Source organism: Oryzias latipes, chromosome 22, assembly GCF_053564925.1.
Source record: "Oryzias latipes strain Hd-rR chromosome 22, Olatipes_Hd-rR_3.1".
NCBI classification, from domain to species: Eukaryota; Metazoa; Chordata; class Actinopteri; order Beloniformes; family Adrianichthyidae; genus Oryzias; species Oryzias latipes.
In genome coordinates this window covers 13,025,179-13,147,326 of record NC_136258.1, presented here as the reverse complement: position 1 = coordinate 13,147,326, position 122,148 = coordinate 13,025,179, and the positions used below count along the sequence as shown (strand labels likewise).

The window sequence follows — 122,148 nt, the reverse complement described above, 5'->3', positions numbered from 1 at the left end:
CTTAGCATAACTAACTTACTTTATCATGGCTTACTTATTAGCAAATTTAAAAGAATGATTTTTCATAATTTTTAGTTTTTTTGTTCTTTTGTAATACACAAATCAAACATCGAACCAAAACGGTGACCAAAAAATTGAGGTTTGAAGCAAATTGTGATGAAAAAAGAATCATTGATTCTTCTGTTATGATGATGGGGAGCGTCTCCAGCTAACAACTACATTTGTTTCGTCAGAGATGCAATGTCCACCACTTTACTTCCTACTGATTTGTTGCTGGTTAGTGTTTAATATCGTTTTTTTAAATGATTTTCATGACTGCTGTTACCAAATGAACTACCTCCTGTCACCAGTAGATGGCAGTCTTCGTCGAAACCTGTCAAACAACTCCTGTAATAACTTAGAAATGTTGAAACTCCCACGTATTTGTGATTCAAGACAGAACATTTATTTTTGAAAATCACACGAGTTCATCCAAAACTTTTGTAAAAACTTTGTGCCATTTAAAAATATACAAAAATGAGAAAATGCTGCATAGTCATGTTTTGTATTAAGGCAATGACTAGATTTTTAAAATCATTTTTAAGAAGATATAAAAAAGTTTTTACCAAGGGGTAATAAGCCACTGAACCTGTAAGAGACCTTTATTCATCAATCTGGCTAAAACAGGGATCTGAAAAAACACTGACTGTTCCTTAATTTAAAAAAAAGAAATGAAGGTAAAATCTCTTTTTGTTTTTTCTATTTTTTCCCCTGGCCTTGATGTTTTGGCATAAATTTGTGTTCCATTAAAGTATTTATGCAAATGTTGAACCTCAAAGTCAGGGAGTTTTTCCTTCACCAGCTTAGTGTGGGGCGCTGTCACATTCTCTAGAAAGTAAAGAGAGAAAGAAAAAAATGTACCATTTCACAAGAAAATCATAAAAGAACAGCATGTTTATTCTAACAAGAAAATAACTATTTCTTATGAAGTCAAATCAGTGTGTTTGTAAGTGTATCACCTTTTTCCCCTCTCATATTTGAGAAGAATGTGCTTTCTAGGTGAGGAGAAGCATCTATACTGATCTACGCTGCTGCTTTGTCAGTCAGTCAGTCGCGCCTCAGCAGCTCCTCAGGCCTTCACAGAAACCATGACTGCACCTGTCTGCGCTCAGAGGGAGTCCTCATGCGTCTACTGCAACGCTCACAAACCCCTTTGAAGTGAACTTTTTGCACGCCTGGCCCGGTGCTGTCACAGCTAAACGTGTCTTCCAATGGAGGATTGCAGAGCTGTTGCCTAATATGTCCTCAGGGACACGCTGGCCTCCTGAACTCGTTCCTGCACGTCATTTATGAAATCTAGCACTGCAGGATTTTTGGCACGCCAATCTCCTGAGTGATTTCTCTGAAGGGCGGTGATGCAAACAAGCGAAACCCAGATTGGTGTATCAATTTAATTATTTTGCTAATGGAGTCTAAGAATTTAATGAGCATTTCCCTCCCCAGCAGTGAGCAGTGGAAAACACACATTTGACGCTGTTGCTTAAAAACAGCAGCACAAACATGCTCCCATAATGAATTATTTAAAAAGAAAAAACATTTTTTTCCTTTCATCAATTATATGTGTACATATGAATATCTTCTTTCACAGTTTAATTTTTCATTTTCCAAAGGTTTGGTATTTCTATGTTTAGATTTCTTTTTTGTCTTCTTTAGTATGTTTTTGTTTTGATTGCCTAAAATAATGCAATTCCTAAGGTTAACTGTTGTTGAAATCAGTGATGCTGCATTAGATGCCATTTTACATGTCAAAACTGCTGTTTTCTAAGCAAATCTTAAATGTATTGACTACAAATATTTGTAGTAATCCTCAGCTAAATTTTAACTACATAGACAAGCCTCCTTATGTTGGTCAAAAGGGTGATTTTTAAACCTACCATGTTTGACCTCATGCATGTGTGGCCTCCCCTAACCCTTCTTTGGTACAGTGCAGAATGGATGTACCTTCCTCAATATCTGATTTTTCTATTCTGTCCCATTCATTCGTTTATGCATCCTTTTACAGCTGCAAACGCATCTTTTGTCAAGTTATAGACATTCCAGTGTTCTTGTGCTTGTCTTCTTCCTGCTCTCTCATTGTTTTAGTTACTAACTTACTTTTTTTTCTTTTATTATTGTTTTTCAGTGTTTATCTGTGTCTTTCTTTTCCTCTCAGATAAATAGTTCCAACAAAAGCCCCCCATCCCCTCCAGACTGAATCTGCTTCTGCTGACCAGACAGATGTGCTAAAAAGACACTATTTTTTTTTTTAAATAAACCAATAAAAACGTTTTTTTTAAAAGGAAATCTGACTTTGCTGTTCATGTAATAAACTGTGAGGACCGAATATGCAAAGACAAATTTGCCTTTAGAAACGTTAGAGGGACTTTTGATGAAATGCACTTTTTTTGGGGGAAAAAAACCTTTATTTAAAAGTATGCTGAACAAATAACACTTTTCTGCTGGAATCCAGTCATTTCTGTAATCTGACCCCGCCCCCCACACGCCGCATCGTCGCACGAGGCGCTGAGACGAACCCTGACAGGAACAACATCCGCCGCTCCGCCCGTTCGGAGCCGAATCCGTTCGTGTGTCACAAAAAGCCGGGCGTCACGCACCTTATCCGGTTCATTTACATACATGACGCCGCCCAGAGTACGAGCATGGTAATCTGCCATCGGCTGAAACCGACCTACCCGACGAAAGCAGATGAAGAAAAGTTTGGACGCGGGGCTGCTGCTGTTCTGACCGGGAGGGACTGATTCGAGTCGACGGAGACCCTCGTCGAGCTCTTTTGCTCCACTTTTCGGTTTACGATAATGGACGCTTTAAAATCCGCTGGGAGGGCGATCATACGGAGTCCCAGTATCGCCAAACAGAGCTGGGGTTCGGGCAGACATAAAAGTAAGTGTTCGGTGGGTCCGCGCGCGTGCTGACATTTAGCTCTTAAGTTGTTTCAACCATAGCTAACTTAAGACTTAGCTAAAGTAAGCTAGCTTTCCCGAAGCAGCTAACCTTAACCAGCGTAATTCATCTTTAAAGGCCAGTCACTGAACGGTGTGTGCGCGCGCGGGGTGTTTTCTTCCGCACAAGTACAGTCGGAAATGTTTCGGCTGTTGAACCAGAGACTCTCGAAGTGTTAGCCCTCGTCATGATGCCTTTAGTGCAAAAAGTGACACTCCTCAAGTGGTTGAAAAACCAAAGTTTAAATGCTCCTGTCAACATTTTGTTTGCCCGTTCAAACAGGGCTGAAAATATTCAACAGAGGCTCCCGAACCGAAGGAAGGCAGAGTGGTCGCGAGCTTGTGCCATCCTAGCAACGCACTGTTGCTAGGCGATACAGGATGTTGGGGTGGTTTCTGATTCCCTTCATTTTTAAAGCTCTCTCGTCTATTATTTGGTGAAATATTTATGGCGTTGTGTGATCACATCGGGGTGCTGCTGCCAGATTTAAGTTTATTTATTTATTTCCAATTGTATTTGAACAACAAGCTGAGCAGCTCTTTCATGTTTGTTAAAGAGAGAGATGTCCCCAGTGTCCATGCCTCTGCTGTGATTGTGTTTCCCTCTCCTAGAGACAATGGGCGACAGTGGTACTGTTGCACGTGCCACCCAGGGCAATCGATGCTTTATGTGCCCCCCTTGCCCCTTGGAGGCTGTTGCGGGGTTATCAGTCCATCAACATCTGATCAGGCACAGTAATCAATCACACTGTGCTGGGAGCTCAGGCTCAGGTTTACTTTGTGTTGTTTTTGTGGCAAAAGTCACAACCTCCCTTAAGCTCAGCTATGACATTCAGACAACAAATGCAGTGAGTCATCTCATGTGTCCACACACACACTCAGCATGCATTCCTGTGTCTTTCTGTCGTCCCGGTTTCTTTGTCATCTGTGGACTGATCTGTTAAGTTATGGGTTTGTACTCGGGTTATAGTGGCGTCATCAAAGGATTTCTCATTTCAATCTTCAACCGATATAGCAGCTAATTTATTTCTTTTTCATCTGTCATTGTCATTATTTTATTGTTTTTGTTCTTTTTGCTTTTCAGGGTGTCATTTCTGCATGTCAGCACAGGTTATATTCATAAACATCTTTATTTTTTCTGCTGACTGTACACCGCCTTACATTTCCTTCTTCTAACGTCCAGTTAGTTCCTATTTCCATTGGAGAAAATGATGTGAAACAGACTTTTTAGGTATATGAGCATTTTTTTTAAAGCCCCACTGCAATGAAAATAGTTTTGTTGTTTTTTTTAAACAAGACCTTGAAGCATTTTTTTCTAATGATGGAGGACACATAAAGAAATTTTAGCTCAAAATTGCATTTCTGAGTATTTCTCCGGTGGCTCAGGTAATGTTAGGGGTTGTGAGGGACTCAAAGCTGGTGGGAAGACATGGAAACAGATGGATGTTGGGTAGTGCGGACAGGCTTTTTCCACGCCAACAGCCCACCCACAAATTAGAGGTGAATTTTGGATGAACTACTGTTGCTCTGCAGAAACTATGTTCTAGAAAATGACAGTTCTTTTTAAATTTTGGCCAAAAACGACATAAGCATTATTAAAAGACCAGTTGGAATGCTTTTACAATAGAACAACAGATGATCGGAGTGATGAGGGATTTTCAAAGACAAACCCTACCTGCACTAAAAACACATAAGTGGATCAGTCTATTTAACTTTTATACCTCAGTGACCAGCAGTGTATGATTTGATTTGGTAGTAAGTCCAGAAATTTGATATTTGTTTTTATTTTTCACATTCATACATGAATACTTATGGAAGTTTAGAAGCTTCAAGCATCTGAACTCCAGTGCAACCTGCACAGAGTCATCTAAGACGACCTGCAAGGAGGTGATGGAGATTGCTTCCTGCAGAAATCCTTTATGGTGCTGTGAAATCCTCACTGATTTATGACCCTGTTGGATGTGACGCAGTCTGGTTCTGCGTGGAGATTGAGCCTCCTTCATGCTGTGTCACGGACGCTTCCTCTTGAAGGACAGCAGATGCGTGTGTGTCTTTGGCTTCAGCTGACAGAGGATCAACATGCCTGTGAACATGGGACTTGCAACAAACAATGTATTTTGATAGGCCACAATTACAGATCAGATGCTCCACTGCACTTATCTATTTTGCCAATTGATTTGATTTTTTTTTTTAAGATCAAAAACAATAATTATGTTTTATTTTTTTTGTGTATTTTTAAGCTGCAAGTCTTAGACTTAAGTTCTGCTTTTAGAAGTGGAACCTCTAGGTCTTGACTTTATTTTTCTTAGAATAATCATCCAGAAACCACCGTTTATTTTAAAAAGGAAGTATCGCTCAAAAATGAGTTTACTTTCTTGATAAGAAGCAATTTCTGTAATGCTCAATAGCCCTATGTCTCCACATATGGACATCTATGCATTCTTTTTTGTAGATGTCCCCTAAAATGCCCAGAGTAGCTTTAAGTGTAGTAGTCACCGCTTACATTTGGATCCTGGACCTCACCCTGGAATTTGTTGTATTGTTGGACATTCAGTGTCCCATTGAATTCCACTTCCTCTATTTTAATCCTCTCTGAGCTACTGAACAGCTTTAACCAAGGTTGAGAGAACCAAATAAAGTACTACAGGAGAACCCCCCCCCCCCTTAGAGAACATGTCAGTGTTTGCTCATGGGTGGGTGTCTTTTGGCTTTTTGGATCACCACTGTTGAAGCAGCTGCATCAGTGCTCCTCTGTCCATCTTCATCCCAGAAAGTATAGGTTTGAGTCAGATGGCATCTTATCAGTCAGTAAAGTCACTCAATTCCTCTAAAAAGCGACTTGAATTTTGTAGCACTTACACACTACAAATGCTTATTAAATAGGCGTTTGCAAATTTAAGCCTATTTCAAAAATGTTTCTAATCCTCTTCCTAGGGGAGTACAAAAAAAATCCCAGATATATATCTATGACAAGCCGATTTAGCAGTCAAAGGTAAGACTTTGCTTACGCACTCTGACTGATCACCTCTCCATCCATCCTAACGACACAAACGGCTCCGTCCATGTTAACTTCAGCTCACTTCAATGTGGGCATGTCCAAAGTCCGGCGCGTGGGCAAAATCCAGCCTGTGTTCACATTTTCACAGGTCTGCGGGCTGCTGTCGTAAAATGAATAATATGTTGCCCTCAGCAGCTTCTAAGAACTGTGTACGATTTCTTGATTCTGGCTAAATTCCACCAGGAGCCGTTGAAAACCTGTGGCTACTTGACCATTAGAGCCTAAAGAGCCGAATGACAGGAACAGAATTTGTTTTCTGATCAAACCACGGTGGTTTTTCCACAGTAATTTGGGAAAAATGTACATAGATGTATTTTTGTTTAATACAAAGAAAATGAAAGGTATTCCCTTGCAATAAAAATGACGTTAAATAGTTCATTTGCATTTAATGTTATCACGAAGGGTAAAAAAAGCAAGGTGATTGGTTGGCCCTCACACTTTTTTACCTCATCAAATCTGGCTTTCTTTGCAAAAAGTTTGGTCTTGTTTAACGCATCAGTTTGTCAATACAGTCTACTTGTTTGCACCTCCACAAAAAAAGGTAAACATGGCGCAAAAGCGAAACGTCTTTTGTTCTTCTTTGGCTCGTCCAGACTCCTTCACCCATGTATTTAATCTTTCATGTGTTCTACCTTCACAAATAAACAGGACTTTTGAGCTTTAGTCACATCTGTCATTTAGTGCTTCGAATACATTCATAAAACCTAAAGAAGGCGACTTAAGACTGTAGGAAACTTGTTTCTACACTTTTAAGAAGTTTTCGGCCTTTGAAAAAGTTTCTTTTCAGAACTCTCATTACTCTGATGGTGGATTGGTTTTACTGTCAATGAACCGACCGTCACATCTCTCTGACCGCAGTCCATTGATTTCTGATGAATGGTGCTTGACGCCGCTGCTCTGTTGTGCTCTACATGACTGATCCCCATCCTTTTGTTTTGAGCCGCCTCACAGTGCAGCTCATAAATCAGGCTACAGATCGCGTCCTCAAAGTGTTTAAAGGGATGTTTGCTTAACAAGTGATGCACACTAAGGAAGCAGTTCACGTCTTCACAGTTGCCATACAATCCAGCCCCTCCCGTTTGGCACGCCTGTGAGCGAAGCATGGAAGGGATCCGTTTCATAACCCGGATTCCTGCTGTTAGTACATTCTGGCCTCTGCTGGACATGAGCTTTAATTCCTCGCTGGCATGACCCTCATTTTTCTCCTCTCCTCACTGTCCTCCTTTGAGTGGATTCAGCCAATACTGCTAGACACGTGTTTCAGTGTTGGGACGTGGAAGTATAAGACTCTTATCCTCTGCAAATCCTTCCCAAATTGATTTGGACGGTTTTCAAACCAAATGCTGATGAGTGCGATCTGTATTTGGAAATGTTCCAGCGTTGATGTTTAAGAAAACTGCTGCTGCTGGTCCGTAAGAAGAGAAACATCCTGTTTTCTCCAGATGAAGAAAAAAAGAGGTCACATGATAATCAGTGGAAGACCCCACTGACTGTTGACTTAACGTGACTTCATCACTGCCTGACCCTCTGTGGTTATTTGTGGACATGCCTTTGTGTACTTTAGGGGACTTTGACCATGGCTGTTCGATAATATGTGAAGCTTTGTTTCAACAGAAGCTGACGTTGGGAGAACTTTGCAGGCTTATGCGGACTATAATTCCCTTTAAAACAGCTGCTCTCTTTATCTTCTTCTCAGCCTTTTCCCATAATGACATGCCATTAGGGATTAATGATGGTTGTGCATTCTCTTGCTTCCACCACTGGACTGAACAGAACAGACTGGCATCGTTTTTGGTAGCACGGTTAGACTGGTTTGAAGCATTAAATATGTGCTGTGCCCATCAACTTTCTGTCATCCGAATCTAATCAAGCCCGATTTGTCTTGATTGTAATCGGTTTGATACAATATTTATTTGGAAATATCTTATCTAGTTACACTAAGATGAGATGTAAATCGTTGCTTTTATCCCATAAGATGTTTTAAAATTCCTTATTTGAGAAAACATCTTTTTTTTAGGAAATGTTGAATCCCATTTGGGAAGTCTGAAAAACCTATAGAAATAGTTTCAACAAACTAGTTTGACCTGTGCTGTCCTGGGAGTATTGTCATTCTGAGCTGACATGAGTCACGCCTTTGCTCTGGGTGATCTGGATTAAGGTTTCTTTTCTTTTTTCATGTTTCTGTTTCTTTTGTTGTTTCTTAGATGTACAAGATTGTGTTTCTTAAAGGTCGTCAGAAACAAGACATCTCACAATATTGACGTTGAAAGCTATGATTTTGATATTTACATTTGAAATTTAGCCAAACAAGTCATTTGAAATTATTTATATGATGTCATTTTAAATGCGTGTTTCCCTTTCAAACACTTTTTAAAAAAACAGTGAGGTTATTTGTTTTTAAATAGTGTTTCAGAGTAAGTGCAGATCATCTGTTTGTGTGAATCTAACTGTAACTGAGCTGCTTCCTTTTGTGGGTGTCGCCTGCTCCTTTCGCTTTAGACTCTGACTGACCTTGTCTTCAACCACTTGACTTGATTTGTTGTTTGGAGGTCAGATGTATTCTCACTGCACCCAGCCCAGAGGCTTTTCCTACATTTGGAAGCACATGCCAATATTCAGATCTCATCCTAAACAGGGTCATATGCTGCATATGACATGGTCATGTTCACATCCCATCTAGACTAAAGTTCTTATCCAGATAAGCCATGTTCTTAATCAGTATTTCACATTCACAGCAGTTTGATCACATTGATTATAAATATATGTGTGTGTGTGTGTGTATATATGTGTACGTACAGAGGGACAAAAACGCATTTATCAAACATTCTGCAACTTGACTCACTTCAAAAAATAAGAGAGGTATGTAATTTCCGTCATAGATACACTTCAACTGTGAGCAATAGAATGTAAAAAAAAAAAAAAACAATCCAAGAAATCCCATTGAATGTATTTGTGTGATGTTTTTGCAATGAAGTATTTAGCTCCACAAACAAACAACAATTCTGTTCCTCACAGACGTGTCGCTACTTCTTTAAGAAGGTCATCTATCCTCCACTCAGTGCCCGTATCAATGTCACCTGTTTGAACTACACCAAAATGGAAATTTTGGGTATAAGTGCCACTTACCGTGTTGGGAGGGGGAAGAATGCTTAGTTACATCCCCAAAACACCATACCCACTGTGAAGCATGGGGGTGGAAACATCATGATTTGGGGCTGCTTTTTTTATTTTTTAGAAAAGGGGACAGGACGACTGAGCCGTATAAGGCAGAGGATGAATGGGCCATGGAAGGAGAGATATTGGGCGGAGACCTCCTTCCATCAGTGAGAAGATTGCGGATGAAATGTGGCTACATCTTCCAGCATCACAATAATTCCATACAGACATGACATTTCAGTTCACATGAAATGTTACATATTATTCAGTGTTAAATGCTCACTGTAAACCTACCAGTTTAAATCACATGAACAAGAAATGCATGGTTTCTTATGTAGAAGTACAAAACACGGACAGGTATTTTGTATTTCACAAAAATACTCCAGTTTCAACTTGTCTTGGTGGCTTGTTCTTTAAATGTTCCTTTTCATTATTTACAGTTGTAGAAATAGGTTCGGAAGAGTCACAGAAGGGTCCAGCAACAGTGATGTCGCAGGTTTACGACGGCTCGAAACAGAATTTAGATAATCATAGTCAAGAAATCCTAAACACAGTTCTTAGAAAGTGCTGGGTGCCACATATTGATTTTATGACAGGAACTTTTAGGCCAGCGGAAATTTGAATGAGGGTCACTTTTGCCCCACAGGCCAGACTTTGAACACGCCTGTCCGATCAGACCCAGCGTAGAAATGTTGCCAACAGACAGAAAGTAGTAAGCTAATTTCTGTTAGCCGTCAAAATTTACTGGCTATCTTTCTGTTTGCTTGGTGCAAAGCTGACTTTGATGCGGCTTGAACAAAGCGTCACCGTCTGTAGAACAAGTAGTGCTACTTTTGTTCAAAGCTAAAGTCAAATCGTCCAAAGGGATTCTGTTAAAAAGACACAGAAGAAGAGAGCTGCTCAGCTTTAACCAACCTGAGAATTGAGATTCTGTTACTTGTCAGGCATCACAGTTCCCTTTTTCCTTTCAACTAAAAAAAAAGAATATAGAAATATTTAAATATTTTGTATTCATTTTTTTTATGGCTGTAGAGAAATATTTGCGGTGATTTGGATAAATGTTTATAGCTAAACTGTCAAGTTGTCTAGAAAAACTCATTAATCTTTTGGAATAAAGCAAAAAAACTTTTTTATCCTAATTAATTTAGTCGAGACGATACATTTTTTGTGAGGTACATAAAATGAACTTGTGAACATTATGCATAAACGAATTTTAAACAATCCACACGTGTCCTTCAAAGCATAACTTTATGTCTTAAAAGGAAAAAAGGATTGAATTTTAGTTGATCCATTATCTGTTTCTGGTTTTTGCCTCACAAAGACGACGTTTAACAAAATCTATCTAAGAATGGATGGGCTGAAACAGAACAAACGGCATCAGCAGCAACTTTCATCCTCTGCAACACGAGGAACGCCCCGGACCCATTAAAGGAGCAAATCAAACAAGTCTGAGCTCTTGGTTAGCAAAATAAAATCCACAGGACACAAACAAACAGAGAAATCACATAAATATTGCACCTAACGATGATATTAACGCGGTTGTTTTCTGTTCCCTTTTTGATCAAAGAAAGATTATGCCTTGATCATGATACGACGTTGAAGTTAAAAAAGCAGTCCTCTGGGGTTGATTGATCTTTTATTTTTAAAGATTGTTCTCTGCAAAGGTTTCTTGATTCTATAATACCGTGGTAACAGAGCTGGTTTATATGCCTCTAGGAGGGTATGACCCCTTCTATGGAATGTGAAGTTATATTAATCCAGAAGTGCAGATTTTTGGAAGTCTGGTCTTGAACGAGCTGTAAGAACAAGATGAACAAAGGATGCAACTGGTGAGCATATGAATCCTTAAATTGTTGGTCACTGGGCGGGTCGAAGAGTGTGCAGGTGAGGAGAAATATCCAAATGGATTATCAAAAGTCAAAATGGTTTCAGGTCTTTGTAAGTTCTTTTGTCCTTAGCTGGGGTCCTCTGGGTGAAATCAGCTTATTGGGTCTTGTTGGACCAATGGAAGATAGAACCCAAGTTTTCCATTTTTATTAAGTTCATTTGTTTTTTAACAAAAATGGTTTCTTTTATTTATGTCTCACTCAAACCATCCTTTCAATCTGGTTAAGATGCAAAGTTGGATCAGAGAGACCGGGTCAACCTGTAACCAACTTTTTGTTTGTGTCTGAATTTCCTGATCAACTGAATGAGGCGTCATGTCTTCCTAGTCCATAGAAACTTTCCAAACCCTGTATTTCAGAATTGGGGAAACCTATTGGCAAGGAGGGGGAAACATCAAATCAAGTTGCCTGCTTTAGATGGATGAACCTGAATAAAAAGCTCATATAAATTGTAATGCTTAGGAATTATTTCTTTTTTAGAAATGTTGTTTATTTCTTTGTAACGTTTAGGGTCTGCGCTTATAAATAATGCGTCACCCCTAAGATTCTTACAGAGAATGCCCTTTCTTTGTGGTTGGTTCCGGTTTATCAAACTACTAGGTTACCACAAGCGGACCTGCTGTGTCATAGCCTTTGTTGATTTTTCTTTTTTTAATTTTCAAACTTTGGAGTGACTCAAAATACAAGGTGTGTTTAAAAAGAACTTGATTGGCAGTTTTCCTTCTCAAGTCTGGCCGTCTCCACAGCTTAGCCATGATATGGTGTGTAATCTGTAACTGACAGCGTTGCAGCAGCTTACTCATCTTCTCACATGAAGACTAATCTGGTGTCTCTTGTAGGAGGGTGTCCGTCAAAAGAAAAAAACAAAGCCCACTTTTTCTTCGGATCTTGTTGGAACATTAATGGGTTCTGTTAAATATTGTTAATCATCTCTGTGAGTCTGACTCAAAGAACAGGTCATCCGCTGTGCTCGGGTGCATCTGAGCTGGCGCGATAAGAGCGCTGTCCGTAAATGTTGGCAAGAAGTCCTCTTTCCTTTCATCCTGCTGTCAGCTGTTGCTGTGTTAACAGTGCAGTCAATCAGGCTTAAGGCATCCAAACACTCGATGGCATGAAAAGCTCAATCTAAAAGAAAACGACCACAGAGCTGCCAGAGACGTTTATGAAGCGCGTGTAGACTTTAGTAGCGTTGTCTTTCGTTCTTTTTTTTACTCAACTTTTAGAAAACTAATTAAGGCAAACAGACTATAAGCAATCCCTTCTGTTGAACTTGACTTAAAGTCCTCCGTTACTTCTGAAAGGTTTCCACAACCTCATCAGATGTTGGACCTCTTATGAACACTGACATTTGACATATTGGATAATTCTAAACAAACTACATCAAATACATTGACTAGCTTTGCATACATATTTAAAGTGTTATAAAGGAAAGACCCATTCCGACAATTTTTTGAACTATTTTCAAAGTTTTCCTAGTGGTCTTTTACTTATCATGCAAAAATCCAAAAACCTGTGTTGTTTTCTAGGACATAGTTTCTGCAGAGCTGCAGTAGTTTATTAGAAATTGGCTTCTGAGTTGTGGGCGGGACCCTTGATGCGGGGCAACCCCGCACCCTCTTCCCCTTCTTGTTGCAGTGCGGAGTGGGGAGCTTGTGGCCCGTCCAGTGTATTTTCTACGTCACAAAGAATCTTTTCCATATTGCATTTTTTCGTCTGCTCCTTATTCACAATGATTTGCATATAGAAACACTCAGATATGCAGTTTAAAGCATAATTTTCTTTCTGTATGTCGTCTATCATCAGAAAAAACACCAAAACGAATTTTTCATTCACTTCTCTTCGGGCTGAAGGTAGAGATAGCTTTTAATGGACCAACTGGGTTGTTTTGAGGAACATCCTCACTTTAGACTCTTTATTTCTTACCCATAAACCCTTGTTGTTGCTTCCTTTCTTGTGCCAATAAGAGCCTTTGTATTTGGGTTGTGCAGTTTTTATTTTTGAACTATTATTTGAAGAATTCACCAGACTTACCTGTTCTGATTCCAGAAAATGCTTTGGCTCACGAATCTGAAGCCAGAGCAATACGACCTCTGGCTGCTACATCCTCACACCTCTGACGAGCACAGCTTTCTGCCCTCTTGAATCCCCTGCCACTTGCCAAACCACCTCTCACCTGCTGGCTGCAGCTTATTTGCAGGGAGTGTCACCCGAGTAAACGCTTTGTCCAGCCAGAACTGCAGAGCCTCAGCTGTTACTGTAATTATCTCTGTGGCTGCATGGAGCTGTGGTGGAGGGGGGGGGTCTGTGTTTGTGGTGGGATGATTACCTGAGTTCAGCCAGAGATTACCAATGTGGAAAATAATTGGAATCCTTCTGAGGCTCCACATTAATCTGAGAACAAGCTACTCATTTTTTAATGAAAGATTTTTGTTTACCGTCTCATCATTTTCAGTCCAAGTCGGTGCTTAAAATGGTTTTGGCAATATATTAATCTGTTGCCTCTTTTAGTGGAAAACAAGGATTTTAAGGCTTAAAAGGCCATAAACATTTTCTGGCAGCACTTTTTTGTCACTTTTTAAAGTTGAGCACATAAATGGCGCTAATTGACTGGTTGGGGGTCTATCATGGTAGCTATCAATCGACTCAGTCTGATTTTAAAGACCCACTCTAAAGAAAACTAGAGTATTTCATCATTCAGACTGTAGTGAATCAGAAGCAGACGAAAAAAGCTCTTTGAAAAAGCTTGTAGATGTCAAGTACAAACTACAACCAGAGGGTAACAAGCTGTGCTCCATTCTGATGCATCCACTTGTAGACAAATAGATCCATGAACATCTGCATTTTCCTCGTCTGAACTGGCAGTTGGTTCAGCTACGATATTGCTCACCGATTTTGTTGCATCACTAATGTTAGTTTGGGGTTGTTTGGGGCTGTAAGCAATGGGGAGAGAGTGTAAACAGATGGAGGATGGAAAGTGCGAGTGGGCTTCCTCTGCGCCAACAATCCTGCCCACAACTCAGATGTGATTTTCCTTCCGCTCTGCAGAAACTATGTCCTAGAAAACGAAAGGTTTTTTGATTCTCTCTGAAAACGGCATCATCATAATTAAAAGACCTCTGGGACACTTTTACAGAACAGTAGATCAAAAGATGATTGGAGTGAGTCTTTAATGTTTGCTTTTTTTTTTACATTAATCCTGGCTCATGCATTCCCTTTGGGAGAAAGCCAGAGATTCTCATGCCTCATTTTTAGTCGGTTGTAGTTGACCCCCCCCCCCCCCCCCCCCCCCCCCGTGTTTTGTAATCTGGGTTTTCTGCATTCTTTCAGGCAAAACTTAAATACTTGGTATCTTATAAAAAGGCTGTGGAAGTTCTTGACTTTGCCCTGAGATGTTTCAGCTTTTTTTCCTTTTTAAAGAGAGCAAATCAAGTCAAAAATGGCAAGTTTGATTGTTGAAAAAAAAACCCAGTCTAAACAGAAATACCTACAGTACCGATGAACTTCAGTTTGAGGTTTCCCTCCTTCAGGCACTGGTGTTGAATGCTGCCGGAATGTTTTTAGGATCACCACACACCAATGGTGCGTGACTGACACGTCTGCTGCAAACCATAAATCACACACTGCGTTTGATTTTAAAGAACAGCTGAAAGTCGGTAGAGACTGGCCTCATCAGAACCCGAGGAGCGTGCAGCAGTGGTACCAGATGGCCACTGAGGCTTTTTGAACAAGCTTTAAGTTCTTAATGTTTGTTGTTTTAGTGTCTTCAGAGCGACTTCTCTTCATGCGAACCTTTTTTAGCAGCATGGAGACTCTCGTCCACAGATTGTCGCTTTAAGTGGTATTTATCCAAGGAGGACGAACTGTTTCCATGACTGAGGAGCTCAAAGCCTATCTATGGGTGTTCACTGGCAGACACACCCTTTACTTAAGAATGGGCTTGGTCACAGCTGCATTTGGGCCATTAAAAGTCATTCTCTGTAACTACTCCCAGGCTGCTTGGTTTGGCGATGGAAGAAAAGATTATTATAGGTTTGGATTCTGCTGCCATTTGCAAATGTTCTGCATCTCTTTAATGATATGTTATCCCAAGCTGGGAACCCAAAAAAATACATCAAGAAAGATTTATAATTTAGTTTTCTGTCTTTAGGGTCATTTAAAACCATTTTAACAAAGCATATTTTTTTGAAAGGTGTGGAAAGTCATGTACCTTTATGTGTGCTCAGAATTCTAAAGTAGCTGTAATTTTTCATGATCATAAACAAGGTATTGAGGAAATGAAGAATCTAAAGCTTCTTTTTAATCATTCAAATTTTATCTACAGTAAAGAATGAAAATAAAAAACAGAACAGAGGGAAATATTGGAGCACAAGGCTTCCATCACTTCCATAGGGCTAGACTCTGAAAAAGGGGGAACGCATGACTGTATTGTCTTTATTTTTCGCTGTCCTCCCTGCAGGGATTGGAGCTTTGAGAGTGGGGGTTTTTGCACATCAGTCTCAGAAGACGGTGAAGTGCTATGAGGACCACGGAGCGCCTTGATGGTTGCTAATGCTGATCTTTGCTGATGGGCCTTTTGAGGAAATGAGTGGATTCCAGTTCCCTCTGTTAGTCACAATGGACAAACATTTGAAATGCCTCCAAACTCTGATCCTGATCGTCTTGTTATACAACTAGAGGTTCTCAGTGAAACGTTTGATGTTTGAACTGGCAAAAGCTAGCTTAAATGTGGATCAAATATACAAACATTTTTGTTTTTTAGATTTTTGTGTATTTTATATTATGTTATTTTCTCTTATGTTTACTGCTATGGTAACTCACACATTTCCTACGTGTGGGTCATTAAAGTACTTCTGATTTTTGACTCTGATTCTGAAATAGGTTTTTTTATATACAACCCGGACTGATCACTGTTTCACACACAACTGTGGGTGTTTCCTTTTTTTTTCTTCCTAAGCGGATTTTTGTTGCCTGTTGAGAAACTTTTTGGAGCCAAAGTGGAATTAAAGCAGGAGGAAATGATTTCAAGATGAACCAAGGCTTTAAAAAATGTATGAAATGTTCAGAAGTAAATCTGTTCTACAGACTCTTGTGTAAGTTGATAAAACTAAGATAAAAAAAAAAAAATTGTAATTTTTATTTTTGCATATCTGTAAAATTATTTTATCCCAAATGATCCATATCTTTCCAGAATAATCGGCACTTTTGCATCTATATTGGAATTTTTGCTAAATACCTCGACTTGTTGTGGTTAAAGATTTGTCAGGGAAAAAAGAGGATTTTTATCTTTTTTTCAATATAAATATTGGGATATTATAAGGAGTTAAAATAACTAAATGCACTTTTTAATTTGGATTATTCTCTCTTTACGATATCTGATATTGGTTTGTCTTTTTTGGACTTAAAAAACCCACCAAACCTTTGTTAAAACCCAAAGGAATTTATCTGTAGAAATTTAGTTTAGAAAGATCCATCTGTTTGAAACGGGGTTAATCAAATTTCTTCATACAACTGAATTGAATGTTTTAAACTTGTGATTAAAGTTCAGTAATTATCAAATCCAAATGAAAATATTCCAAAAAGGCTGTACCTGTGTGTTTCAGTGACAAGAATATCATTCTTCAAAAACGATCTTTTCTAAGTAAAGGCCTCCAGCTGCAGTCATGTCCAGCACTGCATGTGAGAAGAAAAGCTGTGAAGAAATGCATGATGGGAGGATTTCTCAGCTCTCTTTGCTGCAGGATGGATTGGAAGCACAAGTGCCATTGACGTGTGTGTTCTCTCGTCTTGCAGAGCTTCCAGAGAACTGGACCGACACCAGGGAGACCCTGCTGGAGGGCATGGTGTTCCAGCTCAAGTATCTCGGGGTCACCATGGTGGAGCAGCCCAAAGGCGAGGAGGTGTCTGCCACCGCTGTCAAGAGGATAGTAACAACAGTGAGTGAAGACACACACACACACACACACACACACCGTACACACTAATCACACAAATGTTTTCTACAAACATACAGGTCCACATTTCTGCAGATTCCCTCCTCTGTTACTTTGACCTTCTCCTCTTATGAATGGGTGGAGACGGAGTGTTTCACTCCACTCCCTCGCCTCCCACTTGAGACTCCTGCTCAGTTTTTAGAGAAGGCTTTTTGCCCGTGTGGACGCTGTTCATGCAGCTTTAACATGGCGGAGGAAGCTTAATGTTATTGGAGCTGGCAGCTTAATGAAGTTAGCCTCAGCATTACTGGGGACTTTAGGACACAGAGATGCTTGAATAAGGAGGTGTAGGCTTTGATTTGGGTTAATCCAGTGCCTGGTTTCAGTGGCCCTCCTAAAAGGATGTTGTAATGGGAGAGGGGGGGTACCCAGCATCCTCTTCTCTATACAAGCTGTTCTTTCACACATACCGTATTTTTCAGACTATAAATGGCTCCAGAGTAGTTGTAGTAGCCAAAAAATGCATAATAAAGACAAGAAAATCAAATATAAGTTGCACTTTTGAGAGAAAAGTGCAATTCTTCTGAACAATTGCGCAAAGCGCGGCGTAATGCTGTGCTCACACCTAGAGCTGTGACGATGAAATTGATGACGTCGTTAAAAAAATAGTGAGCATGGTTTCCAAATTGCTTCTAAAATTCAGGGCACTGCAAAGCCGGGCTATATCGTTTTTTAGTAGTTGGAGGTTAGGGTGGGAGGTCGGACACAACCTGAGCCTAAGCGGCGCTTCTTCTTCTGTGTTGCTGTCAGTATCAAATGTTGATTGCACCTACAGCGCCCTCAGCGGTTGTTAGTGGGGAACTACTGCCAAAAGCCAACCAGTTTCCAGTGGGAAAATTGTAAATCTATGAGCTAATATTTATTTTTTAAAAATCCTATGTAAGTCACTCCTGAGTTTTGCGTAGTTTGACTGCCGGCCAAACTATGCAAAATAAAACATGACTAGGCTACTTTGGTTTGTGTTTGATCTCGTCTTTGATCTTTTTTTATTTTGCAGGCCAAAGCCAGCGGGAAAAAACTTCAGAAAGTCACGCTAACCGTGTCGCCGCGTGGGATCATCCTTTACGACAGTGCCTCCAACCAACTGATTGAAAATATTTCCATATACAGGTCAGTTTCTTCAGCCGCTGAGAGAATGAATGACTGTTTGGTTGCACTTTGTGTCCAAAGTCAGTCATTCATTGAACTAAAGGGACTGAGCTATAATTAAACTCTCATTTGCTGCTGTGGCACTGATGATCTCCAAACAGCTTCTGTGCCTAAAGGTTTGTACCTGGGTGATCAAAAAAGCAGAAGATCAGACATGTGGTTCTTCATTTCCACATGTGTGATCTTCCACTTCAGGTGATGCGTTTACACATTCAGTATTTTCTTGTAAATTCCCATCTTTCCTGTCACAGTCTGCACGCTGGTCTAACTTCTATTAGCTGAAGGATTATGAGCCCAGCATGAATGCCTGCTCATAAATTCCACTTTTATGAGTTTGCGCACCTAGAAACAGGAATTTCCATCATTTTGCCAAAGATTCATTGACCTGTGTTAAATAGTTTCTTCAAAAAGTTGCAGGTAAAGTTTTCTGCAGTCAGTCATGGCTGTTTTTCTGCGGCTTAATTCAGTTTGACTGAGGAGAGTAAAGCTAAGCTCCTTTTTGTTTTTGTTTTTTTTTGTCATTTTAGCTAAATTGAAGCCACATTTAGTGTTGAATGTTAAAAAGGCTGTAAAATCTACATCAAATTAAATGGTGCAGTTCTTTATCTGAAGTCATCGTAAAAGATTCTCGTTTCGGCCTTAGGAGGTGTGCAGGCACGAAGCAAGGAGCCAATAAAAATGGATTTTGTTTAAACAAACTCAACAGGCTGCAGCTCAAACACTTGCTTGTAAACCTTGGCGGAGTTTTTCTGCAATATACTTTTTATGTGGTTTATTTTCGTGGATTTGTCGCGTGTTTGGATGTGTGCAGAGGACAGGGGAAGGACAGATGGCAGACGGTAATTATTTCCATCCTCCACTGAATCGCCAGCTCCTCTCCACCTGGCGAGCGTGCCTGTGGGGTCGGTATTAAAGTAATTACATCACGCTCAAACGGTGGAGAAAAGCTATTTGCCGGGCATTATGGCTTGATTTAAAAGCCTCTGCTGCACCTGAGACGGGCCAACGCGCCCGATGGCTGACACAGAAGTTAGGAGGCCTCTGTCAGCTGGGTTCAGGAAGGCTAGGAATTTTCTTTCTTCTTTTCAGCAATTTAAAGGCTGCTGGGTGAGATTAGGGGTTTAACACAGATTAGATTTAACACAGTAATACATTAATCCTGAGATTTAAAAAACACAGATTTTGTGTTCTCACTGCTGTGTTGTCTGTTTGCTTCAGAATATCATACTGCACAGCGGACAAGATGCATGACAAAGTGTTTGCTTACATTGCCCAAAGCCAGCATAACGAGACCCTGGAGTGTCATGCTTTCCTCTGCACCAAAAGAAAAATGGTGAGTCACTAAAACTGTGTTATTTTAGGCAAAACCTTTTGAACTTTTTGTTGACGTCCAGCAGCATCTCAGGAAGTGACCTCAGCAAGACTGTAAAGGTATCCGTTGCAGAGCTAACACTAGTGGCACTGTCAAGAGGTTAGTCTCTCACATCAACACACCCACTTCCCCTTTTTTGGTCTGAATGTACTGATAAGAAACGGTGAAGGCTGTAACAGAGCAGCACTTCCATCGCTTGTCTAAAGGAGAAGGGAGGAGTGAAGTACGAGGAGGCTGCGGTCCCCCTTCTGGCACTCTCACATCCCTGGAGGATTTCTGATGGAACCGGGCACTCCCTCTCCTTCCGCCTTTTCTCTAATTTAGTTGCGGCCAAAAGGCCACGTACCCCGCCGTTACACAAACAAGCCCCTGCGAAGCTTCCCTTGTGCTTTCTTGAAGTGTATCTGCAGGGGAAGCCGTGTTCGCGGTCGGTTCCTGTTTGTATCACTGCAGGAGCTTCTCTGGCTGCTGGATTTTCCTTCCTGTTTTATTCATCCCTCACTCTGGTCTCTTCCTTCTCCCCCCCCTCCCCATCAGGCTCAGGCGGTGACCCTGACGGTGGCTCAGGCTTTCAAAGTGGCGTTTGAGTTCTGGCAGGCCGCTAAGGAAGGTGAGCTCTGTGGTCCCTATACATTTCCTTGTTTCTCTGACTCCTTTGCCTCTAAATATATGATTTTAACATGTCAACACAAAAACGCTACACTTCCTGTGATCTCAGCTCTAAAGGCCTGTTCACACCGGGACGAATTTCGCCGGCGATTTTCGCCGACGTTTAACGCCTCGTGACTAAACAAAGGGCACCAACGAGAGTGTGCACACCGACGCGAAAAAACGCCAGGCGTTAAAGCGTCAAAAAAAAAAAACGCCTCGGGTTCGTTTTTTTTTTTCGACGCGTCGCGTCGAAATCTACTCGACCAATGAGAATGGCGCTTTTGCTCACGTGTCTGGAGCTTCTGAAGTTACAGTAAAACACAACTTGGGGGCGCTCAAACACAAAACTGCCTTGCTGAGCACACATACCAGCGAAGAAGATAGACGCCAAGTAGCGTCTACACAACCGCGAAGCAATAATGACGGACATTCTAAAATATCCCTTAACCAAGCACCAGTTGGAGCTACTGGTGCTTGAAATATTCATGTTTTCTTTGTTTGATTCTGACGAGCGCGTAAATACTTGCTCTCTTCTTCTGAGTGAAAAGCGACTTTAAGAAGCGTAAAGTTGCGCAGCGCCACCTTGTGTACAGGAGTATTTCTGTTTTACATTAAGCGCCATCTAATGTCAGGGAATGAAATTGCATGTTCACTCCACTCATCGTCAGCGAAAATCGCCTGGGTGTGAACACAAAAGACGTGGCGAAAAACGCTGGCGAATAACGCCTGGCGAATATTCGTCCCGGTGTGTACGGGCCTTAAAGGCCTGTTCACACCGGGACGAATTTCGCCGGCGATTTTCGCCGACGTTTAACGCCTCGTGACTAAACAAAGGGCACCAACGAGAGTGTGCACACCGACGCGAAAAAACGCCAGGCGTTAAAGCGTCGAAAAAAAAAAAACGCCTCGGGTTCGTTTTTTTTTTTCGACGCGTCGCGTCGAAATCTACTCGACCAATGAGAACGGCGCTTTTGCTCACGTGTCTGGAGCTTCTGAAGTTACAGTAAAACACAACTTGGGGGCGCTCAAACACAAAACTGCCTTGCTGAGCACACATACCAGCGAAGAAGATAGACGCCAAGTAGCGTCTACACTGCCGCGAAGCAATAATGACGGACATTCTAAAATATCCCCGAACCAAGCACCAGGAAATATTCATGTTTTCTTTGTATTATTCTGACTAGCGCGTAAATACTTGCTCTCTTCTTCTGAGTGAAAAGCGACTTTAAGAAGCGTAAAGTTGCGCAGCGCCACCTTGTGTACAGGAGTATTTCTGTTTTACATTAAGCGCCATCTAATGTCAGGGAATGAAATTGCATGTTCACTCCACTCATCGTCAGCGAAAATCGCCTGGGTGTGAACACAAAAGACGTGGCGAAAAACGCTGGCGAATAACGCCTGGCGAATATTCGTCCCGGTGTGTACGGGCCTTAAAGGCCTGTTCACACCGGGACGAATTTCGCCGGCGATTTTCGCCGACGTTTAACGCCTCGTGACTAAACAAAGGGCACCAACGAGAGTGTGCACACCGACGCGAAAAAACGCCAGGCGTTAAAGCGTCGAAAAAAAAAAACGCCTCGGGTTCGTTTTTTTTTTTCGACGCGTCGCGTCGAAATCTACTCGACCAATGAGAACGGCGCTTTTGCTCACGTGTCTGGAGCTTCTGAAGTTACAGTAAAACACAACTTGGGGGCGCTCAAACACAAAACTGCCTTGCTGAGCACACATACCAGCGAAGAAGATAGACGCCAAGTAGCGTCTACACTGCCGCGAAGCAATAATGACGGACATTCTAAAATATCCCCGAACCAAGCACCAGTTGGAGCAACTGGTGCTTGAAATATTCATGTTTTCTTTGTTTGATTCTGACAAGCGCGTAAATACTTGCTCTCTTCTTCTGAGTGAAAAGCGACTTTAAGAAGCGTAAAGTTGCGCAGCGCCACCTTGTGTACAGGAGTATTTCTGTTTTACATTAAGCGCCATCTAATGTCAGGGAATGAAATTGCATGTTCACTCCACTCATCGTCAGCGAAAATCGCCTGGGTGTGAACACAAAAAACGTGACGAAAAACGCTGGCGAATAACGCCTGGCGAATATTCGTCCCGGTGTGTACGGGCCTTAAGAGGTCAGGAAGATCCCCACTGTCAGAGATGCGCTCTAGTTCAGAGTCTCCTCTGTGAAGCTCACAGTCCGTCTGCTCTTTCCATTGCAGACTTAGCTCAGATTTTCTCCTGTTGTATTTTACCAACCCCCTCATGTTATGTAATGCATATGAACCTGTTTGATGCTGTGTGACGATGGTGTCACGCTCTCTCCTGAAGCTCAGCAGAACACACATGCCATATACGGCACGTTAGCCTCCGTTCTTGCCCAGATCCTCATCTTTGACCTTGATGCCTGATTATCCTTCCTGGCTTTCTTTCTATGACCCGCCGCAGTCCTGGAGTGCAGGGGGCCATATTTTTATTTTTGCAATTCTTCTTCCTTCCAGTAAACCCGCAAATAATGATGACATCACAGCAAAGGAAGCTGTCAAAAAAAAAATGAATGGGGCTAAAATCTCTTATGGGTCTCAAAATAAATCTGTCATATTCCACTAACAAAACCAAAACACACACGTTTTTAAGTTATAATGTGATGTGATGTCCACCGGGACCTACGGTGTTGTGGTCATATTATGACAAAATGTGAAATGTAATGATTGTTTGTTGTTTTTAAAAAGATATTCATATCAATGCGTCGGATTATCTCGGAAGATTTGTTCTTCCATGAAATTTTCAGAAAATTTTAAACGGGAATTAAGTGTTTCTGTTGTAACATCATGTTGGTTTGGTAATTTAACGCTTACAAAAAGAGATTTCTTTATTGTCTGTTACAAAGAAAGTCTGTTTTGGTATTTTAGATAGTTTATTAATGTTATACACACTTGTAACAACGAAACAGAAGAAGAGGAGGAAGAGCAAAAAAGCAACACTAACTACTATCAAAATAATACTGTTGCTAAAAGTCAACAAAACAAAAATAGAACAAAAATGAAGAATTCGCTGTATGTGCCCTGGACTCGAACTCACATGAGAAAAATATCAACTGAAACAGTTTAACCATCAGGCCGACCCAATAAAACGGTGCTTGGGACGCGCAGTTTTGAACACGATAAGCCCGTCTTGTGCGGAAAGTACATGCTACTTTTGTGTCAAAAGTGGCGTTTTTGATGGCCAAATGGCGTTCTTTTTACACCACTTTTCCTGGCGAATCATGACCCCTTTAGCTTGCCATAACAGCCTCACATCGCAACACTTGATGGTGCTTTTGCTCGGGTGGAGGAGAGAGGAGCAACTGTTGGGGGATGGGGGGAAGAAAGCAGAAAGGCGAGAGCGACTGAAGACGGTGGTTGCATGTGTGTGTGAGTGGAAGCTTCAATGTCAAAGGCATTGATCCTGTCTTCCATGAAGAGGAGCTTATTTATGCAGTTCTTTAGAGACACATTTGCACAAAAATAGTGTAACCGCTTCTGTTTTTATGCAAGATTTCTACCTCTTCTATTATTTTGGAACATATTTTATTAAAAAATCAGTTTTCTGAAGATCAAGGCCACATTATCTCCTTTCATTTATTTAAAAAATAAAGTGTTTTTGGCTCCCTTCATCTTTTTTCTAATTGCAGCTGGGCAAAGAGTCCCTTTGAATATTCATTACTTGTTGTTGTTTTTTGATCATGTTGGGATGAGTGGAATACTTTCGTCCAAAAAGACGTGGAGGAAGAGAAGAATAGATTGTGATGAAGAGAGTCCGTTTCATTCAAGTCAAAAGAGTTGGCAGGAGCGTGGTACCCACGGTTCGCCTGTCTGGTTTGCTCACCGTCCAGCTCTTTTTCACCACCCACTGTGATTCCTCTGCACACGTAAGACCCACATTCCTTCAAGAACAGTCATGACTGTGCAGTCAGATTAGTCACTGTCAGAGATTTGAAACTGAAGAAACAGTGGCTTAACTTAAGTTAAACTTGTTTTTAAACATGCGATTTTTCATGTAATACCTTGTATTTTAATTTCCCTTTAGTTGACAGGGAAAAATAGATAAAAAATCTCAGTTTTCGCTGCTACTGATGTTCATTGAGGGAATCTGTGTGGAGATGAGGAAATTTGAAAATATGCATGAAGTAAAACCACTTTAAAGGCTTTTTAACCATGATGTAATGATTGAATTAATAAGTCATTGATTATCCTGCCCCAAACACTGTGTGACTACAATCAGCCTCAGAGAGGGTGAAGTACGCAACATTTTAGCCCATTTATTTGAGCACACTAACAGCCAAACAGCATGGAGGTCACTTCTGCTCACAGCCTCCTCAGTCATTACACCCACGATTCCCCACTTCCCATGAGTCTTAGGGGCTTAAGGTGGGGCTGACCCCCAGATTGCCACACTGTGTTGTAGATTGAGGATGTATATGTGCTGAAACTGCGTGCGCGCGTGTGTAAGAAGGGGCAGGGAGCTGCAGCGGATGGCGGGGAGAGCACGAGTGCAGTGCAAGAGGGAGTGACAGCAAGAGTTTATGTTTGTTATGCAGAGTGAAGGAGAACTGTAATAAATGAAGGTTTCCTCCAGAAGAAGATGAATGATTCTTTATTAACCCACTCTGGAGGCTCTGGGGGTCCAAATGGGGAAGTGAACAACTGAAGGAAGATCCGCCTTCAGCGGAGAGGAAAGAAAGAAAGAAAGTAATGGCAGGAAAGGTTCAACACATGATATATTTACAAAGAAAGACAGTATACAGAAAGAGTTTTCAAAGTTGTAATAATATACCTGAGCTTTTCTTTCCAAACAGTACCTGTGACACGGCAGTAACACGGCAGCAATACGGTAGTAACGGTATGTTAAGAAAACATACCTCTGCGCAGAGGCAAGCGCTGCGCAGCGTGGCGCTGGAAGTTTTCTTCCACAACAGTGACACACTGTAACACACTGTAACGCTAACAGGGTTGTTTTAAAACGCATGAACGTAAAAGTCACTAAGAGCTTTCTTCATCTTCATCCTGTGCACTGAAACATGGAAGTCTTCCTTCTCAGTATCAGATTGGAATAGCGTCAGATAGTCTTCGCCACACACTCTCTCAGTCAGTCGCTGTCAGTGTCACTCTGAGGCAAATTCACTCCTGTCCTCTCCGTCACACAGCAGACCAGCTTTTCCAAACCCGGCAGTGATGGTGGATTTTTCACACTGCTTTTATTGATTGCTTTGAACTTGAAAGCTGCGTCATATTGTAGTGGCAGTCATGTGCATGTTGGGTCTAATGGCCCCAAAGGATTGTGGGATGCGGCCAAAGTAGGGCTGAGCATGGGTGTTTCTTTTTGTTGCACCATGACTGACAGGTCTAAGAGCAGAAGTGAGATCCATGCTGTTTGGCTGCTTTTTCAAAATAAATTGACTTGTTGCCAGAAATGGGATTATGCATTTAGCTTCCTCTCTGAGACTGTTTGAGGCAGCAACACATACATCATCTTCCACATGTCCCACACTGACCTTATCTGCTTGAGAGCACCTAGCGGCTGTCAAAAAAATGCATAAATTGGCCGCATCTTTGAATAAGCTGCAGGGTCAAAGCGTGTGACAAAAGTAGCGGCTTATAGTCCAGAAAATACGGTACTCAGAAATGCAATTTTAAGTTGCATTTCTTTTATTTGTCCTCCATCTACAGAAAAAATGACCCAGCCTGGTAGAAACACCAAAAGCATGATTTTCATGGGAGTGGGTCTTTAAGCATTCTTTTAAGTTGAGTTTTGTCCATAAATTCGGACCAGGTGTTTATTTCCTTGTAGTATTCAATAATTAATCCTTTCTTTGAAATTGAGACACTCCAATGCCGGCTTGCAATCAAAAATAGCATCAGAAAAGGATCTGAGTTTATTAGAGCGGTGCAGGAAATCTGCTGATGGCTGCCGTTTCCTGCTGCGGGTCACCTCCACTCTGCAGAACAGTCTCAACAGGAAGACAGGAGCAAACCTTGTGATCTCTCTGACCCAGATGTCATTCCTCCGCTGTTCAAACGCTCTTCCTTTTCATGCTGGGACATGTGCTGGAGCCCAGGCAGGTGGGCCTCCTGCTGAGCTGCAGCTTCATCTGCAAATGCGTTTCCAGCCATTTGTTTACTCAAACAGTTCAGAAAAAGTCTGCACACATCATCGCTGACTTGCTGTTCGTCTCTGCTTTTCTGCTTTCAGAGAAAGAGAAGCGAGTTAAGGCAGGCTCCGACGGGGAGGGAGCCAACAACTCTCAGTCGGACAGCTCAGCCAGTCTGGGCAGCCTGAAGGGAGCAGGTGAGTCACGTCTCGCTCTGCGGCATCCGTGTCTCCAGATTTGTGCGACCACTTTGCGGCTCTGACATCTCGGCGCAGCCGAAACCAGCCTGCATCCTCTGGGTCGAAACGTCAGGGAACAGGAAATGCCATGTTTGCTGAGATAAAGTTAATGATGATGGCCTCTTTTATCTGAAACTGCTGGAGGCCTGAGGTTACGTTGTGCTCCAAAGAAACCAATTTTCCCTGGAGTAATTCCTCTGACATTTAATGATAACACAACTGTTATTGTAAAGATTAACCACACTGGGGGAAGTGCATTTACAGCCCGTTTGATTAAAAATGCTTTTTGTTCCTTCTTCCAGGATGATGAGGGTTAAGAATGTTGATTCCTAATTTATAAAAAAAACATAATTAGTGATACTCTCTTTATGCGGCGTAATGAGTTTGAAAAAACTGATCAATCTAATCGATCTCATTTAATCCACAAATGAATGTTCTTTAAAAGTAATTTCTTGCATTTTTCAGTTAAAAAATATATTTTTGTTCATTTTAATACATAAACTTGTAGACCAAAGTTTAGCCAATGTTCAATTTAAATTATTAGTTATGTGAAAAGTTTTATTTAAGAATAAAAAAATTGAATAATAATCGAAGTAAAAAGTGAATTGCATTAATTAAAAAAGTAATGCAATGAAACCAAACCCCGATAAAGAGAAGAAAAGGGGAAGCAGCACAGACGTCCCACACTTTTAGTTGGATCTGTGCATTTGGTGTTCAGTCCAAACCTGCTGCTTGTCTGCCCTGCCAGACCTCTGGTGGAAGGTTTCCTGCAGGAAGAGGAAGGACGTTTTGGTTTTCTATTTTTGGCTGGTGAGTCTGAGCGGAGCATCCTGGACCAAGCTGCCATGTGTGGCTTCTGTCCAGACGGGAATCTCCACCCGGGTTAAATCCATGCGGACTCGAACGTTGAGATCTTCACATGGATTTTGAAGGATGATGACTTCAGAAACCAGACTTGAACACAGATTTCTTCAAGCGTAGAAGGTCTGTGGGAGCGAGGAGGAGATTCTCTTGGCAAAAGTGGGATCTTTTAGCAGGTGGGGGGTGGGGGGGGGGCGGTGCTTTTGAGAAATGACCATAGACTGTAATGGAAATGACTGCAATCAGGCTGAGGATGACATAACTTCAGGGCTTTCAAAGTTCACACGACTTTCAGATGACACGGACAGCAGCCTCAAAACTACATCCACTTCTCCGTTTTCCTCGTCTGAGCTGGTATCTGGTTCTAGATCAAAAGATCATCGGAGTAGGACTTTAAAAAAGTCAGATGTTCTGTCTTAATTTGCAGGAAATATTTATAAACAGTAAATGAGCAAATCAACATTTCCCCCAGCAGGATTTGTTTACACTTAGACACGATTTTTACAGGGAAATGGCTGAATGAGCGGCCAGACTCATTAGAGACGATTGCAGCTGCATGTAGAAGTCGACGGGTTCCTTCATGCTCACATATCAAAATGTGACAGTGCACAGATGGCTGAAGTAATGAGAAAACAATTGGAGGCTTAATGAGTTACACGCTTCTGCTCTCTGCCACATGAGATGATGACCGTCTCATCTTTTAATTGGAGGTAAATGGATTTGAGGAGGCGAGCTCATCGTTTGTTTAGAGCTGATACTGTGATGTGTTTGCAGGCCAGGATCTCCTGTGAGGCGACAGTTGTTTTTTTTTTATGAACGTTTGTATTTTTATTTTTGTCAGACGTTGCAACAGGGACACTCCTGGATTTGGCGGACGGCGCCAACGCGGCGCAGACCCACTCAGGAACAATGCGGACTGAATCGGATCCTGTTACGGTGCATAATCACACAGCAGAGAACAACAATACTGTATGGGTAAGGCACACGGCAGGCCGCCTGCTGAATCTCAGAGGAGCTAGCTCAATGGGTTCGGGGAAAACCATTGCAGCAAAATCCTGATGAAGAACGCATGTTTTTGGATTTGTTCATTGAAGGATGTTTGTGATTTTCTCCTGCAGGAACTGGAGGACGGCCTGGATGAAGCTTTCTCAAGGTGAGCAGAGCTGCTTGAGGAGTTCCACACTGCAGTTGGCGCTCATAGGAGGCCTCCTGCTCTCAGTGCAGACACCAGACAGGCTCAGTTTACAGACGTGCTGCAGCTGACGCCCACCTAAAGTACAGGCTCCTTTTACCGTCATATTAGAGCAGCATTTCACAAGGAACCTGTGATTAGACATAGTTACTGCATTCCCAACCATTCCTTACTTCAGCTGGAAAACATTATTTTATGTGGCTGTGTACAGTTTATAGGAGAAAATCTTCCAAAAAGACTCTTTTTTTGGTTGTGCATTAGCCTCCCCTGTCTGTGCTTTAATTCATTTAGCCAACTCCGCAGGGACTCGTTATTCCTTCACTTTCATTTATTACAGGGGAAAAAAAAGAGTTTGCAGGCGCAATCAAGCTTTGAAAATCATTTGAAAGCTCTTATCAAGTGATTATTTGTGTGCACACGCTGTAAACACGGCATCTTACCATCAGCTCTGTGATGAACGAGGATGCCTGTAGTGTAAACAGATGCAGCCTTGTGTGGAGCCACGCTGTCAGACGGATGTGTGCCTCCAGAACAAATCTGGAGACATCCTTTTAGTTTTAAACCCCTTTAGTGTAATTTAATTTGATCTAGATTTAATGCATAAAAATAAAGTGTGCAGCTTCCTAGAGGCTGTTTTAGTCATTTCATTTATGTTGTAGGGACAAATTAATACCAGAAGGACAGCAAATCCTAAAGATGATTAAGTTGGTGTCACCCCTAAAACCCCTTAAATTTCCCTCCATAAACATTTTTTGAAGTTCGTATTATGATCAGCATTTGGTGAGGACACACTGTGTAATATATGCACAGTGAGATCATTTTATATTATTCTTATGAATGGCCAGGCAAACTGTACTGATAACAAAATTCACTACAGATCCCATAATGCAGTGCTTCAAGTTGATTTATTCTGGAATAATATTTTCTGTCTATTTTTATTCATATTTATGCCAAAAAAAAAGAAGTTTAGTTTTAGTGTGTTCAATAAACCTTTATCCTGTTCAGCCCGCGACCTTCATGGTGTTTTTGGTTTTGGCCCCCTGAGCATTAAGTTTGAAATCCCTGAGTTTGGATGAACATTGTTCCTGCTTGAGTCTCTGCTGCCACCTGCTGGCCTGTTGGTTATTGACAGGATAACTGGACTTTGGGGTTTCTCTTAACAAAATGTCACTATTAGTCTGGAATTTAAGGCACCTGTGTTTCTTTTTTGCTCCCCCCTCAGTCGCAGTCTGGATAGTTTTGAGTCGTACTCAGGTAACAACATAAATATGTGGTATTTCACATCATTTTCCCTCATGAAAGCACTCATGGAGCGTTCCCATCTGTGTGGACATCAGTGTTCAGTCCTCACCACAACATGGACGTTTGCATTTCTCATCGGGTCACAGTAGAAGACTTAGTCCTGCCCATACCTGAACAAATGTCTTCTTTTGTTTCATGTACACGTCTTCATCATGTTTTTTGTCTGTCATCAGCTAATCTACAGCTCTGGGTAAAAATAAGAGACCTAAATACTAAACCCTGATGGGCTGATACCCTACAGCTACTTCAAGTTCCACCTTTGCTCTGTGTTTCTCATGTAGATAAAGGCTCTCATTGAACTTTTCTGCAGAAAACAAATCTTTTCCAGAATGATCGATGGCCGCTGTTTAGTTTCCTATTTATATCTGAATTTCTCTGCATCAGAACATACACTACCAAAAGTATTGGCTCACCTGCTTCGACTCGCATATGAACTAGAGTGCCATCCCATTCTAACCCGTAGAGTTTAATACGAAGTTGGTCCACCTCAACTCAACTCAACTTTATTCATATAGGACTTTCAATCAACAGCAGTTGATACAAAGTGCTGAACACGAGAAATAAAGAAAATAAACACTAAAAACACGTTAAAACACAAGATTAAATATAGAAGGATTAAAAACAATAAAACCAGTACAGTAACACTGCAATAACAGAAGTCTCCTCTTGTATTAAAAGCCAGAGCATAAAATGGGTTTTAAGAATGGGGCAGTGATGAGGCTTCTCTTATGGACAGTGGCAAAGAGTTCCAAAGCTTTGGAGCAGCAACAGGAAAAGCTCTGTCCCCTCCAGAAGCAGCTGATCAGCTGATCCGAGGCACCGGGCTGGCGAGTAAGCGGGGCAAGACCATGTAAAGATTTAAAAACAAGTACACGAATCTTAACGTGAACTCAAAAATGCACAGGCAGCCAGTGGAGTGATGCTAAAATCGGCGTGATGTGGTCTCTCTTACGTCCTCCAACCAGAAGATGGGCAGCTGCATTTTGAACACGTTAGAGACGTGAAAGAGACGACATACAGAGAGTCAATATACAGAGAATTACAGTAATCCAGCCGGGACGTGATGAATACGTGGATTACGGTTTCAAAATGTGCAGCTCTTAAAAAAGGTTTTACTTTAGCAAGTTGGCCAAGATGAGAAAAGCTTGACTTCACCACTGAGCTCATCTGCTGATCCAGTTTAAAATGACTGTCCAGTTAAGACTGTCCAAGTTAGGTTTTAAAAAGTTAGTCAAGGGACCCAAATCAACTTGGGATGCTTCACTAAAATCATTCGGTCCAAAAACTGAAACTTCAGTTTTATGTTCATTAAAACTCTAAAGCTTAGGGCCAATCGGTCCTTAATGTCCTGAAGACCTGATGGGAGCTGCTTCATGGAGAAATCATCTTTTGTTAGAGGCAGATAGATCTGGCTGTCATCCGCATACAAATGAAAAGTAATGCCGTGCTTTCTCAAGATTGACCCTAAGGGTAACCGATACAAAGAAAATAAAAGTGGCCCTAGAACCGATCCTTGTGGAACCCCATAAGAAACCAGAGTTGTGGTAGATTCAAAACCACACATGGTTCTTTCTGCCAGTCCAGTGCTGTACCTCGGCACCTTTTGCAGCTCTTACAGCTTCAGCTCGTCGGGATGGCTGTCCACAAGGTTGAGGAGTATTTATAGTAATTTTTGACCTTTCTTCCAAAAGCACATTGGTGAGGTCACACGCTGATGTCGGTGGAAAAGGCCTGGCTCTTAGTCTAAGTCATCCCAAAGGTGTTCTATCGGGTTCAAGTCAGGACTCTGTGCAGGCCAGTCACGTTCATCCCATAGACTGTAAAAACTGTGGACGAATCGAGGTGTGACGTCGCCCGGACAAAATGCCTTCACTCCGGCTCCCGCGAAATGAGGCAAAATCCCTCACCATTGCTTCCTGATACGGGCGTCGCCATGTCATAGTATCTATGGCAATGGTGACTGTAGTCACCATAGATACGATGACTCAATCACTGTCGACATGGCAGCATTGTATCAGGAAGCAATGGTACTTCCTATTTGGGAACACAAGTAGGGGGACGGGTTAAGCTGAATTTAGGAGCTCTGTAGCAATTGACTGTGCAGAAGGTCGGCGACCTCTTTGCACTATGCGCTTCAGCATCCGCTGACCCTCTCTCCGTCAGTTAACGTGGTCTACCACTTGGCGGCTGAGTTGCTGTTGTTCCCAAACTCTTCCATTTTTTTCTGATAGAGCTGACAGTTGACTGGAATATTTAGGAATGAGGAAATTTCACCACTGGATTTGTTGCACAAATATGCCAGTTCCATGCTGGAATTCACTGAGCTCCTGAAAGCGGCCCTTTCTTTCACAAATGTTTGGGAAAACAGTCTGAGTGCTGGATTTAATACACCTGTGATCAGGACACCTGAATCTGACTGTTTGGATGGGTGAGCCAATACTTTTGGTAATGCAGGGTATCTGTCCTTTACTTCCCAAGTCAAATTACGGTGATTAAAAATAATAATTTTTAACTGTAATCAGGACTAAGTGATCCTCAAAAATTAAAAATTTAGCTTTAAAAAAAATAAAAACACACAATTTATATTTTTGAGAGTAATTTATCCTGTTTTCCTTTAGTTTTCCATTTAAGATTCGGGAGATGAGCAGAAACTTTTCACTGTGACAAACTTTCCAATCTAGAAAACCCATTTAACTGTTAATGTTTCAATGAATCCCTCTTGCTGGTCTGCAGCTTTGTTTTCCTCCAGTCTCTGCTGCTCGTTCCTGTTCGGATCAACCGTTCTTTCATTTCATTTTCCATTTGGACCTTTTTTACCTTTAATTCTGATTACTTGTTTCATATTTTATTATGGAATTGTTTAAATATAAACCTGAAACTTCAAACTTTATAAGACTACATTTATCATCTCTTATTTTTGATCCTGAGCTGTATTATTACAGGAGACTTTAAAAGTTTTATTTAGTATATAATTGGATTAAATGAAATCATTTCATGTTCACATCTATTCAATCACGCCCTTCCAAGTAGAGTCTGTTTTTATGTCTATACATTCACAGTAAAGTGTTATAAGGTGTTGGTGTTACTGATCATCCGTCTGCTTTCTTTTGCTCTTCCAGACTCGCTGAGTCTCGCACTAACCCCCAGGTCCTGGACATTGGGGTAAACCCTCAGGACTTTAACCCTGAAGAGTGCTTCTCCCCGGGCAAATGGGACAAAGAAGAGACAGACTTGACCCCACAGAAGGACGCCTTTGGGTTCTGATGTTCAGCGTCCGTCGGGAAGGAGGGGGAGGTGGGAAAAAATGAAGAGGGAGTGACGGTCGAACGGCGCCGCAGACACCTGTTAGCTGCTGCCGGCAGTCGGGGACCCCCCTTCTGTGGCTACTCGCCGCTGGACGACCAGAAAAGGCCGAAATGAGCCGACGGCTCACAGGCCAAAGCAATACCAACCCTTCTCACCAAACACGTCATGTTTGTTACAGCCTGCAGGCTAAATGTTATGTTTGTCCTTTCACTGTCGGTAACCTTTGTGTATAACGCTTTACAGGAAGTGTGTGTGTGTAAATATGAGCGCTCTGATGCAAGCCAAGTTAGAAAAGTGATGAGGCCCAAAGGCGTTCAGCTGCTTTTTACTGAAAAAGTGAGAAATGTTTGGATTGAATGAAAGCCGGGATGAGAACAGCCCGTGTTCTGTACTGAGTTTAATGGCAAGTTTCTACACACGTGCTTCAGCCCATGGTCGGGCAACTAAAGCTTTAAACCTGCAAGTGTGAGAGAGACAGAGGTCAAAGGAAAGCAAAACGACAATCTTTCTTTCCTATTGAAAATCTATTTTTGCACTCATCCATCTCTGAAAGCACACCGTTTCACTGAAGCGTTTCCGCAGTGCCTTTATTCAGCCTGGAAGAAACCCTTTTCTGACCATCAGTCACTGGATTCAAACTCCTGTTTGTTGATTTTATTGTTTTAGGAGTAAAGCCCCACATGCTTAACCAGAGTGGAGGTAGATTATAAACCAAGCTGAGGACGATGACTGATGGGAAACTGTCGGTGGGTTAAGCGGTTTGGCTTTGCTCTGACCTGCTTGAGTGTCTGAAACGCCCGTATGACACGTGAAACACAAGAGTTCACATGGATGAGGCTGTTTTTATCTGAGCTGTACCACCATTTATGGTACTTTTACGTTACCATTGGTTTTTAAACCCAGTGACTGTTCTCTGTGTAATTTGGCATTATTTTTAATATATATTTGATTTTACGTTTATTACAGTTTAATTTTATTTACATACGTTTCAATAAAATCATTGAACTTGTTTCATGCGTGAGTACATTTCCCCCTAACTTGTACATCAACCTGTTCTTTTTTTTTTTGTAGATTTACATTTTCATTTGAGCATAAAGACAAATGCATTGAATATTTCCCAGATGTAAAAATATTTAAGCGATTATCAGACAGGCTTTTCTGTTGGCTACAAATGCTTTTTATTCTGTCTTTATAAACATATCTAATATATTTTTTGTGTATTTTGCTAAAAGAAACATCATTCTAGTTTTTCTATTAACCTTTTTCTTCCATTTTACCAAGAAAACATTTAAAATACTCAGATTTTGGGGATTTACTTGTGAAAATGTTTTTGTAACAAAGTCAGGTCATGACGGTTAAAAGTAGAAGAAATAAGAGTGAAATATTTCCCCAAAAGTGAGATTTAAAAGAAACTTGTTTAATTGGAGTGGGTTTAAATTTATATTTATTAAAGATTTTGGCTAAAAGAATGAAATGCATTAGAGCTACAAATGAGCCATCAGGATTTTATGTACGCTTTTTTTAAGGTATTGTGTTCAACAGATGTTTTCATTTTTCTGCCTCCTCCATTGGTATTTAATGTAATCGGTTTGTAACTCTACAATAGAGTTAAGAACAGATGTATGGCAGTCCTGCAACAGACTGGTGACCTGTTCGTGGTGTACACTGCCTTCATCCAACAGGGATAGGCTCCAGCAACCCTGTGGCCCCAAAAGCGATGAAGCAAGTTTGGAAAATGGCTTGATGAAACAATTTGTGGCTCAATTAATCTAATGTTTCCTATTCAATTTGAACCCTAATAGCAATTTAAGTGAAAGGAGTTTCCCCAGCTAGATTAACTAGATTAGCAAATCCTACACATTGAAATTTGGAAGAAATCTTTACAGACACCATCCAAAAACAGATCATTAAAGTTGTCTATAGCTGTTGTTTACAGAACCGGGCTGTAGGCTTGTTAAAACCTAGTCAAGCATCTGGTAATTTTATACCAGATTTAATGAAGAAAAACTCATCAGTTTTTCAAACAGGTTTCTGTTTTCGTCTTTATGTTTGTCAAAGGTTTGAGGGTTCTTTGATGCAGGTTTAACCTGAAAGTTTAAAATCAAATAAACAAGGAAAACTGTTCCCTTTTGTGTTTATCTAGAGGGCCTCACAGACTTTTGTTTTCTGATTTAAATGTTGAAAATTTTTATTTTATGCACCTCAGTTTTTTTTGCCTTTTATTGCTAAATATGATGCAGAGTTTTCCTTCACCACTAGGTGGCGCAGTTTGGCGGTCATTACATTTCTATGAGCTCAACTGTTTGTTCCTAAAAAATTGCAGTGTCCTAAAAAACAAATGTACTCGGTGTATAAAAATATGCCTTTATTAAAAAAACAACAACAAATGTTTACCTATTTACAAATGGCCTTAACTAACTTTTAACAATTTTACATGTTTTTTTCTCCTAAAAAGTGAAATGGGATGCAGAAGCTCATGGACTCACAAAGCAAAGACCTTAGACAGAGATACCCTATTCAAATACGAATAATTGGTGGTGATTTTAACATGGTGGAAGATGATTGGCTGGACAGATCTCCATCTGCATTTCTGAATCACCATTATAATCCAATACTCCTTAATTTCTGCACAGAGCTGCATCTAATAGATGTATGGCGTAGAAATAACCCTAATGCTCAAGCCTTTACCTGGTTTAAACCGGATGGTACAACTAAATCTAGACTAGACTTTTGGCTAATCTCAGATGATCATCAGGGGCCAGTTGTTCAAAGGTAAACTGATCAGATTTTGGTGATCGGATTGGATCAAATCTTGAAAATGGGTTGTTCAAAAGGGAAAGAAGGAATCTGAAATCAGATTAGATCACAGAATCCAATCCTAGTTCTAATCTGGATCAAACCTTCAGTTTGTGTTGTTCAAAACTTGTCAGTAGGATTTGGATAACTATGATCCAAAAAAACTGGATTATCCTGATCCCAACAGGGGGTAGGATTTAAAGGTGGATTCCAGAAGGGAAATGTAGAAAAACGTTAAAAGTGGTCAAATAATACATTTGTTTCATTTAGTGTTTATACTTTTATTTATATTTTGCTCTTGACTTGTGTAACCGTTGTAACAGTGATGAAGTAGATACAGTAGACATAGGCTACCAGTTAAGCTATTCAGTAAAGTAAAAACAACCAAAGCAGAACTGCAGATCCGCCTCCTAAAAGCAGAGCTTGGAAATGCTGGTCTCTCCTCCTCAGATTGAAAAACTCCCTGAACATTCTTTATTTTGTTAACTATTGGACATTTAGCCATTTTATCTAAGACGTTTTCAAAATATCCACAATGTATTTGTTAATATATATTTGTTTTTTTATTTTTTGTGACTCAGATAAGGGGTCATAAAAGAAATTATGAATGGAAGTGGATGTTTGTTATTTTTGTGTTTTGTCTCAGAATAACAAACTCTTACAGTGACCCCATGTTGGCTCTTCTACCTGTTCTTTACATAGCTGGTAGCCCGTGTTGTGATATTTAGAGCACAGGTAATCTGGATTTGGTAATCTTGAAAACTGTGTATCTGGATCAGGGTGATCCAGTCCAATGTTGCTTTGAAAAACCGGCATAAAAGTAAGACGGATTACCTGATCCTGCATAGGAAAAAAGGTGATTTCCAAATCCGGATCATTTTGATCCAGATTAAACTTTTTGAACAACTGGGCCATAGAGATAGATGGGAGTTTTTTAAATATAAGTAAGACAAATTTCCATATCTAGAGGTAAACAGATGAGTGAGCAATATAATATGAAGGAAGAAGAAATTATCAAAGAAATAAACTAAATATGCCACAATTTGGACTCAGATGAAAATCATAATCAGAAAATGATCATCTTGCAATCCTCCTTGGATAAAATGTACATAAATAAGGCTAAAGGTGCATATATCAGATCGAGAGCAAGATGGATTGAGGAAGGTGAAAAAAGCTCAGCATATTTCTGTAGACTGGAAAAAAAAGGCAAGAGCAAAACACTGTGAAAACTTTGTTTATTAAAGATGTGGAGTGCACTGATCCTACAACAATTACAGTATAAAGATTTTTTTCAGTTCTACAGTGAGTTATACTCCTCATACTCCCTCCATGATGCTGAAGCGTTTTTAAAACAGATCAAACATTTGGTCCCTAAAATAGATGATGGCTGCAGAGATCTTTGTGAGGCAGAGATCACCATGTCAGAAGTAGAATATGCTATAAGATGCTTAACTTTGGACAAATATCCAGGTTCAGATGGGCAGACTGTTAATTTGTATGGACATTTCTGTGAACATGTGAAAGACCTGCTCTACCTGACACTGAAAGAAATAACTACCAAGCACTCTCTACCACATATTTGCCAACAGAATGAAAACTAGGATGTCCCAGATTATTTCTGACACTCAATCTGGCTTTCTGAAAGGCAGATCCATTCATAATAACATCCACCTCATATTGGACCTGTTGGATTACAATTATCTGATTGAAGGCAAAGGCTTCATTTTGTTCTTAGATTTTTTTAAAGCCTTTGACAGTCTAGAATATCAATTTATGTTTCAAACTTTAGATTTATTTGGTTCATCAATCTCACCAAAACACTTTATAGAGCTACGAATAGTGCAATTTCATTGCCACATGGGACCTTGCTGAGATTCTCCATTAACAAAGGAGTTATACAAGGCTGTCCCATCTCTCCTTTACTCTTTATCATAGCAGCTGAAATGTTATCCATTTGGTTAAAAAACCCAAAATTTGAGAAACTTAATGCTTTAAGCCAGCAAATAGCAATCACTCAGTTTGCTGACGACACAGCTATTTTTATGAAGGACAGCAGTCAGATTTCTGTGATTCTACAGTTAATACATGTTTTCTCCAGAGCTTCTGGTCTGAAACTCAATCTGAAAAAATGTGAATTATTGCCAATTAAAGATTCCACTTTAACAACAATTCAAAACATTCCTGTTAAATCCCAAGTTAAATATCTGGGTATTCACCTAACCAAAGACTCCAAATCATTGGAGTCATCTAAACTTTTGGAAAACTTTAGATAATTGTAAATTAAACCTAAATTTGTGGTCCAATCGAGATATTTCTATTTTGGGTAGAGTTTTTCTAGTAAAGATGGAATCTCTATCAAGATTAATCTACCCAGCACATTCTTTATCCTTCCCTAAATCTGCAATTAAAGACATAAATCAAATTAATTTTAAGTTTATTTGGAAATACAAAACTCATTATATTAGAAAAAGTGAGATGTTAACGGATTATGAGGAGGGGGGACTTAAAGCTATTGATGTTGAGTGTTTAGATGGGACAATTAAAATCAACTGGCTGAGATCCTTCTTAAAAAACAAAAAAGGTTTCTGTTTTCAATTCCCCCCTAAAATATTAAGGGATGTAGATTGGAATTAACTTTCTGCTTAAAAGTGACTATGATTTAAAAAAAAAACTGCCAATCAAACTTTCTGCCTTTCATCGACAAGTTTTATTGCACTGGAAACTAATTTATAAGCATAACTTTAGTCCGCACACCACGCCTCTCTGGAACTGCTGTTATGTCTTACGAAGACACAAATCCTTCTTTTACAATAACTGGCTGAATAAAGGGATATGGTCTGTTCTGCATCTACTGGATCATTCTGGAAATATTTTGTTGTTCGAAAAGTTTAGTTTTAAATTTCAATTATTTGATCGGAAACAATATGATGCTGTGATCAAAGCTCTTCCTCGGTCATTGATCCAATTATCACAAAATCTATTGTCAAACAAACTTCAATTAAAACTTCCTTCACTCTTATTGGATGGGCAGCCGGTTACAAAGACAGAATTACCAAACAGCTTCATACGAAGATTGTTTGTAAAAGAATTCTTCCAAAACATCTCATCGGAAAAAAAGGATTTGTAAACGCTTCTCTAAAGAAGAGGTGATTGTATTAAGGTCGCATTTCTTAAAATTTTGTATTTTACCAAAAGTAAAAGACATTCATTTTAAAATAATTAGTGTTTACCCATCCAAGGAATATTTGAGACTTCGTTTTGAAGAGAATGCTTGCAGTTTTTGTTTAAATGACATTGAGACTGTGGGTCATTTATTCTTTAACTGTGGAGTTATAAAAACATTCTGGGAAGAGTTCTGCTTTTGGTATTCTTCCAAAATTGCAATGCCAGTTCATTGAGACGCAAAAAATGTTTTACTCGGGGTGGTATCATTGAATAGACCAGGAAATATTGTTCTTAATGTCCTGATATTGCAAGGAAAGTTTTATATCCACAAAAATAAATATTTGAAGACCAAACCACTTTTTATTACATTTCATAAAGAGCTCTGTTTTTATTTTAAATCACTTCATTATAGGAAATAGAAGAATGGCTTGAAATTGCTTTGTTTTGTTCAAAAATACAAACTTAATGAGTACTCCTAACCAATTTTAAACGATTTGGATGGATCTATGTTCTTTTATTTTATTTATTTATTTATTTTCATGTGTGTTATGTTCATTCGTTTTTTGTCTGTTTTTTTAATATATATATATTTTAAATATTTATATGTTATGTTTGGCAATGGTGATTGCTATTCGAGGTAATGTTGATTATATATTTACTTTTCGTTAACTTATGGATGATACCTCAATTGTCAATAAAGTTATAAAAAAACGTGGGGCTGGTACGGAGCTACGTAGAGGCTGGGGCGGAGCTCATAAAGCAAGCACTGGGGCTAGTGGCTTCAACAACGTTGAGACGGCAAACACTGAGCTGTCCCTCGTGTTTCTTCTGTCTTCAAGTTCAATCTCGAACGATCAACATGATGTGGATCCTCTCGACAGTGTGGACATTCTGTGAGTACTTTCCGGAAAGTTCTTTCTTTGAGTGACATTCTTTATTCTGAACGAGATCATCAAGTAAAGAGATTGTACAGAAATCGACGCTTGTTTTATTTATTTACCAACCTATACTATAGACTGAAAACGTAAACTTGTGTGTAAAATAAATCAAAGTCAAATCAGATCAAGATCAAAGTTTGAACTCCTTCATCCGTTTTTGTCTTCGTCTTAGTAAGGGGAATTCCTCTTCTCTCGTTTAGCAAAAGTTCTACCTCTGCTACGGACATTTAGGGGATATCCCATTGATCACGTCACGTGGACACGTGTTCTAATAGTACAGAAAAGTCAATAAGTAGAAATGTTTTTCATTTTTGACATGAAAGCAGTGTGAACACTTTAACACTGCTTTTAACATTTTTTTACATTAGGTATTTATTATTATTTTAATTCCTATCATATATATATACATATACACACACACACACACACACACACACACGGATCGTCCAATGACCGAAGGGTTGGCGGTTCGATCCCCTCTCCCACCAGCCAAAAAAAAAAATGTCGTTGTGTCCTTGGGCAAGACACTTCACCCTCCTTGCCTCCAGTGTGGCTCCACTGGTGTGTGGATGTGCATGTATGATCCCGGTGATGGTCAGAGTCGTAGGCGCGAACTGGCCGTCACGCCTCTGTCAGTCTGCCCCAGGGCAGTTGTGGCTACAAAAGTAGCTTACCATCACCAAGTATGAATGAGGAATGAATGAATGAATAATGGACACACTGTAAGCGCTTTGAGTGTCTGGAAAAGCGCAGATAAATCCAATCCATTATTATAAATATATTAGGCACCACTGTCACCTTCACTTTCCAGGCTTTCTCATGTTCAATCAAACACACACACACATCTGATTGTGATCTCTTGTATTTCCTCACTGGTCCATGTAGTGATTATCATTTACCATGTAAACAAACTTGACCTTCTTGCTGCTATATTGATGGGGCAGGTAAACAAACATTGGATTTAATTCTTATTCAAAACATTTTTGTAGAGCATTTCTCACCTGTGCCAAGCACAATGCTCAGATCAAAATGAGGGAGGTTTCTAACTCCCCAATATCCATTTCAGATACACATTACTCCTGTAGCTATTAAATCTTTAATTACTGGTTTAATACCTTCTTGTGCATCTGGTTTTAAAGGGTACTGTCGAATACACGGTCTGTATTCTGTTTTTGGTCTAATCTGAACTGGTAAAGCGCCTTTAATTAACCCTACATCTGTGGGTCCTTTAGACCACAGGGTTTCAGGGAGATCTTTTAACAGATCTTCCTCCTCCTCAGTTAACGCTAATAATCATTTGGCCCAATCCTTTGGTTTTTCTGGCAAATGCACACCCATTTTAACAGAGTTTGTCCAAAACAAAGCCACTCGAGTCAGTCCAGTAGAGGGACTTCCCTGGATGTGGTGTGATAGTGTTGGAATCCAGTCATCAGCACTTTCCCCCATCCTAACCATATCTCCCAGATTGTGCCACTGCTGATTGTGCCCGTTCAGCATGGAGACATGTAGGGGGCGCCACATGTGATAAGATTCAACATATATATGTTTTTGTAGTGATTCCATAACAGTTTAGTGTAAAAATAACTTTACTTAAACAATTATAATTGTAGCTGTCAAAGTCCAAACCCCACCCATAGTACTGTACCGATCTACTGCTTTAAATAAACAATTGACAAAGAGCCAGATTAACATCAGTCAGGGGCTAATGACATCATTTTTATTTGTTTATCCCCAGGGCTGGTGGTGGTGGTGGTGGTGGCCAGTGATTGCAAAGTTAAGCATTCCAGGGGTCAATACAGTTACATCGCTGACGTGACCCTTAACAAGACTTATATTGATTACTCATGGAGCAATGAGACTGTAAGTTCTGTCTTCCTTCATTCTTTCTTGTCTTCTTTTATTTCAAAGTCTCAGATTTTATGTTATTTAATCAAACCTCAACGTTTCCATGTTTTGTTTTATTAATAATTATGGCCATATTTTAATTTATTTTTACAGAATCACCCAGTTGCCACTAAAAAGTCTTCATCTGTTTCACCTGTAGAGACCAGCAATCCTGAGATGCTGGTCTCTTCCCGTAACCTCGGCAACCTTACTCTGAAGAGATCCTACATTATGGTATCAAACTTTGGGATTTAACACAAAATTTACGAGCATTTGAGTTAAGAAATGTTTTAGAATAGAATTTCCCCTCATTTTTCTGACAACCATATCTTTATTTATTTTTCTTTAAGAATAAAAGGCTTAAAGAAGAAATTGTTCCGTGTTATGGTGAGTATGAATTTCCAGTAGAGTGTTTTTGTTCTAAAATAATAATTGTCTTTTGAAAGACTGTGAAACTAAAATGTGCCACTGTTGTGTTTACACAGCAAACGCTCACATGGAGTCTCACGCCGCTCTTGATGACCGTAAAGGTGGGATGAATCACACTCTGCACAAGTTTCTCACACCAGATTCAACTCACTGTAACAAGAAAAACAACAGATCTGAATCTAAATCTTTAACACTACTTCATGACACACTTCCTGTTTTACATGGAGCCAGAACAATGACTCCGATTTAGTTTGTTTACCTCTTACCTTCCTTCCTTCCTCAGCTGCAATAAGTGGCTTTATGTTTCAATTCTAGTGTGTTTATTTATTGAACCTTTGGCAGAAAAGAAACATTGTTAGTTCCTGTCAGGAGATGCTGAATCATAACTGAGTGAAGTTTTAAAAAAGAAGTTCTTATGGATTTTATTTGAATAGGTTTAACCAAATGGAAAATACCATTTTTCAGGACAACCAAAAACCTGGGCTACTGTTGCCGGTGTTGCTGTTGCTGCTGTTCTTCTGGCCATAGGGATTTTCTGGTTTTGGACGATTCAAAGAAAGAAAAAGAAGGTTATTTTCCTTTTTATGTCTGCTGCCTAATACATGGCGCGTTTTTATTTATTTGAAATGATCGAATAAATAAATACTCTCTTATCCTCGACAGGTTCCAAAGGCGGCACACAAATTCCAGCCTGTTGACAATCCTGACAATCCTTGTGTGTAGCAGGAAATGTGGGATGTACGACACCTCTCTCTTTCGCTCATAGCTCTTGCTCATCTTTTGTAATAACAGCACACTTTGTATTTAAGCTTTTAAACTGTAACCTTTCACTATATACTAACCATTGTGCATTTTGAAACTAAAGAATAATCTTAGGTGAGCTCAAGTTGCACCTCTGTAGTTTATATTGTTCTTACTTGTAGACCGATGAGTTATTTCATGAACGTATTCTATGTCCAAACAAATCATTAGAGGTTAATTTGATTTCAATCTCAGCGTTTGTGGCCATGCTATGATCTATTAACTGTAAAAAACAATATTGGCGCGCAGACTTTATTATTTATTGATCTTTTCTCGAGGCTGTGGAAGCTGACGGAACCTAGCTGTACCAGAGCGTGCACTTTACCGCCGTGGCCTCCCCAAAACCACACGTGGTTATCAGCAGTAACACTAATGACTTAATACAAAGCTGTGGAAGCTTTTAATGCATATCTAATTTATATATAACTGTATATCTTTTCCAGAATGATATACGTAGATACTTTATTCATATTATAAAACTGTCAAAACAAAATGTTGGTTTTGTTCATGCATTATGATATCTATCTATATATATGTATATGTAAATATGTATTTATACATTACTGTAAAACATGGGGCATGTATATTCATTAATTCATCTTTCTAAACCCGATTTGTCCCTTTCGGGGTCCCGGGGCTGCTGGAGCCTATCCCTGTCCAGGCTGTGGACACCTTGGACAGGTTGCTAGTCTGTCGCAGGACCACAGTCACGCACCCATCCACACCTAGAGACATGTTTTTGGACATAGGTCATGTTTGGTGGACATTTTTAACAAACTACAGATATTTCATGTTACACTCTTAAGAATTTTAACTTTTTAATCTCTTAGTAACTGTATCTTTTCACTTTCTTTGCCTTAAATAATCAGCATATCATAATAAATTCACTATGTGTACTGGCTTTCTCTTTGTGTGTCTTTGTTTTTTTATTTTGCCGAAATGTTTTTCGTCATAGCAACAAGGGGAGGGGGGGGGGGTTTCCTCAATCTCCTGATATGCTTCAGCCAGTAAGGCAACTAGACGGAGGGGGGGGGAGGGGATTTAAACGTTGCATCATGCTGAGATACTTTTCTTAGGGGACTTTCCTTTGTATTTTTCCACTTGCGCTGTCTAAAACGCACGTGATAAAGTTGCAAAATAACTTTTTAACTTCTGACTTTCTGAACCTGCAGGATGTAAATGTACAGTCGTGAATGAATGAAAAGGGAGTTTTTGGAATGCAGGCTCTCACTTTTAACAATATTTTTAGAGTCTCAAGTTAAAGAGTATAAACATTAATGACGGTGACATCATCACTTCAGAATATTCATACACTTGTTTACACTGGATGGGTGGTGGTGTGATGACATTCAGCCAATAAGATGTCTTGTGAATGGGGTGATCATCTGAGGTGCCATGAGGTGAGGCACAGGGTATTTCAGGTTGCCTAAGTCCCATCATCTTTATTTTTTCTTGTCAGCATTCTTTTCAAACACAGAGCAGGTGCATATTGTGTCAAGCAGAGATGTAAAGTGTGACTAAATAGCTATTACTCAGTCATGATATTTGTCACTATTCTTGCTCTGCTACTTTTTTCTGCCATGTTCTTGATAATCCTTTTTTTCCTCATTTTCCTGTAGTGTTACCGTATTTTCCGGACTATAAGTCGCTCCGGAGTATAAATCACACCAGCCCAAAAATGCATTATAATGTAGAAAAAAAACACATAAGTCGCACTGGACTATAAGTCGCATTTTGACGGGAAATTTATTTGACAAAATCTGGGACCAAGAACTAATAATTTTCACAACCTCATATAACACAATCATAGCAGACTGTTTATCTCATAATTTCACAGTAATTCTTTCTCAAACCTATTTATTTATTCTTTTCATGAAGCCTCATAGGCCAACTAATACTCTGTTTTCATCCTGTATTTGTAGAAACAGTTGTCATTTTTATTGCATTTCTGAATCTCTGAAATCACTGGAAAATAGAATATTATGTTTTTAGCCTTCAAGATCTTACTGAAAAAAAAAGTTTGCTGATTCTCTGAGTCACTTAACATACTCTTAACACTTAACATACCTCATACATCAAATTGACCCAGGAACATCATCGCTGTTCCTCACAAATGAACATAACAGGAGGGTTAAAAAAGTATTTATTTCAATTTAGTTCTAATATAAGTCGCTGCGGAGTATAAGTCGCACCCCTTGCCAAACTATGAAAAAAAGGGCGACTTATAGTCTGGAAAATACGGTAATTGAAGTTATGAAATGACTAATGAGATGCCTCAATAAAGCTTTGTGAGAGTGGTTGCCATAGAAATTATGTCTCAGACCAATCTGGCAGCGTCCATATCATGAAAAAAGGCAACTGGGCTGACTATATTTTTGGAGCCGGTGTTCTGTAAATCCTTCCTACCCCCGAAATGTTCCTACCCACTGTGCATTAGTAGACCGAACTTGCATCATAGTTTTCATCCTTGTCGGATCACCCATAAATCTGTGCTACCTCTTTGATTTTGCAATTATTTACTATGTTCCGTTTTTGTGGTATTTTTGTGACTATAGCTTACATTCAATGATATGCTTAATACAACCAATGCAATGCTACACTTGTCCACTTAGCTCTGGACCTTTAGGCCAGATCACTACTTAACTTCTAGATCACTACTTAACTTCTAGATCACTACTTAACTTCTAGATCACTACTTAACTTCTAGGTCACTACTTAACTTCTAGATCACTACTTAACTTCTAGGTCACTACTTAACTTCTAGGTCACTACTTAACTTCTAGGTCACTACTTAACTTCTGGGTCCTCCGCCATAACTCCGCAGAGGACCCGTGTCTATACACTGTCCACACGAGAAATGTTTCAAAATTCACAAGGTCTTTTGAACTGAATGCTGTTTGGTTCCAGGGTCATTATAATACCAGAACATGCAGGATTACACAAAAAGAAACAAGAAATGAATTTTTTTTCTTACTAAAAGTCATGAAAGAAGACGAAGATTGTTGTGCTTCAGGATTGACTGAGAGTAAATAATTCTCAGGACGTGCTGTATTAGTTTGTCTTTTAATAACAGAACTCTTAGCAGTCTCATTACATGAAGGCTATATGCTTCAACATATCCCAGAAATCATTGCATTTCACCCATGATGCATCTCTAACAATCAGCGTATCTCTACTACTGAGGTGCATTCAAATGCAATTGGAGAAATGTACGCCAGAATATTACAAAGATCTTCTGGATGATTACGTTTTTATTTTCCACACTGCATTTCTCCATTCAGGTCATTAATGACAGCCGCACCGATTCTTAAACTCTCTACCTGCACACGACACCACCGGGTGGGCAACATACTAATACTGTGCGTACGACTACGGTACATATATTTGATTGCCCTACCACGCCCCACAATTCCCCCACCCCTTCCCTCCTTGTAAAACTGTCCTGCTCCCCCATGAATTCTATGTTTACGACCTAACACCAAACGTACCACCTCTCACCACTTTCTTCTAGATAGGATTGTCTGATAAGGTAGGACAATTGGATTATAACTGTAATTTTGTGCTACTGTAAGAACCCCCCCCCCCCCCCCCCCCCCCCCGAGATAGGATAGATTGTTAGAATTAAGTCATTTTCTATTGGCGACATCACACTCACTCAGTCCAGTTCCTATTTACAGTCCATGAGCCTCCCCTCCCCCACACATGTGCACAAACCCGCAAAGACACGTGACTTCGAGTTGGTCTGTTTCTATGGCAACAACTGTTGCCAATCAGGAGTAAGCTCATTGGGCTAGGGAGAATCTGTCAGTCAAATATTTGGACCGTTTGAGGTGCACCACATGCTTTTACTGAGGCTTCTCATTGGTTTATTTATACCTTGAATAACTTACAATAAAGATGAAAAATACAAAAAAAAATTATGAACAAGAACATTTTAAAAATGTATCAGAGCAAAAATGGTTATTCTGTAGAATAGAATGACTGAATAATAGCTGTTTTGGGATTTTGGCTTCTTGGTACCGGGGGTTACTTCCTATTTCAAACGAGAGGGGGGAGGGATTGCTCTGTCCAGTTCTCTTATACAGTCAATGGTACACAGACACATGCCCCTACCTGAACCAAATGCCCCTACGTTGCTCCTGGAGGTTTCAGGCCAGCACCCTTGCATGGCAGCACCAGTAGGTTAATGTATATGCATGAGTGAATGGGACTTTGTTTTATGGTGAATGTTTAGAGTATAGGCAAGTTCATGTGGGCAACCCCGTAATTCCTGCCACACAGACTGAGTTGTTGCAATTCTTTGTATTTCCTTATTTTTGTTGTGGAAACATTGCATTCCTTGAAAGTGTCTCCGGTGCACAAATATGAGATCAGATTGCAGAAAAACAAAGGCCTGGGAGTTATTGAAAGTGGATTTTTGTAGTTAAATTCTAACACGCCCTGCTGCTCTGGCTTGCTCTTACTGACCGAACACTGCGTGTTAGAAAACAAGCACAGGTATGTGATGTCAGAAGCCAGGGGAACCCCCGGATGTCTCGTGATGTTTTAATCCCAAGAGAGGCAAAGAGCCAGTTTGGCAGAAAAGGTGCGTCAGAGTGAACAAGGCCAACACAGGAAATAAAAAAACCTTTAAGGTGCTTTTACCTGACCCGCCAAAAGAAGAAAATAAAAGCCCTAAACCCAAACTCCTGATGTGAAACAGGAGAAAAAAGCCTCAGCAAAAAGTAGTACACTTGAAGTTTATTTTAATAAGTATACTTGAGTATTAGTATAACAAGTATATAGAGCATTATGTGGAGTGTAGGAACTATACTAACTGAATGTTTCTTTAGACTAAATTGGAACATTTCAAGTTTATGAAATTCTAAAAGTAAACTTCAATTATACTACCTGAAGTACCTGTAGTATAGACAAAGTATACTTATTGAAGTACACTTAAATGGACTACTTTTTGCTAAGGTTGACCAATATTTCTTTTACTAAACCCACAGGAAAACTCACTCTGGGTGATGTTGGGCGTGACATAGTTAGCAGGTGTTTAAACTGGCTCCTGGTTCAAATCCCACCACTTACTGACAACCATCAGGACATGAGCTACAGCTGTTCACGCTCCACCGCTTGGACGTTTCACATGCAAAACTTAAAAAAAAAACTGCTCAGTTCTAAGTTAGAGTAACAGAATGATCAGTGACCCTCGGTCCCAAGCTGCTTAACAGCGCTTTCACGTGACCAGCAGTGGAGTGCAGCAGGGTTTTTGCATTTCTAGTTCATGGTTGTTGTCAGGGTTCTGACTTTTTCCTTAATAAAAGAGAAGAACCACACAGGAGGTGAGAATTTTTGCTAGACTTCTGCAGAAGGAGAATCGGTCCATCACAGAGGAGTTCTGCCTTCCTATAGTGCATGGAGCCTCTTTTTATTGAAAACTGAAGGTTGCAGACATGAACGTGGGTCATTTAATCAGGAACAGCAGGAACATCACATTCTTGTATAATCAGAACTTCTAAGGTCATTGTTTTCTTACCGAACGATAGAATTGAGACAATCATATTATGATGATTATAGCATGTAAGAAAATTATACTGTAATTACGTAACTCTAACAGTTGTCTGACTCACTCACTACCACACAGTTAGTGCATGAAAGGGCGTTTGCCATTTTGTGGGGGTGACCAAATCTACAATTCCAAAACCCAGTTCCCAGAAGTCTAAGCAAAAAAATAGTGTGCATCGATACTCACTAGATTGGGGGATATTCATTTCAAAAAATGTAGGTAAAATGCGTGGATATGGTCTTTTGAGGGTTGAGAGTGAATTTAGATGTAACCCAGGTTTGAGATGAGGAATCCTTTGACACCTAATGCTGAAAAAAGCAAAGCCATGAACTTTTAAAAGCCCAAAAGTAGGAGGAAAATATCTTCTAACGTAAGATTCAAAAGTCATTTGTCAAACTGGAGGAAACAGACAGATTCCATGAGGATGAAGAAGGGGTTGGCTTGCGATTAGTCATCATGATCTGGTTGGTTTCACTGAGTATTCGAGGAACTTGTTTGGGATTAATATTATAATGACTGAGTCAGACCAAAGGTTTTGTTCCCACAATAATATGAGTTTCTAGACTGAGGATTAACCATCACTGCTCTGCCCCTCAGGATGTCTTTGTCCAGTTGGACCCAAATGAAGTTCTGTTAAGACAGTGATGTAATCAATATGTATAAAATAATGGGGATTACTCCTCAACTTGGTTATTTCTATCATCAAACGACAGATCACTTTTGTAGTTGAGAAGGCTTCCTGTGGGACGTGAAGGAACAAAAATAAAACATCGTTATCTAAAACAATAAGTCTAAATGATCTAAACCCAACAAATCAAAAAAAACAACCTCAAATTAGGCAGGAGCCGATACTGTTAACAGCACCTAGAACTCCTCAGAGACTTTGAAACTAAAAATGTCTAAACAAGCATTACAATATGTACACTGCTTTTTAAAAAAATGAATAAATTCATAAATGTTTCATATAAATACATATCACAATTTTAGGGTACTTTCAAAATATACAGTACAGACCAAAAGTTTGGAGCTCTTCAAGAGAATGCTAAGAGTGTGCACAGCAAAAGGTGGCTATGAAGAACCTAGAATATGACATATTTTCAGTTGTTTCACACTTTTTGTTATGTATATAATTCCACATGTGTTAATTCATAGTTTTGATGTCTTCAGTGTGACTCTACAATTTTCATAGTCATGAAAATAAAGAAAACTCTTTGAATGAGAAGGTGTGTCCAAACATTTGGTCTGTACTGTAAGTAGATACTTTACTTTTGCAATACCCTAGCTTAAGTCATATTTTACCTTTTGTAAATTTAACAGTGAGTCTCTGTACTTTGACTTAAATTCTTGAGCAATCATTCCTTAGTTTACAGTACCTCCAGATTCTGACGTCATGGCGTTGTATTGTACACCAGGCCATTATAATTTCCATGACTTTACTGCCACCTGCTGGTCGTATGCTGGTGTTGATTTCCCAAAGGGAAATGTTTTGATACAATTTTTGATAATTGTTTTACTTTATTTTCATAGTTACACATATGTGTACAGTACACCAGTGCATTTATCACGGTGTATTAAGATGTCGTGCAAATTTAAATAAGCATTAATCAACTATGCACTAAACTAATGGTGTTAATCAATGTTTGATCAAAATAAACATACTCCAATTGTTTTACATGATTTATGATTACTCATTAGTGTTTCTCAATAGAGGCCAAATATTTTTTAAACAAAATTTTTGAAATAATAATGCTACTTGTTATATGCAATATTTTTTTTTTTTTGTGCAAGGTTTATGAACAGGTTAGAGTATGTATGCTTTGAGTTTAAAACAAAATCATCCATCCGTCTTCAGAACCCGCCATATCTCCTTTGGGGTCACAGGGTCACTGGAGCCAACCCAGCTACAGTTGGGCAAAGGCAGGGTTCACCCTGAACAGGTCACCACTCTATTGCAGGGTCGCACAACCACACACTCATAACTCTATAAGGATTCATTGTGTTTTATCAGAATTAATTCAGAAACTATACATGAAAATCTATGAAAAATAAGCATTCAACATCATTAACTAGTGGGGTGGTTGAGTTTTAAACTCTTAATACCCCATTTTATCTCTACAATTGATCATATTGAATCCCATTTCTCTTTCGAAGTCTCACTTGCTTTTACTAATTTCACTCAGTGAGTTCACTTCATCAGTGCAATTTGTCATAATTTTTCTAAAAAAAAACAATCCTTATACATCTTGACACTTATTTTGAAATTCTGCTACTATCTTCAATAGTGGAATTATTTAACTCAAATTAAACAGGGAATAACTTGGTTTTTGTAATAAAACAGTTGCCGTTCTTCTTGCCCTCTTCAAACCTTTTCCACCTTGACTGCATAAAGACTCTTCAACGCTGTCTTTATAAAACTGATCTAAAATCTAGATATTTTTGCAATTATGTTACCAGATCCTGATTTTCAGTGTCGTCGGACATCTTCATTGTTTATTGTAATGCTTTAGGTATCTTAGATTAATAACTCTTTATCTAATTTTTTTTAACATTTACTAAACAGGATTACAAAATGTTCTAATTTCATGTTTTAGCAATTCCCAGTATTCTCCCAATTTATTATCATTCAGTGCACATATCCCAAACTGAAACCTTTTTGAATAAATGTGTTGTGTTATTAGGTAAAGAATTATTCAGCATTGGTCAGATTTAGTTGAACACAAAGGGATGTATGATCATTTAGTTTTTCCAAATGTTTACCCCTACTTGTTTTTCCATTTTCTTTGAAATAGCTACAAGTCTGGATGAGGGCAAAATGTCCAGCAGGTGTTGGGATGTGAAGGTCTCCATAAGCTAATTAGACCAAGCCATGTTGAAATTTATTCAAAAAAAATCCTTTTTGTTGCATGATATGCAATGCAAAGACATCTTAGGGTCTTCTATGGCTTTTTAGCAAAGTTTCATTTAGACAGCCTGAATTAGAGCAATAAATATTTCCAAGCAGAAAACAAAAACATTGATTTTTAACCACTAAAAAGATCCGCTGGTCTTTTTATATCAGCGGTTATTATATTTCAAATGCTGAAATTATCATTACAGGTGGCTATTGCTGATTAGTTTGAGGCATATGTAAATCATACTTCCTTTTCCCATAGATTTTACCAAAATGACTTATCTTAAAGGAAAATAAATCAGTTAACGGAACGAAAGCTTTTATTTTGACATACGCAGACCGCTAGTATTTGCTCTTAGTATGAACTCCAAAGAACACTTATTTTGAAAGAACACTCCAGAGAAACACTTTTGTAAAATGCCGACCAATTAAATGGAAGCCCGCTGGTAAACAAATATTAGAATTAAAAATAATAATTTAATCGATTTTTAAAGTTCATATGGCTTTTTTCTTTTAGCATATTTTACTGTCCAGCCACACGCATAAACTTCGCGGACCACGAAGGGGCCAGTTTTCCATCCCGTCGCGCCTTTTTGACGGCAGGCCTGCGGCCGCAGAGCAGATCTTCTGACGTCTGTGCCTGTGTCTGCCTGGGTTCAGTCTTCTTCACCAAAGCGCAGCTTGTTTGCCGGTAAGTAGGTGTTCACTTTAGCTGTATTTCATTCGTCAGTGTGCGGCATGAGAGCAGAAGGATAACCCCACTGGGTTTATAGCCATCCCGTTTCAATATAAACAATAGACAGGGTTAGCTAGCTAGCTTCTTCTCCTCTGCAATGTTTTCATTTGGCCGAAAACTAGTTTAAGTGCAACCTTGGGGAAAAAAAAACATTTACAAGGCTACATTAACATATTGTGTTATATAAATGCATTACGTGCACTGCAACGTATTTAGGCGGATCTTATTTGCTAACTTTTTCAGTCCGGTTTAACAGCTAGCGGTGTGTCGACCCGCCGCCATCTTCTTCTTGATTCGGCCCCCATAAATTTGACGGATTTTGCTTCTGTTTGTTTCTTTTTTCAATATAACTGGTTGGCATCCACGAAGAAAAGAAGGAATGCGCAACAGACACTTTAATGTGATCCAGGGTGCCTCTAATGGGGACATCCGATTTTTCAGCACTGGACGTGTTGAAGAATTAAGTTTAAACTTGAATGGCGCGCTCCTTCCTTGGGTGTGCTCGTGCATGTGCTATAGACCAGTCCTAAATTCCGCCAAACTTAGATTAGAACCTCTTAAAAAAATCTTCAATCAAGGTGAGTAGTTTTTGGACCTAAAATTTGGTTTTCAGCATTTTTCACATTTAACATGTATTTAGTAGTTTCTCCTTAAAATGTTGAATCCAGGCTAAAGCTACAGCAACTGTTAGCATGAAGATGGACGCAAAAAAGTTTAACTTGGAGCCAAGAGCCTAAAATATGCTATATTTGTATTTTTCTAAGTATTACATTAAAAATGCATTGTATGCAGACTATCCATCACCAAAAATACGAGATATTATCTTAAGGTAACATTTCATTATTTTGGGTTATAAAATACGAAACAAACAACAACAATGAAATAAACTTGGCGTTTACATTTGAAGGTAAGTAAAAACAATATTATCTGTTGCTTTTTTTTCTTGTTCTTTTAATGTTAAATTTAATAGCCGTCTTAAGATCCTAATATTGTTTGATGGTTTTGAACATAAACAAACCTTGCATGCTGTGAGAATTGAGATCTCAATAAAAGAGAATTTCTTAAAAAAGAAAGAAAATAGGAAGTGACTATTGGCACGTCATTTTCTAAATGCTTGCTGCCAGTGCTGAACAGTTTTCTTGGCCACATCCGAAGGAAAGGTTTATGTTAGAGTTACGGCTACAGTTAGGGTTAATGCACCAAATGGTTCCTGAGTGCGGCTGTCTTTTTCTCAAATCCGGAGAACATATTTCCCACTCCTAGGTGCGTGAAAGCGAACAGAACTTTAACTTTAAGTTTAACTTCAAATACGTGCGGCCAAAAACAACATTTGGCCTTCGACGCACCTAAAATATGTGCGGACAATGCAGCAATGTCCATCTTGGCTGCACGAGTTACGTGAGTTTTTGTGCTGGTCACATGAAAACGTGCAAATAATGTCAGCTAAAAAAACAACAACAAACACAATGGGACTAATGATAGTCCCATTTTTTAATAATTAGCTAGATTTAATGACCCCCTACGATGAAAATCCTGTTTTTGACATGTACTTGTGGCATTTTTCTTATGAAAGAGAACAAATGTAATAAAAACATCATTTAATTTTTTCCTTTCTAAGTATTTCTTTTTTCAATTCGCTGTCAATCAAACTGTCACAAAGACGCTCTGTTTGAATTCATGAGGGGTTGTGATGTCATAATGGCCTCTCTGATCTGCCCCGGCCAGCGTGGACACGCCTAGGTGCAGCAGAAGAGAGGGTGGCACATTGCTGGGTTGCCTGCACATATTGTTAAGTGCGTCCATGGCTGGATTTTTTTGTTGGGCGCACATATATTTAGACTTAAAAGTTAAAGTCCCATTAGCTATCACGCTCCTAGGTGTGTGAAATGTGTTCTCCACGTTCGTGTTCCCTCTCTAACTGAATTTGAAAGCTTGCTGTCCCGCTTAAAAAGAAAAACAAGAATAAAATCAGGGGATCTTTTTCATTATTGCCTCGATTAAAAAATAAGAAAACCATCATAAAGTTCTGGAGGCCCGAGCCGGCTGGCTCCCCATCCCGCAGTGGGTCTCTGTCGGGCTGCCAGCTCGCCTCCCGGGAGCCATCATAGTGATCATGATCGCTCCAGGTCCATGAGCCCTGTGACAGACTCCAAGGTGTACCCGCCTTTGCCTAACAGTAGCTGCGCTGCTCAAATGTTGCTGCCAGACGGACACGCAGGACCTCACATCACGTTTGTACTGACTTAACATTGAAACTGGCCGACCTTGCTGCGCAAATCGCGTTCGGTGTGAACGCAGCTTAACCATAACCAGTAATCCTGAATTAAGCCTGCCTTTGGGTACTTGCAGCCAAGAAAAAAAGTTCAGCGCTGGCCTCACATATTTGGAATGATGTGTGAATAGTCACCTTCTTTTTGGCATTTCATTTTATTTGCTGTGCAAGTGAATTCAACAATCTGCATGTTATAGCATCACATCAGTTTTTAGCCACAGCCAGTGCTGCTTGTTGGTGCAATGTAGCCTAAATTATAATGTCATTCAAATCATTTTACATGGCCTTATCAAAATTCTTTCTGGTGTGTAATTTTACTAAACACACATTCGTTTTGTCATTCCACACATTGTTCAAAAAGACGTCACTTCTCACCGCTTCTTTATGAATAAAAATAAACTTTTTTTTATAAGAAGAATTGTCATAGGCGGACTTTAAGCCCACTGCAGCTTTTTCACCATTTAGTCGTTTTTGTGTTTGCTTATGTTTGTTTGTTGGGCCTTTTCTGACTCTCTCTTACCGTTTTTTTCCTCTGCTGTCAGTTTTTTTTGTTGTAGTTGAACATCTAATCAAAAATCAAACAGTAAACAATAAAGCAACATCCCAACAGCAAGCACTCGCCAACCCTCAAATTCTCAGTATGGACCTTCTTCAGAATTCAGTTTATATCAGGGGGGTCAAACATGTGGTCCGTGAGCCTTATCCGGCCTGCAGATGGTTTATTCTGGCCCCAGACGGGTTAAATGTGGCCCCTGAACCAAAATGAGTTTGACACCCCTGATTTCTAGCCTTATTTATGTTATTGTTTAGGGGAGTGGAGTACTGCTGTTTATCTAATGATTTTGAAAAAATACAAGGTACAACTGTCTTGTAGATGATGAATGTTTTTTTTTTAAACCCGTTCATGTTCTTTACCTTTTCGTGTTCCAGATTTCTGGATTTCAGTTTCCTGAGGAGTAATTTAACTGGTGACCCAACAATTTAGAAGTGAGTAAATATTTAAAAAAATGTTGAAAGGTGTTGATTATATTAAGGATTTCTTATTTGAATATTGATATATGAATGCTTTTATTTTAGTTTTAATTGAACGATTTAAAAAAGAAAAGAAAAAATGTATGTCAGACTATAAAGACACCATTTTTCATTATTTAAAATGAGTGTGTTATTACTGCATTTGAGGCTAGGTTCCATAGGATTGTTTGATTTTTACAGTTTGTATATTGATCCTATAGTACGCTGGGTCACCCAAGGCTTCAATAGCCAAGGCTGCAGCCGGTCCAGAATGCAGCAGCCAGATTTATTTTTTGGGTAAAGAAGTTTGACCACAAAACACCGATCTTGGTCTCTTTGAACTGGCTGCCAGTGCAATAGTTGGTTTTTATTCAAATTACTTACTTAATTACTTTGAAGTCCCTGGCAGGTACGTCACCTTCTTACCTCTCCAGTCTGCTTTTAAAATAGTCCCCCCTAAAGTCCTCACGCTCCGCCGACCAGTTTGTGTTCATGGTTCCCAGAACCAAAGGTAAGTTTCGGGGGACCGCGTTTGCTGGGCTGGCTCCTAAACTATGGAATCCGTTGCTACCAGCAATAAGAGAGAGAGGTCATGGTCTTAGAGAGTTTTTAAAAAAGGCTTTAGCATACGCCTAACCCTGTTGTTATGCTGGTTTGAATCTCTGTTTTAATTTGGTTTCATGCTTTTTATTTATATTTAAGCCTTTCTTTCTACCTTTTTTTATTTGATTAGGTTAAATGTTAAGATTTCTTTTCTTTATTTGCTTATAAACCCTTCTGATAACTTGTAATGTGACAAAAGCATCAAACACCTTCAGCTAATGTTGTGGTTTAAAATGCATCCATTGGGCAGCTGTATTCCAATATAAACAATTCTTTTAGCTTATTATTTCATATTCGCCTAACTAAAGTCTGCCACCTTTTAAAGCAGCAAATGTAAGAAAGGGAAGTCAAAAAATAGTTTTTCTATCCGATGACTTCAGTTTACTTTGGTGATCCTTGTTTCTCATCCTAAATATAAACACAACATTCTTTTGATTCAAAATGAAGGAAAAAGATCTTAACATTTAAATGTAAGAGACTGACAAGCAACTAGACACTGTTGTGAAGCAGTAAATAAGTGTTTGTTCTTCAAACTTATTCTAAAAATAAATTGCTCTGACAATAGTTAACTTATTAGCATCGGTTTGCTCACTTATCTACACTCTGAAAACGTGGTTCAAGCACACAATGGCTCTTGATTTAGTGTAATGTCAGCAGTGGTAAAGGAAAAATATAAACATAAACTCCAAAATTTAATTAGGTTAAACTACAAACCCGTTATTTTTTAGCATTTGTCTTCAAAGCCAAAGAGCCAAACTGGAGCCTCAGGCTCTGATCCAACCTCTTCAGTCTTTCTAACTTGTTCCTGAATGATGTTCTCAGTTCTTTTTCCCTTCTTCTTCTGCTTCCTCCTGCAGGCATGGAGAAATACTTGCAGTCAAACAGTCTCATTCCACCACCAGACGAGCACCTGAAACCTCTCTCAGTCTGTTCCAGAACGGTTACTTGCAATCAGAAGGGCGGCCCACTCCCACCGAAGCCCAGACAGTTTAATCATTTACAAATCAAGGTGCAGCTGGAGAACAATTTGGCAAAAAAACGCAAATTGGACGATTGCGGTGTGGACCCAGACTACAGAAGTCCCAAGATAAAGGCAATAAGTCCAAATGCATTTTCTCCAGACCTCGGTTGCTTCATGGACTACTCCAGCCCTGCAGGATGGGATTCAATGTCCACTTGTACCCCCTCCCCCCCCGAGCTGTATGAAAAAACACAGGCTCCAGTGAGAGATCTCCGAGAAGTTCTTGACTCTCCACTGCACGTGAAGCACGTGGACCTCAGGTGCACGCTGGATTCCAAATCTCTGAGTCTTGCGTCTGATTTTGACAATGATGTCGATGACATCTTCTGTCTTAATCCATTGAGCCAGGACGAGCAGAAGAAGCTTCTTCCTGTCTCATCTAATGTTGCTGATGAGGGATGTCCGGCTGAAACCGAGTCTGAGCAGCAGCTTCACCAAGAAGCCCAGCTGTGTCCGCAGCGCTTATCCTTTCTAGACGACGATTTGAGAGAAAGCCTCAGTCAGCCTTTAGCAGAGCCGGTGACTTCTACTGTTACCTGCTTGGAAGAAGCTGTTCAAGAAGGCTTGGATATCGGAGCGCCAAGATTTGAGTCATCGGTTTGTGAGGGAAGTCCTGCAGCGGAGCACAGGAACCTGGTGTCCAAAGTCCAAGAGGATTCGTTTTTTGTTGACGATTTCAGCGCCACAGGTGACTCCCTCTGGGAGACAACGCTGCCCCTGCAGGTCCAGGTAAGTTCAGCAGGTACTTTTTCTTTTGGTTGTAAATTGATTTTATTTAAAAATGGTGAGAATCCTTGCCGTTCTTGTTTTTCTCTTAGGTGAAGTCCAAAGTGGTGGTGCCAAACAAGCTGACATCTCAACCCAGCAGTACTTTAAAGGACTCCTATGGACGACTAAACAGGTTCAGAACTGTCCGTCCTCAAGGGTTGGACTGAAAAGTGGTGTCATTCCAGCTCATGCCTCTAGGGGGAGCTTCATGACCATGTCAAACATTACTTATGGAACACAAGTATCTTTATTTTTCTATAGTCTTGCTTCTCTGTCTTCTGTAGATGTTTTTCTTTTTTTTTTTTGAATAAACTGATATTGAATCAACCGTTAAATACTGTATGAAGCCCGCCATGTTCAGGTAGAGATGGCTTTCATGGTTTTTGTTTTCTATGCATTCATAGGCCAAAAGTCTACAGCAGAAAGTCGGAGTGGGAGCATCAGAGTCGACAGTATGTCTACTCTGTGACCAGTCACATGATGGAGAATCAAGGAACAACTCGAGGTAAGAAACCCGTGGGTCAAAGGTCAAAGCCTGCCAACAATATTCACCACTTTTCCATATTTTGATCTTTGTCCTGTCAGCAGCTCATAATGATAAAATATGACATGTTTGTTATAATTATGGGATGTCATTCAATGCTGTGCTAAATAGATGTTTCGTGATAACAGTTAGTTTTACTGATCATTGATCATGACGGGGGGGGGGGGGGGGGGGGTTCACGGGGTGCCGTGAGAGATGGTCAGGTGACTAATTTTCCCAAATCTATAAACATTTATGAGCATCAGAATATCCGCTCCATGTTCATTAAATAAGGCTCAGGTTTCACACTGAGTAGTTTGCTGACGCCTTTAGCTGTTCAAAGTAAATACACAGGATTTCTCAACATCTTTTGTGTCTTTCATAAGGAGGGCTAGGAAAACACGTCTGTGCAGAACCGGGTCTAATGATCCGTGATCCGTACGGATCATCCGCTCACCCCAAGTAGCTTCCTGTGGGATCCGGTGTCAGACCGTGTAAAAAGTGACTAAAATAATGAAGCTCAGAGACGTGAGTCTGTCCAGCATCAGCACCACTGCTATTTACTACATCTCCCACAATGCATTGGGTTAATGTGTCAGCGTCTCTTACAGCGCAGCTGTTGGCGGTCATGAACCACAACAAACACAAACATCTGTTCTAACGGTTTGCAAACATTCTTGATGAAAACAGTTTATTTCTCCTTCAAGGTTTTTGTTGGAGAACAAAGGAGTTTAAGTCAGAGATTCCAGTGTTTGGTCCAAATCATCTTCATACAAGAAAGAAAGACCTGCTTTTTTATAATGTCTGATTGAAAGACACATTCAGCTTCAGACTTCAAGCTCTTTTGAAAATGTTTAAGTTGTGTTTAATAAAAGAAACAGCATTAAAGTGAAGTGTCCAACAGAAACATTTAACGAAACTGAAACGATTTAATCACCAAATATAAATAAAACATTTTTGTTAAAGTTACATTTTTTAATCCATCAAAAGCAAAACTAACAAAACTTCAGCGTGTTGACTTGAACTTGTAAACATGAATACAATGTTGGTCTTTTTTGCATAAACTTCATCAAGCATGCTGTGATCATGCATTTGTTCAAAAATTGCTCTTGCACAAAAAAAAAAAAACCATTTTGGTTTTTGGGAGGTTACATGAAATTGCATTTTGATAAACTGGAGGGAAAACAACAACCTGGCAGAATTTTCAACAAATTTAGTTTAAATTACTGTAGAAAACTATCACAACTTTTTGGAAAAACAGCTGCAACTTCAAATGTTTTCTGCCTCAATTATTACAAAAAAAGAGTGTGAGATCGTGGAGAGACTGTACATCCATTCAGACCGTAGAGTTTCTCTATTTTCTTCATTTTTGGTTGCTGGTGTGCCTCGTGATTTATGTCAAGGAAAAAGTGCTTCGCTCAAAAAAGGTAATAAAAAAAACACTGTTTCAAAGGACAAATCGTTTAAACACAATGCATTGTGGTCTATATCCGCCAATGTAGGGGGCATTGATGCATATTGGTTTTTTGCAGAGACTTGTGCGAAGTGTCCTGGGCACTGGATTTTGGAATTGTAGATCTGGACATCATGATTAATGGCGAATGGCCAATAGTAGGGCTGGATATCACCAAGAATTTCCAGAATTGATTCGATTCACCTATTCGATTCAACTATTGAAATTGCATGGTTTACATATTTAGAAAATAATCTATATGGTTTGAAGGTATTCATCGGATACAGTAGTTCACATACTGTGAAATTGTAAAAAGGAGACGCTCCAGCAAAAATGTGCAGATCCTTATGTTCTGCCTCTCCTGGAGGCCGTTTCAGTTTGGCCACTAGGTGGAGCTCACGCTACAGCTTTACACCACAAACCAGAAGATTTAAGCAAAAAACTGCATTTTAGACCATAAATGGTTTCTATAAAAAAAGGTTTTCTTAAGAGTTTGGAAAATTCCTGCCTGTGAGTATATAAAGATGTTCATTCAGTCAGCGATGTATGTTTAGGTCAAACAAGCGTTAGCATCCTATAGGAAATTCCATTATACATTAGCATCAAGCTAGCAGACTATGGCTTTACTGCTGTTTTACGTTAGATCATTGGAAAACGAAAGGCATGAAAAATCGAGCTCTGCTGTTATGGATTAATTATTGATTTATTAAGCTTTAATCGATTCAGATCGATTAATCTATTTTATTATTCCAGCTCCACCATATAGTACACTAACCAGAGAGTTGTGAGGGAATTTGGACACAATCTTGAATTAATTTTGATTTTTTTTTTTAACTACTGTTGTCCGCTTCACTCCAACTTCAATTGTAGTTTTGCAAATTTCTCTAAGCAACAGCATAGAAATGTATGTTTTTAGCCACATTTCAGTAAAAAAGACTTTCTTCTTTAAATGCTTTGTGAACTTCATTTTTGTTTGTTTTAGACACCAGATTGTTGTTTAATGATAATTTTATAAGATCAAAGCAGGTCCAGGTGCTTTAGTAATTTTTGGGAGCATTCTTTATCTTGTTGTGTCCCGATGAGTCGTGGTTTGTGTTTAATCCAAATTAGGCTCTTCTCCTTAATCTGAGTAGCTATCATAAGAGGTCCGGTCATCATAAGGTTATATGAGATTTAGGGTTGTGCCGATGGACGATATCATCGTCCATCGTGATGGGTGACTGACATCCCGATGGAGAGACCACCATCGTGATGCCACGCCCCCGCCACGTTGCGAGTCGACACCATAAGCCGCGGTTACATGTACAAAATATCTTGATGGGATCAATGATCGGATTAGAATCCAACCGTGTACATGGGCCCAGAAAAATGTTCTCAGAATATAAAAACGTTCACTAAGGTCACACTTTCCGTCGGAATAAATCATTCGCACATGCGCAGTAGGGTTTGAAAACCGGAAGGATATAAATTCCGCCGAGCGGCTTTTTTTTCAAACTTTATTGAATGTAACAATTCAATACAAAACAATGTTAAACAGCGCCGAGCGGCTATATACATTGACATGTCAGCTCGGTAATATACGAGACGATCTTCTAAACCTGCTTTTAATAATGTTACGGTTATTATGAAACACCTGTTCGCTCATCATTTGAATTTTAATCCGTGTGGTCAGTGCTTTTTCTGAACGAAGCCAGGATTAGCAGTATGCTAACACGGGCTAACAACATTAGCTTTGGGTGGTGCTGCTTGCTGGCTGCACGTAAACATGTAAGAATAACATCAGCCTTTATTTAGTCGGGACACGACTGGAAACACAAATCCACGTCATTGTTTGAATGTTTTCTAAGGACTGAGCGACATTTCTGCTTTGAAGCTCAAACCGCTGTGTGTGCTGACGATCCGAGCTGTGCTCAGACACACACTTTTAGACCCGGTTCTGAGTTCGGTTGCTTGTACCCCTAGAGCTGTGGGACGGATCGCAGTCTTAAATCTCCCACACATAGCGCTCATGTAACAAAGCACCCCCCCCTTCCCCTCAAACACAAAGCTGGAAGTCCGCGCTCCGCCGGTCCACTTTACTAGTGAAGTGCGGGAGTGGACCATTTCTTTTCTAGTTTGTTTGTTACTTTTTTTGTTAAAGTCGCTTCCCTCAGTTTATACTGGATAATCGCGGATGAGTCATTAGTTGGGAAATAAAATGAAAAAAGCAAAAAAACGAATATGTAAAAATACCCCCCCCCCCCCCCCGACGATGTCATCGTCCATCCCGATGGTTGACAGCAAACATCGTCAACGGCCAATTTAAGGGACATCGCCCAACCCTAATGAGATTAGATTTAGGTTGGATTACAGTTTTTGCCCTAAACTGTGTCATACTGAGTTTTTGTTTTTAGTAATAAGAAGTGTGTTTCACAAGTGACAGGTGTACTTCAAGCTACCTGAAGATCAAACAAGGCCATGAAAAGCTGCAAAACAAATCCAAACTCTATACTTTAACATCCATCTTAATATTCTAGCATTATCATAACCAACATGCTCCTAAACTACAGTTTTATTTATTTTTGAATCAGACAGTCTCAAAGTAGACTTAGACGTTTGGATGTTCTTTTTGTTCTTTTATCTGAGGAGTGATGACTGAGCTTCTGGACCTGATGACCAGCGTGTCGGGACAGAGCGGCGCCCACGGCGCCCGGTGGCAGCACCCCGCAGACCTCACCTGCAGGTGTGTCATTCGTAGCTGCATTAAATGGGCTGGGTCGCTGAATTACACACCGGATGGTAAATGTGTCATTTCAGGAACTATCAACGGCGGTTTAATAAGGACACGCCCCTGATGAGCCTCTGTGACTGGCAGCGGAAGAACCAGCTCACCTACAAGCGCTTCTTCAAAATTCCCAAAATCTTTAAACGATGTTCAACGGAGCACTAAGTTTGAATTGGAGTTAGTTTTATTTGTGTGTGCATGCCTTTTAATCGGTATTGTTTCTGTTTTACATTTGCATGTTTTAGTGAGTTTTGTTGTAGGAATAAATGCCAAACTGGGCTTGTTTTAATGTTTGTGAAGTGTTGTGTTGCCTTGATTAAGGGTTGTGTTTTTCTGCTGTTTGTCGTCGTGGCTGTTCTGACCGCAGCAGGAGCGCCGCTCATGTTCGTCCTCTGCATCATGGAGTGCGGTTGTTCTCCGGGCACGGCCTGCGTTGCTCCTGTATTGATGCGAGCGGCGCGTTCGACTTTGTACGCTTCCAGTGATTTGTTGTAGCCTCATTGATTTCCAAGCCATTATAAATTCTGTTCTCACTTAAAAGTTGCTGACTGCTTTTTCCCAGAAGCCAGGCAGCTGGATGAGTTTTCCAGGACTCCTCCAGAGTGACACCCCCACGCCGTGGGGGGAGGAGTCTGACAGTTGAAGCCTGATAAAGTTTCAGCTTCAGGTTGTTTTGCTCCACCATGTTTCAGTTTTTACTGTAAAAAAAAAAAAAGCAACTTAAAAATTTCTTTCTAAAGAGTCCTCAAAGTCACTTTTGATTGGAAAATATTTGGATATATTTTATTTCATTGAAGCATACACAAGTAAGCATACACTGTGGTCTTCATGACTCAAGTTGTGATCTTGTGCATAATATTTAAACCATGCTAGCCCTCATTAAGCAGTGACTGTTGAACACTTCACACGAGGAGTATAAACTTGTTGACATGAATAAAGCAGTTTTTCTTCTAAACCATGCTCTTTGAGAAGCTTATACTGGTTTTTCCCACATCAGAACCTCATGTGTTTGATCACAATGCTTGGTTTCAGATAATCAGACTAATACAAAATACACACAGAAGGATTAAAAAATAAACATCCTCATGACGAAAGAGTCCGAGAGGGATTCCTGACCTGCTGGAATGTGGCCTTCTGAAGCTACAGTGGTTGACAACGCGTGTTCACAGCCATTATCAATGAAAAGTCTATGTAAACGCACAAAAACACAAAAAAGGACCGGAGCCAGATTTCCACTACTTTGACATCTTGCACCAAGCCTCTTCTAACTGTAGGTGGTGGACATGAGCTCGTAAACGGATGAAAAAGCAGAAGAAGCCCCTCCCTGCTTGTCCAGCGTGAACACCATGGGGTAAACGCTGAACGTGCGTCACATGCTCGGTGTCTTAGCTTGACGGTTCTAGTGGAAAATAGAAAAAATACCCCATCGACCTCTCCAATCATCTTTTGATCTGTTTCAGGAGTGCTTCCAGTCGTCTTAACTATGTTTATGCCATTTTTAGACAAAAGTTTTTAAAAAACTGGTTTTCTAGAACATAGTTTCTGCAGAGCGGCGGGACATTAGGTGTGGAGCGGCCCCGCCCCCTTTCCCTTCCCTGTTGGTAAGAGCTCAGAGCAGGGAGCTCATGGCCCACTCAGCGTATTTTCTACAACACAAATACAATCTTTTTTTAGTCACAATCATTTGTTGATGTTGAGCTTCACTTTCTTCACATATGTCCTCCATCACAAGAACATGTTAAAACCACCGTTGATCGGAGCAGGTCTTCAAATACAACTAGCTCCCTACGGCTCATGTTATAAACATTTAGAATCTCAAGAGGAGCAAAACAAAAATCCTAGCTAAAGTCGCAGAAGCTTGAAGTTCCCTCAGCTCTCTGCTCACACGCCTTTGTTGATCTTCTGCCCAAAAAAGAAGTAAACATGCAGATTTCTCAAATGTCAAACTTTGTTATTCGCCTTGTGAGTTTGAGAATCTGCCACAAAATCGAACCCCCATTCAAAGAAGTACAGTATTTATGGGGGGGGGGGGGGGGGTAAACAAAATGAGGTGCTGAAGAGAAGAACAATAAATACCAGCTGATCTGAGTGAATGTGACTCAAGAAACTACCGTTTATTGAGCTGCTGTCAAATTCAGGTTTTATTTTTGGGAAGAGCAGAGTGCTCAGAAGACGGATGGTCTCAGTAAAGCCCCGCTCTGCTGGTGGAGCACATTTCCTTTTTGAGGGCGGAGTGACAGTGTGCTGCGTCCGTTAGCTCTCAGGCACATCCTGCATCTGTTCCTCTGTCACTGCATCTCAGTTCTAACCCCGGACCATCCATGCTGAAAGGTCCCTCTCACTCTCAACTCCTTCGGTCCATAAGTCATTATATATTAGAAATGCAAAACCAGAATACTGTAGTCGTATAACGTATTTTAGCAAAAAAATCCCTCAATCCTAAACAAGAAAAAATAGTATTTACACTCCAAATGCATCATATTTCATGGTTTTTGTTCACGTTTTCCATCAAAACGTCAGTTTTAAAGGAAATAATAGTAAATGTTGGAGATGCAGGGCCTCACATCTTATTGGAGAAAACAATTTTAAGGCAGTACTGCTGTGGATCAGCCCTCTGACATTTGTTCTGTATGTCATATGGCAACAAGTGAACCGCCTGAAGAGAGGGGAGTGTCAACTCAAATGTCAACTTTTAGTGGAAAAAGTTTTGATAGAAGCCCTTCTAGGATGTCAAAACGAAGTCGGAGGGTCGCAGGCCCATAACATTGTTTCCTCTTTTCTGTTTTTTTTTTCCCCATGCGAGCTAACGTAAAGGAGTATTAGCCAAGGTCTCATTTCAGTCATGCTAAGAGGGGTAGAGGTTCTTTTTTCTTCTTTTGTTCACAGAGTAATGGCTTCCTCTGCTTCCACGGAGGGGCCGTTATTGCTGACTTAAGGGATCTCTTTGTCTCTGCAGAGGCAGGATTCTGCTCGCGTCCTCAGAGCCCGGCTCACGTTTAGGGTTCATTAATTAGATAAATGGACTCGGTCCCAGAAGCAGCTCTCCAGAATGCAGTGAGATCCTGTGAGGAGAAAGACACCAGGAGATACTAAAGGGCTTGTTCAGTCCGTGTGAGGAATGTTTGAGGAAGTCTGTCTTAAGACGGATGAGACGGATGAACGTTAACCAGACCGATCCAGACGTGGACTCTTGAGGTTTCATTTCCTTGATGTTTGATGACTGGATGGCTTTTACCGTCGATTCCTCTGCCTTCCAGTCTTCCAGGTGGGCAGTAGAATCAAGCTTAGAACCAGCACATAAAAGTCAAACAAAAGACAGGATTGAAGGCGGTGCAACAGTTTCATCTGACGGACTGAAAGGTGAAAGAGGCAGACGAGTGAGGAGTTGGTTCGGGTCCCTGCGGTTGCTTTTATCACAGTCTCTCCTTATAGCAGGAGCACCTCCCCCAGGTTAAGTGGGAGCGTGGCCGAGCGGTCCAGCTTCTCTGCTGCCGGCGCCGGTCGACTGGACCTAGCTCGGCCCTCCAGAGTCCTGCGGGGCGCACCTCAGGAGCCGCCGGAAAGCAGGAGCGGCGTGGCTGAGAGGCTGCCCAGCCTCATCCTGACGAGCAGATGACTGAAAAGGGGGGGCTCCCTTGTCGGCGTGAGCTCCTTCAGGTAAATAGAAGACAATCCTGGTGGTCACACCTCAATGATGTTGACTGATGGCATCCTGTTGTTGTTGTTGTTGTTTTTGGGGAACTGCTGGAGGAGAGAAAAAGGCATGAAAAGACAGAACAGCAGGAAGGAACCCAAAGCTTCTTTAATGAACATGAGGATGCTGCTGATTTCTGATGCTGGCAGCCTCAAAGTGCAGGAAATGGTGCATCGGGTCTGTCTGCAGGCATGAGCATGGCATGGCGTTGGTGCGTTAGTCTGATGCCGTGGTGAAGCGGCCGGCTCTTGCAGTGGAGCTTGAAGCTGACACTGAGATGGCGCCATGATAACTGATAACGTGGAGGAAACAAAATCCAATGGTGGCCGGGCCCATTCACCTGCTGCTGAGAGAGAAGGAGGAGGAGGGGGGGGGGGGGGGGGACGGGTTATACCTTACTGCGCAACAACCCCCCCGTTGGGTGCTCAGGTGTGCTGCACTCGGACGAGTTTTTGGCTTTGTCCTTGTTGTTGTTGGGCTCGTTGTCTTTGATGATGTCATACTGGCGACAGAAGAGGGCGATCACACCTGCAGGGTGGGTTGGGACACCAGCACAGGTGGGGTCATCGAAAGCTGCAGGGGTGTGGCGGAGACATGAATGGAGGCGGTCCTCACCTGCCCACATGATGAGCACCACCACGATGATGATGAGCTCCCCCGCCCTCAGCTGGCTGCTCTGGCCCACCTCCTCCATTGTCACCTCGTCTGAGAATTCAATAAAGAAACAAAAATCACTTTAATCAGAAAACAAAGAAACCACCTTTTCACCTTATCGTGCTATTTTTTTCACATTAAATCCTGAATTTAATTTAAAAAAGCAGAATATTGACTATAATGTATTCACTATAAACAATACTGTCTGCTTTTTGTGAGAATATTAAAGTGAGAATATTTTCTTTAGTTATACATTACAGGGTTTTTTTATTCTGATTATTTTCTTTCTATTTTTAATATCTTATATATGTAAAAGAAAAGCCGTCATGTATAAAACTTTGTAAAGCCCTCTTCCACCTAACACTTTTCCTTAAAATTAAAAACAAATCTCATTTAAACGTCAATAAAAAAACTTTAAAAAAGTCTTTATCTATTGACTTACAATGATGTTATATTAAGAAAATCCAAGAATGATGCTGGTCACTGCAGTTGTTACTGTTGTAAAGGTCACAGAGGATTGACACACTCAACAAACTTCACTCCAATGAAAATAGTATTCTGGGGCCTCATTTATAAACGTTGCATACGCAGAAAAGAAGGCGTACGTCACTCTCTACGCAATAGTTGAGATTTATAAAAAGCAAACTTGACGGGAAAATGTGCGGTCCTTCACGCAAGCTCTGACCCAGGCGTACGCACAAAAACGGGTGAGGCGACACCGTCGGCAGATGGAAGAAACACGTGAAAGTGAAAATGACAACACTGCTTCTCAGAAATAACATGAAGACTTCACAAAGCAAGTCTTACAATTAACAGCCTACACGAACACCCGTTTGATCGATCAGCAGTGAAACAAACAAAAAAGATCAAACGAAAATTACAAAAGAAATTCAAATGAACACTCATTTGCAAAAAGAAAAGTGAAATATGTTCTGCAATATTGGCATGTTGTGCAATTCATCCTCATAAATAATATAGTTAACAGAACGAAATAATGTACAAAACTGATATTCCCGTCAATGTGTCCGTCTGGCGGAGCAGATAAAGGTGCAATTAGACAGACAGATGGATAGATAGATAGAGATGCATTAATTGTCCACTGGGGAAAGTTGTTTTCATAGTAAAACATTTCTTCATAAGCTACGGAATTATGGTATTCATGCATATGCCTTTAGTTTGTTTTATTTTTGATAAAACAATGTATGGCGTATATAATAATAATAATAATAATGGATTGGATTTATCTGCGCTTTTCAAGACACCCAAAGCGCTTACATTGTGTCCATTATTCATTCACTCCTCATTCATACTTGGTGACGGTAAGCTATGGTTGTAGCCACAGCTGCCCTGGGGCAGACTGACAGAGGCGTGGCTGCCATTTCGCGCCTACGGCCCCTCTGACCATCACCGGGATCATCCATACACATTCACACACCAGTGGAGCCACACTGGAGGCAAGGAGGGTGAAGTGTCTTGCCCAAGGACACAACGACATTTTGGCTGGTGGGAGCGGGGATCGAACCGCTAACCCTTCGATCATTGGACGACCCGCTCAACCACCTGAGCCACTGTCTCAACCATTCAGAAAGCAACAAGAAATTACATTTGCGCTGATCAATTTCCCATTTCCACGCCAATTATTACCGACATCTGTAGCTTGTCAGATGTAATAAATGGATGGAAATAAAATGCCCCATCACAATGTGTTATGACGCACAATGGCTGATCTTGCGCTCTTAGAAGATGTGGCAAATTGAAGAATTCGGAGTGAACGCATCTTTAGACAGCAAGAAGACTTGCTGGCAAACGAGGACGAGTGGCTTATGAGCCATTTCCGACTTCCTCGAGCCGCCCTGTTGGAGCTTTTGGGGGGGTGTCACCCGGTGCATCTGGCGCGTCGTGTCCCCCTGCGCGTCAGTCACCACTCCACTTAAAAGGGATTCCCCAATTATTGCCGCCAGTCTGTCATCAAGAGGGGTCAGCTCCACCTCGCCAACGGTAACTTCTACTTCACATTGAGTGAAGTTACGTTTTTTTTCATTTCCTCTCTGTGTTTGCCATGATTTCGCAATCAATGAATATTCATTTGTGGGCGTTTCGCGGACTATTTATGGGCAACTATGGGCGTGTCATGAAGCCGCAACAGCTGCGCTGCATTTAGAATTGGTTGGGATTTATTAAGGGAAAAATCCGTAGGATGTGCGTGCGCACGGTTTTATAAATCCGAATATTTCTGTGCGTACGCACGTCCTATGTTTTATCCGTACGCCACTTCTGACGCAAATCCTACGCAAAGTTTTATAAATGAGGCCCCTGGTGTTTTAACAAGTATTTTTCTCAGGAATAAAACAATCTAGGCTTTCATTTTTCAAACCATGGTGAATCAGGAGCAGATAAAAAACTCTCAGCTGTGATGCAGCAGCTGAAATGGGCGAGTCACCAGCTCCCTGCTCCCCTCCATTCTCATGGATCCACTTGTCGACCAACAGATCCATAAACTCCTTCGTTTTCCTAGTCTGAGTCGACATCTGGCTCAAAACTGTACGGCTGAAAAGCTCCAATATTGCTCGCCATTTTTTAGTTAGCATGGGGTTGTGATGGTTTCTGAGCTAGTGGGGGAGAGAATAAGCAAAGGTATGATGGGAAATAAGGGAAGGCTTCCTCAACAGTACCGCTCACTACTCAGAGGCGAATTTCTGATTAACTCTTGCTGCTCTGCATAAACTTTGTTCAAGAAAAGAACAAGGGTTTTTTAATTTTGGCTAAATACGGCATAATTATAATTAACAGCCCACAGTGAACACTTTTAGAACAGATCAAAATACTATCAGACTAGGACTTGAACCTTCTCTCATTTAGCAGGAATCCAAACGATGCAGCTCTGAGCTTCTTCAAACATATCCTGACGTGTCAAACTTCACGTTGCTGTCAGTCAACACGCAGCTGCTGTTAGCAAACGTTTAAACGAGTGGGTTATTTGGAGTGCAAGCCAGATTTTCATGTTTTGAAACTATGGGATGTCTAGAAAGAAGACTTATAAATAAAAAAGGTTGGTCTTCACTGCTCTTTGTGAAAACATAAGTGCTTCTGAGGAACTTTGGGAAATGAGTTTGTGATGCTAATCAAGTAAGAAAAGATCAATCCAAAGTCAGACATGATGGGACCAGAGTCCATTTCTGCACAGACAAAGGACTCCTAATGCTAATGTTCCAGAATGTAAGAATGAACGTGCTGCAATCATTGAAGGGACTGAGAACCCTGCCAAAGAAAAAGCCCTTCACTTCAATCTGAAGTTTGTTAATGATCCACTATAGAATAGCCAAAAGAAAGACGTTTTTAAGACACATCATTAATAGAGAATGATTGTTTTAGACAGAAAAAGTGACTCTGTTGCCACTATATCTGTATTTTTGCCCTTGACAGGAGGAAGCAGTATCATAATTTGAGAACTATTGCTCTGTGGAACTAAAAGTAAAAAAGTTTTCTATTTACTGAATATGACAGATGCAATGAAAATACAGTAACTACACAGATGCTTTGCTAGAAAAACAATAATAAAAAACCCACAAAGTTTTGGTTTGTAGCGGCCAAAACTTGTTGTTACATCTGAACCTGAAAAGGAACTTTAAGTAGGCTTTGCTCAGGGTTCTGCTCTGGAGCCTCTGGAGTTCAAAGGCGGAGGGTTTAGCGAGACAAAACGTGTTATGGAAAACCTGGAGCATCATTTTTATGGCTCAGTAATGAAACAGCAGAGTGTCATCAGTCAGAGGCCTCTGCAGATCAGCTGTAACACTGACGGCTGCAGGACATCCTTCCTGCCAACAGCTACAACCACATACAATCACTTTATTCCCAAAGTTCCTCAGGGAATAAAAAAAACATTTTCAAGCTGAAAGACCCAGATGAATCATAGAAAACATGTTTTTTATTCAGAAAACAGACACTGGGTCCTGTTATTTTGAAAATACAAAAAAGTACCCTCCAAAGCGTTTGAGCTTTCAATGACTTCAAGTTCTTTGATGTTGAGGCGTCTTGCCATCACATTTTTCCAAGTTTCATCCTCTCCTAAATTCTTTTGGGATGTTGACTCAGAATTAACCAGAAAGAAGGAAGAGTGGAACAGTCAGACAGATTTTTGCTGAACTAAATGTTTTTCCCGCTCACTGGATGTGGCACACGTGACCTGCAGTTTACTGCAGCACCGAGCGCTCCATCTCTTTACGAGAGCGGGTGACATTTGGAGGGCCCGTTGTGCAGGAACCCCGCGCTCCACTGGCTTTTAGCATCAAGCCGTTCTGCTGATCGATTGGCCTCTGTTGCTTTGTATTAAATGATCAAAGCACAACAGCCCGCGGCGCCCGATGCCGCTGAAATCTGGGCTCACTGGGGCTAAATGGTGAGCAGCAACATCCCAGATGCTCACTGACCCAGCTCCAGAGAAGGCTGCTGTTTCTTCACTTCATGGAAAGCTTTCACTTATTGGAAAACATCAAATTCCCAGAAATCATAAGAAAATATTTGTATTTCTACTTGTATTTTTTTGTACATGTTTCTATTCTATATTCCAATGGATTTCAATGTAAACAGTCCAGCGCATGTGTTAATTAAGGAAAAATGATTTAAACTTTTTATTTAATGGACAACAGTTTTGTGTTTAAAGTCCCACTCTGATCATATTTTAGTCTTTTAATTATGATTATCTAGCTTTTGGGTAAAATCCTAAACCTATGTCATTTCTGCAGAGTATTCACCTCTGATTTTTGGGGGGGGGGGGGGGGGGGGGCATTTGACATGCAGTAACCCCGCCCCCCTTTTCCTTCACTGCTGCAGAGCAGAGGATGGAGCTTGACGCCCGTCCAGCAAATTTAACCTCTTTTTCAAACTGCTCAAATACTCAAAATGAAATTTAAGTTTAATTTTTTTTATCATCATCATCAGAAAAATGAAACAAGAACATATCAAAAACACCAAAAACAAGTATTTCATTGGAATGGGTTTTTAAGTTGAACAGATTTGTGTGTTTTATATCTTGAAGGTTCCCAGGGGTGAGGTAAAACACCAATTCTCTTTATGCTTCAAATCCTCAGAAACGCCAGGTTAAAGGACCATTTTTATCCGGAAATGTTTTACTTTTTTATTTGGTCAAATCAAGAACAAAATTTTGGACACATTTTGACCTAAAATTAATTACAATTTTCACTCAATTCACCATCTGATGTCACCGCTGGCGTTTGCAACATTTGGGCCACTAAAGATGTCAAACTCACAGCACACATTTCTTACATGAATTCATGACAAAATATGGGACACTCACTCTCATCAGCCCCTTATCTGTTTTATTTATTTGTGCATGACTTAGAGTTTCTAAAAACTCAAACATGTTGGCTTTCTAAGGGTTGAATGAAAAACATTAATAAGTACTTTAATCCAACAATACAGATAATGCTTTGATGTGATTGCGTTGCTATGGAAATGTACAAATTAGTTTAAAGAAAGGATGTAAAACTCAACATACTGTACATATACATTAGCCCCAGACAAGCCAAACAAATATTATTGCTATGGAGTCTCATCTAAACTGAGACAGCCTTTTTTATGTTATTTTCAGCACTATAAGGTACGCTTAAAAGCCTTAAAGTCCCAGTGGTCCTCTATATATGAATATGCCAATATTAGCCGAAATTTAAAACAAAACTTTTTTTTTCTAGGACATAGTTTCTGCAGAGAGGCAGTAATTCATTAGAAATGTGCCTCTAAGTTGTGTGCGGGACAGTTAGTGAAGAGTAACCCTGCTTCCACTTCCCATTATCCATCTGTTTACACTCTCTCCCGCTACCTTACAGCTCCTCACACCCCCCAACCTAACATTAATGGTGCAACAACAATGGTGAGCAATATCGGAGCTTTCCAGTCATACAGTTTAGATCCAGATTCCAGCCCGGACGAAGAAAACAAAGATGTTCATGAATCTATTTATCTGCAAGTGGATGCATCAGAGTAGTGCAGAGTAAGGAGCGTCTGAGCCACCAATTGTAGCTTCTATGCCACACCTACACGCTTTTTTCAACAACATTTTTGCATCTACTCCTGATTTACAACAATCAGGAAATATTCAAACCTGTAATTTTAAGCATAATTTTCTTTGTATATGTCCTCCATCGTGAGAAACAGGTTACAAAAGGTTAATTTTCATTGGACTTGGTCTTTAAAAAACTGGCAGGATCTGGAACATGTTTGGTAAATGTTAGAGGCAATGGAACGCTCCTTACAGTGTTTCTGTGGCAGTGGTTCTCTGCCTCTCACACGAATCTCAACATCTTATTATTTTTTTTTAACTTGTCCTGTCCAACATCTGGGCAGGCAGATGAGAATTGAGGGCCTCTTGTGTTGGACATATTTTACTTTAAGAACAGGGGTTGTTAATCTTCAGACAAACCAAAGGTATGTAGGAATCTCAACATCTTTGACCCATTTCGATGGGTAGATGGTATGCGGCCGAGCAGAGCAGCACATCCTGTCTCTCTCTGTGGTTTGCATTCTGCTGCTTTTCTGTGTGTTTTGCAACATTTTTCTGCTGCAGTAAACAAAAAAATACCCTGACTTTGCCCCCTACTTACAGATCAAGCATGACACTGGTATTGATTTTCTCATCTCATTATTGGAAGGAAAAAAAAAGAGTGTTGATGGAAGTCGAACAACACGAATGTCAGAGTGTTCCTTTATGCTGCTGCTGGTTCCTCGTTTGTCTTTCAGAGGTTTGGTTTGGGATGCTGTCAAAAGGTTTTAAAGTTTTAAAAATGTTCTGCTGCCGCTCAGGTTTACAGTCTTTTGCATCATAAGCAAATCTTGCCATGACACTAAGAAGGTGAGTTTCCACCATCATACATTTTATTGCATGTTTGTGCACCATGTCTAACAACGCACACAAATTGTGTGTTGCTGGTGGCACATTTTTAATTTCCACAGCTTGCTGTTCCCCTGTGCCGCTCTTTGACTTCTTAGTTTCTGTCAGTCACCCTCTGCTCCTTCCATCTTTGATTCATTGTCTCTTATTTCTTTTTTTTTTTTTTTTTGCTCAGGTTATGCTTTGATTTTTTTTTTTTTTCAGTCATTCCTCACACTGCCTTTGATCTCTTGCAGCTTCAACGCACCACGAAGGACTCAAATGAGAGAAAATGCAGAAAAACCCAGCATTTCAGCTCACCCTTTTAGTGTGACGTGGCAGAACTGAAGGCTGACAGACAGGCGGGTAAATTATGGCTTTTATTCTCAGGATGTGTCCTTGTCATAGCGAGACGAGCGACCAACATCCGCAAAACCAAAGAGGATTTTTTTTGTTAACCTTCTGGTACATTTTTCCCCCCCTCAGATCTTTAACCTTAACACCAATTTTACAGCTTCTTCACTTGCTTTTTTTTTTTTTTCAATTAATCCAATCTATTTATTTCCATCTTAGATTAAAAATCTGATTTTGTCTGTACAGATAAGCAGCCTGGAGATGTCTGCACCAAATGAAATAGAAACAGAAAAAACTCAAAAGTGAATTTTAAAGATGGCCTCAGATTACTTTTCAAAGCCTGTCAAGCTCTTTGATTCCTTCGGTGGGAACAACCCCACATATTTTAGGTTCAAAAAGACGACTGATGGGCTGAGTTAAAAAAAAAAAAAACTACTTTGAAATGCTCAACAAAAGCCTTTTACTGAATGTTGTCTGAAAAACACTTTCCGTCTGCATCAAAAACAGTTGAACTAATTAAACAGACGTGCTTGAGAAGGCGCAGCAGGATGTGTGGGGTTGTGCTAAACTGTGAAGATGTTCTCTCTGAAGATTTCGCTTCATGATGCCAGAAAACCTGTGAAACCGTCTTGAAATCTCTCTTGCTTTGCTGCAGACACACATGCTCACCTTGTGCATGTGTGAGGAGGACGCAGAGATTTACTTTTTTTTTTGCTTCCTTTAGCAGCTTTCCAGGTGAAACGAACAGACAAATATTGTCGGAATTCAACCCAACCACTTCATCTTAACATGTGGGCGGGACGGAGTGGCGTGGAACTTAGTTTTAATGGTGTCTCTGGCAAGCTAGCAATTCAGATGACTTTACTGTAAAAAACCTGTTTTTGCAGTTTAACGTTAACAACAATAAGCAATAGAGTACAATATACATCATGTCCAAAGTCCGGCCTGTGGTCCAAATGTGGCCTGTGTTCAGAGTTATACCGGCCTGCAGGCTTCTGTTATAAAATTAATAATATGTAGCCCCCAGGTTTCTTGATTGTGGTTGGCTAAATTCCGTTATTAACCGTTGTAAACCTGTGGCAACAACCTGTAGTACCTTCACCTCCAGAGCCTTATCAAACCATTTTTAGTGATCAAAACCACAGTGGTTTGTACTTCTCAAAAAGAAAACTATGTCATTTTCCTGTCCAAATGATTTTATGTTAAAGTTTAAAGTGAGCATTTAATCTTGAAAAAATTGTAACATTTCATGTGAACCCAGATTTAATATTGACTTGATTAAAGTTTTTTTTTCCAGACAGACTTTTTCCTTTTTTCTATTTCTGATCTTCAAATATAAAATTTGCAGCATTTCTTTAAATAAAAAATGTATTTAAATATATTTTTGGATTATGAGAAGAAAGGAAAAGTATCCTCTCGTAATAAAAATGTATTTCAATAGTTCTTCTGCATTTAGTGTTATTATTAGGGTTTAAAGATTGCAGGCTGATTGGTTGGCTGTCGCACATTTTCTCTTCTCTAAATCTGTCTTTCTTTGCTCTTGAGCTTATAGAAAGCGTGCTTGCCCTTTCACAAGCACCCTCAATGGTTGTTTGGTGAACTGACTGAAATCCATTTTTTCAAAAAGCTTCATTCCGTAAATGAATCCTACTCACTCACAACATCCACCCTTTTGTTCCACTTCATATATTCTTTAGTTTTCCTCCAGACTCTTTCCTGGTACCAACCTCAGCATCATTCTATCAACATTATCACCATTCCTCCTCTCAACCAGTCCAAACATTTATCTCCAACACCTAATGTGATCTGTTTCTTTCCATCTTCATCACTACCAAAGAGAACCTCAACATCTTCATCTCTGCTACCTCCAGCTCTGCCTCTCGTCTCTTTCTCGGTCTCTAAACCAACACCACAGCTGCTCTCACCACAGTCTTCTTTTTTTTCCCTGTCACTCTCCATAACAAGCTGAATGAAAATTAACCAGCACAGCTGCTCTGTTTTTCTTATTGTGGGATAAACATTTTGCACCACTGTTTGACCAACACTTTATCCTTTTAAAGACCGACACCTGCAGTGTTTGATTTACTGCATTTGAAAGTTAACAGATCATCTCTGTTTGTAGAAAGAACACAGAAGAATGAAAATGGTGGGATGTTGCACCTAAAGAGGAAGCCTCAGAAGCTTCTGGTGATGCAGCCATCTCATGGGGGGTGTAACATCAGATTTCTTCACATTCACCATAAACAAAATCAAAATTCTTTTAGTCAAAGCATTAAGTTATATTTACACCCGACTTGGCCGACTTCTTCCAATGAAAAGTCTACGTAAAGGCCCATGTAGATGTGCATTTCAGGCTTATGAGTTCAGATCTCTTGCGTTCACACGTCACTACCTAAGTTTCCATGACCGTTTTTGGGCTCTACGTAGGCGTGTTCAAAACCCGTGTTCACTGAATGCACTTGAACGTTAAACCAGGTCAAATTTTGACCAATCAAGGACTCGGATTTGTAGTGAAGTATGTATAATGTTGCTTTTGTTACATGAAAGTGACAGCCGTTTAAAAATTGATCGTGAAGGAAAAATAACAATTGTAGTTTGTGCACAGACAGAATCATATGTCAGAAAGTGTTTCATATTTAGGAATAAAGCTGTGAAAGAAAAAGCCTGGAGCAAGATGAAATGCAGGTGGTGGACATGTGCTTGTAAACACTTGAAAAAGCCCCTCCCTGCTGGTCCAGTGTGAACACCATTGGTCACCCACGTTTAGGGTGTTCTTGAACGCACGTCACATGCCTGGTGTGAACGTAGCTTTAGATGCAAGTGTGAGGCGTGGACACGTTTGTACTCTGGTCCATCTTTAGGCTTTAAGAAACATCATGACAGAAAAAAAAAGATTAAAACTAAAAGAACAAAGTATGTTTTCTTTTTACTTGTCCTGTCCAGCAGCTGAGCAGACAGATGAGAGCTGAAGGCCACTGTGACAGTAGGGGTTCTGAATCTTTTGACACACGAGGTGTATATTTGAATAAACCCCTTTTGTAATTTACATAAAACTTTATTTATATTAATTATATTTGTTACCGGAAAAAAAGTGAGGGTTGTTAGAGAGCCGGGGCAGAAGGGTAATTATAGAAAGAGAGGGGTAAATCATACAGCTTCATAAAGCAACAAGTTGCTGGAAGTTTATAATCATTACTGTTGGGTGTAGATGTATAACACAAATCTGACCACACACATGCCTAAATGTTACAAACATACCTAGAACAGGGTATGTTCACATGTGAACGCAGAAAAACTCAGAAACTTATCCTAATTGATTTCTTGAGTTTCCTCCTGCTGCAGAAACAACACAGACAGCACGTGATGCTAATTAGGCCTCAATGGCATTGCGAGTGTCTCTCCACTGTTCTGCAGTAATTGTTTTATGTTCTACATGTCGCCGTCGGCCCGCTCGCCGCAGCCTTTCTGTAGCCACACACCCAGCGAAGGACGGCGGCCGCAGCTGATGAGAGATGAGTTTTAATGAGAGAACAAATAGATGAAGCGGCGCCTCAGCCAAAAGCACATCGATTCTCCATCCCTCACAGCCCCGACTACATCGTCCTGTGTCTGATAAATGCCTTTTCTCGTTTTGGTTTACAGTGTGCTTGAGCGGGCCGCATGCAGAGCGAGGCTCGGAGAGGAACATCAATACACAGTGAAGCATGCGCCCCCCCGAGGAATTCAGCCTCTGAGATGTGTTCAGTAGGGAGGGGGTTCAGTAGCAGCCTGATGTGGAATTTCATTTCATGCTTAATGTTTATTGATTCAGTTTGGTTTTTAGGCAAAATCTGTGCTTATGTCGCCAAAAGTGGCCCCTCAGAAAACTGACTTTCCCTCCCACCAGATGGTGTGTTCAGCGGCAGCATGTATATTTGTGCGTCTGTTTTACCTTTACTCTTAGAGGCCTGAGTCTCGGCCTCCTTCGGGGTTCGGAAGAGTATCGGTTCGCTCAGCGGGCTTGTCCCAGACATGCTGATGAACTGGACGTGCACAATGTAGTCTGTCTCCTCCTCCAAGTCCCATAATGCACAGGAGCGGGTGGTGGTGTTGACTTCCTGGATGAATCGCAGCATGTGCACATCTTTCTTCTGTTGGAGGAGAACAGAGAGTAGATGATTAAAGCTGCCGTTTAGCAACTGTTTCTGTTTGCTTTTATCTGATGAATTCTGCTATAAATCTGCTGAATTTTATATTCTCAGGAGTTTTTACATTTAACATTTTTGAATATGCATACAGCCCATGGTGTTCACGCTGGACAAGCAGGGAGGGGCTTCTTCTTCTACTGTTTTCTAGCGCATGTCCACCACCTACAGCTGGAAGAAGCTTGGTGCGAAATGTAAAAAGCGGTACAACACAAGGACCATCCTGCAGACATCAATGTCCAGAGCCAGATGTCTATGACCGGACATAGAAGTACCTCCCTATTGCACGAAAACACTTTATTTTAACTGGTGACCCTAGCAGTTGGGAGTTTTAAGCTTTAATAAAAGTTTTTCAACAACTCTGACCGCTTTTGTTAAGGTCATTTTGGAAGCATTAAAACAATTACCATTTAAGGCTTATCTAACCCTCTAACTTTGTACTGGTGACTTTCACAGTTACCGTCTATTCACATTTGTACGTTTTAATAATAGGTGTTCCAATTCTGACAACTTTTTTAATGTAAAATTTCAAAGGGTTAATCTTGTACATTTGTTGTTTCAAGATGATAAGATTTGTAATTCATTCATTAAAAATAATTTCTCTCTGCAAAAGCAGATCTGTGTCAAAGGAGCGCAAACATGATCGACTTTTGTTTCAAACCTTCAAAAAAAACACACGGTAATTAAAAAAAAGAGACAATGTGACTTACAAAGCACACAAATCAACAAATCAAACTTAGATCTGTATAGTGTTCCCTTTATTTTATCGCAGGGGTTAATGTTCTACCAATTTTTTAAGGCTGTAAATCTTTTCCCTACACACTTAATACACTTTTCTAAGACACACATAAACATTTTCACACTTTTCTCTCTTGTTTAAACTCTTAGAGGCCAAACCGTGGACAAATAAGTATAGCCGATAATGTCAGGCGCCATCTTATTGTCTGCAGCCAGATTCCTCCCGGTTCAGGCTTTTTCTTTCACAGCTCTGTTTCCAAATGAAAGACTTGCTGTATTATTCTGGTCGGAAACAAAACGCAATTATCCGTTTTTCCTCCATGATCGATCTTCAAACCTCTGTGACTCAAAGGGGACACCATCCATACCAAATCGGAGTCCCTGATTAATCAAAGCTTGACCTGGTTTAACTTACAGCTCACGTTCAATGGCTGCACGTTTTGTACATAGAGTCCAGAAACAGTTGCAGAAACTTCGGTAGCATCGTGTGAACATGAGAGTTTTGAGCGTCGAAGCTTAAAACGCGTATTTGCATTGAGTTTTAATTGGAGGTTGTCACCTAAAAGCATGTTGCTGAGGGCGGTGTGAACGTAACTTTAGATGCTCTAAATTTTAACAACTTTGTGCACACAGCATTGGTGCAAAATTTATAATCTAGAGGTGCAAATGTTCTCAACATCAATCAAAGTTGTGGTCCATAAAGTTTTAATGCATTATCCAACAGATCACATGAAAAATACCTCAATATGCAGGAAAAAAACAACAAATTTATGTTTTTTTTTTATTCAGTAAACGCTGAACATGTATGTTAGAGGATTTAGCCTTTGGTGCTGAGTGCATCTCACCTGCTGTGTGATGGCAAAGCCAATGACAGGGTCTCCCTCCGGGATGTCCCATGACACCACAGCAAAGTTTGCTTTCACCTCTTTGATGGTCACATTGACGGGCGGCGACAGGCTGTCTGCAAACACACAGAAACAAAAGCGTTTTGTTCCCACTCTCGTGTAAATCGAAGGTTACAGCCTCAAGCTCTACATCCCAGAACCATTTTACAAGCTTGAAATATATGAGAACGAGTCCTTGGGGAACGGATATAGTTATACCTGCACTAGCTTGGCGGCTCGCTAGAAATAATACCTAAACTTTACACAAACCCCTTTTAATACCAGAAAGCATTTTTCTCCATGAAAGAAACTTTAAGGTCCATAGTTTGGGATTTTAGATTCCTCCGAATCCAAAAGTTTAGGAATAATTTTTACTGGTCCAAAAAGAGCGACTAGTGAAGTCTGGAATGAGTCCCAAAAGAATTTCTTCAAAGTGATTTTCATTATTGATGGGCTTCAGCCAAAAACTGTAAATTCATTAAGACATTTTAAATTAAAATCCTTAATTAGATGAGTAATTAATCTAATTTTGTGCTGCTCACTCTCTCCACAGCAGTACCATCAATGATCAGTGGCAGGTGTTGAGTGTGGCCCCTCTGAAAGTTGACAACAATCTCCTTTGTCTTGTCGACATTTAGCAGGAGGTTATTGTCTCTGCACCATTTTGTCAGCAGATCCACCTCTTCCCTGTAGTTGGTCTCATCGCCCTTGGTGATGAGACCCACCAGGGTTGTGTCGTCTGCAAATTTCACAAGGTGGTTGGTGCTGTGGGTTGTTGTGCAGTCATGTGTCAGCAGGGTGAAGAGCAGCGGACTAAGCACACAGCCTTGGGGTGCCCCGGTGTTGAGAATGATTGTGTTTGAGGTGTTGTTGCAGGCTCGTACTGTTTGTGGTCTTTGGCTGAGGAAGTCCAGTAGCCAGTTGCAGATGGGGGTGTTAACACCCAGCTTGTCCAGTTTGCAAATGAGTTGCTGTGGTATTATTGTGTTAAATGCGGAGCTGAAGTCTATGAACAGCATTCTCACATATGCGTCCTTTTTGTCTAAGTGGGTGAGAGCTGGATGGAGAGCAGAACAAATGGCGTCCTCTGTCGATCGTTTGGGTCGGTATGCAAACTGGAAGGGGTCCAGGGTGGGGGGAAGAGTGGACTTGATGTGTGACATGACTAGCCTTTCAAAGCACTTCATGATGATGGGCGTTAGTGCTATGGGGCGGTAGTCATTGAAGCAGGATGGTGATGGTTTCTTTGGCACAGGGATGATAGTTGTAGCCTTGAAGCATGATGGGACGATGGCTTGCTCCAAGGACATGTTAAAGATGTCTGTGAAGACATCCTTAAGCTCTTCTGCGCATTCCTTCAGCACACGGCCTGGGATATTGTCTGGACCCGCTGCTTTCCGTGGGTTGATGGTGGAGAGTGTCCTCTTCACGCTGGTAGTTGTCAGGTGCAGAGTTTGATCCTGGGGGGAGGGGGGCGTTTTCTGTGGGTGTGTGCTGTTTAGTCCTTCAAAGCGTGAAAAGAAGCTGTTCAGGTTGTTGAGAAGGGGGGTATTGTTCTCACAGCTCTGCGGTGCAGGTTTGTAGTCTGTGATGGCCTGGATGCCCTGCCACAGGCTCCGTGCATCTCTGCTGTCGTTGAAGTTGGAAGAGACTTTTTGCATATAGTCCCTTTTTGCTTTCCTGATGCCCCGGGACAGGTTGGCTCTTGCTGTTCTTAGGCCAGCTTCATCCCCTGCTCTGAAGGCATTGTCTCTGGCTCTCAGTAGCCCTTTGACTTCCCCTGTCAGCCAGGGCTTCTGGTTGGCTCGAATGATGATGCTTTTTGTGTGTGTCACATCATCGATGCACTTTGTGATGTAGGAGGTTACTGTGTCTGTGTACTCCTCGATGTCTGTCAGGTTGTTGTAGGTGGCAGTTTGTTTAAACATGTCCCAGTCTGTTGTTGCAAAGCAGTCCTGAAGGGCAGAGGATGCTCCCTCTGGCCACACTCTTATTTTCTTCAAGACTGGTTTGGCAAGTTTCACCCTTTGTCTGTATGCAGGCGTTAGCATAACACTGAGGTGGTCTGATGTTCCGATGTGGGGGAGGGGGGTTGCTCTGTAAGCTTTTTTGTGAGGAGTGTAAACAAGGTCCAGTATGTTGTTTCCTCTTGTTGGAAAGTGCACATGCTGATGAAATTTTGGAAGGACTGTTTTGAGATCAGCGTGGTTGAAGTCTCCGGCAAGAATGATGAAGCCATCTGGATGTGCTGTTTGTTGTTCACCAATGGCCTGGAGGGGGGGGTTCACATCACATCAGTGAGGACCTCTCCTGGACCGCCCACACCACATCATTGGCAAAGAAAGGACAACAACGTCTCTACTTCCTGCGGAAACTAAAAAGATCAGGTGCTTCACCAGCCATCATGACCACATTCTACAGAGGAACCATCGAGAGCATCCTCTCCAGCTGCATCACTGTGTGGGGGGGCAGCTGTACACACAGCAACAGGAAAGCCCTGCAGCGCATAGTCAACACAGCCAGGAGAATCATTGGAACACCACTCCTCTCCCTGCAGGACTTATACATCACCCGCCTCACCCGAAAAACACTAACAATAATCAAGGATGCACACCACCCTGCACACAACCTGTTCAGCCTTCTGCCCTCAGGGAGGAGGTACAGGAGCCTCTGCTCCCGGACCACTAGACTCAGAAACAGTTTCACACACCAGGCCATCAGGATGCTAAACACCCTCTCCCCTCTCCACCTACCCACCACCCATATCCCCCCATGAACAGTGCTCAAACGAACCCCCCCCCCCCCCCCCCCCGCTGCCTTGAGACACTGCCTTAAGTGCACTCGCACTTTTATGGCAAATTGCCTATGTTGTATATTGTAAATTGTATCTTTTTCTTTCTTTTTACTTATTTATTTTATTCTAAACGTATACTTTGTTTTTATTTTTCTTCTACTGAACAGACACGAAAGAGTAAGAAACGGATTTTCGATTCATTGTATGTGATGCACATGTGAAGAATTGACAATAAAGTTGACTTTGACTTTGACTTTTGACTAATTGTTAGCCATAAGATTCGAAATACATTTTAACCGTATATACCCATTTATATTATGTTTGATCCACACATTTCCGAGACCCCTTTATCTGCAGCATGATCCAAACTTTACCTAAAAAGCTGCTGTAAAGAACTGAGTCATGTTTTTTGCCCTGTAGTGCATCATCTTTCCACTAGGGGCAGTAGAAGGTCTTTTCTTGCTCATTTCAAAATGGCTCCTTCCATAAAATCTTAAAAACACTTTTGGCAGGAAAGGTTTTGCTAATTTTCCAACCTGTATGACAGAATATTGTTATTTTCATAAAGTTATTATTATTGTCATTGTTATTTTTTAATGACTCCTTTTTTAATTGAAGGAATGCAAAATATTTTTGCATCGTAAAAAAAACATTTTAGTGAGCAAAAACTTACCAAATTACCCAATTTTTCATAATTGATGCCATCTGTAGCCTATCTCAAAGAAATGTGATATTGCAGTTTTTTGGTGGATTTCCTCAACTGAGTTAAAAAGCTCAAATTTGAAAAGAAATTCAGTGCAAAAGTTAAACTAATACTTAAGCTGCAGAAATAAACATGATGCTTTTTTTTATTTCCCACCATTAAGCCCCATTAGAGTCACATTTGCTTCCTGCAACTTCCAGGGTCTGAGCTCCAACATGCGGGAAAACGAACTTGACAAAAACATGTCTTTTAAACCATCATGTGTGTAGTTGTGCGTGCTTTTCAGCCTAATTAAAGCTCAAACATGCCCTCTCTTTGATCTGAAAGAGATGGAAAGGATTTGCTCTCTGTAAAAAGTTTAGACGCCATGTGGCTTTAAGGGCCTTGATCACGGCGATGCTGCATGGGTAGATCGAGACGGTCCCACACATCTGATGGTGAAGCTGTGCAGGTCAGAAGGTGAAAGCAGTTGAAAAAAAGTGCAGTTGAATAACTTTCATGAAAACATTTTAACTCGTTAAAACAATTGGGACAGGTTAAGAGCTGGAAAAAGCAGGAGAACTCTGAGCTGGAAGGATGCGGAGAAGTTCACAACGATTAGAGGAGGCGGTCTCTCAGAATGAGGCCAAAGACCTTTGGGAGGACTTTAATCTAATTAAAACAATCAGACAGCGCTGACGAGCTATCGAACGGCTCCACGCTCACTCCTGGACAAGCATCATGGCCTACAGGACAAAGCAGCACAGACTCTGCTGTCAGAGCAGGCTCCTGTCTCTCTCAGCCCACAGCTGACGCTTTGATGAATGACTTAAGTAACAGCAGATGACAGGACCTGCCACATCTCTTCATCAGATTTGGGGGGGGGGGGGGGGGGGGGGTCTGTGGTGTTTGGAGCTGGTTTGCTTTTGTTTACTACCTTCTGTTCACCTGTTAATTTTGCCAGACAGACACGAGAGGCTGTGGAGCCTAAAGAGGTTGCAGGTAAAAGCTCATTTCTCAGTTTGCTTCATTACTGGGAGAAGTACATTAGTTTCAGTGTACGGCTCTGACACGGACCAACACTCGTGTTCTGCAAAGGGAAACCAGAACGAAAACAGTCTCACTTTCTGCTTGATGAATTTTGCAAACTGAATAAATTTGGTGTTTAAAGCTGCTTTTGCAGATCAACTAATCATTTCCCTAATGCATTAATTAACAGATCGATCCAGTCAGTTTTACATATTACCTTGAGAGAGCTCTTGCAAGTAAACGATCAAAACAATCTGACTGTGAGGATTCTGTGCTTGGGTTTTCAGATTTTTGTCATGTTCTGTTTTCCGTTCAGTCACACCAGGTTAAGGTCTTGATGTAGTTAATCAGCTTCAGTCTGGTTTTCAGTTTTACCTTGTCATGTCATCTCTTCTGTTCTGCTTTGTCAGACTTTTTTGTTGTTCCCATGGTTTTGTCATGTTTTGGTTTTTGTCACCACACCTGGTCTCCTGCATTTTGGGTCCTTCACCACCAGTTCCTGACACTGACATAATCTATGCTCCCCCTTCAAAATAATTAATCTTTATTAAAAGAGCAAAAAAAAAAAAAAAACACTAAGAGACAAGATGTTAAGGAACTAAAAAAAAAACAAGAGTGCACACACAGACCCATTCCAGTCATCTTTAGATCTATTTTCAAAGTGTTCCCAGTGGTCTTTTAATTATGATTGTGCCATTTTTTTGCCCTAATCCAAAATCTGTTGTTTTCTAGGACATAGTTTCTGCAAAGCGGCAGAAATTGTCGTCTGGGTTGTGGGTGGTACATTTGGCATGGAGCAGCTCTGCCCCCCTTGTTGCTGAGAGATCTCTGTTCACGCACTCTCCCACTGGCTTACAGCCCCTCATACCCCCCAACCTAACATAAGCGGTGCAACAAAAATGGCGAGCAACATTGGAGCAATCCAGCCGTGCAGTTTTGATCCAGATTCCAGCTCAGACAAGGAAAAATAAAAAACATACATGGATCTATTTGTCTGCAAGTGGATGCCTCAGAATGGAGCAGGGAGCTTGTGGCCTGCCCAGCGCATTTTCTACGTCACAAATATGCTCTTTTTCAAACTGTATTTTTTTTTGTTTTTGCTCCTGATTTACAAGGATTTGAATAAAGAAATACTCAGAAATTCAATTTTAGGCTTAATTTTCTTTTACATAAGTCCTCTATCATCAGAAAATGCCAGAAGAACATGTTAAAAACACTGTTTTGACAGGGTCTTTAAAGGCGTCACTGCAAAAGTGAAGACAGTTCAAACCGCACAGGTCTCTTTGGAGGCCCAAATGACCCAAAAAATCCAATCATAAAGTTCTTTTAATAAGCGATGATGGTATATGACATAAAATCTACACAAGACAACCAAGTGTATGTAAAAGCAAACTTTTCATTTTCACAGTTTTCATTTGAATATTAGGGTGAAAGTTAACCCCTTCATGCTCTATGTTGCTAATTCACAATGTAAAATAAAATCCAGGACTCCACTTATATTAGCATCACCTTGAACAGAAAAAACATTGAAGAACATTTTTTATGTGATCAGAAATAAAGTCAGGGGTGAAGGGGTTAAGTTATCATAAAATTAAACTATTGGTTGTTTTTTTTGTATTGAGGATGTGGCAAAAGTCTGCTCCAGCTTTACTACCTCTTGTGAGGGCTTCATTAATGCTTGTTTGAGTGATTTTCTTTCACTTCTGAGCTCCACACCACCCACTGCTTCCACTTCCTCTTATCATTTATTCATGGAGGGTTTGGTTCAAGCGATGGAACAAATGCAGTTCCAACGATTGCCCTGTATTTTTTACATTCTAATCTGCTTGACTTGACCAAACTAACACTTTACGGCCTTTTTATGGGAACTAATCCATTTCTATCCTAAAAAACTGGAATTCTCTGAGTTTTCTGCATGATGGTATTTCCTGTGAACGGGTTTGTTTTTTGGTTTAAAGCTAAAGTTTTGGGATGTTTCCCAGCAGCAGACAGAAGTCCCAGAGCAAATATTTGCTTTGTTTTTTTTATTTCATTAATGTAACCTTGGACACAATGCTCCAAAAATCAACAACAGAGTTTATTCTGAAATTCTGGAGCTGCCCTGTCATCATTCCCCCCCCCCCCCTTCTTAACCGCTTTCACTGCTGTTTTCTGCTGGTTAAACGCCAACTTCAAATGAATAATTCATGCATCCGTGCAGGTAGACTATATTATTACGAGTTATAGGAGGGATATTGCAGAGGTGAGGGTGCAGCTCTTAAAACGCAAATGTCCTTGTTGGTTCTCCTTAGTTTGCTATAAAGCAACATAACAAAAAGCTCTTGGAACGTCCTCCTGGTTCAGCTGCTTCACTTTATCATTGTCTGTCCTCTGCATGGCGGTGTCACACTGCAGGACAAAGAGCGAGGACGCAGGCTGTGACCGTGGTCTTTAAATATCCACATGACGCCAGAGTCAGCTCTAATGAAACACCAGACAGATGTCTTCATAAACTCTCAGAGGAACACACTCTACCTGAGACATGAGGGTGACTTTGGGCGGACGTAGCATGACGGATGTTCCTGTGTTGTTTTCTTTTTCTTAAGTGTGTGTGTGTGTTTGTTATCTTACAGTTGACAAAAGTGACGGTGAGAAGCCTGTCCCACAGAAAGTGTGTGGAGCGTGACAGCGTCATAATGTCCTCCTTTAATTAGAGATCTCAGGGAGACAGAGGACGTGTGAGTGTGAACATGTGGACACTGGAGGGGAGAACATCTGACAACGTGGACTTTATGAGCACATGGAGAACGGTGGCTTATTTTGTAGAAGCTCTCCTAATGTCTCAGTCGACCTGACGCTACGTTCACACTGTCCTCGCCAAATCCTGTTCAAGCAACCACTTCCAATGAAGAATCTGCGTAGCTTTGCAAATTTTTAAGACTGTTTTCAAGCACTACATGCAAAACACACAGCCATTGAACATGTGTTAAGCAAGGTTGAACTTCGACCAATCAGGGACTCGGATTTGGTAGTGAAGTATGGATGGTGTTGTCTTTAATCACAGAAGTACCAACTGTTTGAAAACTAGAGCTGTGAAATAAAAAGCCTGGAGAGAGATTCAACAGATTTGCACCACTTCAACATTTCGCACCAAAGCTCTTCCAACTGAATGTGGTGGAGATGCGCTAGTTAACAGTAGAAAAAGAAGAAAAAAGAAGCCCATCCCTGCTTGTCCAAGTGTGAACACCATGGGCTAAACACATGTTCAGGAATGTGAGTTTAGTGTGTTTGTGAATGTGTGACACATGCCCGGTGTGAACGTAGGACCCCCAACACTGAAAACACAATTTTCATTGGAGTGGGTCTTTTATTTTTCAGCAAACATGTATATTTCTTTAAGTATAGAATATCACAATTTTCTTTTTTATAATTTTCCCAAGTTTTTCTGTAATTTTAAGCTTTTTTGCATTTCAATAAAGTATGTTATCATTTACTGGATTTATGTAGCATTTTTCTTTAAATCTCGTGATCCTTCAAAGAAGATGTTGAAAACCTTCATATTTTACGTTTTTTCTTTTTAAAGTCAAAATCCTATTTTATTCAAATACTTAATAGAAAAGACATTTTGTTGATTTAGATGGTATTTCTTCCCGTGTTGGATAAATCTATTAACTGATGATTTTATGACAATCAATAAAGTTTTATTTACCGAAGCAGTAACTGCTTTTTCAGGCGTTTTAATTGATTGTGGAGCCTCAGGATACCTGCAATATTTTGCATTCTGGTCCCACTTCCATTTTATTGATAGTTATAATAATTTCACATGGAAAACAATTCACTGTGAAACAGCAATTTCATAAAAAGTCAGATGCAGGTTGTTATTTTCATCCTGGTAAATCTAACCAATCCCGTCAGCTCTGTGAATGCTGTTCCAGAGCTCAGGTCTGTGGCTTTTATCTGACATTAGTGAGACATTATTAGCTGCCTGATCAAAGGCACGTTTTGATATCTGAGCTCACGCAGGCTTGTCTTTGCTCTGAATCATGTTCTGTGCGTATCTAACAGAGGATTCTACCGGTCCAAGACATGTTTCTGACAGAGTGCAGGCTGGCACAGTGTCACACTGTCATCCTCTGGTCCACTTGAACTCAACTGAATTATTATGCACATTAGTAACGCCATCACTTAGCCATCCATTATCCAAACACCTGCTGTGCAAACGATTTTCGGTTACATTTGCATTAAGCAGACGCTTTCATTTAAAGCGACTTACAAACAAGAAAAATTAGCGAACGTGTAAAAAAATGATCTCAGCTGCAAGAGAGGTCGAAAAGTGCAGTTCATTCAGGTACATAGGAAGCTATGGAGGAGGTGAGTTGTTTTGTGTGGAAAGCCTGTGAAAACAACCCGTGTGACCTGAAACTGTGATTCACTGTGCATGAGTTCATACCGCATCCAGACCTCTGAGCCGGTTCAGCCTCGGCTGTGCATTAAAGTGAAAACATCACGTTCTGCCCTCATCTGGCATTTCAAAAGACGAGCGCAGGCCTCCAGCGTTTGTTCTCCTCTTTAATTCATTTGAAGACTAACAAGGGCAAAAAGTAAATGATCGGTGAGCATGAAAGCTGTGGTGCGCAGCTGGTGGGAACATAAAAATGTGTTTGAAGAAACTCTTCTGTCGTGGGGTAAATTAAAACTTTGCCGGTGTGCTTGAACCTGCAGGGGAATTAGCAGCTAGAGTAATTAGTGGTAACGGCAGCAGTCTGGGCTTTGCAGCTCCACCACCCGACACGTGACAGTGTGAGCTGCTGAATCCATCCCATATTGTGCCATGATAGAGCAGTATGGATGCTTTCATGATCTGCTGCAAATGACGGAGGAGACAGCTCAGATCACAGCAGCACCTGGTTAATATCTGACATTAGTTTAATAACCCAGAGCCATGTTGCTTACTTCATAAGCAACTCACCCACAGGCAATGGCCTTCCTAAAGAAGTGGGTGTGGCTGCACACATGAAACTAAACTGCCCCCCTCCCAACACACTAATTCAAATAAACGTACAAAAATGTAGAATATTATACAACACTGCTAAAATGCAAATAAACACAGTGAGTCAATTACTTAAGGAATATTGGCAATTTAACTGCATTTTCAGCCTCCACCAGTAGGTGGTGACAATTAGTCCAAAAGTCTTCTGAACATTCAGAGAAAAAAAAGAGAAAAAAAAGAAAAAGTGCAACATGGAAGTGAGCTTGTCTTTCTCCATCACACCAGTCGTTTGTTTGATTCAAAAATGATTTTTTTTTTAATTTTCAAAAAAATACTCACAGAGAACACGAGAACATGTCGGCTGAGTTTTCTTCAGCTGACTGAACTGAATCCATTATTCCTGATTTGTTTTTACCAGAAGTCAGTAAAGATCAAATTCTGCTTTTCTTTTTATTGTTTTTTATTTGTGTGTGTGAAGATTTTTGATTTTAGTTTTTAAGTTGAAAAATGTTTTTAATGTGCAAAGCACTCTATTACATGAAAAGTGCCTTATTAATGAAACTTGATTTGATTTCTAAAAAAAGAAAAAGGTAAATATGTAAAACCTGTAAAAAAAAGTTAAAATACCTTCTTACAACTTTGTTTTTTCCTTTGTCACTGTATGACTTAATATCTGAAATAGGTTTGATACGTTTAGTCATTTTGTCAATTTTCCAAATCTCTTTTGGAGTCACGGGGTTGCTGGAGCCTATCCCAGTCACTGGTAGGTGAAGGCGGCGTACACCTTGGATGGTCGCCAGTCCATTAACTCAACAGAATCGCACTAAGGGACTATTCAGACTGGGTTTATGAGGCTTAACGGAAAATTTAGTTTAACAATTTAAGCCAAGATTGAGTTCAAAAACTTTGTTCTGGATTTATATTTAGTGCAGTTAGTCTGCTGTCACACATAAGCTACTGGTCCTGCAATGAATTAAACACAAACATCTCACACTTTTGTTCCCACAAAAAGTCATTTTACACTAAAATTTTAGTCTCAACGCTTCACACATGCTAGTTTTTATCTTTATCCTCTTTACATTCCCTTGTTTCCTTTGTACCTACGCGTCGTTTCCAGGCATTCCCAGCAAAAGTAAACCGCAGAAAAGCTGTAAACCTTTTCAGCACGACCTGCCCAATCAAATCAATTCTAGTGTGAAAGCACCTCCAAGCCGACTCTTTTCTATTCCACTGCTTCAAATGTCACACATCTGTGGACTTCCTCGTCCCCCCGTCACTCCCCTTGTTTTAAGCCTCCGCCCAACTCCTCAGAGAAGAGATTTAGATCCTTTTCGTTTTGCGGTACTTCTTTATTTTTCTCTTTCGCTCCGAAAGCCTGGTTCCAAACCTCCTCCTCACACATCCGCCTGTTTTCTCTTTACGTCTGTCTGCGTCTTGCTGTTTCCCTCCGCTGTGCTGAGGGTTTTTGGCAGCTCCTCCTATTGTGTAAAGCCTGTAACCGACAGTTATTGAGAAGCGAGCTGAAGCCAGAGGACGGTGGGTGAAAAGAGAAAACCTGTCTAGTTTTGAATTCGGTGTGAAATTTGGATTTTAGCTGCCTGTTGGTGTCTTTTGGAAGCTGCGAGGCGTTCTCTGTGGTCCAGCCTGCTTCTGTACACAGCAGCTAAGTGCCGTCAAATAATCACACCTGAGGGCCCATTCATCCATTTGTAGAGAAATGAGTTATTTACTCTTGGGAAATGAATTTTCCAACCCTGCCGGCCAGAAGTGCACTGAAGTGGAGAGGGTGGGGCTGCGAAACAGCATCGTTCCATTAGATGGAATACATTTTTTCTTTCTCACACACACACACACACACACACACACACACACACACACCCGTTTCTTTAATTAAATGTCAAAAAATAGGGTATGAAAATCAATTCAGCATCGTGTACGAAGAGAATGCAAGCCGGCTAATTCAAAAAGGCGGCAGAGCGGCGTGAGGCAGATTTGACAAACCCGTAGCTAATGAAATCTGCTCTGAAATCAGACTCAGACCAGCCAGGGCACCAATATGAGATCGGAGCTGATAATTCTACCGGAGCTCACAGCTTGATATGAGGTTATGAATATGATATTAGCACTTCATAACACGCTTTCGCTGTCTTTCACTTCACACCCAGGGTAACTTCCCTCTCTGTGGAGTTCCTCCAGTCGGGCAGATGACTTGACAGAGAACAGGACTGGTGTGACAGGCAGGTGGGGATAGAGGGACATGAATAATATGATACTTTTATCATTTTCACTCTGACTTGCCCTTTCATGGCTCTGACATTACTTCTTCATGGGCTTACCAATTTTTGCCTGCTATTTCTCTGCATGTATGCTCCCTTTGAGTCTTCTTTTTAAAGAGAACATTTCCTTTGTACTCCAGATTTTAGCAGAGAAAGAAAGTCTCCCTTTCTTTCTTTTTTGTCCTGGACACGACTTGTCTAAGCAGATGGGTGTGCGTCATTGTGAATGGGTATTTGTGTGAGTCCAAACGCCTGGGGGCCCACCTGTGCAACACGCTGCTCGAATGCAAAGTACGCCATCTGGGGCGCCACACATCACACCATCAACCAGAGCCATGAAAACATGTGCTTTGATGCTCTGCTGAGCTGCTGAGGAGAACTGTCAGAGGAGGAATCCTTGGTCTACTCTGAAATACTTTAATATTTATCCAAAGGGAATTTTTTTTGGAGATGCAGCTATGATGAAAATTCAGAACAAATACAAATGCGTTAACTGAACAAAAACCACTCATTTTTTGGAGTGATCGGTCTAAGGGACGCCACAATTCCGTCTTTAAAACCGAACCGTTTTTTACACAATTGAACGGAATCATGTGAAAAGTGAATATTTGCATCCGTACTGAATAGGGACGTTTACAATGAAAGTGTCAAACATGTGTATGGCTAACTAAAGTTTTTATTTTTGTTATAAGTTTTACTTAACAAATAAAAAAAACCTTTTTTCCTGAATTTAAAGTTTTTCTAGTTTCAAAAAAAAAAAAAATTAATTCAGGATTTTTTTTTGCAGCTAGCAGGTGTGTTTATAACACTTGAGTGTGTGTGTGGACAGGCCCCGCCCTTTGAGATTTGTATTACATCTGAACCTCAGCGTAATGATAAACATCCAGTAGCTTGTTGCTTTATGCTGCTTCATGGTTTTACCCCCCCCCCCCCTCCTATGATCACCCTCCTACCCCCCCCAACATCCCTCTCTCTTCTTCCCTTCTTTCCTTTTCAGTCCGGTCCAACGCAAAACATTTTCAAATATGATTAAAATGAATAAAGTTTGGCCTCGATTACAAAAGGGGTTTATTCAGTCATACCTCTGGTTTGTCTGAAGTTTAATAACCCCTGTTGTTAAAATAAAACATGTCCAACACAATAGGCCTTCAGCTCTCATCTGTCTGCCCAGCTGTTGGACAGGACAAGTTAAAAATAAATAAAAAAATAAATAAATGAAAAAAAAAATGTTGTTGTCGTTTCTTAAAACATAAATCATCTATCAAACCAAAATAAAACCGCGACACAAAAATCAAGGTTTGAAACGAGTCGCTAAAAAAGGGAATCATTGGAAAGTTTTTTTTTTTCATTTTATGCTGCACATACATGTATTAATATTAACATTTCCAATACAGTTCAAATTCTATAGAGTTTATGACTTTATTTTGATCCAACAGGAACCTAAACAGCTTTAGGTGTAGCTGAGAGTTATTCTTGACCTGAATCCACCTTTGAAAACCAGTGAAGCTCCGCATCTGTGGATGGAACTGCTTTGCTTTAAAAACTCCTAATCTGCATTTGGTCAACAAAAAGAAAGTGGACGTTTGGAAGATCAAGCCACAAAGGTTCTGTAGAGGCAGTCAGATATCTAAAATGAATGTGAAAGATGGGTCGTGGTTGTTCTTATCTGGGGTCAGTGGCTGTTTGCGCCAACATTTTGTGTTGGTGGTGGACGCCATTGCAGCTTTTAAGGAGATTTCAGTATAAGCTAAAATGTATGACAAGAGGAAATACAATGCAAAAATTAAAAAAAACCCGCAAAGAATCATGGGAGAAAAAAAGGACAACAGAGACCATGAATCTAAATACTACAGCTGGGTTCTATGCCAAATTCCTGAAGTGATTCACAATATCATCCAATATTGATTCTTTTTTTTATTCATGATAAAAAAAAAAAAATTTAAATAATAAAAACTCTTCACAAACTTAAATACAATAAGAGCTTTCATTTAAAGAAATTAATTCTTACATAACAAACTAATAATAATTTAAATAAAAATTTAATCTTAAATATGAAATTTTTATTTTTATTTTAACTTTTATTTTCAGCTCCACCACAAATTAACTGAAAATAAATTATTTTTGCCATGATGCATTGAAGCATTCATAAACACCTTTTCTTAAAAAAGCCAAACTTTCAGGTTTTTGTGTCTGCCAGAATAGTGTTTCAGAACAATCTTTTTTTTCCAAGACAGTTTTACATCAATTTATATAGGGTTTGATTTTTTTTCAATTTTTAAACTAAGTTTAGTTTTCTGGAACAGGCTTTTTTCCCCTCTATGTTTTAAGTGGGAATCTACTGAGCCCGTGTCCTGACATGGAAAAATTAAAATGTATCTTGTTCCCACGAACTAATATTCCGTTCCCACGAGATAATATTCTGTTCCCGCGAAATACTGTTTCGTTCCGTCGAAATGACAAAAGTGTGCAAATGAAATAATAAATTTGTGTGAACGAAATAATTATTCACGTCATAAGTCCTTCATAAACACGGATTTGCTCTCCGTCCTGCTGCAAAAGCAGCTTTCAGTGGTAATGTGGTAATGTGGTAAGTGGTAATTTTGGAATGTATGTGTGTATATTGTGTATATAGGTGTTTCTACTTATTCCATAGTCTTTTTCTTTTATATACTGCTCTCTGTTCCTGTACTGCTGCCGCAATAAGGAAATTTCCCCATCGTGGGACTAATAAAAAAATATCTTATCTTATCTTATCTTATCTTAACTTCCGTGTCTCTGTGACCCACATTCGTTCAATAAAGGAAAAAGAAAAACAACAATGATCAATTTAGTATTGTCTCAATGAACATAAGAAATATATCATAAGATTTAGGATGCACAAGCTTGCTGCTTCGCCAACCATAGCGATTCACCGGACATGGCTCCGCCGCGGAGCTCTTTTGCTTGTCATGCCGGCATTCAGACAGCTGACTGGCCGTATACCGGCCAGTTAGGTGCAGTATGGGATATTATAGTTTAGGGTTGAATAGGAATAATAATATTCAGGACTTTTCTTTTATTAACATACTCTTTAGCAGTCACTTCACATCCGAATGCTAGTAGGCTACATGCTACGTAGCATATCATAGCATCATAGCACGTAGCATGTCCCATTGTCTCTGAACGCATCACAGTTATAGGACCACGGTGATTGGTCGAGATGCATGATGGGATATGTGTGATGCATGATGGGATACGTAGCATGTAGCCTTTGGATGTTAAGTGACTGCTAACGAGTATGTAAATAAAAGACAAGTCCCGAATATTATTATAATGTTTTTATTTTTCCCCTCTTGAACGAATGTGGGTCACAGAGACACGGAAGTAGCGGCAGAAAGCGGCTTTTGCGGCAGGACGGAGATCATACCGGGATGTGAATGAACCCAGACATGAAAATGTGATAACCGATGCTTTTTAAAATAAATACATTTGTGAAGGTGTCTGCTGTCAATCCAAATATTGCACACATCCGTGTTTATGAATGCTTTATGACGTGAATAACCGGTTAATGATGGGCTAGGTAGCATGTAGCCTGCCGGCCTTATATGTAAAGCGACTGCTAAAGAGTATGTTAAAAAAAGACAAGTCCTGAATATTATTATTCCTATCCGACCATAAACTACAATATCAGCTGGCTGTCTGTCTACCGGCCAGTCAGCTGTCCGAATGCCAGCATGACAAGCAAAAGAGCTCCGCGGCGGAGCTAGGAGCTATGTCCGGTGAATCATATGGCGAAGCAGCAAGCCTAGGTGTCCTAAATCTTATCTTTTTCTTATATATTCATCGAGACAATAATAAATTGATCATTCTTGTTTTTCTTTTTCCTTTCTTGAACGAATGAATGTGGGTCACAGAGACACGGGAGTTACTGCTGAAAGCGGCTTTTACAGCAGGACAAAAAGCAAATCCATGTTTATGAATGACTTATGACGTGAATAATTATTTCGTTAGCACAAATTAATCATTTCAAGGGAATGAAATAGTATTTCGTGGGAACGGAATATTAATTCGCGGGAACAGAATATTATTTCGTGAGATCAAGATATTAATTTGTGGGAACAAGATATTAATTTGTGGGAACGAGATATATTTTATTTTTTCCATGTCAGGACACTGGCTCCGTAGGAATCACTGAGAAGCAGAGATTTAATCAAAAAAAGGGATGCCATAAAATGAGCGGGGCCACATAAGGTGAACTCACAGAGTGACAGATTCCACATTATAGAACCATCAGATGTTGGAGTAGATCAGCAGAATGACAAAGCAAAACAGAATCTAACAAAAATGAACCGATTTGGTAACTTGTGTCATGTGGAATCAAAAAATAAACTTCAAATAAAAGCATTCTTCCTAGCAAAGAGATTAAGAGATCTTTGATCACACCAACTTTTGTACATCTTAGCATAAATGTCTTTTTAACCCTTGTGCTATCTTAGATGACCCACCCTTACATTGACGTGTTCTCCCTACCATGACAAAGGTGGATAAAGGTGGAAAGATTTCATGTAATCCATGGACACCAGTAAAGATCACAAATCATTGAAGAAAAAAGGTTCAGAGCACCGTCTAGTGGGTCTAGATGACCCAACTCCCAATGTCAAAGTGCCTAGGATAGCACAAGGGTTACAGACATTTAAAAAGCCTATTCATTTTTATCATCACACCAGATTCCCTACATGATGAATCTTTTCTGTTTTTCTCTAAATGTGAGGATTTTTGGCATCATGAGAAATCCAGCTAGACATGGAACCTTTTGGAATCGAAATGACAGACGAGATGATGTGGTATTTTTAAAAACAGAGAGGGGAGTGGGGGGATGTTTAAGCCGTTCACTCGCCCTGGATGGCAGCTGAGATGCTCCTCCACCTGCTGTTACTCAGACCTGGACAGCAGAAGAAGCACTGCGTCACAGAGCTGTCACCGCCACCTCTTTCTCCCACGGACCCTATGTCCACACCATGCCAGCAATCTGTCCTCTAATCTGCGTTTCACTCCCACTTTCACCAAAAAACACAAGCGGATGAGAGGAGAGTGTGGAAGAGGAATGAGGTTTCTTTTGTGTTCTGTTTGGTCCTAATCCCTGTTTTACCCCCAGATCAGAATCCTTTTGCACATCTGAGCTTTTGCTTTGAAACGCAGGGCCATCGCTCTCTTCATCTGCTGCTTGCTAAGCCACTGGTGAGCTCTCAAACAACTCAAAAAGGCTTTATGAAACCAAGGAGGGAGTAACACGGTGCCGAAGGAAAGAGCAGCAGCGCCCATACTGACACTCGACTGTTCTTGTGTGGAAATGGCTTCTTATCGCTCCTCCTTCTGACAGGCCGGGAAGATTAGGAAATGGAAAAATAAAAAAGGAGAGTACCTCTGCTGTTCTCAGACAAAAATGCAGGTTTTGGCCGTAGAAGAAAACACAGAAAAACCCTGACTACAATAATTCTGTTTACCAGTCCAAGTCTCTCAGTAAGACTTAAAGAAGACCTGAAAAGTCCTAAAAAACGAATGGGAAATGAATATGTAACTAAATGTACAAACCACAGAGCACTGGACATGACATTCATAAAAAACACAATAAATTGTTCCCTCAAATTAATAATTTGATCAGATTAGATTTATTGTAGTCATTTTCACAAGTTCAACTAAATTTAAAATGTTCAGTGATTAGTGCCTCATTCATTCGGTCTCTAAAAAATATACATTATATTAAATATAATTTATACTTAGACTTTAAAGAAAAAGTAAAGTACAAGAATAAAATTCACACTAAATAGTCATACCACATAACACAGTCATAAAATAAATAATTTGTAATCATAAATGAGTGTTTTGTGCACAGCATTTCACATTTAGCATTTTATTAGCAATTTGGGCACAAAATGGCATTTTATGAACATAAATTAGTATTTTGTGGACACTAATCAATCAATTCCCATCACTCATTTGACCCCATAAATTATATCCACAAAACAATCATTTGTTTGCAAAAGATGCTAATCTTTGCCTACAAAAATATAATTTGTACCCAAAACATACCAAATTGTACCCACAAAGTACAGATTTGTGCAAAATAAGCTGATTCTTGCACACAAAATGCTCAATTGCACCCACAAAGTACAAATTTTTACCCACAAAATACTAAATTGTACCCACAAATATACAAATTTGTGCTCACAAAAAGCTAATCTGTGCCCACAATATGTTAAACTGTGCCCAAAAAATACAAATTTGTTGCCAAAATACTAAATTGTGCCTACAAACTGTTAACTCTTTGCCCCCAAAATACAAATTTGTGCATAATAGAGTTATTTGCTAATCTGTGTCCACAAAATATTAAAATGTGTCAAAAAATTCTAATTTGTGCCAACAAAATGCTAAATTTGTGCACAATTGAGTTCATTTGTGACCACAAAATACTAATATGAGGCCACAAATTCGCATTTTGAGGGATTATTTTTAATGTCATTTCCATGGCACCATAACAAAGAGTTTCAGACAGTTGAACTCCATTTTCCTCCATTTTAAAACACCTTTCCCGTGGAAACAGTGATGATTCAGTTCCCCAGTAAAGAGTCTGCCTCAGATAGCCAGCAGGTCTAAAGGGTTCATGCACGAACTCAACCAGAACCTCATTAAGAGAACCACAAAAAAAACTTTTCTCTTGAGCGTGACTATGCAACCTGCACATCCGGCGCCTCTGGAAATGGATTGCGTGTCTGCTCAGCAGCGGTCGCTCATCTATATATTAAGCAGTTTGACCTGAAGGCTGTCTGGAATCACTGACATCTGGACCCAGAGATAGTTTTATTCTTCAAGTGAACACGCCAGAAACCCCTTCAACACTTTGTGTAATTTGTATTGGAGCGTTGAAGAAACATTTGTTTTCTTTTTCTCTCTGACTAATTGGACTTTTGCTCTTTCAGGGTGTGCAGAACTTCCCAGCAAACATAAATCTTTTATTGCCTCCTGCAGACAATAGGTGCCTAACAACTGACAGATAATTTGAACTCCACTCATAGAGGATGCATCACCTGACAGGTGTCTGCCAAAAAGGCTAAATACCCTCAGACTTCTCCTTCTTTACCTCGTAATTACAAAAAGACTCACTAAATCTGAATTTCTTCCTCTTCACATCAGCGCTCACATCGTCAATCGCTTCATCCGTTTTCTTCGCTTCACAATCTTCAAACTCACAACTGTTAAGGAGCGGCAAAATTGCCCTTCAGGATTTATGGCCTCATCAAGATGAACTTCTTACAGAGCTGTTAAACACTCTGAATTGAAACATTATCTTCCCCTCCCCAAGATCAGGCGTCGTTTATGAGTCCCCATAAACACAGAGACAGTAAAGACGTCACTATTGTGTACATTCACGCTGCCACTCCGCCTCATCGGTTTGGCCTGATTTTACACCAACGGGAAAATAAAGCTGGAAGGCAAAAATCAAGCGTCCAGGTTGTTATCTCTGTCATAAGATCTGTCATCCGTCCTGACATTTGACCTTGGATGGACCTCGGGATGGAAAATGTAATTTAGTTGTGTTTTTAAACTTGTCATTTTGCGTAACGGTGCCTAACCTTTTAGTTTAGAGGCTTGACCACATGAACCAAGCACATACATTTGTGTTGTCAGAGTTCTGTAATCATACTGTAGCTTTGATCATTTTTTTCTATTCATCATTTTTCTGATCATATATAATAATAACCAATAAGAAGTATTTGTAAAAGGATGTAATAAGGTGAATTTTCTTCACATACAAAATCATTTCGGCACCTTTAAAGACAGCTGTTTGAATTACAGTCCTTGAAAGTTGAAAAACTTTATTTAAATCTAGTTTTGACATCAATTAAGAGAATAAAAACTGTTTATCTGTGTGTGTGGGTGAATTTTATTCTTTGGAAATGTACATATTTTGGCTGCATAAGAGTTTTCCATTATTTGGCTGTTTATTTTCACCACAATGTTAGTTTTAACACTACTCATTGAGCAAACAGAATATATAACCTGGACGAGACTAGTGAAAATATTTAAATGCTCAATATAAATGCCCCTGATTCATTTTATGATTATGATATTTCCTGTCAAACATCCATTCAGAATTCATATTCTTACTTGATAAATGTGCTGCTGAGACAGACTATTTGCACATATCTGTACCAAATAATCGTCTACATGTAAATTAAAAACAAAATGCCATTCACAATACTATCATGTATTTTTAACAACTAATGACTTTTTTCTGCATTTTGTAAAAATATCCTTATGACTGTTTTTAAACTGTCATGTTCAAATTTTAGAGATTTATTTCTGATTGACTTCTTAAACATTTTGTGTCTTTTTTTAAAATGTATTTCCCATTCTGGCTATGCTGGGTGTATTTCTTTTTGCTCCCAGTCAGGTTAGCTTGATCTTTTCTTTATTTCTTATCGTTTTCCTGCTTTAGTCTTTGTTATGGCACATCTAGTATTTCATAGGGCTGAGCCTCCGGAGAGCCCCCGCTCAAAAACAGGCAGACAAATAATCAAACAGTGATGATTACAGGATAAGGGATGGAGCAGGATCTACATAATAACAACCTCCACTGAATGATTTATATGGAGACGATGAGGGGCTTGAATTGAAACCCAAACATTTCTGTTTGGACTCCTGTAATTATGCTAGATGCCTAATAGACTTTTTAATCAAAGTAGTGTCATTACATGATGATAATGTGTGGGTTTTAAATGTCACTAATAATCAAAACTATCTGTTACCATAGGAACATTAAAGAGAGACTGACAGGATCATAAGAGGCACTTAAATTACCAGCTGTTATTATAATAGAGCTTGTGACATTAAATGCTTTACAATATCTCTAAGAGATTGTTTTCTTTTTTGGGGTAAGAAAGGCCAGACACAGAGAGGGTGCAATTAAATGATGTGTGTCAATAAGCGTCCTGCATGTGTGGGAGCAGCAGCTTCCATCCTGAGTGGAAAAGGCTGTGAAGTGGGACCCAGAGGTGCATGCGCTTCATCCGTATGTGTAGCTGGGGCTCTGAAAAGGCATGTTTTATGGATGTCCTCATACAGTACATGCCGGAGAAGAAGCACTCAGGCAGGAGCAGCACGCGTCAGTGGCGTTTCCATGGATCTGGCATGAGAGAGGGCTGCTGTCACTCCTCTGCAGGCTAATTATGTGTTTCCTGTGTCCAGAAGCAGTTCATTAGAGCCACGCTTTGACTAAAAATGACTAATGATGAGCACCAACGCATTCCACACTGACAATCCTGCTCAACAATGATCTGTGGGATGCAGTCACTCAAAAATCTGGCTGAAAGGAGACAAAAAAGGTCAGTTTGGCTTACATCAAAAACACATGTGCACATGCACATATAGTAGTGTGCCACAGGTCAGTTCATCCTCACAGTGATCCACCTGTGTGGTCATTCTCTCTCCCACCATCATTGTCTGGGAGTCTCAGTCCAGTTGTCTATATATTAGCGGTATTTTTGCACACACAAAAAAAAAAAACACACCAGGAATCGCAAATGTGAAGCTGATATCTTCACGTGCCGATGCAACCCGTGCACGCACGCTGTTAAGCCGTTCTTACTCGGGTCATAAACGGGGCTCACGTTCATCCCCCGCGAGGCTCATAAAAGGAAAACTTACCCGCCGTGACTCGAGAGACGCCGAGGCAGCCGAGGACGAGCAGCACAAATCTCTCCATGTTTCTAACGCTCGGACGATGTGCGGTCCCATTTACTCAGGCCGTGGGAGCTGTGAGAACCGCCGAACTGCTGTGCTGACTGGGGTTACATTCGGCTCATATGCGTAATCGTCTCGTCTTGGCAAAAACAAACAAACAAACAAAAAAAACAACCTCCGGCTGCTTTTCAGCACCCGGGACAGCGCCTCCGCCTCTCATTCAACAGCGACGTCCTCCTCCGGAACCACTAACGACCAGCGTCAGCATCATCCGCGTCGACTGCTCCAGTCCTGCGGCGCTCACATGCGTCGTCGGTGCTCCAAATGTGCTCGGAACCCTCCCCGATCCGCTGCCGGTGATGCTGAGCAGCTGCAGCCTGACGGAAACGTGCTGGCTTTGTTTATGAGCGTCTATGCCTCTCATCCACTCACTTCTCCAGCCCTGAAAGCGCGGCGACAACGATCAACCAACAAATTAGAGCTATTTTTTGTTCTTTTTAGGATTTTATGCAGCAGCCAATGAAAAAGAAGCGTTTCAAAAACAAGACTTTTCTAAATTTTCTGCAGTCATCCACTTCCCACTTTTTTCTATCTCCCAGCAATCAAGGTTTCATGAATTCATCCAGGCCTGCTGCAGAGCGGGACCAGCTCAGCTGATCTGCGCGCCCACTTGCTGATCCGGCTCTGAGAATTACCGCTGCCCACTCAGCTATTAAATATGCATGCGCTGTCCCACGCAAAACAGGACGCGCGTGCTTTCATGCACTTTCCCCACTTCAGAAACAAACACGTCCCTCTTGAATTTACCGCTGACTTGACCTCTCCCAATACCCCCAATTTCACTCATCTGGCTTTTGTCTCCAAAAGCGCGCGGAGGAAACGGCGCACACGTTGGCGGAGTTTGCGCACGGTACCTTTCGGTGTTCCTGCAGCGAGCCGCGGGCTCCAGGCTCTGCGGGAAGCAGTCTGGTTGTCCCGGGTCAGGCAACAGACTCTGTTTGCTGGGTGCGTCACCGTGAGTGTGTCCCCCCGCTGTGCTTTTGGATTCATAGCCCGCCGCCGCTCACAAGCTTCAGGTAGTGGAGGGGTCTATTGTGATCCCCCACCCTTCTTCCTCTCATGCTTCCCTTGAGCGGCGGGTGTGAAAGTGAGAATGATGACAAAGACAAACCAACATGATGGTGACCCATAATGCTTATACTTTAGGGGATTTCACCTTTAAAAGGAAAAATACTTTGATGACAGTAAAAAGAAAGTCTTAGAAGGTTAGAAATAAGAACCATTCAGTTTAAAACGGAAAACTTTTCCAAAAAGGAATTCCTCACACACAGTAGCCATAGTTGAAGTGTTTGTTTTATCCATTTATTAAGCTTCTTTAAGACAGAAACATTCATTGGTGTCATTTTTTATTATTTTATTAATGAAATAATTTATTTAATTAATTGTGCATTTGAAGTTTGATGATCAATAATTACAGGATTAACATGCTCATATATAGCATGAAAAAGTGGTAAAAGGTATATATTTTACTTAATCAGAGTATTATTCATTGCTTTAAAGACCCACTCCAATGAAATTTGTGTTTTTGGTGTTCAACATGTTCTTGTGGCATTTCTCGTATGACAAAGAAACATAAACATAAGAAAGTTAAGCTTAAACTGCATTTCTGAGTGTTTCTTTGTTCAATGAAGATGGAGAAAAAACAATGGGCTGGGCACAAGCTCCCTACTCCTCTCCATCTGATACATCCACTTGCAGACAAATAGATACGTCTTTGTTTACCCGTCCGAGCTGGTATCTGGCTGAAAACTGTACAGCTGGATTGCTCTGATATTGCTCGCCATTTTTGTTGCACCGGTAGGTTGGGGTTTTAAGGGGCCAGCATGTAAACAGAGAGCTTTCAGTAATGGGGAGGGGAGGGGAAGGGTGTGGGATTGCTCCACACCAACAGTCCCGCCCACAACTCAGAGGTGAATATCAAATTAACTTCTACCACTCTGTAGAAACTATGTCTAAGAAAACAACACAGGTTTTTAGATTTGGGCTAAAAACGGCATAATCATAATTAAAAGGCCACTGGGAATGATTTTAAAATAGATCAAAAGATGATTGGAGGGATGCTTTACAATCCCGGCACCATTAACACACTGATGGCAGCTCTGCTGCCCAACACTGTAGCCAACCTATAACCACCAGTATCAATGTGGGGTTCAGTGTCTTGCTCAAGGACACTTCAACCCATGCATGGGCAGGGTGGTAACCCAACCTGCAATCTTTTGAACAGAGGTTGACGGCTCTACCTCTGCACCACGACCGCCACAGAAATTGGAGCATTTTGTTTTTATGGGTAATGGGAATGGGGGGTGGCTGCCTAGTTTAGTGCTTTTTGCTAATAAAGTTTCTGCCTGGGAAGGAAGAGGAATTAAGACAGTCTTAACTTGTTTTTCTTGCAATGATGGTTCTTTTGTCTGTAAAAAAAAAGCAGTTTAAAAATAAAAAATAAACTGCTTAAGGTCAGGTTTTCTCATTCTTTTGCTGTTTGGGAAACTGTTGTCTGCTGGTGCTGTGTTTTAACAGGTAACTGATGTTTATCACAAAACAAACCCAGTCAATTTCATCTGTTTAGTGAAAAAATAGATTGATGCCTCATAAAATAACCTCATCTGTATTGAGATTTCAAATTAGATATTAATGCTTTTACATGCCATTGTTGCTCATCCTGTCTCACCCTGCCACTCAAACATTTTTTCAAAAGTTCAAATCATCTTGAGAAGATTGTTTCCAGAACTAAAGAAGAGAGTGGAACCCAACTTTAAATCTAAACCTCAAGCCCAAGATCAGGCTTCTTTCCAGCCTACGGTAATTAATAATCTTTCATGTCTCAAGAGCCAGTTTCAGCTGTAGGATTGGAGCGCCATGGCCCAACCTTTAACCACTGCTCAGTCCACAATAAACCTAAACCCCTCAGTCCTCCTGCAGGACTTAAGCGCACAGGAAGACTGGGGCATGGGCTCATGTGTGAAGGTCCCATCACCAATGGCTCCCTGGATGCATAGCTTTGGGGTTTCATTTTTCTTCAGATGTCATGTGTCACGTCACTTTACAAACGCATTTGCATCATGATCATTACTGCCAACCCTTCTGGCTGTGCATCGGTATTTAATGGCTCTGTGTTGTACCAGCTGTCTAAACCTTTACAGAGTTTCCCAGATAACCAACAGTAAAACCTCCTTTAATGAAAGCCAATAAGCTGCAGGAAATTGAAGAAGCTTGCTGAAGTACAGCCTGGAGTCTTACAATTTGTTTTTAATGGTACTTAGATTTTTTTTATTGTCTTTACTGCTGTTTTCAGTGATATATTTTACAGGTACTGAGGTACTTGGGTAAATTCAGACTGCCCGGAGAGTTTACTGGAAAGAAATGTTTTACATAAAATTTCCTTCAGAAGCCTTCACTGAAAATAGACACTTTCAGACAATGTTTTGTCGAATGAAGTGAGTTTTTCTACTTGATTGGATGCTTAATATACACTTGACAAAACTAGTTTACATTACCTCAACTGTTAAAATTACTAGAAGCAAAAGATACTTCAAATACCAACAAAACACTTTTTGAAGGCTGGCTGTGCTATTTCTTTAATCTCGCTTTTTCCTACTTCATACATTCACTTAGCAAAAGTTTTTTTTTTTAGATATATAATTTTGTATTTAATAAAAAGGAAAAACAAGTTGGTTAGAATTTCTTATGTAATAAACACTAAAGTTGTACAAGTTCTGCATAGTACTGATTGAATTAAGCCATCCTGTTGTATTTTTGTCACTGTTTTACAGTACGACCTAATTTCATATTTGATTGTTTTTTTGACAACCTTAAGTTTACTTTTAAAACTCTCCTCTGTTCAGAGGAGGTCATTTATAAAGAACAAAAGTGTCTAGGGTGTTTCTCCATAACATATTTAAAAAGTTTCTCTACATGGGTCTGCAAATAGTTATCTTTTGCTCATGTCTTTTTTTTTTCTTCTTTTCTTTTCGGTTTTTCCTTTCAGGGGTCGCCAAAGCGAATCAGCTTTGAAGGTCTGTAGCCATTTTTTGGACTGTGATAATACCGCTGCATACTATTGTCATTGATTAAACTGAATTCTTTAATGTTGTTATTTTCCTCCGTTTATGTTTTGATCTATTGTAAAAGTGTCCCAGTGGTCTTTTAATTATAGTTAGTTTTGAGCCAGATTCCAGCTCAGACGAGGAGAACAAAGATGAACATGGATCTATTTGTCTGCAAGTGGATGCATCAAAATGAAGCGGAGCAAGGTGGTTGTGTCCAGCCCAACGCATTTTCTGCATTGCAACTATCTTTTTCAAACAGCATCTTTTCATCTGCTCCTGATTTACAACGATTTGAATAAAAACATACCCAGAAATGCAATTTTCTTTATCCTCCATCAAGAGAAGAACATGTTCAAAACTCCAAAAACACAATTTTCATTGGACTGGGTTTCCACCTCTTATCAATTCATTGTTGTGTTGTGCAGAAATTGTTGGTATTCTGTGTTATTATGTCAGAAACAGCAACTTTCAGTAATGTGTCCAGCTTCTTTGAGTCACTGCTGACCACTAATGCTCCAACAGATTACTGCAGAAAAAGACTTTCTGCACCACAGGTTTCTAAAAGATCTACAACTTTCAAAAGGATCTGAGTACAATCTGGTTACTGATATAGCCCTTCTTCTTTTTTTAAGTGCCTTAGTGTTCTTGTCCAGTGGAGCACAAGGGAAAGGTCTGCACATTTACAAATTCCTTTTAGAATGAAAAACCTGTTAAACTTCACCCCACACCTTTAAAAATTAATAATAAACCCTTTGTCCTCTTCAAATTCGAAATTCAGTGAATGCTCCTGCACAGCCACAGAGGCGCTCACCACATCCTTGTCTCTTGCAACCAACAAATGCAGGAGAGTCAGTGTGTTTCTGTCGATGTCAAGAGGTTTACAGGGGGAAAACAAATGATGGAGTAGGGTCCCCTGACAAGCTTTTTTTCAGAGATTCAGTCCTTCAGCCTCACAAAATGTGGCTTCTCTGTCAAGCTGTCAATAATCCAGACTGTTATGGAGACATCCACGTGTTATTTCTGTTTTCATAACTTCTATTGACACAGTCCAGGCACTGGACAAATTAAAATGTACCTTCTTCTTGTATATGCTACAACAGTTCATTTACAACAAATTCACATGGATTGTCATGACGTCAGATTCCTAAATTTATTGCCCCTGTCAAGTCTCATTGACAGTTTTAACTGAATATGTGGGGAAATTTGCAGATAGGGCATTTTCTACATCTATTCTAATTAATTTACCATCAATATTTTTCAAATACGTCTTCTCAAATTCCTGTCTGAAGTGAATTGTACATTAATTTACAATAAAATGATTTATTCATATATTTGTTTGTAATTTACTGAGGAGACTGGTTCCAAGGTGTACACTGTCTATAATTTATAAAATTATCATTTTTCCTCAAAAACAAACTGTCTTTACACTTCATGAAAAAAGGTGGCTCAGACTGCAGGAGCAGCTTTGACAAATGTGCTTAGTTAATTTAAAGGCCTTTGAAATGTCAAGAGTTTCCTCACTTGGGGGCTGCAAGTTGGCTGTCAGGGTCTCCTGGGCGAACAGAATGTTAATGGTCTTTAAATTCAGCACTCAGCAAACACATAAAGGACTCAGCCCAAGCAAGTAATTTGCTCCTGAAAATTGGCCTCCCTGATACCATACATTCTTTGCCATTAAACGCAGATCAAGCAGAAAATCAGCAATAAATCTGATGTCTTTATGGACATTCTGGTTCATCTGTGCTTCTGTGAGCTGCACATCATGAGGGAGGCTTTGCTTATCTCTCTGTCTTTTTGTTAATAGAGTTTGTGCTTGGTAAGGGAGAGGAATTAATTTGCTCTACATATTAAAAGGGACAGCGCTCAACCATTAAAAGAGCTTTAATGTAAAGTTTTCTATGCTCTCAAAGTATGGGAAACACACAGGTGTTGATGATGTATGTCTTGTTAAAGGTTTATTTCAGTCAGACAACTCTTGCAGTAAGAAATATTTATTTGACATATTTGACATTTTCCACATTCTTTTAGTTGGCATTCACATATTTTCGTTTGGCATAAGGCTCCGTTCAATTCAATGAGAAATTTCCATAACACTTTCGGGTAACGAAACCCCCAACACTAAAATCATCCAGAAGAAGAAAAATGTGAATGTATAATCAGTGTGTAATAAAATGGGGTGTGTTTTCGGCAGCATTCCATTTTCATTTCATTTCCCAGTATGACTGCTATGTGTGACCCGGCACCATTGACCGTTTGGGCTGCCCCCGTTCGAGTACAGCGCCACGAAGGGAACATGCTATCTAGTGGATCTGCTATGTGTGACCCGGCACCATTGACCGTTTGGGCCGCCCCCGTTCGAGTACAGCGCCACGAAGGGAACATGCTAACTAGAGGATCTGCTATGTGTGACCCAGCACCATTGACCGTTGGGCCGCCCCCGTTCGAGTACAGCGCCACGAAGGGAACATGCTATCTAGTGGATCTGCTATGTGTGACCCGGCACCATTGACCGTTGGGCCGCCCCGTTCGAGTACAGCGCCACGAAGGGAACATGCTATCTAGTGGATCTGCTATGTGTGACCCGGCACCATTGACCGTTGGGCCGCCCCGTTCGAGTACAGTGCCACGAAGGGAACATGCTATCTAGTGGATCTGCTATGTGTGACCCGGCACCATTGACCGTAGGGTCGCTCCTGTTCGTGGAAACCACTAGAGGAACATACTATCTGAAAGAGAGAGGGAAAGAAATAAAAGGGGAGCCAACATAAAATTACTCATACCTGATCGTAGAACGTAAGCTCACTTCCGCAAAACGCTGTGCAGAACTATAATTTAAACCGCCAAACAACCCGTATGAGACACTAACTTAACATCCAATCCAAAGCTTCCGATGGCGTATTATGACATGCTTAACAGCCATTATTCAAACTTCTATTAAACTAAGAACAAGCTTGATGGCCATAAACTTCTTCCATTTTGGCAATTATATATACACGCGCTTAAGTAACATCCATTATTTCGAAGCTCCCAACGACAGTACCACGAACGAGCTTAATAGACATAATTTTCTCCATTTGGCATACCAATTATAAGCGCTCAAGGAACATCCATTTAATTGAGGTTCCATCCAAATATTAAGAACGAGTTCAACGCCCATAATTACTATGCTTCATTGGCATACTATAAACAAATGAACTTAAGAATCAGATTTGAGCTCCGCGCATACTATGATACAACTTAGAACATCCTAAATTTTGAGGCTTCCACCTGGCTATAATTTTCTTTTAACATCTATAATCGAATAATTTACATTCATTCTGCGGTTGACATTGATTAATTAATTCAGTCAGAAGTGTCATTGGAATGCAGAGGAGGTCCACCGCTCCGTCACTTTCAGTGCAGCAATAGGTACGTCGAGCAGTCATCGTTGCAGCACCAGATCAAGGAATGCATGGGTGACATCATTTCCTGGAAACGGAGAAGCTGATCGGGGCGTAGGGGTTCGCAGGCTCAGGATGCGATGCATAGATAAAAACAAAGCAGTATTAGTCTTGACAAGAATATATAAATAACCCAGAAACTGATCAGTTTCAAAATGATTGAGATAAATTAAATAACAGTGTTTTTAAAGAACAAATCTGAGAAAGTGAAATTTAGTAGATAGTTAAGGTAAAGACCCATTGTGGATTTATCGCACCCTAGAAACCACCATAATTACAAATTCCAACAGTGAAATGATAGTGAAATATATAACCTGCACGAAATCTTAACACCAATTTTTATATTATCAAATGATAAGAAAAGTAAACTTTGACAGTTTCAGAGGGACGCACCTTCAGGAGGCCATCGAGGAGTAGGTGATGGGAAGAGTAGCCAAGGAGGTTTGTAGATGAGGAAGGTCAACATCCCACGTAGCAAAAGATTACAGCTCAGCTGGATTTTATATTAGTGGTTCTCAAATTGGTGGACAACAAAGTACAGACTACTAAAATTTTAATTAGCCAAGGGCGTCTGAATACTGCAAAAGAGAACTTGAGAGCCATGAGGGATCATAGGTTTTGATAGTATTTTTGCTAGACTGAACCTTAAGCATTTAGAGGCGGAGTAAAACAAGCCTCTAAATGGGGATGTATCTAGCAGAGTGTCATCTGCTTAAGCAAGGCAGACAGAAGACTGACTTGTGGACACAAGATTTAACTCTTGAACTAAGCTTGAGAGCGCATGTGATATATTTCCTACGTTCAGGGTAGAAGTTGCTCAAGGTGTTATTTAAATATTAACCAAGTCAACCGATGACACAATACTATCATTCAATATTGAAACAGCCTTAATATAATCTCCAAGGATTAAATAACCGGACGACCCCTTAAAACCTTTAGAGCTGTGGATTCTGGCGGCCGGACAAACACAAACCACTCTTCTTAAATCCTTTTCCCCCAAACCAGTAGGCGCAGACTCAGAAGAACAAGTGGAGGGAGCCTGAAGACACGTCAGTCATCATAACAAAACCACTCCAAGCATAGAGAGGGAAAGATCAAACGCAAAACACAAAAATCCAGAACAGGAACACGGGGCCCAGGATCGAACTACCCAGAACAAGAACACAAGATGAACGGATGACCATAGGACCAAAGCTACAGCAAATGTCAGGTGGCCCAATCATTGAAAAATCATATTCAACCAAAATTTGAATAAACGACATGCTGCACAAAAGCTAGAGAAGACATAATGGGGAGAGACAAGCATCAATGAACCACCCAAATCCACAGAAGAAAAAACAAATCCGGATGGGTGGAGAACCATACATTATAGACAACGTGGAAACCCAGATTCGAAAAATAAAGTTTTTTTTTTGTTTTTTTTTTTTCCCACAGAGATTCAAAAGACCAGGGATACAGAGGAAAGTTGGCCACCAAGAAATCATCAATAACATGCAAAATGAAGGGCACCCATCGCCTACAAATATCCAGGACAGGGCTTCAGATAATAAAGTCGATTTTATGAGGACTGCCACGACAGCGGAAAGGTAAACCGACAAATACTTCGAGCGCCAACTGAAGGCCAAGAGACGCCACTGAGAGGCATAGAGGCAGAACAGTGAAACCATCAGTGATAACAGTCATCCTCAGCCTTATATCGCTTTCGGAGGAAAATCGTGGAGACAGCATGGGGAGCTGAAGAAAATATATACCAATCCTGAAGGCGCATGGGGAACCAGGCCACTGATGCCCAGAAGATGAACTGCGAGGCGCTAACAGGTCCAGATCAAGTCACGTCAACCTGAAAACTTCCCAGGGGCCACCCTCAGTGGCGGCTTTGAAAACGATGCCCTGGAAGAATCCATCACATAGCCCCCACAAACCTCCAAACCAGAGAGAGAATAACAAATTAACTGTCCAGCCGAGAAAACAAGGCCGCGACGAGACTAACACACTCACCAATGCAGCCGACGCAAGTCCCTGAGCCAGGGCAGGACCCACTGGGGTACACAGAGCAGGGAAAAACAGGCGGAGCAGAACCAGATGCAGAAGGTGCGGGGGCAACGAACGAGGATCACTGAGTGAATAAAATGAGCCATAGACGCTGCATAAGAGAGACCAATCATAGGGAAAATGTCCACAGAGCAGAGACGGGTCCAAGAGACACTGATTCACATTCTGACTAACCAGCAGCTACAACAACGAAGAAAATAAACAGAAGAACTGCCACAATAATAAAGCCAGCATCGAATTAAAACACAGTCAAGATTCACACTCAGCTCCCAAAGAACAAAACAGCAACAGAAAAAATGCTAAAATCCACAAAAACAAAAAAAAAAAAATTCAGCCAGCATGAGAAACCTGTCCAAACGAGGACCGCCAGCCTTCACAACCACAGAAGAGACCCCACAACCCCTGAAACAATAACCGGATGACGCCGAACTACGCAGCAGAAAAGGAATCAGAAGTGCATCATGAAGGACCATGAGTCAAAACTACAATTCCCAGGGTCCTTAGGGGCGTGACGTCACCGAAGTAAACAGGAAGCAAAACGCAGCCTTAAAAAACTACACGGGAAAGAACCGCATGATGCTCACCGTAGATAATTGGGGTGACCACGGCAGACGAGAAGACCCGGGCTCCTGATCGGGGGGCACGGACATCCCGAACATCGCGGAAAGCACACCCCCTGCAAATGCACGCGACTGCGGCGAAACGAACGCGCTGTGCGCCGTCAGCCGCCCGCTGATCGCCGCAAAAGGAGAGCAGACGCGGCGAAACGAAAACCCCACGTCAGAAAAATGGGGATCAGCCATCCGAAGGACGGGGGGAACACAGCAAGACGCCGAAAGAGAAGGAGAAGGAGACCCGCGGGCTCGGAGACCGGCGAAGAATGAGCGCTGAAGGTAAGAAAGAGAATGAACGACTGCGCACCTGGGCTTAAATAGGATGCTGAGCAGGTGAGTTAATTGACTGAACCGCCCTAGGGTATTTACTTGTAAAACACTGCAGCGAGTATCTGCCCGAAATACGATAAATCGTCATTTCAAAACAGTTAGCCAAAATGCTGGGGCTTTAAATATATGTTGGTTTGTTTATTACAGTTAACACAATTGGACTTCCCATTTTGAATGATATATTTAGCTTTAGTTACATAGTTAACTTTAGTTAGGGTGGTTGGTCCAATGTGGTGAAGAGAGAGCTTAGCCAGAACGCTAAGCGCTCAATTTACTGGTCGATCTTCATTCCAAACTCACGTATGGTCATAAGATCTGGGTCATGACCAAAAGAATGAGATCCTGAATACGAGCAGCTGAAATGAGCTTAGAGTTTTCCTTATAGATAGGGTGAGAAGCTCAGTCACCTGCAGAGAGCTTGGAGCAGAGCCGCTGCTCCTTCACATCGATAGGTGCCAGTTGGGGTGGCTCGGGCATCTGGTTTGGATGCCCCCTGGACGCCTCCTTCGGGAGGTGTTTTGGGCATGTCCCACTGGGCGGAGGAAGACCCAGGACACGCTGGTAAGACTATATCTCTTGGCTAGCCTGGGAATGTCTCAGGATCCCTTCAAAGAAGCTGGAGGAAGTAGCCGGGGAGAGGGAAGTCTGGGCATTTTTGCTAAGACTGCTGACACGGTCCTGGATGAGCAGAAGAAGATGAATGGATGGATGGTTGACCCGTACAGGTGCTGCAGGTTTTCAAGTCGTTCGGCCCATGGAGGGTAGTAGAGAGAATGGGCTGTATCTTGATGGGAGCACAGATGTCTCTCCCTTGAGAATTGTATGACCACCTTAAGGGACGTCATGTAAATGGACGATTGTCGTGTGTGTGGTAAGTATATCGTGAAGTATTTGTTAAGCTTGTTCAAGTCGCCATTTCCAAGGAAACGCGCGTTTCCGGCCTCTGCATTCAAAATGCTTGCAATCACACATCGCTACGCTGGTCTCTATGACATACAAAACATGCGGCTATTGAATGCTCTTCAAAAGTTAAACCAGGTTAAACTTTGACCAATCAGGGACTCGGATTTGGTAGTATGGGTAGCGTCCCTTTTATTTCATGGAAGTGCCAACCTCGTGAAAATTGATCATGGAAAAGAAATAAGTGCGGTTTATGCCCCCCTGGAATTTTATGACATCAAATCTTTTATATATCAGAATAGAGCTGTGGAAAAAAAACAACCTGGAGCAAGATTTGTGAGATTTGCAGCGCTTTGACATTTTGCACCGAGCCTCTTCCTACTGTGAGTACATGTGCTAGAAGTAATGGGTAGCTCCATTCCTGTGTGGAAACCATGGGCACGTTCAAGAACCTGCATTCAGCGTGTTGTGACATGTTCTTCACATGCCCAGTGTGAACGTAACATCAGGATAAAGGAAGTTACTCGTACTTATGACGTTGGGTGATTCTGTCGTACAGTGACCCTACAACACTCTAGTCATTGTTAAGGTGCACATCCTGGACCCTTACTGACTGCACGGAAATGCTGCACATACTGAGTGTGCAGGTGATATGTACGTGCCCCTAAAGGACGTTCGTAGGGTGCCCATACAAACCACACTTTGCCTAATTTCTTAAATTTTAAAAATCAGCATACGTGCAAGGAGCACCCACTTATCACTTAAACAGCAATAACAGGTTCCTTGTGCAGTGTGCAGGATTTAGGATGGACTGAAAAAATTAAAATCTGAACAACCTTGTGTGTTGTAGAAGTGGTCACTACAACCTGTTGCTTAAAGCATGGCTGTAAAAAATAATGTACTTAAACATTTTCTTTCTATGGGGTATTTCTTTCGAGTGGTCTACGACTGTGACATTTAGGGCCAGCCACCTGCATGGCCCATATAGGTTTGCCCATTGTTCACCTGCAGACAAAGCGTATAAGGCCAGCTGTGACTAAGATTTTAATCCTGCAAAGGGTTAAAATCCCTGTTCTTGATTTTTGAGACTCTATATATTTTTTGATGACAAATGTATAAGAGTATTTTGCAGGGAAGAGGAATTAGTCCACAGCAGTGAAGGACCGTTTATGAATTTTTTGTGCATTCAATTTGAAGTTGCTGAGACATGACACTCAGCCATTATCAAATGAACTCGCAAAGCCTAAAGTCCATCTGACCAAGCATTTGGACCATAGCGGATTATGAGCAAATAACGGTTTAGAAAAAACCTTATTTATCAATTTTTGTTTGCCTCAGGAAGTAGGTCATTTCATCATGAATTATTAACACAAATCAATATTTCCTTATGTGACTGTTCTGTCGCCCAAAAAGGATTTTGGATTATGAGTTCTGACAGGTCATTTGGAGGTGGACACCGCAGCCAAGAGGGATAATTTTTAGGGAACAGGGGTGGAGGAGGTTAGAGACAGTGACCCTTAATTCCGCCAGCTCTATTGAGTTTCGCCTTTTGAAAGAGAAAATTTAATAATTGTAGAGCCATGCCTGCAGGGAGGGGTAGTTACAAATGGAGGGGGAACAGGAAACTTTATACGTGGCACAACTGGGTAAAACTTCTCCTGGTTCCCTTCCAATCTTTTGTCTTGGTTTGTAATGTCTGATTGGTGAGATCGGTTGACACACAAGGAGTCTCAAATCCGTTGGTTCTGCTGCCATGCAACTGGAGTTCCTGCTCATAATCCCATTACAGCGTGGCCGATTCAGAGTTCATTTGCAGCTTTGTGTGAGGACCCGCTCCCATCAGAAAATGGGACAAATCTGAATTGGCAGCAGCTTTTTTAATCAAAGCTTCTTATGGCAGAACAGTGAGGGTTAAAACAATTAAACTTAGCAAAAACTGCACTACATATTTTAATCAACACTGAGAGAAAAGCTCCACTAAAATAGCCACCAAGCCTGTGTCCAACTCATAATAATTTAAAAACTTCTTTTGGATTTGATACCTGGTTTTGAACTTTTTTTTAATGGTTTCTTCGGCTGTGATGTCATCACTTTTCGAAGTGGGGGTCCGTTCACTTTATCCAAAATCAAAATTCGTTGGGTCCGAGGTGTGTTCAACTTTTAGTGAGTTTTCGAGTATGTGGGGGGCAAACTTAAGGTGCAGAAGGAAGGAAGACTTGGTTAAGCTAAAAGGTCCTTGAAGTCCATGGCAAGAGGCCATAGCACAACATTTAAAAATAAATTGATTACTTATTATCTTAGGAAACAATAAAAAAGGTCATTTGTATAATCATCATTCTGGAAGTGAACCTTCTTTCTGGGGTCAGTGCATGTCATCTGTATGAAGGTATAACATTTACCTCTCAGGCTTTTTAAGTACATTAGATTCCTGAATGCTAAGGGAAAACTGTGCTCATAGCAACATTTCCTCCACCAAGGCTTGTTTTCTTCCCATCATGCATCCTGCTGTTTCAGTATTGTCAGCAAACAAGAGTCAGTTTGACCACGGTCAATTAAAAAGAAATCATCTATCATCATTTTCTAAATCAGAAGCATCCTTCAAGGTTCCCTCTGTTTGCCAAGGTTGCTTTGACTCTTTCATTTACTGTCAAATTTCCGACTGCTGCGTCTTCTAAAAACCTTTGACAGGCTCCATTGTGAAGAGATAATAATTGTTATTAACTTTGCCTGTCAGTGCTTTTACTGGTCCTGCAGATTGGCATACATACTGATGTCAATTAGCTGCATTTTGACAAGGAATATGTTCCTGCCAGCGCAATTATCTGGTTGCAGGAAGTGTGTGTGTGTGTGTGGACTTACGTGCGTGTGTGTGCTGTAGTTCATAAAAATGGTTTTCCGCATTACAGCTGCTGGCTTAGAAAGGTTGAAGGTCAGACGGCAGTGAATAACTGTAAGTGGGAGGCAGAGCAGTCTCCTCTCTGAAGTAATAGGTTCATATCTATCCTGTCCTCCTGTAAAAAGAAAAAAACAGATGGCTAGGGGTAAAATTATGCCAACCACCTCCTTTCTTTCTGAAAAGAGGTGGTTGACTGATCCTGTTGACTGGCTGACTCATCCTGGATACCCACTGAGTTCCACCATTGACTATATATGACAACTGGACTGAGTGACCCCTCCTCCTTGGTTTTCCAAACAGGAAGTACTCACTGGCTCCCAGAAGCCAAAATCTTATATACTTCCATTAAGAAATAAACACTCAGTTATTATATTTGTCAGATGGATGGATTCTCCTGAGCCTGTGCTCAAGTGGTGGGGTGAGGCCTTCCAACAAGGTCACTCCTGATTGGCGAGAGTAGTTGCCATAAAACCAATGTCTCAGACCAACTCTGACCAATCACTGCTTACTGGTGCCGTCTGGCTCCAACGTGGTGGCGTCCATATATTTAAAATGGCTGACCTCTGTTTGGAGCCATTTGGGTGGTGTCACACTCACTTGGTCCTGTTCTCTTGTACAGTCAATGGGATTGAAATCAGTTTGTTCTACAGCTATATTTAGACTGAGTTGTGTACTATTAGACCTTATAAATTTTTGTCTTTTAAAAAGCTAAAAGCTGCTTTAATAATTTTACCTTAGCTTAATAATGATCTCACACTTCATGACTAAAGTCTTTTGATCCTGGATTCAAGCTCAGAACTTTCCAGACTGTCTGAGAGAAAATCAATCCCTCAAATGATCAATTTCAAGGATTAAACAAAAGAAAATGCAGCTTTGAAGTCAAGGCTCATGCTTCCAAGTGACCCACCTAGGGAACATGTTAGTTATTTTGAATGTCGCAGGTTAGTTAGTCTGGAGTTTTCTTGATTTTTCTTGAGAGTTTCAATGGAATTTTTGGTTTTTACCATTGGGGAGTCGGTGTAATTGGCCATTTTTGGCACAGCAGAAAACAAATATCTTTTTAATGAGGAACAAATCAAAAGACTTTTTGGGATGAAGCTGCTTGACTCTTCTGCATCAAAAGTGTATCAAGAATTTTACTTTTACCTAAACAGAAAACATAGGGGAAGAAATATTCACCAAAACCCTCAGCTATTGCGAATAAAAAGGTGTTTTTTTTTTTTTTAACTAAAAACATATTTCCTTACTTTTCTAGTTTCCCATAACAGAAACTCTTGGGGCTCTGAAACTGCACATATACGTTCTCCAATAAACAATCATTTGGGAGTCAGAACAAATAGAGGAGCTTCTGTAATTCTCTGTAGAAGCACCAAGCTCTGTAAAATATAACCCGCTGATTACTAACGCTCCCTTTCTGTGCTACTTAATCAGCCAAACAATGGCCTGCTCGACACACAGAGCTGCTGCTGATCTAACATCCAAACAAAAACTAGTGTTTGCAAATTCTCCCCAAAGTCTTCATCAAAGCCGCCGCTAAATCCACCTTTTCAGGAAGCTCTGACGGCGCACAGATCAACGGAACCTAAAGAACTGCCAGTGATAGAGAGAAATCCTCTAAGCTGCTCAGGCTCCTGGATTCTGCCACTCTCTCCCTTTCAATGTCATAGAAGATCCAAGAAAGCACTCAGGAAAACGAACATGGAGGGAAAAGAGAGCATAAAGAGGCTGACATCATCGTCCATTGTTTGATGAATATTCATTAAGCAGCAGCAGAAGGAGCCTCAGAGAGACGGAGATGAGGGCACTTGGGAAATGGAAAGAGAGGTACTTTGTGAAAGTGTGTGTGTACGTGAGAATAAAGAATATGATAAAAGTGCACATTAGTGTTTCCTGTGAAAACACAACGTAGAGATATATCACTGCTGTTTGTGTTTATTTTGTATGAAATAAAAGGGACGTTGATTTTAAAACAAAACAAAAGCTGGTTATTTATAGTTTGAGGCTCTTAATAAAGCATAAATGCCTTAACCCTTGTGCTATCTTAGATGACCCCACCCTTGCATTGACGTGTTCTCCCTACCATGACAAAGGTGGATAAAGGTGGAAAGATTTCATGTAATCCATGGACACCAGTGAAGATCACAAATCATTGAAGGAAAAAAGGTTCAGCCCACTGTCTAGTGGGTCTAGATCACATGTGTCAAATTTAAGGCCCGCGGGCCAAATGTGGCCCTCCATGTCATTTTATGTGGCCCGCGAGAGCATAAAAGTTTTGAATTTCTTAAAATAAAAATTGGTGTGTATTTATTCATAATCAGGGAATCGGACTTGAAATATGGGATTGGGCAAGTATACATTAGGACTTAAACACTGTCAATATAACCTAACCTGTCAGACTCAAATTTAAAAGGATTTATGCTAGAGTAAAAGCAAACATATGTTTTCTATGCAACTGTAATTGTCACTTTAAAAAGCTATAATAAATAAATACATGAGTAAGTTAACATTAAGGAGTAGTTACTTTTATTTTTCATTACATTTAGTTACATGTATAAGTTATATCTGACCCTTCGAGGACAGCCACTATGCTGATGTGGCCCTTGGTGAAAATGAGTTTGACACCCCTGGTCCAAATGACCCCACTCCCAATGTTAAAGTACCTAGGATAGCACAAGGGTTAAAGGAAAAAGTGGTTCAAGTAACCTGTATGGAGTGTGATTGTTTTTGTTTGTTTTTTGGTGTTTTTAATTTGTTCTGATGGCATTTTTCTGATTATGAAGGACATATGTAAAGAAAATAAAGTTGAAAATTTGTTCAAATTGTTGTCAATCAGGAGCAGACCAACAATGCAGTTGGAACAAATAACTTATTTGTTACTGGGTAAATACTAATGACTTATATGGAGACACGCCCAGCAAACAGTCTGGCCTGTCTTATCAAAATCTGTTTCCACTAGTTGGTTGCTAGTTGCTAGTTGGTGACCACAGTGATCCATCTCTTGATGGCTAAGGCCCACTTTTTCCTGAAGTCTGAATGCATTGGAAACCTGCAAGAAAAGTTCAGTCACTGAGTCAGAAATGTATAAATCTATATTACTATAATATCCTAGTCCTAGTATACTGTATATAGGTTTTAAAAAATAAAATTTTATATTTATGTCGATAGCATATTATATGTACATCATGCAGCATGTTGATAATAGCCCTGCAGCATCACGCATGTCAGCATGTGTTCTATTAATGAAGCCCCTGCAGCTTTAAAAGGAAAAATTATAGTACTTCCCTGTGAAATGTTATGCCTTCCTCCTTCATGGACTCATTTCTCCGATTTGGCAGTCGAAACCCACATAATGAACTGGCATTTTGAAAAAATTGTGTTCACATGCATGCACTGCAGCAATGACTTGACCTCACCAAGATGGCGAGGCTCTCCTCCCATGAGGAACCACGTGATGTGTCCTCTAGCGATATAACTCATTGGTAAATACGCTGGGCCAGCCACAAGCTCCCTACTCCACTCCATTCTGATGCATACACTTGTAGACAAATGAATCCATGTACATCTTTTCTTTTCCTTGTCTGAGATGAAATCTGGGTCAAAACTGTACAGCTGGATAGCTACAATACTGCTCGCCCTTTATGTTGCACCGACAATGTTAGGCTGGGGGTGTAAGGGGCTATAAGCTAGCGGGGGGGCATGTAAACAGATAGCTATAAGTTATGGGTGATGGTGGACGTTTGGGAGAAAATCCTTTTACGGTTGCAGATAAAAGTGAAAACTTTCTAGAAAAACATCTGCATCAAACATTGGTTTGCAGTAGAACTTTTTTTGTGTTTTGGAAATGTTAGTGCAGCTTTTATCACCATCCTGAATCACAGAGCTGGTGAGTTTCTCTTCTAATGTTTTGCTGTGTGGTGCGGGGAACAGCAGTCCCCAGTCGTTGGCTCATCCAGAACTCAACCCAGTGAGTAAATAAATTATAGATAAACAAACTAGATTAAGATGCAAAAGGTCTCTTTACTTAGTAACACTGCAGAAAACAAGGATTTCAAGTTAATACTATGAAAAATTGTTTTATTACATACGAAACAACTTGTCTATTTCAAGAGCTTTGTCATATTATCATATTGTCATGTAGTTTAATGCTTTCAGTAGTTTTTTGTGATGGAGAATAAAAGAAAGCGTCCTTTGACTCCATCATGTGCAGACTTGCCTGCACATAGGCACATGTCCACAAGATGCAAGGAACAACAAAAAGAGCTCTCAGGGGAAAAATTCCCTCAGAGTGCAGCATTTTAAATTTGAGCTGCAAAAGCGACAAACTAAAAAAATGCAATTACTGACAAATCAAGGAACTCAGTTACCTTCTCGTTACATCCCAATGATGGCGGATTGTAAAGTATCTCCTACCAAAATCTGGTTTTGTCTGTTGTTGCTCCAGGTGACATGACATTGTTGTGATGATGCTGCCACACTTTTCCGCTTCATATCACCTTCTTATCCTTTAACACTGGGGATGTGTCAAGCTTAGAAAGAAGTGGGTTCAGAAGCCATGGCTTTGTATTGAATCAGAAGAGCCAACTCCTGTCCAGTGGGAGCCGTCTTCAGCCTGCTTTTCTTCGCCTACACAGGGTCACTCCCAGCAGCTCCAGCTCTGTTTCAATTAGCACCATGGTAAACATACCACATGACTGAGCTGTTGGTAAAACACCTCAAGGAAAAGATGCTGCAGCAGCTAAATGTTTCCCTACAGCCCACCAACTTCAGCATTCTAATAAGGAGTGATCTTGAAAGTGAGATTGAAAAATGTAATAGTAAGGCAGAAATTTGTGCATGAAATAGCCCTTAATCTTAGGCTCTGGGCTGGAGACATCTTGCATGCTTGGGATGACCTCAGGCTATGTAAAGAGACCCCAGAGTCCAGATGTTGATAGTGGTTAAGCCCAGACCGCTCTGAAGTGATGAGCCAGAAGGAGAACAGGATGGGGCAGAGAAATGTCTGGAATGTGGATAAACAAAGTTTTATGAATTTAAAGCCAAGAATTTGATTGTGATTGGCTGTGAAGAAAGTGAGCGCTATAGTGAAAGTGTGGATTAATTGATGAGTGAAGAATGGAGTGAGTGTGAACTGAAGAATCAGCTACTAAGCAAAGATGAGGTAGATCTTCCTTATTAAAATTGCACCAAAGCTTCGAGGACCAAGTGGAGAAGCTGATATGTGAAGGCTCTTAGATGAACAGGAGATGCTGGTGGAAGAAACCATGCAGCAGATGGGAAGATGAAGTTGAGATGTTATCTTGGGGAACTTCTCCTCCAGCTCTGCCTCCTGTCTCTTTTCAGAGTCTCTACACCAATAACATGGCTGCTCTCAGCACAGTCTTCTACACCTTTTCTTTTATTCTTGATGACACTCTTTTGTCACACGTCACACCTGAAACTTTCCTTCACCTGTCCTAATCTGCTTGGATACACCTCTTCATCTTTTTCATACTTTGTTGTTCTGGACCGTTGACCTAAGTACCTAAAGTCTTCTACCTTCTTCTCCTCTGCTCTCCATAACCTAACTGTTCCACTCGAGTCCTTCTCGTTTACACACAGATACTGTCTTGATGAGGCGGACCTTCATTCCTCTTCTTTAGAGCAAACCTCCACCTCTCCCGATGTTCCTCCACCTGGTCCCTGCTCTCATGACAAATCACAATGTCATCTGCAAACATCATGATCCACAGAGATTCTTGTCTAACCTCATCTGTTCTTCAGCTCAAAGGTACTTAGTTCAGTCCCACCTCCACCTTGAACTCCTCTAAAACACCTACAGAACACCACTCTCTTACAGCTCTCATGCATGTCCTGAACCACTCCACATTTTCTTCAAAAAATGCACCACAACCCTTCTCCTCCATTGCTCAGACATCGTCTCACTCTCTAAGATCTTGTAGCAAAATTACCACTTCTCCTGAACGTTTCCATACCTCCACAGGTATGATGTCAAGACTCACTGCCTTTCCACTCTTCCTCATTTTGGCCTTGTTAATCATTGCTACTTCTGCCTCAACAACCAGCTTTGCTCCTCTGTGCTCTCT

The 122,148-nt window shown here is 40.5% G+C and overlaps 4 protein-coding genes across 20 annotated transcripts; 3 read left to right on the top strand and 1 right to left on the bottom strand.

The window, feature by feature from the left end:
* The first annotated feature begins 2,473 nt into the window (after window positions 1-2,473).
* Window positions 2,474-34,270, top strand: ldlrap1b (low density lipoprotein receptor adaptor protein 1b). Of its 4 annotated transcripts, none has more exons than XM_020713455.3 (10): window positions 2,474-2,919; window positions 16,869-17,011; window positions 18,066-18,178; window positions 19,436-19,550; window positions 20,127-20,199; window positions 26,463-26,558; window positions 28,303-28,397; window positions 28,580-28,614; window positions 29,876-29,907; window positions 33,075-34,270. In XM_020713455.3, the coding sequence occupies exons 1-10, from the start codon at window positions 2,835-2,837 to the stop codon at window positions 33,119-33,121; spliced, it is 834 nt and encodes a 277-aa protein (XP_020569114.1). In that variant the 5' UTR covers window positions 2,474-2,834; the 3' UTR covers window positions 33,122-34,270. The 4 variants fall into 4 exon arrangements, with proteins under 4 accessions (XP_020569114.1, XP_020569113.1, XP_011488835.1 ...); XM_020713454.3 differs by having other exon boundaries at window positions 28,303-28,436; XM_011490533.4 differs by lacking the exon at window positions 29,876-29,907.
* A 5,691-nt stretch (window positions 34,271-39,961) lies between these two features.
* On the top strand, window positions 39,962-44,175 carry LOC144989033 (uncharacterized). Of its 2 annotated transcripts, none has more exons than XM_078940722.1 (7): window positions 39,962-40,115; window positions 41,896-42,020; window positions 42,159-42,278; window positions 42,395-42,431; window positions 42,530-42,578; window positions 42,940-43,042; window positions 43,137-44,175. In XM_078940722.1, exons 1-7 carry the CDS (start codon window positions 40,082-40,084, stop codon window positions 43,194-43,196), a joined length of 528 nt encoding a protein of 175 aa, XP_078796848.1. In that variant the 5' UTR covers window positions 39,962-40,081; the 3' UTR covers window positions 43,197-44,175. The 2 variants fall into 2 exon arrangements, with proteins under 2 accessions (XP_078796848.1, XP_078796849.1); XM_078940723.1 differs by having other exon boundaries at window positions 39,963-40,115; window positions 42,530-42,574; window positions 42,939-43,042.
* Window positions 44,176-52,028: 7,853 nt separating this feature from the next.
* Window positions 52,029-63,159, top strand: kop (askopos). 9 transcript variants are annotated; one of them, XR_013653342.1, is made up of 9 exons: window positions 52,029-52,161; window positions 52,233-52,406; window positions 55,654-55,710; window positions 57,195-58,087; window positions 58,177-58,259; window positions 58,531-58,631; window positions 59,036-59,177; window positions 62,731-62,824; window positions 62,899-63,038. XR_013653342.1 is itself a non-coding variant. In XM_023951765.2 (8 exons), the coding sequence occupies exons 4-8, from the start codon at window positions 57,197-57,199 to the stop codon at window positions 63,029-63,031; spliced, it is 1,302 nt and encodes a 433-aa protein (XP_023807533.1). In that variant the 5' UTR covers window positions 52,029-52,161; window positions 52,233-52,406; window positions 55,654-55,710; window positions 57,195-57,196; the 3' UTR covers window positions 63,032-63,159. The 9 variants fall into 9 exon arrangements, 8 of the variants coding, with proteins under 8 accessions (XP_023807533.1, XP_023807531.1, XP_078797515.1 ...); XM_023951765.2 differs by lacking the exon at window positions 59,036-59,177 and having other exon boundaries at window positions 62,899-63,159; XM_023951763.2 differs by lacking the exon at window positions 59,036-59,177 and having other exon boundaries at window positions 62,728-62,824; window positions 62,899-63,159.
* A 462-nt stretch (window positions 63,160-63,621) lies between these two features.
* Window positions 63,622-102,847, bottom strand: fndc5a (fibronectin type III domain containing 5a). Of its 5 annotated transcripts, none has more exons than XM_023951769.2 (6): window positions 102,642-102,845; window positions 80,219-80,334; window positions 78,383-78,581; window positions 67,176-67,265; window positions 66,955-67,088; window positions 63,622-66,607 (listed from the first exon to the last, which is right to left on the bottom strand). In XM_023951769.2, the coding sequence occupies exons 1-6, from the start codon at window positions 102,775-102,777 to the stop codon at window positions 66,548-66,550; spliced, it is 735 nt and encodes a 244-aa protein (XP_023807537.1). In that variant the 5' UTR covers window positions 102,778-102,845; the 3' UTR covers window positions 63,622-66,547. The 5 variants fall into 5 exon arrangements, with proteins under 5 accessions (XP_023807537.1, XP_020569506.2, XP_023807536.1 ...); XM_020713847.3 differs by lacking the exon at window positions 102,642-102,845 and adding an exon at window positions 101,692-102,387 and having other exon boundaries at window positions 63,622-66,610; XM_023951768.2 differs by having other exon boundaries at window positions 65,737-66,610; window positions 102,642-102,846.
* Window positions 102,848-122,148: the final 19,301 nt, after the last annotated feature.

Coding starts and splice junctions, on each gene's coding strand:
- ldlrap1b (XM_004082397.5), top strand. CDS start 2,835: ATGGACGCTTTAAAATCCGCTGGGAGGGCGATCATACGGAGTCCCAGT. Junction 20,200..26,462: donor CTGGCAGGCCGCTAAGGAAG/GTGAGCTCTGTG, acceptor TTCTGCTTTCAG/AGAAAGAGAAGCGAGTTAAG. Junction 28,437..28,579: donor AGAACAACAATACTGTATGG/GTAAGGCACACG, acceptor TTTCTCCTGCAG/GAACTGGAGGACGGCCTGGA.
- LOC144989033 (XM_078940722.1), top strand. CDS start 40,082: ATGATGTGGATCCTCTCGACAGTGTGGACATTCT. Junction 42,279..42,394: donor TGAAGAGATCCTACATTATG/GTATCAAACTTT, acceptor TTTTTCTTTAAG/AATAAAAGGCTTAAAGAAGA. Junction 42,579..42,939: donor CTTGATGACCGTAAAGGTGG/GATGAATCACAC, acceptor CCATTTTTCAGG/ACAACCAAAAACCTGGGCTA.
- kop (XM_023951764.2), top strand. CDS start 57,197: ATGGAGAAATACTTGCAGTCAAACAGTCTCATTCCACCACCAGACGAG. Junction 58,260..58,530: donor TCCTATGGACGACTAAACAG/GTTCAGAACTGT, acceptor ATGCATTCATAG/GCCAAAAGTCTACAGCAGAA. Junction 62,825..62,898: donor CCCGCAGACCTCACCTGCAG/GTGTGTCATTCG, acceptor GTGTCATTTCAG/GAACTATCAACGGCGGTTTA.
- fndc5a (XM_023951768.2), bottom strand. CDS start 102,777: ATGAATCCAAAAGCACAGCGGGGGGACACACTCACGGTGACGCACCCA. Junction 80,335..102,641: donor CGCTGCAGGAACACCGAAAG/GTACCGTGCGCA, acceptor GTGTGTTTGCAG/ACAGCCTGTCGCCGCCCGTC. Junction 78,582..80,218: donor GCTTTGCCATCACACAGCAG/GTGAGATGCACT, acceptor CTCCTCCAACAG/AAGAAAGATGTGCACATGCT.